The sequence below is a fragment of the Magnolia sinica genome, chromosome 12 (genome assembly GCF_029962835.1).
Source record: "Magnolia sinica isolate HGM2019 chromosome 12, MsV1, whole genome shotgun sequence".
Classification (NCBI taxonomy): Eukaryota; Viridiplantae; Streptophyta; class Magnoliopsida; order Magnoliales; family Magnoliaceae; genus Magnolia; species Magnolia sinica.
Window position 1 is genome coordinate 295016 of NC_080584.1, and position 144179 is coordinate 439194.

The 144179-nt window shown below is 40.8% G+C and overlaps 9 protein-coding genes across 9 annotated transcripts in view; 7 read left to right on the plus strand and 2 right to left on the minus strand.

Annotated features, from left to right (window-relative positions):
- The window catches only part of LOC131220710 (probable glutathione S-transferase parC), a 1657-nt gene extending 695 nt beyond the window's left edge, over window positions 1-962 (minus strand). The window contains exon 1 of the mRNA XM_058215508.1: window positions 525-962. Coding sequence (XP_058071491.1) covers window positions 525-839 — 315 coding nt within the window. The 5' untranslated portion in view covers window positions 840-962. The remainder of the gene's footprint in view (window positions 1-524) is intronic.
- A 20223-nt stretch (window positions 963-21185) lies between these two features.
- Window positions 21186-23249, minus strand: LOC131220711 (probable glutathione S-transferase). Its single transcript, XM_058215509.1, has 2 exons — window positions 22868-23249; window positions 21186-21733 (listed from the first exon to the last, which is right to left on the minus strand). The coding sequence occupies exons 1-2, from the start codon at window positions 23180-23182 to the stop codon at window positions 21389-21391; spliced, it is 660 nt and encodes a 219-aa protein (XP_058071492.1). The 5' UTR covers window positions 23183-23249; the 3' UTR covers window positions 21186-21388.
- A 4381-nt stretch (window positions 23250-27630) lies between these two features.
- Window positions 27631-30306, plus strand: LOC131219887 (probable glutathione S-transferase). The gene is made up of 2 exons (XM_058214889.1): window positions 27631-28156; window positions 29792-30306. The coding sequence occupies exons 1-2, from the start codon at window positions 27842-27844 to the stop codon at window positions 30134-30136; spliced, it is 660 nt and encodes a 219-aa protein (XP_058070872.1). The 5' UTR covers window positions 27631-27841; the 3' UTR covers window positions 30137-30306.
- A 9263-nt stretch (window positions 30307-39569) lies between these two features.
- LOC131220714 (probable glutathione S-transferase parC) lies at window positions 39570-41389 on the plus strand. Its single transcript, XM_058215513.1, has 2 exons — window positions 39570-39930; window positions 40903-41389. Exons 1-2 carry the CDS (start codon window positions 39616-39618, stop codon window positions 41245-41247), a joined length of 660 nt encoding a protein of 219 aa, XP_058071496.1. The 5' UTR covers window positions 39570-39615; the 3' UTR covers window positions 41248-41389.
- Window positions 41390-54422: 13033 nt separating this feature from the next.
- On the plus strand, window positions 54423-56003 carry LOC131220713 (probable glutathione S-transferase). Its single transcript, XM_058215512.1, has 2 exons — window positions 54423-54884; window positions 55523-56003. Exons 1-2 carry the CDS (start codon window positions 54570-54572, stop codon window positions 55868-55870), a joined length of 663 nt encoding a protein of 220 aa, XP_058071495.1. The 5' UTR covers window positions 54423-54569; the 3' UTR covers window positions 55871-56003.
- A 16784-nt stretch (window positions 56004-72787) lies between these two features.
- Window positions 72788-74284, plus strand: LOC131220712 (probable glutathione S-transferase). The gene is made up of 2 exons (XM_058215510.1): window positions 72788-73197; window positions 73796-74284. Exons 1-2 carry the CDS (start codon window positions 72883-72885, stop codon window positions 74138-74140), a joined length of 660 nt encoding a protein of 219 aa, XP_058071493.1. The 5' UTR covers window positions 72788-72882; the 3' UTR covers window positions 74141-74284.
- Window positions 74285-84532: 10248 nt separating this feature from the next.
- LOC131221693 (uncharacterized mitochondrial protein AtMg00810-like) lies at window positions 84533-84883 on the plus strand. The gene has a single exon (XM_058216993.1). The coding sequence runs from the start codon at window positions 84533-84535 to the stop codon at window positions 84881-84883; it is 351 nt and encodes a 116-aa protein (XP_058072976.1).
- A 15009-nt stretch (window positions 84884-99892) lies between these two features.
- On the plus strand, window positions 99893-102227 carry LOC131221700 (uncharacterized). The gene is made up of 4 exons (XM_058216997.1): window positions 99893-100130; window positions 100646-100794; window positions 101510-101821; window positions 102171-102227. Exons 1-4 carry the CDS (start codon window positions 99893-99895, stop codon window positions 102225-102227), a joined length of 756 nt encoding a protein of 251 aa, XP_058072980.1.
- A 21238-nt stretch (window positions 102228-123465) lies between these two features.
- LOC131220716 (glutathione S-transferase 3-like) lies at window positions 123466-126222 on the plus strand. Its single transcript, XM_058215515.1, has 2 exons — window positions 123466-123840; window positions 125614-126222. Exons 1-2 carry the CDS (start codon window positions 123526-123528, stop codon window positions 125953-125955), a joined length of 657 nt encoding a protein of 218 aa, XP_058071498.1. The 5' UTR covers window positions 123466-123525; the 3' UTR covers window positions 125956-126222.
- The last annotated feature ends 17957 nt before the right edge of the window (window positions 126223-144179 follow it).

Consider the following 144179-nt stretch of genomic DNA (forward strand, 5'->3'; position numbering starts at 1 on the left):
TGACATGGCATCAGCAGCAAATATGCCTCACTAATATATTATTCTCCCACGGGGGTTAGGAAAAATCAGGTATTTACCGAGTTAGTGTCCCTATTAGGCTTCTGGTCTGCTTTTGCCCAAGCCCATCTTGGCTTAGCCATTTACAGGCATTTTTGTAATTATGTAATTCACATGCTTTGCTTCTTTATAAATGTGTAGTCCAACTTATAAACAAACTGGCTTTGATTTTTGGTCCATGGGCCATGAAAGGAGGGGCCCACCTAATGATCAACCTGGATATTTGTTGCGCTCCGTCCAGCTCAAGCTCCAGGTGGGCATCATTAGCTCTTAGTCAGGCTCGGACCTAAGTTTTGCTTTGCAGATTGGGCTTGGATAGACATTGCCTGGCCCAGGCCCACCTGGTTGATGGACTTGATGTCGTGTATAAACAGTATATACACTGAAGTTCAGTGTATAAAAGGCCACACAGCTCCAAAAATGTGTATTATGTAACCTGAATTTTCAGTTAATATACGTAAGCTCACCTTCTTGTCTATGTAGTCAGCCCAGAACCTGGCATTGGCCCTTTGGTATGGATCTTTGGGCAGCAATGAGGATCCGTCCGTCCATACCTCATCGATGTATTGGACGATGATGAGCGATTCGCAGATGGGCCTTTCGTTGTGGATCAGGACAGGGACCTTCTTATGGATGGGGTTGGATTGAAGGAGGAGAGTGCTCTTGCTGGAAAGATCCTGTTCCTTGTATTCGAATTCCACGCCCTTCTCAGCCAATGCTATACGGACCCTGATCACAAAAGGGCTGACCCATAAGCCCAAGAGAACGACACTCTCAGCCATTTGATCTGAAAACAGAGAAAAAGTCCCGAGTGTTTGTAATGTGGTTTGTATTGTGGGGTGTTTGGGAGTTGGGATTGGAATTTATAGCGATTTGAAACGTGGGTGTTGTCTTGTTTGGTCCGAGGATTGCATTTGTTTAATTCATTTCTATTAACTTCTTCCTACTCAAGCAACCGATCGATATTGAATATTTCGAAATATATGTCATTACATGCGTCATGTCATAGGCTTTAACAGGTATACAAGAGTTTTCTATACTGACAAGTGGTGCCCAATATCAAAGCATATCCGAATATCAAATGGATGATACCACAAGAAACAGTGCGGATAATGATTTCCACTGTTGAAACCTTTTTAGGCCCACAGTGATGTTTATTTGTCATCCAACCTTTTCATAAGATCATAAAGACATGGATGAAGCGAAAATACAAATATAATCTTGATCCAAAACTTTTACAGCCCCCGAGAATTTTTCAACGGTATACGTTCAATTCAACTGTTTCCTATGGTATTGTCCATTTGAACATTGTATATGCTTCATTTTTGGGCTCAAGCGATAAAATTATCTGGTAAAATTAATGGACGCAGCAGATAAAATACATAAATTATGGTGGACCTCACAGAGTTTACTCAGTACGCTGAGCGTAGTGATTTACTCACTCCGCAATCTGCTTCCTCTGACAAGTGGTGCCCACTGATCAATAATCAATCAAGGCCATTGAACTGTTGTGTCCCACCGTAAATGGGCTGTGCTTAAAAGGTTTCCTGATTGGAATTATCTTGACTTTTCAATTAAACGGTTGAGATGAGGGATACACAACCTATCCACCGCAGACTGAAAACGGTCCTAACATTCGTTGGTGGGACGCATGCCATTCCATGGTGTCGTGGGGCCCACTCGTGGATGGAGGATGGTCCAAAATCCTAACCAGGCCATTAGTGTACTTGGCTATTAAATCATTATCATCAAAGCCTCTTCTGATTAAATTGGGTTTACAAATTAATACTGTTTCACCCATCACTTATATATATAAGGCCCCATCCTCCATAATAATAAGATCAACGGTTATAACGAAATGGCCACAGTTAAATAAGTACCGTGTCGTTAGAATCATTAGTCACTTTTGACTGTTGGGGTGTTCTGTGTCGGGATGAAAGTCGGGCGGGTTGGGTTGGGTTGGGTTTGTGCTCAACCCTAGCCACAAGCCCAACCCAAGGTTCCTATACCTCCACCCTAACCCAATTTAATCCAACCTCGGGCTGGGAATTCTCAACCCAAGCCCAACTCAAGAGGGCTCGGCTAGGTTAGTCGGGTGGATACATGCTAATATTTTGTTATTACATTCTATGAGAAGATGACCACTGTAGACAAAACCTTTTACCCAGCGGTTTTTATGAAGGACTACAAACTTTAGTTACCAACCTAGACTAGAATGTGCGGACAGCGACTTTGAGGACGAAACTACCCCTCCTTTCACGGAAACGGACTGGGTACTCCCCCTGCCACCAGCCAATGGCGGATGGTCGGTGGTCTGTGGGCCCCACCATGATGTATGCTATTCATCCATGCCATCCATATATTTTTCCATATCATTTTATGTTATGCGACCAAAAATGAGGTATATCCAAATCTCAAGTGTACCACATTACAGGAAACAGTGTTGAATGAGCGTCAACCATTAAAAACTTTTTGGGGGCCCACTGTGATGTTTGTGAGAAATCCTCCCTGTCTAAGTTCATTCATATGTCACAAAGACCTGGATGAAGAAGAAAAACAAAGTTCATAATGATCCAAAACTTCTATAACCCCTAAAAGGGTTTCAATGGTAGGAGTTCAATTCCCCATTGCCTTTTACAGTGTGGTCTACTTGATAGTTAGATGTATCTTATTTTTCATCTTAAGCCTGAATATGAGCTCGCCAAATAGATGGACAGTTTGGATATAACACAGACCTCATGATGGGACCCATAAAAGGCGGTAGGGATTACAACAGGAAAAGAAAAAAAAGAAAAAAAAACTGGTAACTTATAGCTACGGTTTTTCTATGACTACGGATTATAACCGTAGCTATAGCCAAAGCCCGGCGATCAATCGCAGCTCCCGCGATTCCACCGCAAGTTGCTGTTTGGAATTGGTGGTTCCAACTTCGATCTATGGCTACGAATTATAACCGTAGCTATAGCCGTATCCCTATCATATTTGTTTGTGTTTTTTTTTTTTTTTTTTTTACATGGAGAATTTTATTCTACCTACATTTTTCTCTAACACATATTTATATAAATATCTATATATAAGCATATAAAAAAAAATTTATCTCTTTTTTTCATTTCTTTCTTTATTCATATAACAAGAATATCTTCTAAACCAAAATTAGTTACTTGACGTACCATATATGATTTTAGGGCTAAAAGTTGGGCAGGCTCAACCCGACCAACCTATGACCAACCTGATATTGGGTTGGGCTTGGGTAGGGTGTATCAAGTTTGGTCTTGGGGTTGGGCCATACAAACACCAACCCGATAAAACTTGAGTTGGGCTCGGGTTGAGGTCTTGGGTTGCCTGACCCAACACGAACCCGATTAATATATAAGTTCCTTATAAATTAATTATAATTGAGTGTAGATCATTTGTGTTGATGGCAAAAGAAATTCCAATGCCTCCCCTTAAGCTAACAAGATATGCCAGATTTCCCTCTCCCAAATCAATTGCTTGATACAAAATGTGACTTGTAATGGAGTAGTTGTCCTATATTTTAGCTTATTTGTTTAGAAAAAAATGCATGGAAATGATCGTGAAGTGAAGGGAATTGACCGTGAAATGAAACGAAATCACCGGTATTGAACGTGAAATGCAGGGAAATGATCGTGAAGTGAAGGGAATTGACCATGAAATGCATGGAAATGACCGTGAATCAACACAGAATCGCTGGGATTGACAGTGAAATGCATGGAAAAATGACCGTGAAGTGGAGCGAATTAACCATGAAATGCTTTTATTGGTCCACATCATTTTCGGGGACTCATCTCACATGTAGACTCCTACATGTCAATATCACATATGGGGACAATATATACATTGACTTCCTATTCCAGAGTGAAATGAGAAATGGAATCGCTAGGATTGATCGTGAAATGCATAGAAATGACCTGGAAAATCTTTGAATTGGGGGGTTATTTTAAAAATCCAAACATGATGGGAACTTGAAAATCTTGAAATTTTGGATAAGAAACAAAAAATCAGAACATGATGGGACTCACGACAAGAACACATCATTATGGGCTATTGTGTTAAGCTCATAATGAGCGGGCCAAACTGGAAATTGAGCGGGCAAACATGGAAATAAGCGGGACAAACTAGAATTTCAGCAGGCCAAATTGGAAATTGAGCGGGCCAAACTAGAAATTGAGCGGGATAAACTGAAAATTGAGCAGGCCAAATTGGAAATTGAGCGAGCAAACATGGAAATGAGCGGGACAAAGGAAATTAAGCAGAACAAACTAGAAATTGAGAGGGCCAAACTGAAAATTGAGCGGGAAACGTGGAAATGAGCGGGACAAAGGAAATTGAGCGAAACAAACTGAAAATTGAGAGGGCCAAACTGAAAATTGAGTGGGCAAACATGAAAATGAGTGGGACAAACTAGAATTTCAGCGGGCCAAATTGGAAATTGAGCGGGACAAACTGGAAATTGAGTGGGCCAAACTAAAAATTGAGCGAGACAAACTGGAAATTGAGCGGGCCAAACTAGAAATTGAGCGGGATAAACTTGAAATTGAGCGGGCAAATATGGAAATGAGCGGGACAAACTAGAATTTCAGTGGGCCAAATTGGAAATTGAGCGGGACAAACTGAAAATTGAGCGGGACAAACTGGTAATTGAGCGGGATAAACTGAAAATTGAGCGGGCCAAACTGGAAATTGAGCGAGACAAACTAGAATTTCTGCGGGCCAAATTGGAAATTGAGTGGAACAAACTGGAAACTGGAGAGGGCCAAACTGAAAATTGAGCGGGCAACTATGGAAATGAGCGAGACAAACTAGAATTTCTACAGGTCAAATTGGAAATTGAGCGGGCCAAACTGAAAATTGAGCGGGCTAAACTGAAAATTGAGCGGGCCAAATTGGAAATTGAGCTGGACAAATTGGAAATTGAACGGGCTAAAATGGAAATTGAGCAGGCAAACATGGAAATGAGCAGGACAAACCAGAATTTCAGCGGGCAAAATTGAAAATTGAGCGGGACAAACTGAAAATTGAGTTTGGCCCGCTCAATTACCAGTTTGGCCCGCTCAATTTCCAGTTTGTCTCGCTCAATTTTTAGTTTGGCACGCTCAATTTTCAGTTTGGCCCGCTCAATTTCCAGTTCGTCTCACTTAATTTTCAGTTTGGCCCGCTCAATTTCCAGTTTAGCCCGCTCAATTTTCAGTTTGTCCCGCTCAATTTTCAGTAAATTTCCTTCACTTCATGGTCATTTCCATGCATTTCACGGTCAATTCACTTAACTTCACGGTCATTTCTAGCGATTCTGTTTAGATTCATGGTCATTTCGATGCACTTCACGGTCATTTCTAGGGGTGCACATGGGTCGGTTTGGTCCGGTTCTGGGCTGAAACCGGAACCAAACCGTTCCTAACGATTCCACAGTTTTTGGAACCGGAACCGGACCGTTAGCACCATAGAACCGAACCGAAACTGGACCGTGAAAAACGGTTCGCTTCCAGATCAGTTCCGTAGTTCTGGTTATCAAATGGTTGGTCAAAAGCTGGCATCCCTTTGGCTCTCACCTTGGCTGGTTTTCTCTTCTCCATTGTCATCAGAAGCAAAGCCTAATCACCTCAACAACATCAAATGAACGTTCTCGATGAAGAAGAAGTCGAAGAAGATCACTGCCTTCTACAAACTCAAGGTTCGAATTCTTTGAAAATCTCACAAACTCAATGTCAAGATGAAGCCAGGGAGGAGGAAATCAGACAAGTCGTTGGCAAAGACGGATCTGACTTGGAGGAAGAGATCGATGGCCTTAAGAACCAGGTCAGTGCTTTTCAAGATAGGGAAGGAGAGCTCGAGGCACGTTTCCTTCATTATTGTAGCTTGCAAGAGTATGGTTCCGCTCTTAAAGAGCTCCAAAACGCTTTGGAATTGGAGATGACCCACATCGAATTCTTGGGTATGAAGGTCGAGGCCATGGGAGTGGAAAACCAGAGGCTCCAGGCTATGGTGCTTGTTAAATTCAGCGACGCTATCTATCATGAAATATCCATTCAGCGACGCTTATATGAGATTTCTTAGCGAATTTTCATTTTTAACTCCTAGTGCAGGTTTTAAGTTTAGAGAGTGCTTAAATTTGATCTAATGTACAATGTAATGGGTAAGGAACTGCTTACAATGCCTAAAATCATTTCACCTACTGTCTACTGAGTGTCTTCACAATGTCATTTCAACTAAGGAAAATTATGGGAAAATTCAAACTAGAAATTGAGTGGGCCTAACTGGAAATTGAGCATGACAAACTTAGACCAGTCGAGCACGGGAAAAAAAATCCCATCACAATAATCATAGTTACTCATGGTTTTAGACCTCCCATTTTAAAAAATAAAAAGAATATTTTGAGTTGAGTATTCTGAGGATCCTCCTGGTTGTTGAGTAAAGTTATCTTAAAGGAAGATCAAGCAACTTGTTTAATGTTGCATTTTTTAATTTTGTTTTATTAAAAGCCTTACTGCAAATTAGTTAGTTTGTTTTATCTACACTCTGTAGTCAAATGTCTTCAACATCAAGACTTTCAGATTTTCTATTATGCCTAATGAGCATGTGTTGCATTGCATGCTAGAGACCTTAATTGTTTGCAAATTTCCCTTTTTCGGATAATTTGCCATAGTTAGACTCATGTAATAATGGTGTGGGGCTGATCATGTTTGCATGTGAGTTGAGTTGGTAATCAAATGTGGGCTTGATTGTGTTTGCATGTGAGTTGGCAATAATGTATCGGTGGGTTCTATGCTATTTTGAGCTACCAATTACTAAGCATGGCATATCTTGTGTGTGGGTATTTTGTGGTTGGCCATTTGTTTGGCAACTACTGTTCCATGATCCTACTTTGCTTGCTTGCCCTCACCCTTTCGACAATCTGCCATTTAAAGGCCAATCCTAAATCACTATGAGAAGGAATAAGATAATGATGATGCCGATGGCAGCGGCAATGATCAAGAATAGCAAAGCACGGATAAAGACTGGGTTAGAAAGTCCCAACGAACCAAAACTAGGAGATTTTCCATCCAACCTACCTTTTATTTTATTTTATTTTATCTATGCATACACTTGTGCCACTATATTCATGAAAGTCTAGGAAAACCTTAGAAGAGTCTAAAATCATGTTTTAATTCCCCATATTTTTCACTCCCCGCCTAGAAGTTGGGGCAAGATTTATGACCAAAAGAAATTCATGGGAAATGTAAAAACCAACCAAGAACTGATTTATTTTTTATTTTGCCCAGAAACTAAGGAATTACTAAGCTAAGAAATGTAAAACTCAGCAACTAAAAATTTTCCTCACAAAATGAATGTATTTTATTCAAGCCCACCATTCATCTTTTCAACTCATTTTCAAGCTTGAATCCGAAAATGAGGCAGATCCAAATCTAAGTTGGGCCACACCATAGTAAATTACGTAATCTAAGGTGGACCCCTGACTCTTCTCTTTTATGTAGTAATACTTGGTGGCCTTATCCTGTGTCGATTTTCTTTTGGACTGTTGGAAGCTGGCATTCCGAATCAGGTCAAGATGATCTCTTAGTTTTTTCATATACCTTCTAATATTTGGTCATCTGTGACATTGATGCAACAACTCATTGGAAGGATGATAATCATCTACAGGAAATTAAGGATAGAATTCGTTCCTTGTAAGTACTGAAAGTATTGAACGATGACAGACTATAGTAAGTTTTCGTAGATGCAACATGCTAGTGTCTTTATGTGTGCACATGCATGTATAAGTGCTTTTGTGGCGTGCATATGTAGCACTTATACGAAATTCATGTTTATCTTGGGGCCGTTTGGTTAGCCTTAAAGTTGTATTCAAATAGAACTTTTTGAATGCATTTGTCTAGCTACGCTTGTTCGAAGTTTCTTGTATGGATAAGAAAATCTTCAGTTTTTAAAGATGCTGGAGAACGAGATGGAGGAGAGCAGGAGTGGCGCCATTAAGACAAGTGATGTATACTATGACGTTCTTCCCTCCTTTGTACACTACTTGTACACTAACACCATTTTGTTGTTAGAGAGTCCATACATATTTATGTTGAAAGCACTAAAAAATGAGAGCACCAAGCTTCTTTAAGCTACCTCAATAGTATGTAGAAAACAGGGACATAAAACATGCATATGAAAAAGATTTTGGTCAGTTGGGGTTCTCCCCAAGTTGATGAAAGAAAGAAAATTGATGGATTCTTGCTTCTTCCAAGCTGCATTTGCAGTTCTACAGACAGTTCTTGGCCTTAGCACCATGATCTGATGAACATTTGCATTGCATGGAGTCTACAATACTTATCCATTTATGTCGTCAAAGCTGTACTTTTTTCTTTTAAGTTGTTTCTTTATTTCTTAGCATATACTTTGAAGGACAAAAATCCTTCATATCAGTGACCTTGCTTTGATTTTGTATTATGATTCAATAACAGTCACTTGAATGGGTTGCTTTCGAGTTTCAACACTTGATGTAAAAGTGCATTTAGATTTCATAGTTCCTATGGTTGTCATAATTCATTGCAGAACATACTGACATAGGATGGTCTTGGTGGTGTGGGCTGTTTTTCGCCTATTTTGCATCTTCTATTTCTCTTGATTTGGTTACGTTAGGTCACTCTTTTCTAATCTTGCTGGCTAGAAGATAGTCTCTTCTTTGTTTGGTTGAGCTATCAGTGCTAGCAACAAAGAGGTTCATTTTTTTTACTGGATTTCATGATTTTGTTCATCATCCACATTTTGTTGTGGTACGATGCAGTTAATAGAGAAGGTGAAACTCTCATGGCATAAAGCATCAACAAGTCTATTTTTACGCAAACAAGCATATGGTTTTAGTGGAGGTTAAACACATTGAACCTGATTTCCTAAACCTAAACCTTAACGTATTCTCAATTCCCTAAACCTATAACCTAAACATATAACCTAAAACCTAAACCTAAATCTAAAACCTAAATGTATTCTTAAATTCCTAAACGTAAACCTACACCTAATCCTAGTCTCAACTCCCTAACCTAAACCTAAACCTAAACTTGAAAACCCAAACCTAAACCCGACCCCGAACCCGAACTTGATTGATGTAATAATGTAGCCCAATCACATGGCAACAAACAAGAAAATCTTGCTTTGTTGGCAAGCATACTCGAACTCAAGCATTACAATGCATCAATTTCCATCTCCACTATCTCTTATAGCATAGATTATTTGAGATTTTGGATTTATTTCATTTTTAGAGTCATGTCCTAACACAATATGATAATATTAATAGACAAGGTGGATTTGTCACCAACATTATTCCAAGACCCATATAACTTTTCCTTATAAGAAGTTGGGTAGGGCACATGCAGCTTGAACCATTAAAGGAGATAAGGATCACCTCTCATATGTTCTCTCTCTTTTCATTTGTTTTTTCCATAGGATTGTGTATATATATATATATATATATAAAAACTAGATTAGGCTCAACCTAGACTCAACTTAATTGAACCCAACCAAATTTAACTAGATCCAAGGTGATGAACTCGTCTAGCCTCAATTTTGAGTTTGGCCCGCTCAATTTCTAGTTTGGCCCGTTCAATTTCGAGTTTCGGGTCAAATTGGAAATTGAGCAGGACAAACTGAAAATTGAGCAGGTCAAACTGAAATTTGAGCGGGATAAACTGGAAATTGAGCGGGCGTCGCTCAATTCTTCGATTTTCTCGCTGAATTTCTAGGTTCCCTCACTAAATTCCTTGGTTCCCTCACCAAGCACACTGGAAGGATTGCAAATTTAGGGGGTTTCTAATCCTGGGGGTTCCAAATCCAGGGGTTTACAAATCCACGCTCCCAAATAGGCCCAAGGATTGTTAAGTAGCTGTAATTTTTGAGGCGTAAACGATCCATGCTGATTAGTAAATATGGACGGACAGATTTGCACCTCACACTGCCAAGTGTACTGGGTATAGATGGCTTTACCATACTCCGGTTTTTTCCTCTCCTCTATGTCATCGCCCTTTGGATATGCCCACTATAAGTTCAACTGGAATACGTAGATGCGCCGAATGCGCTAAAGCATGCCCACCCATCGGCCAACCGACACACTCATGTTGAATGTATACCGTCAGTTATCATTGTTTCAACCATCCGTTTCTTTATACATGCCTGACCCACTCAACCAATGAAATTTTTAAGAAACAAAAAATTCACCATCAAAACCACCTCTATGAGCGCCCATGATCCCACAAGGACACGGTTTGGTCGGTGACCCCAGCACTAGCCGGATAGTTGGTGTCAAAGCTATGTGAGCCGCACCATTATGTATGTGTTTTATCAACAATCTGTCCAATTTATTTTAGCTCATTTTAGGCTATGAGCCAAAAAATGAGGCAGATCTGAAGCTCAAGTGAACTACCCCACAGAAAACTGCGGGGATCGAATGCTTACTGTTGGAAACTTCTTTAACGCACACAAAAGCTTTGGATCAAGTTGATATTTGTGTTTACCTATTGTACATCGTGTGACCTCATGAGCAGGTTAGATGGCAAATAACCATCACTTTAGGCCCTGGGAAGGTTTCAAATGTGGACATCATTCTCACTATTGTATCTTGTGGTTTGATCCACCTGAGCTTTGGATCGCTTCATTTTTGGACTCATGCCTTAAAATGAGCTAAAAGAATGGATGAACAGCATGGATTAAACACATACTTCATAGTGGGGCCCACAGATTTTGCACTAGATAGCTGGCTCATGTTGGGTCACCTAATAGTTTTTAATGGTGGATATTCAGTCAACATTGTGTTCTTGTAGTATGGTTCACCTTAGATTTGTACGTCTCATTTTTTGTCGTATGCCATAAAATGAGCCGGCTAAATGATTGAACCGAGTGGATAAAAGAGATACATCATCATAGAGCTCACATATCAGCTAATTGGCTGGTGCTGCGGTCAATAGCCTAATTACATCCTTGAACGTGCGCCAGTAATCAGCAGTCCTATTCTAGTTTCGATGGACTGCTTTTGACAGATGAGCCTGATTAGCCAGGGTTTAGAGCATATGAAAGCCTAATTAGCCAGGGTTTAGATTCATGGTCATTTCGATGCACTTCACGGTCAATTCCCTTCACTTCACGGTCATTTTCATGCATTTCACGTTCAATTCGTTTCACTTCACGGTCATTTTCATGCATTTCACGGTCAATTTCGGCGATTCCGTTTAGATTCACGGTCATTTCGATGCACTTCACGGTCAATTCCCTTCACTTCGAGGTCATTTCCATGCATTTGACAGTCAATCCCGGCAATTCCGTTTCCAAGTTTTATCGGGTTGGTGTTTGTATGATGGCATATCGAGGGTTTAGAACATATGGAAGCCTAATGGACAATAGGGTATTTTCTCGTATTCCTCTTGATTTTTCCTCTCTGTAGTTTCAGGATGCCTCTACACTGAGAGAGTTCCTCTTTTTATAAAGAGAATCTGAGAGGATTAGGAAGAGTTGGTTTACAATAGGGATAAGGTCTTTGTATCCAACCTCATCTCTATCCCATTTCAATTAGATCCCAATTTGAGAGAGAGGCATGCACATAGCTAAAAGGATATCTACTCGGAGATATTCCATGGGAAAACCATGTAGGACCCACTCAATTTCCAGTTTGGCCCGCTCAATTTCCAGTTTGTCTCGCTCAATTTTCAGTTTGGCCCGCTCAATTTCTAGTCTATCCCGCTTAATTTTCAGTTTGTCTCGCTCAATTTCCAGTTTATCCCGCTCAATTTTCAGTTTATCCTGCTCAATTTCCAGTTTGGCCCGCTCAATTTCCAGTTTGGCCCGCTCAATTTTCAGTTTGTCCCGCTCAATTTCTAGTAAATTCCCTTCACTTCATAGTCATTTCCATGCACTTCACGGTCAATTCCCTTCACTTCACAGTCATTTCCACGCATTTCACGTTCAATTTGCTTCACTTCACGGTCAATTCCGGCGATTCCATTTAGATTCACGATCATTTCCATGCACTTCATGATCAATTCCCTTCACTTCATGGTCATTTCCATACATTCTATGGTCAATTCGCTTCATTTCACGGTCATTTCCAACGATTCCGTTTAGATTCATGGTCATTTTGATACACTTCACGGTCAATTCCCTTCACTTCATGGTTATTTCCACGCATTTCACGGTCAATTTGCTTAACTTCACGGTCATTTCCATGCATTTCACAGTCAGTTTCGACGATTCTGTTTAGATTCAAGGTCATTTTGATACACTTCATGGTCAATTTCCTTCACTTCACGGTCATATCCATGCATTTGACGGTCAATCCTGGTGATTCCGTTTCCAAGTTTTATCAAGTTGGTATTTGTATGGCCCAACCCCAAGGCCAAACCCGATACATCCTGCCCAAGCCCAACCCAATGTCGGGTGGGTCATAGGTTGGTCGGGTTGAATCCGCCGAACTTTCAGCCCTAAAATCATATATGGTACGTCAAGTAACTAATTTTGGTTTAGAAGATATTCTTGTTATATGAATAAAGAAAGAAATGAAAAAAGAGAGAAATTTTTTTTATATGTTTATATATGCATATTTATTTAAATATGTGTTAGAGAAAAATGTACGTAGAATAAAATTCTAAATGTAAAAAAAAATTAAAAATTTTATAAAAAAAAATTAAAAAGAAAACTACACAGGATCCGGCTATAGCTACGGTTATAATCCGTAGCCATAGCATTTTGTTTGAATACGGGATCAAACGCGGATTCCACGATCCATCCCAAAATCGTACAGCAAGCTGCGGTGGAATCGTGGAATCCGCGATTCAACGCCAATTTTTTTTTTCTTTTTCTCTTTTTTGAAATCTTCGTTGCTTCTGTGGACCCCACCATGAGGTTTGTGTTATATCCAAACCGTCCATCTATTTGGCGAGCTCATATTAAGGCTTGAGACGAAAAATAAGACAGATCCAACTATCAAGTGGACCACACTGTAAAAGGCAATAGGAAATTGAACGTCTACCATTGAAACCTTTTTAGGGGTTACAGGAGTTTTAGATCATTATGAATTTGTTTTTACTCTTCATCCAGGCCTTTGTGAGCTTATGAAAAGATTGGATGGAAAATAAATGTTATGGTGGGCCCTACAAAAGTTTTAACGGTGAAAATCAATTTCTCCGCTGCTCTTTGTGGTGTGGTCCAGTTGATCTTTGGATATGATTTTTTTTGGGATAATGCTCCGAAATGATCTCGAAATATGGATGAACATTGTGGATATAATAAATATATAGCTGTGGGGCCATGTAACTTTGATCTCTTTTAAGCCGTTCGTACAACTCTCAGTTGGAGGAGCGTCAGCGCTCGTCTTCGCAGTGAAAAGGTGGGGTAGTTTCGTCCTCAAAGTCGCTATCCGCACGTGCTAGTCTAAGTTGGTAACTAAAGTTTGTATTCCTTCATAAAAACCGCTGGATAAAAGGTTTTGTCTACAGTGGTCATTTTCTCTTATTCTATTATATCTCAATGCATGTCTTATTTTTTTTAACCTATGATTTTATTAACTATGTGTGTGTGTGTATATATAAAACTTTATTTTTTCTAAACCGATAAGCTAAAATATTAGACAACTACTCTAAAAGTCACGTTGTGTAGCATGCTATCTATTTAGGAGAGAAATCTAGCATATCTTAGTAGCTTGAGTCATCGCAAATGGCGTGGACTGATGAGACCCGACGACATTGAAATTTATGTGCCTTCAACACAAACAATCCACACTCAATAATAATTTATAAGTAACTTATATATATCGATTGGGTTCGGGTTGGGTTGGGTTGGGTTGGGTAATCTGAGACCTCAACCCGAGCTCAACCTAAGTTTTATCAGGTTGGTGTTTATATAGCTCAAGCTCGAGATCAAACCTGATACATCTTGCCCGAGCCCAACCCAATGTCGGGTCAGTTAGGTTGAACCCGCCCAACTTTTAGCCCTAGTTCCATCCACTAGAGGGTTTTGGATGTGGATGTGGCATGTAGGTAGGGGTGTACATCGAGTCGAACCGAGTCGAGCTGGCCTCAGCTCGACTCGACTCGGCCACTAGCTGACCTCAGCTCAAACTCGGCTCGGCTCGGTCCTCGAGCCTGACTAGCCAGCTCGGCTCGGTTTGCTCAGCAGCTCGGGCCAGCTCAGGCCGAGTTCGAGCCAAGATTGAGCCGAGTTCACCATTGAGGCATTTTCACAAACACCTAGATTGCGCCTTCAAAATCTCAATGTATTTGAGATAGCAGCAATGGTTTTACAGGTATTTTATCGAACACCTTCTATGCAACATAAACATCAAGAAAAAAAGGGTGTTGGTTTCATATACATACCTTCCTTGCCACCAGCCACCCTTCTTTGAGTCATTTCATCAAATACTTGGCGAGCAACATCAATATCAAAGTAACCGAGTCACTGAACTGGTTCGATCTCAGTTTGATTCGAGCTGGGTTCGATCCGAGTCGAGTTGAGCTGGGGCCAACTCAAACTCATTTTCGAGCTAAAAAAATCAGCTCGACTTGGCTTGAACTCAACTTTGAACTGAGTTGAATCGAGCTTTTTCGAGTCGAGTTGAGCGAGCTAACCGAGCTAGCTCGGTTCATGTACACCCCTTCATGTAGGTCAAGTTAGCATAAAGAGCAGGTGTGTTGAGGGCTTGTAATATTTAGAGTGCATATTGACTGTGTTAACGCATGTGGCAGATAATGAACACTAGCAGGTTATTGGTGATGTATTGATGTAGGGAAGGATGTGAGGTCTAGCACCATCTTCCTCAAGGGGATATATGTTCCGAAACCATAAAACTTCTCTAGACTCCTCGCAGAGACTCCTCAAATCCACAAGGAAAAGAATAAGAAAAATAGAAAATAAATCCTATAAAATTCAAAATTGATTAATGAATGAAATAAACGAGTTCACAACCCTTTAAATAGGGATATTAAGCAATGAGAGAGAAATCAGAATCAAACTATAGCTAAAACTCTTAGAATTCGCAACTTACTATAAACTATTTATAGATGGTCGTGATGTCTACTAGTACGCAAGGTTATCGGCCAAAAATAGCAAGTGCCTTATTTGGCTTCACCAAGCTATTCTTCTAATTATTCTAAGCATTTTTCATGTTGGGCGCAACTCCTAAAGCTCAACAGATGAAGAGTTATAATTAAACTAAAACTTACTATTTATAGTAAAAATGGAATTAAAAATGGGAAACGACTATCGATCGAATGGTATTTAGCAAATTCAGCTTGTGCAACTTGGCATAGGTGGATAAAGTAGCTCATTCTACCCCCAAATCATATATTTTACGTCTGATAACTCATTTCGGATTGTGAGATTCGTTCGATTTAAGGTCCAACGGTCCAGATCATTTCTGTCATCGATCGGGCCTTTTTTTATCCATCTTGGCTATGAAACTATCCTCGGCCCACTCTACATCAGTCCCCTTCACTTCAAAAAAACTCGTCCTGCTTTGGTTCATGATACTCGATTAGGTTTGTGACGTCGAAAGTCCGTGAGATCTTCATGTCACCTGGAAGGTCAACAACGTAAGCGTTGTCATTGATTTTTTGGAGGATCGGCACAGGTCCAATCTTCTTGTTATTCAACTTGTTGTACGTCCCAGTCGGAAACCTCTCATTATGTAGATGAACCATAACTTGGTTGCCTACCTTGAACACCTTTTTGTCACCGACGCTTGTTGGCTTGCTCCTTGTACTTATCGTTCGAGGTGTGTTACTTGTCTTGTACCTCAGCATGAATGCCTATGATCCCGTCCGACATATGTTCTGCTGCAATGCTCATACCTGAGAAATTGGGCAAAGGGACTAAGTCAAGTGTGTGGCGATGCACTCGACCATAAATAACCTCGAATGGGGACTTTCTTATCGAGCGGTTTACCATGTTGTTGAATGCGAACTCTGCTTGAGATAAGACTAAATCTCACTGCTTCGGCTTTTCTCCTGAAATACATTGAAGGAGGTTCCCCACCATCTGTGGGTGGTAAGCACTATTGAACTGAAGTCGTGTACCAAATCGGTTCCACAAAGTACGTCAGAAGTGGCTAATGAACTTCTTATCGCAGTTAGAAGTGATAGTCTTGGGGACCCCGTGTGGCCACACGACCTCTCTGAAGAACAAAATTGCCACGTGTGTCGCGTTGATGGTCTTCTTACATGGTATGAAGTAAGCCATCTTCGAGAAACGAACTACCACCACGAATACCGAATCCATGCTACGCTGTGTCTTTGGAAAACCCAACACGAAGTTCATTGATAAGTCCTCCCAAAGGCTGTCAGGTACAAGTAATGGTGTGTAGAGGCTTGTATTCTGAGACCGCCCCTTGGAGATTTGACAGACATGACAACGTTGTACCGCTCTATCCACATCACGTACTAACTGTGGCCAGTAGTACCGTTTTTCAACAAGTACTTGCGTTTTATCTCATCCAATATGTCCGCTAAGGCTACCTTCATGTAGCTCTTGAATGATCTGTTCCCTTAATGAACTTTTGGGGATGCACAGTTGATTATCCTTAAGAAGGAACCCGTCTTGCATATGTAGGTCACCAGGGTGACCTTCTTGGCATCTTACCCATACGTCCTTGAAGTCGTTGGTATATATGTCCTTGAGGTGCTTGAACCCAACAACCTTATTGCTCACAGTGAATAATAAAGTTGCACGATAACTCAGTGCATCAACTACTTTATTCTGTTGCCCAGACTTATTTTTCAGTACGAATGTGAATTTCTGCAAAAACGAAATCCACTTAGCATGCACACGGTTAACGTTAGTTTGACTATTAATGAATTTGGGAGCTTGATGGTCTGTGTAAAATATAAATTCCCTTTGAATCAAATAATGTTGCTAGTGTCGTAGTGCCTGGACTACTGCGTACAATTCGATCTTATATGTAAACCACTTCTTGCATGCATCGCTAAGTTTCTCACTGTAGAAGGCTACCGGCCTACCTTTTTAAGACAAAACTCCTTTAATTCTGATATATGAGGCATTACATTCGACTTTAAACAATTTGTCGAAGTTGGGAAGTACAAGAACAGGGATTGTGGACAACCTGTGCTTAATTTCAATAAAGCTCATGTCGGCTTCATCAGTCCATTGAAACTGCCCCTTCTTCATGTAATATGTGATTGATGACACAATAGTACTAAAATTCTTCATGAACATACGATAGAATATTGTCAGTCTATGAAAGCTTCGTACTTCGTGAATGTTTATGGGAACCGGTCATTCCTTGATTGCTTTCACCTTTTTCTCATTCACCTGAATACCCATGGATGTCATGACAAAGCCCAAAAATAATAGGCTATTGGTCATGAAGCTGCACTTTTTAAAATTGAGATACGATTTATTTTCAGTGAGCACTTGAAGGACTTTCTTGAGGTGTTCCATATGGGTGGTTTCATCTTGGATGTATATCAAAATATCTTCCAAATAAACCACAACGAACTGCCCAATGAATGGTTTCATAACTTGGTTCATCAACCTCATGAATGTGATAAGCGTATTCGAAAGACTGAAGGGCATGACCATCCATTCGTATAATCATTCCTTAGTTTTAAAGGCTGTCTTCCACTTATCACCTGACCGTATTCAAATATGATGGTAGCTGTTCCTTAGATTCAATTTAGAGAATAATTTCACGCCCTCAAGCATGTCCAACATATCGTCCAGCCATGGTATGAGAAACCTGTATTGTATGGTGATTTTGTTGATGACTTAATTGTCGACACACATGCGCCAACTCTCATCTTTCTTAGGAGTTAATAGATCAAGTATGGCGCATGGGCTCATGCTTTCTTGAATAAGACCCTTACAGGTCAGTTCCTTGACTTGCCCTTGGAGAATTTTGCACTCCTTCAGACTCATTTGATAGTGAGGACGATTAGGTAAGCTGGACCTAGGGACGAGGTCGATATGGTGTTGGATATCTCGCATGGGAGGTAATTCATCGGGAAAGTCATCAGGCTAAATTTCTTTAAACTCATGAAGGGTTTTAGTTCATCAGGGATGCTGGTGGGATCAAGTTCTTTTCCTTTTACAATTAGTGCATGGGCCTATCCTATTTCTTTAGATTCCTCCACGAAGTCCCGTATGGTTAAGAGGAAACGACCCTTTACCTTAGAGGTTTCAAGTGGTCCCTCTGTATCCATAGGGGCCAATATGGTTTTCCAACCGTCATGAAAATATATACATTATCTCACCTTTTATGAGTGACATCATGGTCCGATTGCCAGGTTCTACTGAGTAGTATGTAATATGCTTCCGTGTCAACCACATCGCATACTACTTCATCTTTATAATGTTTGCCAATTAAAAAGAATATGGTGTACTATTTAGTTACCTTTGTTTCATTGACTTTCTTAATTCAACCGATTGTATATGAAGAGGGATGATGCTTCGTTTTCAATTACATTGTTTTACCATTACCCTGGAGATGATGTTCTCGTTGCTCCCATTATCGATGATCATATCACAGACTTTTCGATTCACCGTACACCTAGTTCGGAAGATGTTATGTCGTTGTGCATATACTTCTTTCCTTTATGCATACAATAGTCACCTCACGACGAGTGATTCGCTATGATCCTCCTAAATCCAACTTAACTCATCTGTCTCGTCTTCTATGGCGTGCTTTAGTTCCTCAATACCTGGATCCTTATTGGCGTTTTCAATACTATCATCATTAATGGCGAGGTTCGCCACTTGTTGTTGGGGACAAGTATTTGATAGGTGACCCTGCCGGCCACAACGAAAGCAATGGTTCTGCCTTGGTCGAGCATAGGGGTTCGGGATCTTGCTTGGGCCAGCAGCAGTCGATACGCCCCTTTGGGGCCTAGCTTGCCCGCTTCCTTGATCCCGATTCACGAGTGTAGGAGGTTGAGTGCATGCTCCTATGGGCTCATTCCCCTTCGGCTAAGGAGCTCCCTAGGGTGGACCTGCCGCGAAGACCCTTGCGGTATGATAGGTTCGTGTGTTAGGAAGTTCTAGGTGCACTTTCGCCCGGGTAGCCAACTTGATTGTATTATTCATCGTCCAAATGGATTGTATCTGGACCCGATTCTGGATCGCCATACGCAATCCACTGTTGAATCGGACGACTTGCTGCAATTTAGTCTTGAGCAAATCATTATGCGCCGCTAAGCAATAGAATTCTTTTGTGTATTCTCTTACCGACCGACTACCATGTCAATAATTCTGGTATTGTTGGAATAATACCTGATCGTAGTCACTAGGGAGGAATCGGGTGTGTAGTAGTTGCTTCATCCGCTGCCATGTGCGAATTGGTGCTTTCGTCTGTATGATCCGTGCAAGTTGCAATTGTTTCTGCTAAGCTGAAACTTTACACTTCAACTTGTAGGCAACAAGCTAATTTTCATCCATGTTCTACCAAATATTCAAAAAAAGACAAAGTTAAAGGCCCACTCAATCTCCACCGTATATTTGTCATATGGTTATTGATTGGAAACCCGCAATAAATGGGCCTCACCATGGATGGTTCATAAGTCAAAAGTTGCACCAATTGGATGATCTGAACCAGACCCAATTGGGACCTACAAGAAACTAGTTGAGGATGACTTTCTAAGAAGCAAGTACTCTCCCTCAAATTCTGAGCATCGCTCAACAGGCAAAATTTCAGCCTATAGCCTATCCAAGCTTGGGTCCATTAAGAACGTTCCCGTCACCATCAGTAGTGAATTTTTATTAAGTAAGAAATTTGCCTTTTTTGCGTATGTGAGACCTTTGGGTTTGTTGATATTATGCTCATTTCCTTTGCTTGTTGGTTACATGCCTATGAAACAGGGGAATTTCAAAATGGAGAATGAATACCTGAAGCTAATTGAGTGGGTGAAGAGGTGCAAGGAGAGGGAGAGTGTGTCTAAGGCTCCCTCCGGACCCATATAAGGTCTATGACTTCCTACTTCAAGGGGCTTGGGGTAGAGTAGGGATAAAGAGAGATTAAAAGAAAAGAGGGAGAAAGAGAGAGAGAATTTGAAATAGAGATGCGTTTTTTCTATATATATTTTGTTGCTGTGTTTATTTTGTTTTAATGTTATTGCATGTAATAAAGATATTGAGAGCTTTGATTATAGTAATAACACATTAACCTTATTAGTTAATTTTTATCTTTTCGTCTTCTTCTTCTTCCTCTCTCTCTCTCTCTCTCTCTCTCTCTCTCTCTCTCTCTTGCCAATTTTGGTCATGCTTAAAAGAATTAAGTGACTAAAACCAACTTGTCCCGACTGAGTTGAGGTTGAATTGGGCCAACTTGCCGGAGTTAGGAGTGACTCTTTCAAATGATTCTTCATCAAATCGGACGAATTGCATCCATTTCGTATCAGTCATAACCCGCGATTTTGGTAGGGGTGGCTATATTTGGAAATTATCATATTTGCATTGACTACAATGTATCCTGCTCGTATGAGTCCTAACCCACGATTTTCGTATGAGTCTTAACCCACGATTTTCGTATGAGTCTTAACCCACGATTTTCGTAGGGGGTGAATTTGGAAATTATCATATTTGCATTGACTAGAATGGCCTGTCCATTCAACTAGTATTGTCATTATACTTAATTTATCTCTCCACTGCATTTTGTTCACTAGCCATCTCAAACTAATTTATGCACTTTAACAGAGATTCTACACCTTTTAAGCAAAATATTTTTTATAAAAATTATAAAGTCAATGCCATTTAGGTGGGCATGTAGAGTCCAATTCAGTGTGTGAATTAAATGTGTAATATATTCATGGCATAAATTACAAATATCTCGCCATAAACAGTAGACATGTTAAGAACATATAGTGGATCTCATATGTGTTGACATGTGCTACAGTGCACATGAGTAGACAAGAGAACCACATATATAAAAATAAACCAACAATAAACAAGCAACAAAATTTTGGCAACAGATAACTGGATTCTTTTCTATTAAGGGCCTATTTGGGGTAGGGATGTGTGAAATTCACTAATTTTAAATTTCCCCTTTGCTGACTTTGTGGATTTTCCAAATAAATACCTTTATAAATCCATGAATTTAGGGCAAATTCAAATTCTCAGAAAAAAGAAAAGAAAAGAAAAATAAAATGATAGACTTACCAAATGCTCAAAGTTATTCATTTGCAATAGAAATGCTCTTAGATCCATTGTTTTCTAATTTAATTTCCAACTAGTGGACTTTGCAAATTAACATGAAAGCAAAACAAAGACAACAAAAAACACAGAAAAAAGCACATCCATTTTTCCAATCCCATCTAATATAATTATTCCCTTCTATTTTAATCTTTCTTGAGCCCTACTCTAACCCAAGCCTCTTCTTCAAGTGCCCTAGGTAGTCATAGATCTTGTGTTGGTCCGGAAGAGCCTTAGACACACTCTCCCTCTCCATGCACCTCTTCACCCACTCCATCAGCTTCGGGCATTCCTCCTCCATTTTGAAATTCCCCTCAATCTCAAGGCTGTAAAACCAACAACAATAGGCACTGAAGGCAACATCAACAAACCCAAAGGTATCGCCCCCAAAATATGGTTTGTCTCCAAGTTCTCCTTCTAACAATTTCAAGCACTCTATAAATTCCTTCTTCGCTGTCTCTTTAGCTTCTCCTTTGCTTTTCCATATCCTTGCCGAGGTGCCAATTACCTAAACAAAAGAAAAATTAATATTAGAAAGGCCCCTTTGCAAACATTCATTATGGGTAAGGAAAGATTATGAAGGGCCCACAATGACTGGGCTAGCCTATTGGGCTTTTGGTCTGGACTTTCTTGGGATAGTAGGCTGGAGATTCGGATCACACCTTAATTCAAGCCCCTTTATTAAATGGGCCCAATATAAGGGCTTGTCTAACAACCCACTGCTTTCGCCGGAGCCCATCTTGGCTTAGCCATTTACCAGCATTTTTGTAATTATGTAATTCACATGCTTTGCTTTGCTTCTTTATAAATGTGTAGTCCAACTTACAATCAAACTGGTTTTGATTTTTGGTCCATGGGTCATGAAAGGAGGGGCCAACCTAATGAACAACCTGGATATTTGTCGCGCTTGGGTCCAGCTCAAGCTCCAGGTGGGCATCATTAGCTCTTAGACAGGCTCGGACCTAAGTTTTACTTTGCAGATTGGGCTTGGATAGACATTGCCTGGCCCAGGCCCACCTGGTTGATGGCCTTGATGTAGGGGTGTACAATGAGTCGAACCGAGTCGAGCTGGTAGCTCGACTCGGCCACTGGTTGACCTCAGCTCGAACTCGGCTTGGTCCTCGAGCCTGACTGGCCAGCTTGGCTTGGTTCGGTCAGCAGCTTGGGCCATCTCAGGCCGAGTTCGCCATTGAGGCATTTCCACAAACACCTGGACTGCACCTTCAAAATCCCACTATATATGAAACGGAAGCAATGGTTTTACAGGTATTTTATCAAACACCTTCTAAGCAACATAAAAATCAAGAAAAACCAAGAAAAAAAGGGTATTTGTTACCAGCCGCACTTGGTTGAGTCATTTTAGCAACATCAATGGCAAAGTAACCGAGTCACCAAAATGGTTCGATTCGATCTGGGGCCTGCTCGAACTCATTTTCGAGCTAAAAAATCAGCTCGACTAGGCTCGAACTCAGCTTCGAATTGAGCTTTTTCGAGTCAACTCGAGCTAGCTCGGTTCGTGTACACCCCTACCTTGATGTCATGTATAAACAGTATATACACTGAAGTTCAGTGTATAAAAGCCACACAGCTCAAAAATGTGTATTATATAACCTGAATTTTCAGTAAATATACATAAGCTCACCTTCTTGTCTATGTAGTCAGCCCAGAACCTGGCATTGGCTCTTTGGTATGGATCTTTGGGCATCAATGATGATCCATCCGTCCAGACCTCATCGATGTATTGGACGATGATGAGAGATTCGCAGATGGGCCTTTCGTTGTGGATCAGGACAGGGACCTTCTTATGGATGGGATTGGATTGAAGGAGGAGAGTGCTCTTGCTGGAAAGATCCTGTTCCTTGTATTCAAATTCCACGCCCTTCTCAGCCAATGCTATAGGGACCCTGAGAGCATAAGGGCTGGCCCAGAAGCCCAAGAGAACGACACTCTCAGCCATTTGATCTGAAAACAGAGAAAAGTCTCGAGTGTTTGTAATGTGGTTTGTATTGTGGAGTGTTTGGGAGTTGGGATTGGAATTTGTAGTGATTTGGAACGTGGGTGTTGTCTTGTTTAATCCGAGGATTGCATTGTTTTAATTCATATCTAGAAACTTCTTCCTACTCAAGCCGTCAATATTGAATATTTCGAAATATATGTCATTGCATGCGTCATGTCATAGGCTTTAACAAGTATACACGGGTTTTCTATTCTGACAAGTGGTGCCCACTGATCAATAATCAATCTAGGCCGTTGAACTGTTGTGTCCCACCGTAAATGGACTGTGCTTAGAAGGTTTCCTGATTAGAACGATCTTGACTTTTCAATTAGACGGTTGAGATGAGGGATATACACAACCTATCCACCATAGACTGAAAACGGTCCTAACATTCGTTGGTGGGATCTTTCTAATGCGAGATACGACGCATGCCATTCCATGGTGTCGTGGGGCCCACTCGTGGATGGAGGATGGCTCAAAATCCCAACCAAGCCATTAGTGTACTTGGTTATTAAATCATTATCATCAAAGCCCATTCTGATTAGATTGGGTTTACAAATTAATACTGTTTCACCCATCACATATATAAGGCCCATCCTCCATAATAATAAGATCAAACTACGGCCATGTCGTTAGAATCATTAGTCACTTTTGCCTTTGGAGGGTTCCATCTAGGGCTGAAAGTCAGGCGGGGCGGGGCGGGTTGGGTTGGGTTGGTGCTCGACCTTAGCCCAATGCAAGGCTCCTGTACCTTGATCCTAACCAAATCTTACTTAACACTGAGCTGGGAATTCTCAACCCACGCTCAACCCAAGAGGCTCGGTTGAGTTAATCAGGTTGGTTAGGTGGATATATGCTAATATTTTTGTTATTACATTAGTTTATTATATTTCAATACATACTTATTTATTTTTTTGTTACCTATGATTTTATTAATTATACGTGTAGTTATTTTCTACAAAAAAAAAATATTATTTTTTCTAAACAAACAAGCTAACATATAAGACTACACCTTTAAAAGTCGAGAGAAATCTAGCATATCTTAATAGCTTGAGTCATTGCAAATGGTGTAGATCAATGAGACCCGACAACACTGAAATTTATACCCACCCTCAATATATATATATATATATATATATATATATATATATATATATATATATATATATATATATATATATATATATATATAGCCCGACCCAAGTTTTATCGGGTTGGTGTTTATATAGCCCAAGCTCGAGATCAAACCTGATACATCCTGCCCGAGCTCAACTCGATGTCGGGTCGGTAAGGTTGAACCCGCCCAACTTTCAACCCTAGCACCATCCACTAGAGGGTTTTGGATGTGGCATGTAGGTCAAGTCAGCATAAGGAGCAGGTGTGTTGAGGGCCTGTAACATTTAGAGTGCATATCGACTGTGTGTTAATGCATTTGGCAGATGATGAACAGTAGTAGGTTGTTGGTGACGTATTAATGTAGGGAAGGACATGAGGTTGAACACCGTCTTCCTCAAGAGGATAATTGTTCCAAATCTACGGAACTTCTTTGAATTCCTCATAGAGACTCCTTGAATCCACAGGAAAAAAAAAAGAAAAATATAAAATAAATTCTATAAAATTCAAAATTGATTAATGAATGAAATAAACGAGTTCACAACCCTTTAAATAGGGATACTAAGCAATGAGAGAGAAATCATAATCAAACTACAACTAAAACTCCTACAATTCGCAACTTCCTATAAATAGTAAACTTACTATTTGTAGATGGCGTAATTGACGCAGGGATGAACGTGATGAGGATAACTACTCCGAATCCACGGAGCTTCTCTGGACTCCTCACAGAGACTTCTCGAATCCACGAGGAAAGAAAGCAGAAAATAGAAATAAATTCTAATAAATTCGAAATTGATTAATTGATGATTAAAAACGAGTTTACAACCCTTTAAATAGGGCTACCAAGCAATGGGAAAGAAATTAGAATCAAACTACAACTCAAACTCTTAGAATCCGCGACTTACTATAAATAGTAAACTTACTATTTATAAATGGTCGTGATGTCTACTAGTGCGCAAGGTTTTCGGCCAAAAATAGTAAGTGTCCTATTTGGCTTCACCAAACCATTCTCCTAATTATTCTAAGCTCTTTTCACGTTGGGCGCAACTCCTAAAGCCCGACGGATGAAGAGTTATAATCAAACTAAAACTTACTATTTATAGTAAAAACGAAATTAAAATAGGGAAACGACCGTCAATCCAGGGGTTTTTCGCAATTCCGGGCTGCGCAACCCGGCAAAGCGGGGTTGGTTGGCTTCAGTAGCTCGTTCTACCCCAAAATCATATATTTTACGTCAGATAACTCATTTCGGATTGCAAGATACGCCCGATTTAAGGTTCGATGGTCTGGATCACTTCTGTCGTCGACCGGGCCTTTTCTGATCCATCTTGGCCATGTAATTGTCCGCAACCCGCTCTACATCAGTAATGTCTACTAGTGTGCAAGGATTTTGGTCAAAAATAGTAAGTGCCCTATTTGGCTTCACTAGTAGGTCATTGGTGACATATGTGTACATGTGGGACCTTAGAATTTGGACAGTCACACATGTGGCACATTTCCCATGTGCATGAAACGTGGTGTTCCTATGTGCATATAGAATTGGGGTAAATTGAACTTTTCACTTATCTACTCTCTCTCTCTCTCTCTCTCTCTCTCTCTCATCAAAGGTGACTCATAGGGTGGATGGTCCACGCCAAAGGTGACCCCACATTATGGATAATATGTATTAATGTGGGCTTATATAACGGATGATTTACATTAAAGTTGGGCCCCTAATAATAAATAACCCACATGATGAATGTCCACATCAAAGGTGAGCTCCACATGATGAGCAATGGACATTGAAGCTGGGCCTCACATGATGGACGACCCACATCAAGGTGACCCCACATGATGGATGGTCCACATCAAAGTTCGGCTCCATATGATGGGCAATTAACAGTGGTGAGCCCCACATGATAGGTGATCCACATTAAGGTGGGCCCCACATGATGGTTGATCCACATCAAAATTTGGCCGTAATGATAAGTGGCCCATATCCAAGGATGCCCCACATGATGGACGGTCCACATCGGAGTTGGGCTCCATATGATGGACAATCCACATCAAAAGTGACCACCACATGATGGGTGGTGGATATTGAAGGAGGGCCCCATATGATGGATGACGAACATGAAAGGTGGGCCCTACATAATGGACAATGCACATTAAAGGTTGTCCCCTAATGATAAACCGCTCACATGCAAAGTGGCCCCCGCATGATAGACGACCCCCATCAAATGTAGGGCCCACAGAAATGAGTGGTTCACATCAAAGGTTGTCTCCACACGATGGATGGTGGATGTGAAGGGGCTGAGCAGACTATAAGCATAAATACCTATGTGGTTGGAAACTAAATATGCTTTTTTGTACTTTTCAACGGATGAGTATGTTGTTTACTCTATACTTATCTACTGAATAAGTAGTAATTAAAATAAACTATATATTTGTGGCATAAGGAACTCATCTAAAGTAATTTATGATTAAAACATGCAATTCCTAAAAAATTGTCTTTCCAAAATTAACTCATTAATAAAGATTGCATATTTTTTAAAAAAGAAAAAAGAAAAAGAAAAAAAGAGATGTAAATTTGACAGTATTACTTATTCCGAAATATAGTTTAAGAACATGTGCCGCACGTGTGACTATCTAAATTGTAGAGGCTCACATGTGTACATATTTTACCATTAATCTTTAAGTGCTTATCACTTGTAATATATTAATATGCACGTATGTTATAAATGCTATCAACTCTGTATACTGTCATGAAAACTAGATTTTGAAAAACTCAGAGAGTCATACGAAATCATTAAATTAGCCTTGACATATAAAGTAATGGGTAACCATACAAAAGCATCCAAATTTATATGGTGGCTCATCTGATGACTCCATCACCAGCCCAAATTTATATTAAATGTAAATACAACAGATAAGCCTGAAATAAAATCAAGATGGGCCACACTACTGGGAACAGTGTAAAACTGGCTCTAAACTCTTAAATTCTGGCGGTGTGGCCCACCTGAGTTTTTGGATAGGCTGATTTTTATGTATTTCCTTTTCATCCTGGTAAGTCACACCTGATCAACGGTTTTGATGAAATATCACACCATGGTAACTGCTCCAGTAAAAATAATGTACACGTCCCATCCCTGTTGTTCCCTGTTTTGTGACCTACCTGAGTTGTGGATCTCAATGATTTTTTGTCTATAGATCCTAGCATCAAGGATTCCCCTGTTTGACGGAGTGGATTTCACAAATACAACATGCTTGGCCCCAAAGAGCTTGCGTGTTTTAGACGCTGCTTGTGTAGGATTGACTACCAGACATGACGCTGGCAATGAGACAATTCTCGTATCTGCTCCGTGGATGGAAGAAGTTCACATACACAGTAAAAAAACAAAAAAAAACAACGTAAGTGCAATCGTCACAATTCAAACAACCAACCTTCCTAACCTCTATAAATTCCAAACCCAACCTCCTAAAAGATCCACCATCCAAACCCAAATCCAAAGTCGCAACACCTGATAAATGGCTGACAGCCTACTTCTCTTGGACTTCTGGCCCAGCCCTTTTGGACTCAGAGTACGAATCGCATTGGCTGAGAAGGGCGTGGAATTCGAATACAAGGACGAGGATCTTTCCAACAAGAGCCCTCTCCTCCTTCAATTCAATCCAATCCACAAAAAGATCCCTGTCCTCGTCCACAACGGAAGGCCCCTCTGTGAATCCCACATCATCCTCCAATACATTGATGAGGTCTGGACGGACAGATCACCGTTAATGCCCAAAGATCCTTACAAAAGAGCCAATGCCAGGTTTTGGACTGACTACATGGACAACAAGGTTAGCTTATATCATATTTAGAGGTGGGCATTTTTGACTCGATCCGGTGGATCCGACCCGATCAGACCCGATTCGACCCGTTCCGAACAGAACCGATGGCCTGAATCGGGTAGGATCGGGTAAGATCATTTAGATTCGACTAGTTTTCGGATCAAGATCGAATAGTGGTTAATCCGGACCGTTCCGATCCGACCAGATCCGAAGTAAAAAATCAATATTTTTACTTTTTCTTATGGTGTGGTCCACTTGAGCTTTGAATATTCATCAATTTTGGGTTCAACAGCTAAAATAATTTGAAAAAACAAATGGACGGCGTGGATACACCACATGCATTCACGGTGGACCCCAACAAAGTTCACTCACACATGAGAGTTACTTTCACGGCACGTCAACAGGTAGGCAACAGCTGTTTACTTGCTTTGCAAGTCAATATGGTAGGTTGTGAGAGTATATATTAAAGTGGCTTAACCAAGTTACTTGAGCCCCACCATGATGTATGTTTTGTATCCAACCTTCCATCCATTTGGAGAGATCATTTCAAGACAATATCCAAAGAATGAATGAAATCCAAAGCTCCAGTGGACCCCAACATAGAAAGTTCCATGGACAGAGACGCCCACGATTAAAAACTTTTAAAGGCTACAAAAGTTTTAGATCAACCTGGTATTTGTGTTTTCCCTTATTTCTTTATTGTTCAACTTTTGAAGAGGTTGGATTTCAAATAAACATTACGGTGGGCCTTAGGATAGTTTCAACGGTGGGAATCATTCTCCCCACTTTTTTCCGTGATGTGGTCTATCACAGATTTTTATCTACATCATTATTTGGCTCATGCCCTAAAATGATATCTCAAAATTGATGGACGGTGTGGATATAACACATACAGTGTAGTGGGGCCCACAGAACTTGGTGACGTTACTTCAGTAGCCTGCCTGATGGGACGTAGCCTGCCCGATGCGACAACACATGCAGCAGGCGTTGATATAAATTTTTTATAGTCATGTGGGGCCCACCTTGATGTACATATGTTATCTACCACCTTGATGTACATATGTTATCTAAGCCGTTCATCCTTTTTGACATATCAATTTAGGCGTTGAACAAAAAATTATGATACATTAAAGATTGAAGTGGACCACACCATATGAAATGATCCGAATAGTGTCCAACCCGATCCGACTCGGTTTGCCTCACCGAGTCAGACTCGGATCGGGTCAAATAATTCAAGCATCGGATCTGTCCGAGTCAAGTGACCTGAACTCGGTCTCGGATCGGATCGATTTCGGGTCAACCCATTAGAATTTCGGATCTGATCGGGTTAGGCCGAATCCGGTCCGACCAGGACCGATGCCCAGCTCTATTCATACTACATGAAAATGCAGTTTACATCCAAATTTGAATAGAACATCACAGCCATTTATCAAGTGAGCTTTTGGGCTTGCCCCACTTGGGCCTGATTTGGGATGGAATATTAGACCCAGGCCTAAAATTTAAGCCCATTTATTAATTTGGCCATCAACCTGACCCAGCTCGAAATAGATGAAAAATGGCCTCCACATTTATATTACACAACTGTCCCACCTGTTAAAGTGGATTTATTTATTTATTTATTTATTTTTAATTTCTTTTATTTAGATGCATGACGCTGGGAGGAATATACGGAAGAAAAAAGGGGAAGCTAGAGAAGCAGCAAAGAAGGAATTCATAGAGTGCTTGAAATTGTTAGAAGGGGAGCTCAGTGACAAACCATATTTCGGGGGTGAGACCTTTGGGTTCGTTGATCTTACTCTCATTTCCTATGCTTGTTGGTTTCATACCTACGAAACAGAGGGGAATTTCAAAATGGAGAATGAATGCTCGAAGCTGATGGAGTGGGTGAAGAGGTGCATGGAGAGGGAGAGTGTGTCTAAGGCTCTTCCGGACCCACATAAGGTCTATGACTTCGTATTGTCAATGAAGAAGAGGCTTGGGATAGAGTAGAGATGACAAAGATGAAAAGAAAAGGGAATGTTTGTATAAGATGGTATCGAAACAAGGATGTGTTTTTCCTCTGTGTTTTCTACTGTGCCTGTTTTATTTTCATGCTATTTGTATGTAATAAAGATACCAGGAGCTTTTATTATCGTGATAATACATTGCCCTGTATGTTCTTTGTCCTTTGTTATCGTGTTTTTTTTTTTTTTTAAAATTTCATTTTGGTCATGCTTAAAAGAATCAGTAACTGGGGCCAACTATTTTCGAGTCCTGAGTCGAGTTTAGGGGAATTGGCTGAACTTGCCTGAGTTAGGAGTGACTCGTCCAAATGAGTCCAAGTCAAACTGGATGAGCTGTATCAGGCTCATATGAGTCTTAAACCATGATTTTGATTGGGTGGCTGTATCCGGAAGTTATTATATTTGCATCAGAAATGCCATTGTACTTTCAGCTTTCCACTACATTTGCTCATTTTCCATCTCAAATTGGTTTATTCACTTTCACCATTTAAAAAAGGAAAAAGAAATTACCCATTGAGATTTCACACATTTTAAGCAAAATATTGAAATTAGATGATTTTGTCTTATTTAGATGAATAATACCACTTGTTCTCTCTGTTTAGATTCATCATGTGATCTGGACTTGAGGGCTAGTTAAGCATAGGAATGAATCATTTACTAGTTTGATTTGATCAATATCTTATTATTTTTGATATTGGATTTTACCATGCTGACTAGATGAACAGTAGGCCATGAATATTTCTCTCGAGGAAATCACTTCCTTTGCCAATGATATTGTATCCTAGAATGAGTTTAATTTATTAAATGAGAAATTTCCTACTGTACGACCCATTTATGGCCCATTCACATAACTAAGCCCACTTATTTGTAGCTCCCAAGAATAAGCCCAGCTGTACGGACAGATTTTTCACAGGTTGAAACTGCCCCTGCTTTTTCAGAAATGTGATTTCTGAAAGCTCCGGCTCCCTATTGCTACGGATTATAACCGTAGTAATAACCGCAGCTATTAACCAGACTGCTGCGGCAGCAGTCTATGCACTTTTTTTTTTTTGCATGGAGAACTTTATTCTACCTACATTTTTTCTCTAATAAATATTTATATAAATATGTATACATAAGCATATAAAATTTTTTTCTCTCTTTTTTTCATTTCTTTCTTTATTCATTTAATGAGAATATCTTCTAAAACAAATTTAGTTACTTGACATACCCTATATGATTTTGGGGTAGGAGAAGCTACTTTAGTCAACCAACTTAGTTATTTTCCAAGATTCTATCAGGTCGATGGTTGAAAATCCATTTCATTCACTTTGCGGTCAATTTTAATCAATTCGCGGTTAATTTCATTCATTTCATTTACTTCGCGATCAATTCCATGCATTTCACGGTCAATCCCGGCGATTCCCCTTCACTAAATGGTCAATTCCATGCATTTCACGGTCAATTCCCTTCAGTTCATGGTCAAGTCCGTGCATTTCATGATCAATTCCCTTCACTTCATGGTCAATTTCATGCATTTCACTCCATTCACTCCCTTATACTCAAATACACGTCCGAACTCATCTCTGCCATCCCTATTCCCTCAAATACACGTTCGAACTCATCTCTTCCATCCCTATTCCTTCTTTTGACCGATTTTCTTCATTAAATCTCCATCCTACTATCACATTACATCTTCCATGTTCCATTCTACTCAAGGCTACTTGCATTCGTTTTCTAAGAGGACGTGAATGCATTGATAAACATGAAATGTTATAGGCTTTTATCTAAAGAACGTGTTTTACATCAACGCCGAGATTGACCTTGAAATGCATGGAATTGACTGTGAAGTAAAGGAAATTTATCGTGAAATGCATGGAATTGACCGTGAAGTGAAGGGAATTGATCGTGAAAAGCATGGAATTGACCATGAAGTGAAGTGAATTGACTGTGAAATGCATGGAAATGACGTGAAGTGAAGTGAATTGATAGTGGAATGCATTGAATTGACCGTTAAGTAAAGGGAATTGACTGTGAAATGCATGAAATTGACCTTGAAGTGAAGGGGAATCGCCAGGATTGACCGTGAAATGCATGGAATTGACCGTGAAGTGAAGGGAGTTGACCGTGAAATGAATGGAAATGACCATGAAGTGAAGGGAATTGACCGTGAAATGCATGGAATTGACCATGAAGTGAAGGGGAATTGTCGGGATTGACTGTGAAGTGAAGGGAATTGATCGTGAAGTGAAGGGAATTGACCATGAAATTGGCCATGAAGTGAAGAGGAATCACTAGGATTGACCGTGAAATGCATGTAATTGACCGTGAAATCGACTGGGTCCAGATGGGGTCGACCCCGTTCCCCTCAAAGCTCTTTGGGCCATACCTGAGTTATATATTTATCCTGTGATTTTAGTTTCCACCCAAATTTGTTGAGGAAACTATAGATTCTTAATATACGGCGATTCCAAGAATTTAACATTAGACCCTCCGAAGTTATCTCACATACATCCTTTGCATTGACCTTCACGCCAATTACTTTCAGTGGGTCCCGGTATAAAGAAGAAGTGGAGCCCAAACAGCTTTCAGCCGAACTGGGTCGACCCTTCCATGCATTTCATAGTCAATTCTGGCAATACCACTTCACTTCACGGTCATTTCCATGCATTTTACGGTCAATTCCCTTCACTTCATGGTCATTTCCTTGCATTTGACGGTCAATTCCGGTGATTCCGCTTCACTTCATGGTCATTTCCATGCATTTCACAGTCAATTCCCTTCACTTCATGGTCAATTCCATGCATTTCACGGTCAATTCTGTTGATTCCCCTTCACTTCATGGTCAATTCAATTCATTTCACGGTCAATTCCCTTCACTTCACGGTCAATTCCATGCATTTCATGGTCAATTCCATGCATTTCATGGTCAATTTCGACCATTCCCCTTCACTTTAAGTCAATTCCATGCATTTTACGGTTAATTCTCTTTACTTCATGGTCAATTCAATGCATTTCACGGTCAATTCCCTTCACTTCATGGTCAATTTCATGCATTTCATGGTCAATCTCGGCGATTCCCCTTCACTTCACGGTCATTTCTATGCATTTCATGGTCAATTTCCTTCACTTCACGGTCAATTCCATGCATTTAACGGTCAATTCCCTTCACTTTACGGTCAATCCAATTCATTTCATGGTCAATCCCCTTCATTTCACGGTCAATTCCATGCATTTCACGGTCAATTTCCTTCATTTCACGGTCAATTCCCTTCACTTCATGGTCAATTCCATGCATTTCACGGTCATCTTCGGTGATTCCCCTTCACTTCATGACCAATTCCATGCATTTCACGGTCAATTTCGGCGATTCCCCTTCACTTCACGGTCAATTTCATGCATTTCACGGTCAATTCCCTTCACTTCACGGTCAATTCCATGCATTTCACGGTCATTTTCGGCGATTCCCCTTCATTTCACGGTCAATTCCATGCATTTCACGGTCATTTACGGCGATTCCCCTTCACTTCACGGTCAATTCCATGCATTTCACGGTTAATGCCCTTCACTTCACGGTCAATTCCATGCATTTTATAGTCAATCTCCTTCATTTCACGGTCATTTCCATTCATTTCGCGGTCAATTCCCTTCACTTCACAGTCAATTCCATGCATTTCGTGATCAATCCCCTTCACTTTGCGGTCAACTCCATGCATTTCACGGTCAATTCTCCCTTTACTTCATGTTCAATTCTCTTCACTTCAATTTCATAGTAGAAATTTTGAATTATTTAATAGAGGATCTAAGCTACTTCAATTGCATTTGCCTTTCAAAAGCAACAGGAAGTCTCTTTTGGTAGAGAGAGGACTGTGAATTGGCCCAAGCACGGTTTCTTTCTTGCTTAATAACCCATCTCATGCCCATTCATATGACATGGTTGAATTGTTCTAAATGACTAAACTGTGTAATTCACTGCCTCTAACATATGGTAGAGACGTAGCACCGAATGAAAAATGGGGTAGATAGAAATGTATCTTCTTTTTTTTTTTTAAAGGTGAACGAAAATGCATCTATTATCATTCACCAATAATAAATAATACAAAGAATAACATACAATGAAAGAGATAAGATGAAAACTACAAAGAATCGACTTTGGCGTACAGAGCTCAGAAGTTGGCATGCACCATCTACTGTCCATGGACATCAAGTGGGAATGTTAAGTCTCAACATGCACTTCAACATAGGATTTTAGATCCCATCTTGAAACTGTGATGGGATTCCCACAATCCCAGCACTGTCCAAGTACTAAACCCCACACAGAATAAGAGATTAGTGTCAAGTTATTCTCATTGTACACAGTCTACACCATGGATTGACGACTTATCCAAGTTGGATGCAACTCATCCAAGCCAATTTGGACTCACTCAAATCGAAGCCGATTCGACACCATGATCAGCATTGAAAATACGCATGACTTGACCCAACTAAGACGGGTTGCTCCTGACTTGGCTGAGTCGTGACTCAAGTTAAGATCGAACGAGCCAGTCTAAGTCATTAAATTAAAATTTTCCCAATAAAAATATTATTGCAAAAGAATTTATAATAAAAATATCATAATATAAATGAATGTTCAAAATCAAAGCAAAAAATACTCCAACCCAAATTCAAGGGAAGCGACCCAATGTGTGTTTGTCACAAGATACAAAACCATGCCAACTCATACATAAAACATGGAGAAATTTACCACTATGGACCCCACCTTTTATCCACAAGATACAAAATCAACTTGAAAATTGCAATGTAGGCCGAGTCATTGCAAAACCCGGCTTAGTTATGTATGTCATTTACATCTTATTCTAAATTGTCATTGAAAAGGCGTGAGTGTGTGTAAAAAAAAATAAAAAATCAAAATAAAAAAATATATCTAAAAAGGGGGGGAGGGCCGCCAGATCGGCGTGGCCCCGCCAGACAGGCCAGCAAGTGGTGGGGGCGCTAGTTTGGCGAGCCCACCCCGATCTGGTATCTATGGCTACGGTTATAGTCCGTAACCATAGGTCTGACCGTAGCATAAGACATTACCATGCTTCTTTGAACGTCTACCATTGAAACCCTTTTAGGAGTCGCAGAAGTTTTGGATCATTATGAAATTTGTTTTTCCTCTTCATCCAGGTCTTTGTGACCTTATGAATAGATTGGATGGAAAATAAATGTTATGGTGGGCCCTACAAAATTTTTAACGGTGAAAATCAATTTTCCCGTTGCTTTTTGTAGTGTGGTCCAGTTGATCTTTGGATATGATTTTTTTTTTTTTTTTTTGATAATGCTCCGAAATGATCTCGAAATATGGATGAATGTTGTGGATATAATAAATACATAACTATGGGGCCCCTGTAACTTTGATCTCTTTTGAACCGTTAGTACAACTTAGCAAGAAAAATGATTTTGTTATCATTAGAGAAATTGGACATTCTAATATGGAGTAATATGGTTGATATGATATTCTTGTCCTCCCCCCCCCTTAAAAAAAAAAAAAAATAGAGATAAAATTTCTTATCTAACAAGACTTGTTTGATAAGCTTATGTTTTGTTATTTACAGTTGGATAGGGATAATTACATGGGTTTCTTATGCATTCCTAGGATCACATTTCCAAAATAACGTCGTCTATTTAACTTTCCTCATCCCTTAGAAATTTAACATAGATTAACCATAAGAGTCTACAATATTTATATCAACTTTTTTATATTAAAATAATAAAAATATTAATTGATCCAAGTTTTTTAGTGGATGATTCCTTAAACCAAACTTTCTAAGACTAGTTGTCATTTAACAAACTAGTTAGCAAAAGTTTAAGATCTCTTGTCATTTAGCAAATTGGCAAACCATTTCAAAATATGTACACCAACTATATATAGTTAGCAAAAGTCCATTTTAAACCTCATATACATTTAAAATAAAACTTTCGAAGGTGATTTAAAGACAAAGATATGTTATTTCTATCATTAATAAAATTAATATGAAAATAGAAATTTTAGTTCAAACGAATGATTCGAATGAAATGCATGCCCTATTAGTCCAATGAATTATACATATTTTCTTCATTAGTGATTTGTTTATTGATCATTGTTATTGTGTATGCAAGGAATGAGTATGCTTGGAACATTTATTTGAAAAACTTCATCAAAGTCTGTATATTCTCAAGGAATGAAGTAGGATAGTTTAATGTAAAATACATTCTGAGCCTTAAGTTACCAATTTCTTAAGACTTGGAATATTTTCATTGCTATTAGATAAGCTGAGATATCTTAATTCATGGGCCACTATGTTGGGGATTGTGCTGCGGAATTACACAAAGATAGATCTAGGATAGTAATCCAAGAGCACCAAGCAAACACAAAAGAACACAAAGATTTAATGTGGAAAACCTTTTCAGGAAAAAACCACGGCACAAAGTGACAGAAATTCACTATGAAAGCATAAATTACAAAGAGATAGGACTTAACCGATTCGAACAACCTCGAATCTCACCCTTGCTACACCCTTTGCAAACCTTAGAATCATTTTAAGAACCCTTAAAATACATTTAGAAAGCCTTAACATACTTTAGAATGGCTCTAGGGACTCATATTTATAGATGAAGAACTCCCACTTATGCACATCCCTAGAAACCGCCTCAAATTTACGCAATCCGTGTACAATCTGTGTAACCCTTGACCAATTGAGCCAGGGCTTCGACCAGTCGAAGAGACCTTCGACTAGTCGAGCCAGTCCCTCGACTGGTCGAGAATCTCGAACATCTAAAATTTAAGACATCTTTTTTAACAACAATCTCCACCATGTTTTCAATCTCCATGATTGTCGTGCACATGTCTGATCATGGACATAGAAAGTATATCCACTCACTTGTCTCTTCATCAGATGTAACAACATTGGCCTCCTTAGAAGAAGTCGCTGAATTTTTTTCTTCGCTTTAGGATTGATACAATCCTTCTTCATATGTCTAGTCATTCCACAATTCCAATACTTTAGTTTACCTTTGGCCTTGCCTTTTGATTTGGATCTAGGTCTTGGAGATTTTGTACCTCGATTAGTATTTCTGCCCCTTGTAATCAGTGCATCGGAAGATGTCCCCATGCCGCCGTTTAGCTTTCTCATGGCTTTCCCACGAAGGGCTGAGATAACGGTGTCGACACTCAGGGTTTTATTTACAGTGCACATTGTGTCCTTGAATAACTCATATGATGGAGGAAGAGAATTCAACAACATACATGCTTGTTCCTCATCTTTAATCATTTCCTCTATATAAAACAGTTTGCAGACCAATTTATTAAAGTTGCTGATGTGGGACTCCAGATCTCCACCCTTTGCCATCTTGAAGGTATACCACAGTGACTTCAAATGTATGCAATTTTTAGAGAAATTTTTTTCATAGATATCCTCTAACTTCACCTACAAACTAGCCGCAATTTTCTCCCTCAAAACATTATAGAGAACCTTATCTGTGAAACATAAACGGATGGAGGCTAAAACATTACTGTTAAGAGTCTTCCATTATTCATCTTTCATAGTAGTTTTCCACTCCTCAAGAGCCTTAACCTCGCCTTGCTTGGTTAATAAACTAATAATCTTAATCTCTCATAACTTATAATTATTTTTGCCTGAGTACTTCTCAATATCAAACTCATTGTCTCCCATTATTGCTAATCCTGTAGATTCAAATCTGTGCCCCAACAATAGCTCTGATACCACTTGTTGGGGATTGTGCTGCGGAATCACACAAAGATGGATCTAGGATAACAATCCAAGAGCACCAAGCAAACACAAGAGAACATAAAGATTTAATGTGGAAAACCCTTTTGAAAAAAAATCAGGTACAAAGCAACAGAAATCCACTATGAAAGTATAAATTACAAATAGAGAAGACTTACCCGATTTGAACAACCTCGAATCTCACCCTTACTACACCCTTTGCAAACCCTAGAACCCTTTTAGGAACCCTTAGAATACTTTTAGAAAGCCTTAGCATACCTTAAAATGGCTTTATGGACTCCTATTTATAGATGGGGAACTCCCACTTATGCACATCCCTAAAAACCGCTTCAAATTTACGCAGTCCGTGCATAATCTATACACAATCTGTGTAACCCTTGACTAGTCGAACAAGGGCTTCGACCAGTTGAAGGGACTTTCGACTCGTCTAGCCAGTTCCTCAACTGGTCGAGAATCTCGAACATCCAAGATTTAAGACATTTTTTTAAAACAACACACTTTACATGATGTGATTGTCTTTTGTGTATGGTGAGTCTCAGTAATATGATATTGAAATTAAAGGATTGTCTTTGTAAGGTGCCGGGGTCCTTTCTACTAGTGTTTTTGGAATTCTCGGTGCCTACCAAATATCGTGCAACTAAAATTTTCTGGTGATATGAACAATAGGCTGATATCTTATTTCATTGGGTTGTGGCCGATCCATCTAATTTGTTAATCATCATGTATTGCAAGGACCTTTATTTGATCCATCTAGATTTTTAAGGCTTTTCAGATTTGCCAGAGATAGCTTTATGAGTGTGGTGCATTTTTTTTTTTTTGTCTCCCATGGTCTGCTTAAAATCGGATTGATTGGACCCTGATATTCTTATATGGTCCATTAGTTATTTTCAAAAATATAGTCATCCATCAGGTATTGTGTTGCATCAAGATGCTTTTGTGGAAATTTTAGTTAACTTTTATTTTGGAGGAGGTGTCTACAAGGACATATAAAACAATGGTCCATGATATCCATTAAAAAACCTCCAAATTTACATGATAGGATAATTCCATCACTCAAGCTCTGTGAGCCCATCATGCATATGTATGACATCTGTTCCGTTCATCAGGTGGGAACCCTTATACTAACTATAAACACAAAAAGATGAGTCCGAAATAAGACTAATATGGGCCACACTACTGGGGACAATGTAAAATTGCCCCTAAACTCTTAAATTCAGGCAGAGTGTCTCACCTGAGTATTGGATTAGGCTGATTTTTATATATTTCTCTTCATCCTGGTAAGTCACACCTGATCAACGGGTTTGATGACATATCACACCACGGTAACTGCTCCGGTGAACCTATGGTGGAGCGTCCCATCCCTGTTGTTAACCTTGGTGTAGCCCACCTGAGTTGTGGATCTGGATGATTTTTTACGCTAGGCACTAACATCGAGGAGTTCACCTGATGGATGGAGTGGATTTCACCAGTACAATATGGTGGGCCCGAATACCTTTGGTGTTTTACGCACCGCCTATATGGTATTAATTACATGACATGACGCCAAAAATGGCACATTCTCGGATCTGCTTCGAGGATGGAAGAAGTTACCAGAAACAGTAAAAAAACTAAATTGCAATCGTCACAATTCGAACAACCGACCTTCCCAAGCTCTATAAATTCCAATCCCTCACCCTCCATCATACAAAATCCAGTCCAAATTCCTAACACCTGATAAATGGCTGAGAGTGTAGTTCTTTTGGATTTCTGGGCCAGCGCTTTTGGGCTCAGGGTCCGAATAGCATTGGCTGAGAAGCGCGTGGAATACGAATACAAGGAACAGGATCTTTGCAACAAGAGCCCTTTCCTCCTTCAATCCAATCCCGTCCACAAGAAGATCCCTGTCCTCATCCACAACGGAAGGCCCATCTGCGAATCCCACATCATCGTCGAATACATCGATGAGGTCTGGACGGACAGATCACCGTTGTTGCCCAAAGATCCTTACCAACGCGCCAACGCCAGGTTTTGGACTGATTACATAAACAAGAAGGTTAGCTTATATCATGTTGCATGAAAATGTGGGTTTTATCCAATTTTGAATAGGCCATCCTTTGGCACGTGTGGAAAATCACAACCATTCATCAAGTGGGCTCTTGGGCTAGTCCCATTCGTCCCCAACCACGTTATTCTTTTCAACTTTTCTAAGCCCATTTCAGGTTTTTTTTGGTTAGCTTGTTAGTACAACACTGTCAGTTCACACTTCACTGTTAGCCACCCCCACTAGGGAATCGATACCGAGACTTCACAGTGTTGAAACGAGGTATATTTCACTCAGCCCATTCCAGGTTGGTCATGACTTCTACCACTTAAAGGATCAAAAGTTATACTCGAACTAAAACTTATTATTTATAGTATAAACAAAATTAAATCAGACTTTTTACTGTCATTGATGGAATTTTGTAATTCCGGCGTGGGTAACCCCGATTTACAAAATTAAATGGGCAATCCGGCATATCAGGTTTGGCTTAAGTAAGTTCTCCTACTCTAAAATCATATACAATATCTACGACCTGCTCTACATCACAGCTCTTGCACAGAAGAGAGTGACCGGACTCGGGTCATGCATAATCATCACAGGCTGAGGTCAGGCCTCATCAATTAGGACTGGGTTTTACTTTTCAGGCTGAGCTTGGATAGACCTCGGTCCGACTGAAGCTAGACGTGTGGCCCAAAAATCAGGCTAGTCTCTACTCACATGTTGGGTTCTAGATATAAAAAGAAAACACGTGAGAAATGGTCCACATATTCAACTTACACTACTGACCCACCAGTTAAAGTGAAGTAGCCTGGCTCGTGGACATGGACATGTTCATGGTGTGGATACATGTAGAATGTTCACATGTGTGCCATGAACCTCCTCTTAGAACTGGTCTTATTATTTTTGTAGAAATAGATGTGTGATTTTTATGTAATTGGTCGATGATTTTTTATTTATTATTATTATTATTTTTTTTTAATGTAGGTATATGACACTGGGTCGAATATATGGAAGAAGAAAGGGGAAGCTAAAGAAGCAGCAAAGAAGGAATTCATAGAGTCCTTGAAATTGGTGGAAGGCCAGCTTGGAGATGAACCATATTTTGGGGGTGAGACCTTTGGGTACGTTGATATTATGCTCATTCCCTTTGCTAGTTGGTTTCATGCCTATGAAACAGAGGGGAATTTCAAAATGGAGAATGAATGCCCGAAGCTGATGGAGTGGGTGAAGAGGTGCAAGGAGAGGAAGAGTGTGTATAAGGCTCTTCCGGACCCACATAAGGTCTATGACTTCGTACTGTCCATGAAGAAGAGGCTTGGGATAGAGTAGAGATGACAAAAATGAAAGATAAAAGGGAATGTTAGTATAAGATGGTATTGTAATAGGGATGTGTTTTTTCTGTGTTTTCTGTTGTGTCTGTTTTGTTTTCTTGTTATCGTATGTAATAAAGATGTCAAGAGCTTGGATTATAGTAATGTTGTTTTTCCTAATTTTGGTTATGCTTAAAAGAATCAGTAACTCGGACAAGCTCTTGCATTGTCGAGTTGAATCGGCCTAACTTGCCAGATTTGGAGTGACTAGTCCAAATGAGTCCAAGTCAAATCGGACGAGTTGCATGTGGCTCATAAGAGTCTTAAACCATGATTTTGATTGGGGTTGGCGTTTGGAAGTTATCATGTTTGCATAGCATAGAATGTCTTGTCTATTCGACAGAACTGTCATCGTGCTCGATTCAGCTCTACACTGCATCTTCTTCATTTGCCATCTCAAATTGGTTTATGCACTTTCACCTATTATTATTATTATTATTATTATTATTGTTATTATTATGACTATTGGCAAAGATTTCGTACCTTTTAAGAAAAATATTATTTCAATTCTATCGCGATTTGACATATTTGTGGCACAAATTACAAATTATAAAACACATCCATCATGGTGGACCCCACAGCACCCAATACCACCGTGTTGGGGTCACCACCCAATACACTTTCTCACACTCCCCTGTTTTGTATAACTTAGCCACCAATATTTGCCGTGGGCAAGTTGCATATCCTTCTTCTGTTTCCATCGTAATAACACCCGCAGTTGAAACCTTCCTAGGGCTCACCAAGATGTTTATTTGCTATCTAACCTGGTCATAATGTCACATAGACCTAAATGAAGGGAATGAAAAGGAAAGACTTCAAGTCCTTGTATGTGTGGGACATGTTTAGAAGAAATCACATGAACTCTACTTCTCTTTCTTGTTGAAAACATGTCTTTAATATTTTATTTATTATTATTTTTTAACACGCACACACACCCCACACACACTCACGCCTTAGTGGGATTTCACCAGCTATGGATACTTGAACCCTTGACCGGGTGTTGAAACTCCTGAGAGCCTACCACTGGAGCAAGAGTAAGGATCCGAACCCTGGCTCGATCCTATCGAGAATTTTCTTGAAATCTTGATTTACTCACTGGACAATTTCTTAATGTTCTCCGATCCTATCGATAGATTGTTGATGGTTGTCGATCCTTTTGAAGGTCGTATCGATAGAATGCGTAAGTTCGCAATTTTGTACGATTTGTTTCCTAATTCATGTGTAACAGTACATAAGGACTTGTTAATATGTAATTAGGGTAATTCTAAGAGAACAAAAACATTTCTAGGGTTTGGAAGAAGGTGAGTTAGGGTTTTCTACTCTGGATTTTGAATTTGTAAATTGCTTTAATCTCTTGTAACTCCATTTTCATAGTGAATTCTGTCACTTTGTGCCTTTTTATTCGAAAGAGTTTTTACACGCAAATCATTGTATTCTCTGTGATTGCTTTGTCTTTTTCATTTCTTTGTTTGCTTGTTTGATTCACTTAAGGTTGCTTTTGCACCTAACGTGAAGGCGACTACGTGCAACGTTTCTCATACTCCTCTACTTCTTCTCATAGTATCCTACTTCTTATGCTCTTTCCTTCTTTTTCTACTTCTCTCTCTTAGACTATTTGTTCCTATTGTAAAGATCTATAAATAAATGCATTGAATGAGAGGGATCACTATTTAGTGAGAATGTTTCTCCCTTGTTTATCTCTATTTATCTTGCTATTTGTTTTTATTTTTCTTTTATGGCGCCGGAGCTTTTGTAACAAAATTCAACATCACAACTTAAGTTGCTCCAAATGAGTCAACTAAGTTTGGGAATGAATTGACTTGGTCTGGAGTTAGCAAGTTCAATATGTTCACTCAGACCTTCTCCACATCTCCAAAAAACTCCAAACACTCAGCAAACGCTATGAAAACTTAATAACCTTTTCTTAGTCATCCGAATGTCCTCCAAATCCAAATATCATTTTCAACTATTTCCTTCCAAAATCCTTGATTCTCTCAATCATCCAAAATATCTATTAAAAATGTGAGAAGAGAAAGAAGAGAGGAAACCCACCATCCACGACAAGCCCGCTCTCCCTCATGACCTGCTGCCACTACCAGATTAGGCGCTCCAACAACCTGTCTCCACACGAATTAGCCCCAAGGGAGTTAGCCTGTCTTTAGCCCCCGTCTTTTTAGCTCCAAATCTACGAATTTGACCTCCTATGATTCTATCATCTCCTCACAAATTAGACTCGATTCTGGCACCGTGCCAAGCTCAGTTCAAGAAGATCATCTCTCTCTCTCTCTCTCTCTCTCTCTCCATTCATGAGCCCTAGCCCTATTTATATAAACCCCTTAAAAAGGACTCATCTTTCGGTGGTTTGCGAGTGTAAAAGGAATGTCCCCTCTCTCTCTCTACCTTTTATTTCTTGACGCAGGGAAGGACTTAATGAGGTCGATCACCGTTTTCCTCCAGGATAACTACTCCAAATCCATGGAGCTTACCCGGACTCCTCACACCACAATGAATGAAAACAGAAAATAATTTCTAATAATTTGAAATAAATTGATTGATGATAATAAAAAAATGAAATTACATTCCTTTAAATAGTGAACTCAACCCTAGGACAGAGTTTTAGACTCAAACTCTCTTAGAAACGTGACTTATTATAAATAGTAAACTTACTATTTATAGACGTCATGATTCCTACCATATTTTATTGTTTTCGGCCAAAAATAGTAAGTGTCCAATTTAGCCAATCCACGTTATTCTCCTAAAATTTCTAAGTCCTTTTCATGTTGGGCATGATTCCTAAAACTCAAAAGGATCAAAAGTTACGATCGAATTAAAATTTACTATTTATAGTAAAAAACGAAAATAAAATGGACTTTTGACCGTCGATCTAATGGAATCTTGCAAATATGGCGTGGGCAATCTGGCGTATCAAGGTTGGTTGGCTAAAGTAGATTATCTTACCCCAAAATCATATAAGGTACATCAAAAAACTCATTCTGGTTTGCGAGATACGACTGTTTTAAGGTTTTGACAGTCATGATGACTTCTGCCTCCAATCGGGCTTTCTATGGTCTATCTTTGCCATGAAAGTGTCCGCGGCCTGCTTTACATCATTTCTCCTCCTTTATAATGACGGCTACAACATTGTCATTGTCTTCCCTTTCTTTGTCCAAACATTCTCTCAAACATTTAATTAATATTGTCTCGATTAAATTGAGTGTTTCAAACTATTTTACACGGAGAATATAATTTTTTTTTCATTGATTCAAAGTCTTAAAGTTAAAAATCTTCTTTTCAAAGACCCACTATCCTCAAACTCACACAGGATGATAAAGGCAAGACGAGTATTCTTACTAAAGACCTGCCGGCTGAACTCATGCAGAATGACAAAGGCAGAATGGTGTTGAATAACAATCTTCTTACCGAAGACCTGCCAACTGAGCTCATAGAAGATGACAAAAGTGAGACTCTGTCGAATCCATTAATCACGTCATGAAAAGAATGTGATCTTTTTCTTTGCAACATATTGTCGATTTTTTCAGTAACCATCTTGCAAAGATTTTTTTCAAGAATTACTTCCCAAGCTGGGTGTACTATCACCACCACTCTCTAGCTTGAGAGGGAGTGATAAGGAAAGACTTGAAGTCCCCACTTGTGTGGAGGTGATCACATGAACTCTACTTCTCCTTCTCATATTCCTCTACTTCTATTCTCCTACTCCTCTTACTTCTCCTTCTCCCCCTTGACTCTACTTCTTTCTATTGTAAAGATCTATAAATAATTACATTGAGCAAGATGGATCACCATTGAGTGCAATGTCTATTCCTTCTTTGTCTCTATATCTTGCTGCTTGTTTCTATTTTTCTTCAAGTAAAACACAAATGCCAGCTTGATCAAAACTTTTGTAGCTCTTAAGAAGTTTTTAATCGTAGGTTTAATTTCATCTACGTGATCCACTTGAGACTTGGATCTACTTCATTTTTCGGCTCATGCCCTAAAATGATCTTTCAAAATGGATGGATGGTGTGGATAAAACACATACATCATGGTGGGCTCCACAAAGCTCCTACCTACACTGAATTTGTCTAGGTGGGGGCAGGATGTGCTCCACGTCCGTGTGTAATGTAAAGAGGGCCACGGACCAGGTCTTGGCCCAAATGGACCGAAAAAGGCACGAACAAAAGCGGACGTAATCCATCAAATCTGGGTCCAATTTTACATAGGGCCATGATGTAATTGGGCTCATATGCATTTGGATTAGGAAAATTCATTCCGAATTGAGAAAAATTACCATTCAAAGTACAAACCATAAACCAACCATAACTTTTGATCCACAGTGAGTTATTAGACATGGGACCTATGAATTTGGACTGAAATTTCGTTTTGTGGCCATATATGATGGATGACAAACATCAAAGGTGCGCCTTACATAATAGACGATGCACATTAAAGGTCAGCCCCTAGCAAAGAATAGCTCGGATCCAACATATCACCTGCATGATGAATGACTCACATCAAAGGAGAGGCCCACATAACAAGCAGTCCACATCAAAGGTTGGCCCCCATGATGGACGGTGGATATGAGGGTGGATCAAACAAATTTGAAAGATAAATACTTACGTGATGTTGGAAACATGCTTACTAAAAATTAAAATAATTAAGCAACTCAAGCATAAGTAACGTAACTCACCATCCAAAAGCTTACTAGGAGGTGAAGACAATCAGAGAATGGCCAGTTCCTACAAATATTCATGAAGTGCGAAGTTTTCATGGACTGGCGACATTCTATCGTCGGTTCGTGAAAAATTTCAGTACTATTGTGTCACCAATCACAGATTGCATGAAGAAATGGCAGTTTCAGTGGACTGACGAAGCCGACAACCTCATTGCTCATAGTGACTAACAAAGTTGCACGGCGACTCAGTGCATCAGCTACTTTGTTCTGTTGCCCTGACTATGTTTTAGTACAAACGTGAATTCCTGCAAAAACGAGATCCATCTAGCATGCACACGGTTAATGTTAGCTTGACTATTAATGAATTTGAGAGCTTGATGGTCCGTGTAAAGTATGAATTCCCTTTGACTCAAATAATGTCGCCAGTGCCGCAGTGCCTGGACCACCGCATATAACTCGATCTTATATGTAGACCACTTCTTACGTGCATCGCTAAGTTTCTCACTGTAGAAGGCTACCGGCCTACCTTCTTGAGACAAAACTCCCCCAATTCCGACATATGAGGCATCACATTCGACTTCAAACAATTTGTCGAAGTTGGGAAGTACAAGAACCGGGGTCGTGGATAATCTGCGCTTGATTTCGGCAAAGCTCCTGTCGGCTTCGTCAGTCCACTGAAACTGCCCTTTCTTCATGCAATCTGTGATTGGTGACACAATGGTACTGAAATTTTTCACGAACCGACGATAGAATGTCGCCAGTCCATGAAAACTTCGCACTTCATGAATATTTGTAGGAACTGGCCATTCTCTGATTGCCTTCACCTTTTCCTCATCTACTCGAATGCCCGTGGATGTGACAACAAAAATCAAGAACAATAGGCTATCAGTCATGAAGCTGCACTTTTTTAAATTGAGGTACAGTTTATTTTTAGTGAGTACTTGAAGGACCTTCTTGAGGTGTTCCATATGGGTGGTTTCGTCTTAACTGTATATCAAAATATCATCGAAGTAAACCACAACGAATCGCCCAATGAAAGGTTTCAGAACTTGGTTCATCAATCTCATAAATGTGCTAGGCGCATTCGAAAGACCGAAGGGCATGACCATCCATTCGTATAATCCTTCCTTGGTCTTAAAGGCCGTTTTCCACTCATTACCCGACCGTATTCGAATCTGATGGTAGTCGCTCCTTAGGTCCAATTTAGAGAATATTTTTGCACCCTCTAGCATGTCCAGCATATCGTTAACCGTGGTATAGGAAACCTGTATTTTATGGTGATTTTTTTGATGGCTCGGCTGTCGACACACATACGCCAACTCCCATCTTTTTTTAGAGTTAATAGAGCTGGTACAACACATGGACTCATGCTCTCTCGAATAAGACCCTTACGGATCAACTCCTCTACTTGTCCCTGCAGAATCTCGCACTCATTCGGATTTATTCGATAATGGGGACGATTAGGTAAACTGGTCCCAGGGACAAAGTCGATATGGTGCTGGATATCCCGCATGGGGGGTAACCCATCGGGAAGGTCATCGGGTCAGATTTCTTTGAATTCATGTAGCAGAGGCCTTAGTCTTTCAGGGATGTTAGTAGGCTCGAGTTCTTCCCCTTTTATAATTAATGCATAAGTCTGTCCTGTTTCTTTGGATTCTACCACGAAGTCTCGTATGGTTAAGAGAAAATGACCCTCCACTTATAAGTTTCAGGTGGTCCTTCTGGATCCATAGGGGCCAATATGGTCTTCTAGCCGTCATTGACGAAGATATATATGTTATCTCGTCCTTTATGAGTGGCGTCACGGTCAGATTACCAAGGCTGACCGAGTAGTATGTGACATGCTTCCATGTCAACCACATCGCATACTACTTCATCCTTATAATGTTTGCCAATTGAGAAGGATATGATGCACCGTTCAGTTACCTTTGTTTCGCTAACCTTCTTGATCCAACCGATTGTATATGGAGAGGGATGGCGCTCCGTTTTCAATTGTAATTTTTCCACCATGACCTTGGAAACGATGTTCTCGCTGCTCCCACTGTCAATAATCACTTCACAAACCTTTCGATTCACCGTACACCTAGTGCAGAAGATGTTATGCCGCTGTGGATGCACTTCTTTTCTTAGCGCATATAATAGTCGTCTCACGACGAGCGACTCGTCGTGATCTTGCTGAATCCAACCTGAATTATCTGCCTCGTCCTCGGTGGTATGCTCTGGTTCTTCAATATCTGGACCTTTATAAGCGTTATCAGCACATCATCATTGATGGCGAGGTTTGCCACTTTTCGCTGGGGACAAGTATTTGATAGGTGGCCCGGTTGGCCACAACGATAGCAATTATCGGGCCTTGGCCGAGCATAGGGGTTCGGGGTTCTACTTACTAGCAGCAATCGATATGCCCTTTTGGGGTCTAGCTTGCCCGCTTTCCTGATCTCGGTTCTCAAATGTAGGGGGTTGAGTGCGTGCTCCTACGTGCTCCTTCCCCTTAGGCTGTGTAGTTCCCTGGGGCAGACTTGCCATAGGGATCCTTACAGTAGGATAGGTTCGTGTGTTAGGACGTTCAAGTTGCACTTCCGCTCGAGTAGTCAACTTGATCACATCATTCATCGTCCAGACGGACCGCATCTGGACCCGATCCTGGATAGCCATACGTAATCCACCATTGAATCGAGCGACTTGCTGTGATTTAGTCTCAATCAAATCATTACACGCCGCCAAGCGGTAAAATTCTTCTGCGTATTCTCTCACCGACTAACTACCTTGTCGACAATTTTGCTATTGTTGGAATAATACCTGATCCTAATCGCTAGGGAGGAATCGGGCACGTAGTAGCTGCTTCATCCGCTGCTAGGTGCGAATTGGTGCTTTCGTCTGCCTAATTCGCACGAGTTGCAGTTGTTCCCACCAAGCTGAAGCTCCTCCTTTCAACTTGTAGGCCACAAGCTTGACCTTTTTTGCTTCAGGAATGTCCATATAGTCAAAAAATCGTTCAACTTCAGAAAGCCAATTGAGGAAATCCTCAATGTGTAGTTGGCCATTGAAGCTAGGAATATCAACCCTCATCTTGAATTCTCGATCCGTTCGATCTACTCGATCGCCGCCATGTCTGGGGTGTTGGAAGATTATGTCGTCAATTTCCTCCTCACCGGAGCCCCCTTCCTCAGGAATGACCCTTGGATGTATTGCCGGTACTATCCTGCGATCAGGGCGATTAATTGGGGGTGGAGGATTGCCACCAGGAACACGGAGTTGCCTTAGGTTTTCCGCCAAGAGATCCGCTATGCGGTCGATGGAAGCCTGCAGCCCTTGTATGGCTTGCTGATTCTCTCGTTGCGCTACTTCAAAAGCTGCTACTGTTAAAGGTAAATACCCCGGAGCACCGCCCATGGGATTGTTGCCTGACCCGTCGTTAGAAGCCATTAATCCAAGGAGAAACCTCGCTTTGATATCAAACTTTTGAGGAAGACGGTGCTCGACCTCACGTCCTCCCTTGCGTCAGTTTGGTAGAATCCACGGAACTTCTCTGGACTCCTCACAGAGACTTCTCGAATCCACGAGGAAAGAAAGCAGAAAATAGAAATAAATTCTAATAAATTCGAAATTGATTGATGAATAATTAAAAACGAGTTCACAACCCTTTAAATAAGGGTACCAAGTAATGGGAAAGAAATCAGAATCAAACTACAACTCAAACTCTTAGAATCCGCGACTTACTATAAATAGTAAACTTATTATTTATAGACGGTCGTGATGTCTACTAGTGTGCAAGGTTTTCGGCCAAAAATAGTAAGTGTCCTATTTGGCTTCACCAAACCGTTCTCCTAATTATTCTAAGCTCTTTTCTTGTTGGGCGCAACTCCTAAAGCCCGACGGATGAAGAGTTATAATCAAACTAAAACTTACTGTTTATAGTAAAAACGAAATTAAAACAGGAAAACGACCATCGATCAAGGGGTTTTTCGCAATTCTGGGCTGCGTAACCAGGCGTAGCAGGGTTGGTTGGCTAAAGTAGCTCGTTCTACCCCAAAATCATATATTTTATGTCAGATAACTCATTCCGAATTGCAAGATACGCTCGATCTAAGGTTCGATGGTCCGGATCACTTCTGTCGTCGACCGGGTCTTTTCTGATCCATCTTTGCCATGAAACTGTCCGTGACCCGCTCTACATCAGTCCCCTCCACTTCAAAAGAACTCGTCCTCGAGTTCTCATCCTGCGCTGGTTCATGATACTCGGTCAGGTCTGCGACGTTGAAAGTCCGTGAGATTGCCATGTCATCTGGAAGATCAACAACATAAGCGTTGTCATTGATCTTTCGGATGATTGGTACCGGTCCAATCTTTTTATTCTTCAACTTGTTCTACGTTCCGGTCGGAAATCGTTCTTTGCGCAGATGGACCATTACTTGATCGCCCGCCTCGAACACTTTTTGTCGCCGATGCTTGTCCGCTTGCTCTTTGTATTTTTCGTTCGAGGCATGTAGCTTGGTTTGTACCTCCGCGTGAATATCCATGATCTTATCAGCCATATGTTCCGTTGCAATGCTTATGCCTGGGAGCTTGGGCAGAGGGACCAAGTCTAGTGTGTGGCGAGGTACTCGTCCATAAATAACGTGGAACGGGAATTTCCCTGTCGAGCGGTTTACCATGTTGTTAAATGCAAACTCCGCTTGAGAAAAGGCCAAATCCCACTGCTTCGGTTTTTCTCCTGAAATACATCGAAGGAGGTTTCCTAACGTGCGATTCACAACCTCAGTTTGACCGTCAGTCTGTGGGTGGTAGGCACTGCTGAATTGAAGTCGTGTATCGAATCGAGTCCACAAAGTCCGCCAAAAGTGGCTTATGAACTTCGTGTCACGGTCAGAAGTAATAGTCTTGGGAACCCCGTGTAGCCGCACAATTTCTCTAAAGAATAAATTCGCCACGTGTGTTGCATCGAGAATCTTCTTGCATGGAATACAGTGCGTCATCTTGGAGAAACGATCTACTACCATAAATATCGAATCCATGCCGCGTTGTGTTCGTAGGAGACCAAGCACGGAGTCCATAGATAAATCCTCTCAAGGGCCGTCAGGCACGGGTAACGGAGTGTAAAGGCCCGTATTATGAGATTGCTCCTTAGAGGTCTGACAAATATAATAACGTTGGACTGCCTTTCCCACATCACGTACCAATTGCGGCCAGTAATACCGTTCTTCCACAAGAGCTCGCGTCTTGTCTCCCCTAAGGTGTCCAGTGAGGCCACCCCCATGTAGCTCTTAGATTATCTGTTCCCTTAGTGAACTGTTTGGGATACACAGTCGATTTCCCTTGAAAAGGAACCCGTCTTGCATATGTAAGTTGCCGGGGTGACCTTCTTGGCATCTAACCCATGCGTCCTTGAAGTCGTCGTTATCGGCATATATGTCTTTGAGGCGCCCAACATGAAAAGAGCTTAGAATAGTTAGGAGAACGGTTTGGTGAAGCCAAATAGGACACTTACTATTTATAGTAAAAATGAAATTAAAACAGAGAAACGACCGTTGATCAAGGGGTTTTTCGCAATTCCGGGCTGCGCAAGCCGGTGTAGCTGGGTTGGTTGGCTAAAGTAGCTCATTCTACCCCAAAATCATATGTTTTACATCAGATAACTCATTCCAGATTGCAAAATATGCCCGATATAAGGTTCGATGGTCTGGATCACTTCTGTCGTCGACCGAACTTTTTCTGATCCATCTTTGCCATGAAACTATCCGCGACCTACTCTACATCACTAGGAGCCCAAAGAAGGAAGCAGGACAAGCACAATGTAAGGTATAACTTTTCTTTGGATTAGCTTTTTATAGACTTAAAATATTATTATGGTTAGCAGACAAGTTTTGAATAACTTTATGTACTGTGTTAACGTGCATATGCTCGAGCCCCACACGCATCGTGTCCGTGCGGAATCTACCTACATTGGCACATGCAAATCTAAACTGTCCACGTCTAGGCCTCTTTTAAACTGAGCAGCTCAACAGTCACGGTGACCAGTGATTCTGGAAGCGAATTGGATAGTGTACCTCACACCAGCTATATAGCCGCTGTATTCGGGTCAGCAAGTTCTGTGGGTCTGATCATCAGGTATGTGTTATATCCAAATCGTCCATCCATTTTACAAGCTTGTCTTAAGGCTTGAGATGAAAAATAAGACAGATTTAACCATCCAATGTACCACACTGCAAAAACCATCGGGGGATTGAATGTCTACCATTGAAACCCTTTTTGGAGTCACAAAAGTTTTGGATCAATATGAATTTTTTTCCCTCTTCATTTAGGGATTTTTAACCTTGTTAACAGATTGGATGTAAAATAAACATTATGGTGGGCTAATGGTGAAAATCATTATCTCCGCTGCTATTTATGGTGTGGTGCAGATGATGTTTCGATATGATTCATTTTTTGGATAATGCTCTAAAATAATCTCTAAAAATAGATGAACGGTGTAGATATAATAAATACATCACTGTGGAGCCCATGTAACTGTGATCTTCTTTGAGCCGTTCGTCCAACTCGGAGCTCGAAGAGCGTCAATGCTCCTCTTTGCACGACACGTACCTACAGCAGTGTGAGGTACGCCGGCCAATTCGCTTTCGGTGATTCTAACCACGTGGTTCTAATTTACTTTGTCCGTTTCCTTACAGCCGTTGATCTTGTTATTAAGGAGGATGGGACCTTGTGTAAGCAATGGGTGAAACAGGATTTGTAAACTAGCTAACCCAATCAGAGAAGGCTGTGATGATGATTTAATAGGCAAGGATACTAATCGTGTGGTGGGTATTTTGGGCCATCCTCCATCCATGAGGGGGCCCACCACACCATGGAATAGCATAATCTGGCAAACAAAAGATCCCACCAACCAATGTTTGGACCGTTTTCAGTCTACGGTGGATGGGTTGCAGTAAGGATGGGGCTTTGTATAAGTGGCAGAGCTCTGTCGACCCAACCTGATGTATGTGTTTTATCGACGCTGTCCAAGGCATCTAAAGCTCACTACACCATAGGAAGTAGTGCCCACATTGACTTGTACCATTTGAATCCTTCCTATGGCCTCCCATAATATTTATTTGCCATCCAACTGTTCATAAGGTCACATGGACCAGTATAGGCAAAAATAAATATCAGCTTGATCCAGAACTTTTGTAGCCCCAGTGAAAGTTTCAAAGATACTCATTCAATCCCCATTATTTTCCTGATGTGGTCCACTTGAGCTTCGGTATACTTATTTTTTGTCTCAATCCGTAATATGATATGGCAAAATTGATGTACCGCGTCCATGATACTTATGTATATCATACCCACAAAGCTTTGCCACTTATACACAGTAGGGAGGTCGGTGGCATGCTGTGGAGTGGTCGCTCCCCACCGGGTCCTAAAGATGGGCAGTCGGCTTTGTGAGGTCCAGTGTGAAGTATATGTTTTATCCATCCCATCCATCTATTTTGACAGATCATCTCATGGCATAAGTAAAAAATGAGTTAGATTGATAGTTTAAGTGGACCACACCACAAGAAGCAGTGGGGGTTGAATTCCTACTATTGAAAACTTGCCCGGGCCTATCGTAATGTTTATTTTCCATCCAACTTCATGAGGTTACATGGACATGTACGAAGGGAAAATATAAATATTAGCTTGATCCAAAACCACCGTAGCTATTAAGAAGTTTTCAACGATAGTATTTCAATCCCTAGTGGTGCCGTCTTATTTGAGCCTTCAATCCGTCTCCATCATGAGCTTAGGCCCTATCATTATCTTTAAAAATGGATGGACGGCGTGAATAAAACATATAGATCACGGTGGGCCCCACAGAACCCCGAGAGGACCGTCCGTCTCTGGCAAGGTCCTGGTGAGGTTAGAACCCAATCCAAGCGCCAATAAGAGGCCTCCGCGTGTTGACATGACGCATGCAATGACGTATATTTGGGGGGCGCAGATCGGCTGCTGACAAGGTCAGTAGCCAAATGGCTACTGAGGTGACGTAACCAAACACTGTATAGGAAACCATGTGTTGTATCCATACCGTCCAACCATCTGATAGAGATCGTTTTATTGCGTTACAAAGATAACGAGATAAATCTAAAGTTCAAGTGGACCCATCACAAAAGACTGTGGGAGCAGTCACACCTACCATTTAAACATTTACATGGCCCACCGTGATGTATTTTTGAGATCCAAACTATTCACAAGTTAACATAGTGATAGATGAAGTGAAAAAAAAAATATCAGCTTGATTGGAAACTACTCTGGCCCAGAAGTTTCGAACGGTGGATGTCACTATCCTCACTATTTTCTATGGTGGGGTCCGTTTGAACTTTAGATCTATCTCATTCTCTTTGTAATGACATAAAACGATCTCTAAAATTGGTTGGACGGTATGGATACAACACATGCATCATGGTAGGGTCCACAGAACTTGGTAACATCACTTCATTAGCGATTTGGGTATACAATCCGCGGCGCCCACATTTAGACAAACAAGCTCACACCAACCAAGAAAACCCTATAAATTGCCATCCCAACCTCCCAAATGCTCCACAGTACAAACCACATTTCAAACACTTGCATTTTCTCTCTTTTCATATCAAATGGCTGAGAGTGTCGTTCTCTTGGATTTTTGGGCCAGCTCTTTTGGGCTGAGGGTCCGAATCGCATTCGCTGAGAAGGGTGTGGAATACCAATACAAGGAACAGGATCTCTCCAACAAGAGCCCTCTCCTCCTTCAATCTAACCCCATCCACAAGAAGGTCCCTGTCCTTATCCATAACGGAAGGACTATCTGCGAATCACTCGTAATCGTCCAATACATCGATGAGGTCTGGACAGAGGGATCACCGTTGATGCCCAAAGATCCATACCAACGGGCCAATGCCAGGTTCTGGGCTGACTACGTAGATAAGAAGGTGAGCTTATGTATATTTACTGAAAATGCAGGTTATATGGTCTGCATTTTTTAAGCTGCGTGGCCTGCCTTATTATACACTGAGATTCGGTGTACATATTGATTTTATACATTAGAGGCTATGGATGGGGTGGGCCTGGGCCAGGCCAGGCCACGTTAGTCCAAGCCCAATCTGAAAGTTAAAACTTAAAACCCAAAAGCATGACCAAGAGCTAAGATGCCTACCTAGAGCTTGAGCTGGACCCGAGGTGAAATATCTGGGTCGTTCATTTAGGTGGGCCCCACCTTTCATGACCCATATACCAAAAATCAAGCCAGTTTGATTATAAGTTGGGTTACGTTTACAAGAAGCAAAGCATGTGAATTTATAATTACAAAAATGCCCATGAAAACGCTAATAGGCACTGCCAAGCTAGGCTTGGCCCAAAGTAATGGGGTTTTAGACAAACCAATATTTGCCCAATTAATAAAGGAGTTTGAATTTAAGCGTGACTCGAACTTCCTGCGCACTATCCTAATGAAGCCCAGCCCAACAGCCCAATGGGCTAACTTGGCCATTAAGGGCCCTTTTTAATCTTTCCTTACCCTTGATGAATGTTTCCAACTGCGCCTTTTTAATAATGATTTTCTTTTGTTTAGATATATGATATTGGATCAAGGATATGGAAAAGCAGAGGAGAGGCTAAAGAGACAGCAAAGAAAGAATTTATAGAGTGCTTGAAACTATTGGAAGGCGAGCTAGGGGACAAACCATATTTCGGAGGCAATACCTTTGAGTTCGTCGATATTGCCTTGATTCCCTTTTCTTGTTGGTTTTACAGTTACGAGACTGAGGGGAATTTCAGTATAGAGAAGGAATGTCCAAAGCTGAAGATGTGGGTGAAGAGGTGTATGGAGAGGGAGAGTGTGTCCAAAACACTTCCGGACCCACACAAGGTTTATGACTTTGTGGGGTTCTTGAAGAAGAACAAGTATGGAATTGAATAGAGTCAAAGAAAGATTAAAATAGAAATGGAAGATTTTTACAAGATAGCATTTGAGGTGGGATGTTCCTTTTTTTGCGTGTTTTGGTTGTGTCTGCTTTGTTTTCTAGCGTTCTATTAATAAAGATATTTGCAGTTATTGTGTTTTGGTTGTGTCTGCTTTGTTTTCTACCGTTCTATTAATAAAGATATTTGCAGTTATGGTTCTAGCGTGGACGTGTATCTTATTTCTTTGGCGGTTTATTTATTTATTTTGGCGTTTTTACAATTGGGATGAGAAGGTCATTTGTTAAATGCAAATATAATAACTTGCATTTATCAAATGACCAATCGACAAGAATGGCCCTTGTGCTTAGCTTGGTTCTCTACTGCATTTGGCACACTTGCCATTTCAAGCTGGTGTGGACTTTTTCTTCATTTTTTTTCAAACAAGCCATGATTTCAAGTCAGGTACTAGGGCAATTTCAACCACGAGCTAGATTGAGATTGTTTATTAAAAAAAAAAAAAACTATTAATCGATCCAAGTTTTTTGGTGCATGATGTAGAGATATGCTCACATACGTAGACTAGCCAAGACTCTTCAACTGAGTTTAGAATGCCAACACATAAGGACCCTTTGATGGCAATCTCCAAATACAAGAGCTCTTCATTTATTAAATCTGGTGATAAAGAGTCTTCAACAACATATAAGGACTCTTAATTCCTGTATGTCAGAAGGCGAGGATTCTTCAAATAATAGTCTCTCTATCTCACGTAATATAGCGTAATTGTAATCATTTTCTTTATATGGATTAAGAAAATCTCTCTCAAAAAAATACTTTTGAGAAAGAGAGTTATGAAACTAGTTTAGTTGGATCTTATTTTCTCTTTATGGTAACAGAACTATACGGTTAGTTGTGAAATCTATCATTCACCATTAGCAATGACATCTCTCCTCTTCTAGTGAGACGTATCCCTCTCCATCCTCTCTTAACGTAGGTAATTTTGTGTCAATCAAACTTACCCAATCAAACTTCTTTGGAAGACACAAATCATGGACAACACAAGAATTATTCGATGGCAATCTCTAAATATAAGAGCTCTTCATTTACTAGTACTGGTGGTAAAGAGTCTTCAACATATAAGGACCCTTCAAGTATGCTCAATCGCAATCTCTAAATATAAGACCTCTTCATTTAGTACAACTGATGGTAAAGAGTCTTCAACATATAAGGAATCATCACGTGTGTCAGATGGCGAGGATTCTTCAAATAATAGTCTCTCTATCTCACGTAATCTAGCATAATTGTAATCATTCTCTTTATATAGATTAAGAAAATTTCTCTATACTTTTGAGAAAGAGAGTTACAAAAGTAGTTTAGTTGGATCCTATTTAAATGAAACTTTCTAAGACTGCCCATCATTTAATAAATTAGGATAAATTGGCAAACCAAAGCAAAATATACACACTACCATAATTAGCAAAAGTCCCTTTTAAACTCCATATTCATTAAAGAAGAAGCCTTTTGAAGGTGATTTCAAAATAGGGATATGTTATCACTATTATTAATAAAATTAAATTGAAAGTAGAAAATTTAAATGCATGAGGATGAATTTATGTGGCCATTGAAAATGAATGATTTGTTGGACTACATGCCCTTTTAGTCACACACACACACACATATAAAGTAATGCTCACACACAACTAATTGGACGTTGCATTTTCGTCCAACTAGCCATGCATATATATATATATATAAAGTAATGCTCACACACAACTAGTTGGACATTGCATTTTCGTCCAACTAGCCATGCATTTAATGAAAGCAATCCCTCTTAATTAATGAAAGTAAATGCTTCCACCACATACTTATTTCATTTTGGAATGGAAAAGGGGCCACGGCTTGGCTGGGCCCCATCATTGTGTTAATGTAAAATCAACCCCGACCATCAGGTATGTCACCTCATATTAGATCAAGCTCTCAAATTCCATCCCCATCCTTACTTCAGGTCAACCACACGATTGAAAAAATTGTACATGAAAAGGTTCACCCACTAAACTATTTCCTTTGGTGTGGCTCACGTGAATCATGTAGGGACCTCATTTTTGGAATTCAGGCTTAGCTTTAATGTGACATCTAATGGATGGAATGGATTTTACAGTTTCGTCATGATGGGCCCTGTAAAAATCGAGGCTGGATGTCTCCCTCCTCCATTAGTGTGGCCCATCTGAATCACGAATTAGCCTAATTTCTTGGTTCTGTGTCTATAACTGGATTATACATATATTGGTCAGAGTGGATCTCACATACATGTCAGCATGGGGCCATAGAAAATCAGATGCGGGAGTCCGTGTGGTACCTGTTCCCAACAGTACACTACTGCTTGGCCTAATTGAATATGATAATTAATGCTTATAATGCTTGGCAGAGAAGAGAAGTTGCCTTATTTTGGTAATTAATCCTCATAATGCGGGTAGAGAAGTGATTTAAACTAACTTTGGAAAAGAGTGGCCCGTTCTGGTCAGCCCACCATGGTGTTAATTTTAAATCTACCCTGAACATCAGGTGGGTGACCTCACCTTACACCTAAGGTTCAAAAATCAGGTCCATCCTTGCTTCAAGGGGACCACGCAGCTGGAAATAGTTGATAAAGAAAAGCTCACCCACCAAACTATTTTCGTTTATGTGGCCTCTTGAAAGATAGATGGACTTGAAGTTTAGGTCCTAGGCCTACGTTTTAGTGTGGAATCTAATGATTGGAGTGGATTTGATATAATCTTTATGGTGGGCCCTGTAAAAAACAAGGGTGGATGTCTCTATTCCAACTACTTTCCACATGAATCACAAGTGAGCTTGCTCTTTAAGTTCTGTACTTGACATAAGATTACACATGTAATGGTTGAAGTGGATCACACATACACATCAAAGTGAGCCCCGTAAAAAATCAAAATAGAGCGTCCAGGGAAATTCTTTTTTCCAATAAAAGTCCAAGTTAGAGTACCGTTTAATGTCACGTATCCTCTAACCTTTTATGTAAATATGACATCCAACCCGTCTAATGGGTTGGTCCATTACAAACATTACTTGTTGTAAAACACCACAACAACCACACACACACACCCACACACATATATAAGCCAATAGGCTAAACACAATTTGGTTGATTTTAATGGTGGCAATTTCTGTCTTAACTATTTACCTTGGTGTACCCCAATTGAGTGTTGAATCTACCTTAGTTTTAAGAAGTTGTCCAAACATGAGGTGGCCCACATGATGGACGGGATGGATCTACTCCATATGAATTCTTTCCTTCTAGGTCTGCAAAAGCAACGCCCCCCTACCCTTTGGAAGGTCATGCAAACTTTATTAATACTTGGGAGGAGACGTGTGAAGGGAGAGTAAATGTAAGATGGGCTTTATGCTATTATATGTTTGGACCATCCAACTCAAAATCAGATCCGTGCATTAAATAGATTACACGTCAACATGCCAAGGACAAAAAAGAATTTGATGATCTTATGATCAATCATGTCAAATTCTTACGAAAAGTGTTGGTTGTTAATAAAACAGTCCAACCATCCAGATTTAACATGCATACGCGCTTTCACTTGTACTTTCCTTACAAGTGTAGTTTCTTAGTTTTTGGTATATAATTTCTCTTTAACGAGTCTTAACTGATAAATGGCCTAGATCTTAGACACGTGTGTCACTTTACATTACTATGACAGGCATTCTAAAATGCCTCAATGTAATCACATGTATTAGATAAGTGAGGAAATTTTCTTGTTAAATGCAAGGCTAGTAATGCAAACCAACCAGTTGTGTGCGAGCATTACTCATTACTCATTACTCATATATATATATATATATATATATATATATATATATATATAGTTGGACCATTCAATTTGATTCAACTAGCTGTATATTAAGTAGCATAATTCTTTTTTCAAATCAATGAAGTATACCATGTGAGAATGTGTGACACAGTGGCTTACATATGTGTGATGAAATTTACATGTTAAAGATCTAACCCGATCATCAAATACAGTCCATTAATTAATTAGAATGGATTTCTAACTATCTAATTTTTTCAGAAGAATATCATATTATTGATACCCATAAAAAATTATCTTCACCTGCTTACAAGGGATGTTACCTAATCAACAGATTGAATGTCTTACATATGCCGCGTATAGTCCAATCACATAACACATGCACATTTTTTTTTAGTCATCCCATTTTCTTTAGAAAGAAACACCTTCTTCTTTTCTATGACTTCGTTAAAGGCATTTCTCTTGTTTAAATTTATCTCCTCCAGTACAATAATGGTCTTCATTAAATGCATCTCTTGTTTAAATTTATCTCCCCCATATGATAATGGAAACGAACGTACTCCTCTGCTACTTAGAGAAGGCTCCATGAGCCCTGCCATGCATGATGTATGAGTTTTATCCTGCTGACCATCCATTTTGTTGATCATTTTAGAGTAGTAACTGTCTAATTTTTTCAGAAGAATATTATATTATCGATCACCATAAAAAATTATCTTCACCTGCTTACAAGGGATGTCACCCAATCAACGGATTGGGTGTCTTACATATGCCGCGCTTAGTCCAACCACATAACATATGCACATTTTTTTTAGTCATCCCATTTTCTTCGGAAGGAAACACCTTCCTCTTTCCTACGTCTTTGTTAAATGCATCTCTTTTGTTTAAATTTATCTCCCCCAGTACAATAATGGCCTTCATTAAATGCATCTCTTGTTTAAATTTATCTCCCCCATATGATAATGGAAACGAACGTACTCGTCTGCTACTTAGAGAAGGCTCCATGAGCCATGCCATGCATGATGTATGAGTTTTATCCCACTGACCATCCATTTTGCTGATCATTTTAGAGTAGTAACTGTCTAATTTTTTCAGAAGAATATTATATTATCGATCACCATAAAAAATTATCTTCACCTGCTTACAAGGGATGTTACCTAATCAACGGATTGGATGTCTTACATATGCCGCGCTTAGTCCAACCACATAACATATGCACATTTTTTTTAGTCATCCCATTTTCTTCAAAAAGAAATACCTTCCTCTTTTCTATGTCTTTGTTAAATGCATCTCTCTTGTTTAAATTTATCTCCCCCGGTCCAATATTGGTCGTCATTAAGTGCATCTCTCTTGTTTAACTTTATCTCCCCCAGTCCAATATTGGTCATCATTAAATGCATCTCTCTTGTTTAAATTTACGTACAGTAATGGAAACGAGCGTACTCCTCTACCACTTAGAGAAGGCTCCATGAGCCCTGCCATGATGTATGAATTTTATGCTGCTGACCATCCATTTTGCTGATCATTTTAGAGCAGTAACCTAAAAAATGAGACAGATCCAACTCTTAAGTTAATCATACGACGGGGATTGAACGCCCACCATGGGGATTGAGCACCCACCATTAAAGACTTCTTAAGAGCTAGAAGTTTTGGATCAAGCTGATATTACAGTTTCATCGTTTTCCCTTCATCCATGTCCATGTCTGTGTGACCTCATGAATAGGTAAGATGTCAAATAAACATCATAGTCAACCTTAAGAAGATTTGAACGGTGGGGTTATTGACGCAACTGCTTTTTGTGGTGTGGTCCAATTGAACTGATTTTTGGGCTCATGCGCTAAAATAATTTAAGAAAATGGATGAACAGTGTAGATATAACACATTCATCATGGTTGGCCCACAGAATTTGCAACGTCAACACAGCACCAGTGGACGCGGATTAGATACTGACAGGTTGAGTAGCCAGACTTGCTACTGAAGTGACGTCACCAAGTTCTGTGGGGCCACCATGATGTATGTGTTGTATCTACACCATTCATCCATTTAGATAGATCATTTTAAGGCCTGAGACAAAGAAGAGTCAGATCCAAATCTGGACTGGACCCCACCACAGAAAACAGTGGGGAGAGGGACACCACCATTGAAACCTTCCTAAGGTCCACTATGATGTTTATCTTAGATCCATCCTGTTTATAAGTTAAGACAGACATGAAAGAAGGGAAAAAAAAATTTCAGCTTAATCAAAAACTTTTGTGGCCTTTAGAAATTTTTAATGGTGGGTGTCACTTTCTCCACTGTTTTCTGTGGGGGGGCCCACCCGAGATTTGGATCTGACTCATTCTTTGTCTTATACCCTAAAATGATATCTCCAAATCGATGGACAGTGTGGATACAACACTTACATCATGGCGGGCCCTACAGAACTTGATGACGTCATTTCAGTAGCGAGTCTGGCTACTCAACCTGTCAGTATCTAATCCGCGTCCAGCACCAGCTTGGGTGGTTGTGTCGCTGCCCAATCCGAGTCAGTTGTAACTCCGGTGTTAATTTGTAACCAGGTCACATCGTATTGGGTGTTTCACTGACCGTGTGAGGCTACGTTCATATATTCTTTGTATATCCAGGACGTACATTAGTTTTTACAGATCAATTTAGAGCATGATCTCAAAAATGAAGTAGATCCAAATCTCAAGTGGGCCACACCACAGCGAACAGTGGTGATTAACCATTAAAACTTCGTCGGGGCTACAAAAGTTTTGTATCAAGATTATATGTGTGTTTTCCCTTTAGCCAGGTCTTTCTTACCTTCTCAACAAGTTAGATTTCAAAAAATCATTACGATAAGCCATGGGAAGTTTTTAATGGCAGGCTCTCAATTCCTATTGTTTCTTTTGGTGTGGTTCATTTGAGATTTATATCTGCTTCGTTTTTAAGAACATATTCTAAGATTATGCGTAGAAACTGATGAATGGCATGGATATACAACTCATACATGAAGGTGGTCCCCACGGTCTGAAAAGCACCTCACTACTTCTCATTCAGGTAACAAGGATCCAGTCCCACTTCTGGGTAACGTCCAACGTTTCTAAGAACTAACTGTCAATAGCAATGCACACCCTATATTTTGTATTGGGTCCACCGTGATGTGTACTATGAGATCCACTCCGATCATTGGATGTGTAATTCCATGTAGTGCTCAGAGCATAAAAAAATTCAAGCTGATATGTGATCCAAGTGGGCCATACTAATGGAAACAATTGGGAGAGACGTCGACCTTTGATTGTTACCTGGCTCAACGTGATGAGAATGTAAAATCCACTCCAACCATTAGACACCACACCAAATGATAGGCCTGATGCCTAAAATGCGGGCCCATTCATGATTCAATTGGGCAATACCAAGGAAAACAATTTCAAGGGTTAGCTTTCCCTGCAAATTATTTCCGATCCTGTGGTCTACCTTAACCACATCTGGAGCTGATTTTCAAGCTCTGGATATAACATGGGGTGACTTATCTAATAGATGGAGTGGATTTTACATAAACACCATCTTGGGGCCATCCTAAGCCAGCAACTCCTCTCCCTCTTTAATTAACTTTTCCATACGCATCATTTATTAACATTAATTAGCATTTAATTCAGACAGCTAGTTGGTCGGTCCAACTAGTTGTGTGTGAGCATTTATATATATATATGTTTGTTATTTAATCATTGTTAATGTATGTATGAAATAAATATAATTGAGACAGATTTGTTAGAGGACGTTTAGATAACCCTGAATAAGGTACTCTTCAAATTATGTTAAGTCATTGAGTTACATTTTCGCCGAAGTTAATTTGGTAAGTACCATTGTAAAATTACATTGTTGAAAGCAACCTATCTCAATAAGGTTTTTTTTATTTTTTATTTTTTATTTTTTTTAGCTTTTTAATTTTTTATGTATTTACTTCTACCTCCCTCTCTCCCTGTCCATATTAGTGGACCTATCTCACTGTGCATATCATAGGAGGCCACATGTGATGGACTCTCCACATCAAAGGTGACATGATAGATGATCACATATTAATTTGGGCCACATAATGGATTCTCCACATCAAAGGTCGGCCCGTATTTATTGATGATAAATAGCCCATATCTAAAGTGGACTGATATAATGGACAACTCACATCAAAGGTGAAGCATATGTGATGGATGGTTCACATCAAAGGCAGGCTCCACATGATGGGCAGTAAACATTAAAGCTAGGCCCCATATGATGGATGATCTACATCAACGATCATTTGGTAATGATGAATGGCCCACATCCAAGGTGGGCCCCATATGATGGATGACCTACATCATATGTGGGGCCCATATGATGGATGGTCCATATCAAAGGTGGCAAGCGGATGTTGAAGGCGATCTCTACATGATGGACAACAACATTGATGGTAGGCTCCACATGTTCGATAACCAACATCAAAGGTAGGCCCTACATAATTGATGGTGCACATTAAAGGTCGACTCTTAATGAAGAATAGCCCACATCTAAGTTACTACCTGCATGATGGATGACCCACATAATGACCAAACTCTTACTGTTTATTCGCTCCTGCGTGAGTGAAGAAGGTTGTAACGTTCTACTTTATAGTGGATTGTTTATCTGGACGAGGTCCTGTGGTTTTTACTTATTTAAAGATTTTCCATATAAAAATCTCGTGTGGTGTGGTTTATGCTTTGATTTATTTCATTGCTTAATTATCCCATAATTCTAATTTGTTTTGGGAGGCTAGATCCTAAGGTTTTGTGCAAAGGCCTCCAACAAAGTGGTATTAGAGCTAAGTTCATTGAACGTGTAGGATTGATTTTGAATTATGGAAGGTGGCTCATTAAGGATGATCAGCCTTAATGGTTCTAACTGGACCATATGGAAGGCTAAGATGGAAACTTGCTTTATTGCAAGGACTTATATTCTCCAATTTTAGATATATCAGCAAAATCCAAGGATATGTCTGATGATGATTAAAAGAAGATGGACTGAAAGGCGGTTCGGTTTATTAGACAATAGTTGGACGATTCCGTATTCCACCATGTGTCTATAGAGACCTCAGCCGCAAGCCCATGACTGAAATTACAAGGGCTGTATGAAAGGAAGACAACAGGTAATAAGATTTTTCTAATAAGGCGACTTGTGAATCTCAAGTTCAAAGATAATAGTTTTGTGATTGAGCACATGAATGAGGTCAGCAATATAGTGAACCAGCTCTCCACTATGAAGATGGTCTTGGATGATGAATTGTAGGCTTTGCTATTGCTTAGCTTATTGCCTAATAGTTGGAAGACATTGGTGGTGTCTCTAAGTAACTCCGCACCAAACAGAAAGGTATCCATGAAACAGGTAACTAGCTGTCTCTTCAATGAGGAGACAAGGAGCAAGTCTCAGGGGTCTACTCAGTAAGAAACCCTTGTGACACATGAACAAGGGAGAGGAAATAACAGAAAGGGTGGAAAGGCCCGAGATAAATCAAGAGGCAAATCGAGCACCAGGAATGATGTTGAATGCTGGAATTGTGGCAAGAAGGGCCACTATAAGCATGAATGTTATAAGAATAAGAACGACAAGAAAGGAAAAGGAAAGGAGAAGGAAGATGAATCAGATTCCATTGTAGTCGCTTCAGATGGCGATGTTGTAGTTATTCTTTCAGCAAATCATGATGTTTGTCTCACGGTTACGAGTTAGGACACCGACTAAGTGATTGACTCGGTAGCCTCTTTTCATGCGACTCCACGTAGGGATTTTTTCACAAGCTATAAGTTAGGTGACTATGAGACCGTGAAGATGAAAAATTTTGGCGTTTCGAATATCGTAGGGGTCGGTGATATTTATGTGAAGACCGATGTGGGCTACACATTAGTTCTCAGGGATGTGAAGTATATTTCAGACCTTTGCGTCAACTTGATGTCGACGGGAAGGTTGGATGATGATGGCTATAAAAGCAGATTTATTGGTGGGCGCTGGAAGCTCATCAAGGGTTCATTGATCACAGCCAGAGGAAAGAAGTGTTGCACCCTTTACAAAGCAAGTGTTAATGTGTGCAAGGGTAGGTAGAATGCAGTGGAAGATTCAGTTATTGACATGTGACACAAGCGTCTAGGCCACATGAGTGAAAAATGGCTTCAAGTACTAGCGAGGAAGCGACTCCTTCTAAACGTGATAGGTATACCTCTCAAAACCTATTTTAATTGTTTATCAGAGAAACAACATAGAGTTTCATTTATTAAATCTGATTCTCATGTTAATAAAGTACATGCATTAGATTTGGTTTATTCTGATGTTTGTGGTCCTATGAGGACAAAAACTTTGGGTGGGACATTGTATTTTGTTACTTTTATAGATGATGCATCTAGGAGGGTTTGAGTTTATGCTTTGAAATCTAAGGACGATGTCTTTGGTGTGTTTAAATTGTTTCATGTTATGGTCAAGAGACAGACAAGTAGATCATTGAAGTGCATCCTTACTGACAATGGTGGTGAATACATTGGTGACTTCCACAAGTATTGTAAGTCCCTGGGTATACAGCATGAACAGACGGTTCCCAAGACCCCTCATCATAATGGTGTGGCTGAGAGAATGAATCGCACCATTGTAAAGAGAATCAGATGCATGTTATCCCATGCGAAGTTGCCTAAGACGTTCTGAGGATAAGCAATACACACGGCAGTGTATCTGATAAACAGATCTCCATCAGTCCCGTTAAATGGAGAAGTACTCGAGAAGGTGTGGACTGGATAAGATCCATCGTATAGTCATCTCAGGATGTTTGGATGCAGGGCATCCGTTCATATACCAAAGGACGAGAGGTCCAAGCTCGATATGAAGATCAGACAATGTGTGTTCTTGGGGTACGGTGATGAAAAGTTTTGTTACAGATTGTGGGATCTGATCGAGAAGAAGCTCGTCAGGAGCAGAGATGTGGTTTTCTTTAAAGATCAGTGCATAGAAGACATTGGTAAGTCAAAGAAGAACCAGCCTAGTTTAGGTAAGCTAGAAGACATGGATCCGATTATTCCTCTCGTAGGGCCTGATGGTGGAGGAGTACAGCAAGGTGCAAAGGATGAGGGAGTTTCTTCAGAAGATGGACTAGGAGAGCAGCCCCCACTTGATCCACCTGTTGAGCCACAGGTGAGGAGGTCATCTAGGGACAGACAGTCATCCAAGAGGTACTCGCTGCATGAGTACATTATGCTGACCGATGGGGGAGAGCTAGAAGATTATTCTAAGACCCTAGCCGACGAGCATAATGGGGAGTAGTTGAAAGCTATGCAAGAGGAGATAGAATCCTTGTATAAGAACCACACCTATGATATGGTGAAACTGTCTAAGGGCAAGAAAGGTCTGGGCAACAAGTGGGTGTTCAGAAAAAAGATTGAGCAGAAGAATTCACAGATGAGGTTCAAGGCCAGACTTGTAGTGAAAGGGTTCGGTCAGAGGAAAGGCATAAACTTCGAGGAGATATTCTCACCAGTGGTGAAGATGACATCCATACAGGTGTTGCTTGGGTTGGCGGCTAGCATGGATCTGAAGATAGAGCAGTAAGATGTTAAAACCGATTTCCTCCATGGTGACATGGAAGAAGAGATCTACATGCACCAACCAGATGGGTTCGAAGTCAAGGGCAAAGAACATATGGTATGTAGGTTGAGGAAGAGCTCGTATGGCTTGAAACAAACTCCACGGTAATGGTACAAAAAGTTCGACTCGTTTATGTTGAAGCATGGGTATGACAGAACAGAGTCGCACCACTGTGTGTTCACGCGCAAGTTCTCAAATGGTGATTTCTTAGTTCTACTGTTATATGTTGATGACATACTCATCATGGGAAAAGACATCAAGAAGATCGACAGGCTGAAACAAGAGTTGGGCAAGTCGTTTGCGATGAAAGACTTGGGCCTGACTAAACAGATCCTAGGAATGGAGATAACCCGTGACAGAAGCAGCAGAAAGCTTTGACTGTCACATGAGCGGTATATTGAGAAAGTCTTAGAGCGGTTTAATATGAATGCAGCGAAGCCAGTCAATACTCCACTGGATAGTCACTTCAGATTAAGCGACAAGTAGTGTCCCAAGACGAAGGCAGAGGTGGAAGAGATACAGAAGATATCCTACGCGTCAGCTGTAGGAAGTTTGATGTATATTATGGTGTGTACATGCCCAGACATAGCATATGCAGTTGGTGTTGTCGGCCGATATTTTGCCAATCTTAGCAAAGAGCATTGGGTAGCAGTGAAATGGATACTGCAGTATTTAAGAGACTCATCCAGGTTGAGCCTATGCTATGGTGATGGAAAACCTGTATTAGAGGGCTACACATATGCAGATATGGTAGGTGACATAGACTCCAGGAAGTCTACATTGGGGTTCATATTCACATTTGTAGGGGGAGCAGTTTCTTGGCAGAGCAAGCTACAGAATGTCGTAGCATTGTTGACGACAGAGGCCGAGTACATTACAGTCACAGAGGAATATAAAGAGATGTTTTGGATGAAGAGGTTCCTATGAAAACTCAGCCTGAAGCAGGAGCAGCACGTGGTCTATTATGATAGTCAGAGTGCTATACACTTGAGCAAGAATCTAAGTTAGTATTCCAAGTCAAAGCACATAGAGATACGATATTACTGGATCAGGGATACTTTGGAATAGAAGATGTTATAGCTTGAGAAAGTCCACACGGAAGACAATGGGTCAGACATGATGACCAAGGTTTTGCACAAGAGCAAGTTTGAGGTTTGTAGAAATCAGGTTGGCTTGAAGAAGGTGAATCCTTCCTGGGTCAAAAGGGGAGAGATTTGATGAGATTTTTTCCCTAGGCTTGATCGGTCGTGAGCTTCGCTCGACCGGTTGAGGGCTGGTACACTACCAATTGGGGACTAGCTTGACTTATTTTCCAGCGAGTTGAAGTTTTGGATTTCCAAGGCACTCGACTAGTCGTGGGATGTGTTCGACCGGTCGAAGGTGCCACTTGACCGGTCGAGGACTCTGCACTACTAGTCAAGCTTACGCAGATTTGTGTCCAGATCTTGTGCGGACTGCGGAAATTGGAAGCGATTTTGCAAGAGGTGCGAAAGGGGGTTTCCAAATCTATAAATACGGGTGCCTAGGGCCTTTCTAGGCAATGCAAGAGGGTTTCCTAAAGCTTTATAAGGGTTTGTTAAAGAGTTTAGGGTTATCAAAGGTGAGAGAGAGATAGAGAAAAGAGAGAGAGGAAGCTTGTGGAAGGGAGTTGACATCTCAATGCTTTTACGTCCTTGTGATCGGTGAGATCACTCCATTTTTCTTTTATTCTCTTACTGTTTATCCACTCCTGCGTGAGTGAAGAAGGTTGTAACGTTCTAATTCATAGTGAATTGTTGATCTGGACGAGGTCCTGTGGTTTTTACCTCTTTGAGAGTTTTCTACGTAAAAATCTTTTGTGTGATGTGGTTTATACTTTGATTTTCATTGCTTTATTATCCCATAATTTTAGTTTGTTTTGGGAGGTTAGATCTTAAGGTTTTGTGCAAGGCCCCCAACACAAACTACATCAAAGGTTGGCCCCCACATGATGGACGATGGATATAAAGGTGGACTAAGGAAACTTAAACCTTTGTGATGTTAGAAATGAAACATGCTTTTCAACTTTTTAGATGACAAGTCATGTGTTATTTAACAAGCATGCATACCCGCTTAATAAGTGGAAACCAAAATAAGCTAATCAGGTTTAAGTAACTTTAGGGGCCAAATGTCTCATAGGAGACTCCATTGGGGTCTTTCTATTCCTAGGGAATGAAGAATGACAAGCTCACTATAGAATACATTATACGGTCTTAACTATTCAATCTCTGGTTTGGCTCTCTATGGACATAAATTTTGTAGTTATAGTTAGTGGACAAGTTAAAAATAACTTAATCTACTGTATGTCTCTACCATGCGAGTTGACTATCCAAATTTTAGCCCCACATATGCACATGTTGCCATCTGCCACTTGCATATGTGATGCAGGGATGAACGTAATGAGGTCGATCACCGTCTTCCTCAAGGATAATTACTCTGAATTCACACAGCTTCTGAACTCCTTACAAAGACTTCTCAAATCCATGAGAAAAGAAGAAACAAAATAGAAATAAATTCTATAAAATTCGTAATTTGATTGATGAATGGAATAAACGAGTTCACAACCCTTTAAATAGGGATACTAAGTAAAGAGAGGAATTTTACAACCCTTCAAACTACAACTAAAACTCTTAAAATTCACAACATACTATAAATATATAGTAAATTTACTATTTATAGACAATCATGATGTCTATTAGTGTACAAGGTTTTCAGCCAAAAATAGTAAGTCTCCGATTTGACTTCACCACGCCGTTCTCTTAATTATTCTAAGCACTTTTCACATTGGGCACAACTCCTAAAACCCAATAGATGAAGATTTATAATCAAACTAAAATTAACATTTATAATAAAAGTGGAGTTAAAATAGGGAAACGGTTGTCGATCAGATGGTATTTCACAAATCCAACTTGCGCAACCTGGCATAGCAGGTTGGGTGGCTAAAGTAGCTTGTCCTACCTCAAAATCGTATATTTTACATCTGATAACTCATTCTGAATTGCGAGATATGCCGATTTAAGGCCTAATGGTTCGAATTACTGCTGACATTGACCGGGCCTTTTCTGATCATCTTGGCCATGAAACTGTCTGCGACCTACTCTACATCAATATGCTTAAGCCCCCACATGCATCATCAATGTGACGAATCTACCTACATTGGCGTATGCACATCCAAACTGTCCACATCCAGGCCTCTTGTCAACTGAGCACCTCAACAGTCACAGTGACCAGTGATTCTAACCACATGCTTCTAATTCACTATCTCCATTTCCTTATAGCCGTTGATCTTATAATAGGATGGGGCCTTGTGTAAGTGATGCGTGAAGCAGGATTTGTAAAGCCAACCCAATCAGATAAGGCTTCCATACACCCCGATCCATAGCTCAAGTGGTAGACTGAGTGAAAGATACCTCGTTTCAACACCAAGGTCTTCGTATCGATTTCCCAGTGGGGGTGGCTAACAATGAAGTGTTAACTTATAGTGGGGTGTACTAACAAGATAAATTAAAAAAAAAAAAAAACAGATAAGGCTTCCATGATGATGATTTAATAGCCAAGGACAAAAAATTGCACCAACTAATTTTCAATCTACGGTGGATGGGTTGCTGGTAGGTAGGGGCTTTGTATAAGTGGCAGAGTTCTGTGAGCCCTACCTTGATGTATGTGTTTTATCCATGCCGTCCAATCAATTTTCAGATTAGTTTAGAGCATAAGCCTAAAAATGAGGTAGATCTAAAGCACCAGTAGACTACACAGGTTTGAAACTTTTCCAAGGCCATCATAATGTTTATTTGCCATTCGACTGTTGATAAGGTCACTCAGATGAGAAGAAGGGAAAACACAAATATCAGCTTCACTTAAAAGTTCTATGGCCCCCAAGAAATTTTCAATGGCAGACATTTAATTCCCATTATTTTCAGTTGTGTGGTCCATTTGAGCTTTGGAAATGCCTTTCTTTCTTTCTTTCTTTTTTTCTTTTCTTTTTTTTTTTTTTTCCTTTTTTTTGTTCCCCCTCATTTTCTAATATGATCCGGCAAAATGGCTGTAAAGTGTGGATAAAACACATATATCATAATGAACCCACATAGCTTTGCCACGTAAATACATATATGATAAGGAGGTCTGTGTGGTGTTGTAGGCAATGCAATTAGAGTTGTACACAAGTCGAATCGAGTCGAGCTTGGCACAACTCGACTTGGCTCGGCCACTAACTGACCCCAGCTCGAACACGGCTTGGGTTGGTCCTCGAGCCTGATTGGCCAGGCTTGGTTCGATCAGTAGCTCGTGCCAATTCGAGCCGAGTTCAAGCCAAAATCGAGCATGTGCAGCATTTTCTCATACACATGGAGTGCACCTAAAATTTCTTACGGTGTGTAAAACAGCAACAGTAGTTCCTAGGTATTTCATCAAACACTCAATGGGCAACATCAAAATTAAGATATGAGGGTATTTGTTTCATATCCATACCTTCCTAGCCACTAGCCGACACTTCATTATTTTATCAAACACTCTGTGAGCAACATCAATATTAAAATAACCAAGTCACCGAACTGGTTCGATCCAAGTTCAATTCAAGTTGGGGTTCAATCTGGGTCGATTTGAGCTTAGGCAAGCTCAAACTCGGTTCGAAATGTTTTCGAGCAAAAAAAATCAGCTCGACTCGGCTCGAACTAAATTTTAAATCAAGCTTTTCGAGCCGAGTCAAACGAGCTAACCGAGCTAACTCTGGTCGTGTACAACCCTAAACACAATAGGAATGCCCCGAGCAGGTGATACTTCCACTACCTAACTAAAGATGACAATCATGTTAGGGCCTCTGTGAGTTCATCTTGGTATATATGTTTTATCCATGCAATCTTTTTTTTTTTGGACATATCATTTTAGGGCAACAACAAAAATAGATACAAATTAAAGGCTCAAGTGGACCACACCATAAGTGGTAGCGATTGAACTTCTACCAATTAAAGGCTCAAGTGGACTATCATGGTTTTTATTTGCCATCTAACTTATTAATAAGGTCACATAGGCCTGAATGAAGGGAAAATATAAATATTAGCTCGAACTGAAACTTCTCCAACTCATAAGAAGTTTTCATCGGCGGTGTTTCAATCCCTATTGATTCTTGTGTTGCGGTCTACTCGAGCCTTCAATTTGCTTCTCTTTTGGCTCATGCCTAAGCATGATCTTTCAAAATGGCTGGACGGCAGGTATAAAACATATAAATCACGGTGGGCGCCACATAACACTGAGAGGACCGTCCGTTTCTAGCTAGGTACTGATGGGTAGTACCCAATCCAAGCGCCAATAAGAATCCTCCGCGTATTGACATGACGCATGCATATTTCGGACTTGTCAACGCTCTGTTTTTATATATCTTTTTTGTTACAGTATTTTAAGTTTCTTTATATGGTAGAAATTGACAGAAATGAATTAAATAATGCAATCCTCCGCTAAACAAGCCCACGCCAACCAAGAAATCCCTATAAATTCCAATCCCAACCTCCCAAATGCTCCACAATACAAACCACAATCCAAACACTTGCATTTTCTCTCTTTTAAATTTTCATATCAAATGGCTGAGAGTGTCGTTCTTTTGGACTTTTGGGCCAGTGTTTTTGGGCTCAGGGTCCGAATCGCATTGGCTGAGAAGGGCGTGGAATACGAATACAAGGAACAGGATCTCTTCAACAAGGGCCCTCTCCTCCTTCAATCTAATCCCATCCACAAGAAGATCCCTGTCCTTATCCATAACGGAAGGACCATCTGCGAATCACTCGTAATCGTCCAATACATCGATGAGGTCTGGACGGACGGATCGCTGTTGCTGCCCAAAGATCCTTACCAACGGGCCATTGCCAGGTTCTGGGCTGACTACGTAGACAAGAAGGTCAGCTTATGTATATTTCATGAAAATGCAGCTTACATGGTATGCATTTTTAAAGCTGTGTAGCTTTATTATACACTGAGATTCGGTGTATATATTGTTTTTATACAGTAGAGGCTATTGATGGGGGTGGACCTGGGCCAGGCCAGGTCATGTTAGTCCAAGCCCAATTTGCAAATTAAAACTTAGACCCAAAAGCCTGACCAAGAGCTAAGGTATCTGTGTTGTTCATTAGGTGGGCCCCACCTTTCATGACCCATATACCAAAAATCAAGCCAGTTTGATTATAAGGTGGGTTACACGTTTACAAGAAGCAAAGCATGTGAATTTATAATTACAAAAATGCCCATCAAAACGCTAAAGGCCACAGCCAAGCTAGGCTTGGGCAAAGTAATTGGGTTTTAGACAAACCTATATTGGCCCAATTAATAAAAGAGCTTGAATTAAGCGTGGCTCAAACTTCCGGCGAAATATCCTAATGGAGCCCAGCCGAAAAGCCCGATGGGCTAGTCTGGCCATTGAGGACCCTTTTTTAATCTTTCCTTGCTCATTATAAATGTTAGCAAATGTGCCTTTTTAATAATTATTTTCTTTTGTTTAGATATATGAAATTGGATCAAAGATATGGAAAAGCAAAGGAGAGGCTAAAGAGGCAGCAAAGAAGGAATTTATAGAGTGCTTGAAATTGTTGGAAGGCGAGCTGGGAGACAAAACATATTTCGGAGGTGATACCTTTGGGTTCATCGATATTGCCTTGATTCCCTTTTCTTGTTGGTTTTACAGTTATGAGACCGAGGGGAATTTCAGTATAGAGAAGGAATGCCCAAAGCTGAAGATGTGGTTGAAGAGGTGTATGGAGAGGGAGAGTGTGTCCAAAGCACTTCCAGACCCGCACAAGGTTTATGACCTTGTGGGGTTCTTGAAGAAGAAGTTTGGGATTGAATAGAGTCAAAGAAAGACTAAAATAGAAATGGAAGATTTTTAAAAGATAGCATTCGAGGTGGGATGTCCTTTTCTTTTGTGTTTTTGGTTGTACCTGCTTTGTTTTTTTAGTTTTCTATTAATAAAGATATTTGCAGTTTGGATTCTAGTGTACGTATCATCTTGTATCTTATTCGTTAGGCGGTTTATTTTTTTATTTTGGCTTTTTTGCAATTCGGATGGGAAGACCACGTCTGCAAGTTATTATATTTGCATGTAACAGATGACCAATTGACAAGAATGGCCCTTGTGCTTAGCTTAGCTCTCTACTGCATTTGACACACTTGCCATTTCAAGCTGGTGTGATGGACTCTTTCTTCATTATTATTATTATTATTATTATTATTTTTTTTTTTTAAACAAGCCATGATTTCGAGTCAGGCACTAGGACAATTTCACACTAGTTCACCACAAGAGCTAGATTGAAGTTGCTCGAGATATAAAATGAAATTGTTGAAAGGTAACTCATTGATGGTCAATTTATCCATGGCATGGTGTAGGTCAATCCATGACATCCAAGGTATGAGTCCAATATTGGATGCTAAATTGCTATAAAATCACATTGATAAGATGATCCTGTAAAATAGTTCCCAATTGATTTGGTCCACTCATCATTTTATTCATTAATATCCATTTGATGTCTTAAATCAAGTCAGATACGGAGCCTATTGATGCCATTGATAGACTATTCGATGCGATCAACGGACTGTTCGATGCCACTTTTGATGGCATCAAACTATGCTAAATTCAATCGAAATTTTCTGAATTTTCTCCAGTTGGTCATTAGACTATTAGGGTGCTTATTCGATGCCATCGAATAATTAGTTTCGATGACATCAACGACTGTTCGATGTTATCGACAAATTCCATATAAAATTTTGAAGAGTAACGATTTTGCGGGATTTGTTTCCTTTTTCGATTATGATTCTTCCAAAGGCTATATATTAGGGTGTAATTGGGATTACGAGGTATTCAGAGCTTTCTAATTCGCTCTAAGGTTTTAAGGGTATAACTTGGGTTGATTTGAGGTTGTTCGGATCAAGTAATCTCTTTACTCTTGTAATTTTATGCTTTCATAGTGATAACTGTCATTTTGTGCCGTCGTTTTTTTTCATAAGATTTTTTCTATGTTAAATTCAGAGTGTTTTGTTCACAGCCCCAAGTGTAGGGTTGTGATATGGTAATAATCTCGGTAACACCGAAGTCGAATTCTTAGGGACTGAACCTTGTACGTAAGCTGAAAGTAACTGGAACTAGAACTAGAAGAAGATGTAACCTAATCAGAAAAATTTAAGAGAATAATGATGAAATATTAAACTAAAACTTGTAAAATTCAAAGGTGGGAAACTAGGTATTCCAAGGATCCACTTGTAGAGATTAGGGAGATCTATGCTTAATTCATGAATACAACTGGATTTAGAGTCTCATCTTCATCCAGTTGAAAGATATATCATTAAAAACCAAATCTAAACTTCATTTAATCTAGTTTTCAAGAGATGAGAGGTATGAGAATTAGAATTGATTCCATCACAAAACCATGCCCATGAGACAAAGCAAACAACAAAATTTAACTAATCCACAACCAATCTGAAAGAGTTATGACCGTTAGGAAGGATTTCATCATCCAACCATGTTCGTGAGACAATGGTGAACAACGGGATTCCTAGGTTCACTATCCCTATAATGCAAAGAGCATACTCAAAACTATCGCAGATCTATTGTAATTTAAGTCACAACAAACCATTAAAAGTTAAAAGTATCTCTTATAATCAAACTAAAATCAAAGATAATTCAACTTAAACATGAATCAAAATTGTAGAAAACATTCTATCACGCTACAAGTTTCACCTCTTAGCCCTAGCTAAGAGATTTAGCTAATTATAGACATGATCAAACTAAAGATCATAAAAACATCAAAGAAAATAATGAAGAAAAAGGGAGAAAGAAAAAACTCTAAGGCTGGTCGTCTCACGTCTGATCTCTCTCTCCTCTTGCTTTCTACATCAGACGCACGTCCCTGGATGTCCTCTCTCTTTCTTTCTCTCTCCTTTTTATAACCAAAAGGAGGGTCGGTTGGGAGAAAGGCGGTAGTGCGTAAGGCAACATGCGTGAGCTTTGTTTACAGAGCAAGTTACGCAGCCCTTTGCAAAACAACACAAACCAAGCTGCGTTCAGCCTGAGTTTCGGGATGGTGGATGTTCCAACCTCAGTTTGGCCTTCATGATTAGGGTTGTGGCCCCCTTGCTGAACGTCTGTACGGTTTAGATCATTGATCCGATCATGGACGTGCTCGTACAACGCCTCAACGTGCGTAACTGTGAAATCTCTTGTGCTGAGATACTCGGTGGGCCCCACAGTGGTGTTTTTGGAGAATCCAACCCGTCCATTGGATTCTGTCGAAATTTCGGTTGGAAAGGGGTGGTTTTGGTCGAGTTTTAGTGCAACGCACTGTATCAAATCACCTCGCTGATCATCCTACATTTGACAACAATCTACGTGTGTACACGCGCATGGGAGCAGAAAGACTTCATGGGTACAGTCGTGGCCACCCCCTAGATCGAATGAACAGTTCAGATCATCCATTGAGACGATGGGGATGGCCCACTAATCATCACAATGTCCATTCCTTGTGGACGATGTGCGAGCGGGTGTCGGGCGCGAGTCAAAGGTGCACAGCGGGTGCACTAGTACACTATGCACACACCCCTCAAGGTGGGGTCCACTGTGATGTTTATGATGAATCCGTTCTGTCCATCCCTTTTCTCATTTAATTTAAGGGGTTGAGACCGAAATTGAGGCATATCCAAAGATCAGGTGGGCCCCAAATCGATGATTTACAGCTGATCTGTCCGTTAGACCACTTTCACAGGGATCCAAGGGCTGAATTTTTACGTGTACGGTTAATTTAGGGTCCTCAGGCCAGATATAAAGTTTTGATCCAAAAGGATGGTGGGAATCCTGTGATCTTGCATTTAGGATGATTTTTAGGCCCCTTTTACTTCAATCACTGAGTTTTCTCGAATTTTTGGCATGTGAATTCTTCGATCTCAGTCCCCTAAGATCCGTCCCTTGCCTGGTGATTCTTGAGCATCAAATTCATGCTTTTAGCACCATTTTCAGTTCAAGCTCTTAAATTCACTTGCAACAAAAACATGATTAAAATAGAACGTTAAACATTGTCATGCACGTAAAATCAGGTAATAACTGGGGTCTAATATGCAATATTTGACCCTCAACATGTTTGCGTTGTGTTTACTTAGTGCTATTGGATTACTTCACTTGATTCATCTCAATGTGGTTCTGCAGTCCCCTAACATTTGATACCTAAAATATCGCACTCAACAAATTATTAAGGTAGGCCACACTTGTACATTTATCAACCATGCCATTGGGCTTACCCAAAGGTGGGTCATTAGACTGCATGCTCTTCCAACTAGTCTAAGAATTATAATGGGGTTTTCGCATAGATGATGCCAAGATATGTTGTTTACTTAGTGATAAGCTCCGAAAGCTCATGTTCTTATGCCAAATGTGTTGGCAATCATAATTATCCATTTGATGGTCCTTATAATGGATTGCCCATGGGTGTGGATGGGTTAAGGATCTTTTAAACTGTTGTTTTCTGGCTATGGCAGAAGCTGATGGGCTAACTGAATAATCAGATCACTGTGAACCATTTAGTAACACCAAAATCCCTTTTTAGTAGTTTAAAACCATTCGTGAACCATTTAGTAACGGTTTTCAACTGTGCCTAAAAGCCTCATACGTCAACCATTATAATATTAGATCAGTACACTGTAAGCCCACTTTCCAGGATGTAAAAACCCATGTATTATAAAAAGAAATACACGTCTTCCAATATAAGAGAGGTAGAGGAGTTTTGGACATAGGCGCGCGGATGGGGCCGCAAACCTCCATTGCTCGCTTGTGTCATGCTTAGGTTAGGGTTTCTCGTGTGAGGGAGTTGCACACATGTTAGGAATCTGAGCCATTCATAGGTAGGTACATTGAAAATTCATAAAGTAGGCATAGGAGAAATTGGCTGTTAGAAAAAAAGAATATCAAATGGTCCAAAATTCAGTGAGTATATGTGGCTGAATCGGTGAGTGTGATAAAAAAAGGAATTATTTGCATCTTTTTTCCATGCAATGACCGGCGATTGAAAATTACCAAGAGATGCTTTTCGAGGGAGGAATTACCAAAATACTCTCTTCTATTTTTTCTTTAAAAAACAGCATAGTCAAGAATCGAGAGGACAACAGGGTATATATATGTATAATATCCAATCCATCCAACATATGCAACCCATCATGATGGTCACATGAACCAAAAATATTGCCTGGAAAATCATCAGATGGGCCACGATAGATTAGATGCTTCTGAGTAGTGTACACTAATTATTTTTATGGCTTAGCATATCTTATGATGGAATCCACCATATTTTCCACTCATTATCTTGGTGGGATGCATCCGTTGGATGGTTTGGTTGTTACATGCATACCACACAAGCCCACATATCACAATTTTCAATTCTCCACTTTTTAGAGAAAAATAAATCAGGGTATTTATGTATTTTTCTGACGTTAAAAAGCACCATTCTGGAATTTTGATTCTTTGAACGTTGTTTGATGAAATCCAGTCTGCTAATAAATTTTGGTAAAATCCCCCCCAAAATGAAGAGTTAATTTCAATAAATTCATGTGGAAATTGTTGCTCTCTTAAATATAGATAAAACAAATTTTAATATTATTTTAAAACAAAATACAACAAGTTTATCATAAGATTTTTTGTTTTTTATTTTTAAAGTCAAGAAATGAAAAGCACTTCCATAATAGTCATTTGAAAAGATGCCAATGAGGTGGGATGCATAACTGAAACTTTGCCAATTCTGCGAGAAAAAGACTTCACATTGGGTGTGCATCCGCACGAAAAAAATAATAATTGAACCTGGCCTAACGCATTCCCTATCCAAATAAAACTATACAAATTTGATACATCAAACTAATAAAAAACAAATGCCTTAGGAAAAAATAAAATAAAATCAAGAATATCAGATGCCCTTGAAGCTCACCTAGTGATAAAGGAGAATTGAATGATTCTCCATGATATTTGCCCTATTGTAACACCCCGTATTTTTTTGTACTCAGGTGATACCATGAGAACCTGACTTAGTATAAATACAATCCCGATTTATGTGAACATTCACACTCTGGCCTAAATCCAACCGTCGAGATGGTGGAACAACTACGAGATTTGAGATCTACCGTCCACTGATATGTAGGGGAATCTAATTGTAGAAGTGATCGTCAAATTTAGAATTATAGATGTACCTCAAAGTCAGATGGGTGGCCTATCTTAAGTTGATATCCTAATAAATTATTTTAAATGCGATGTAATTGTGTGTGTGTGTGTGTATGTGTGTGTGTGTGTGTGTGTATTAATACAAAGTAATTTTATAATTATTCGTAATAATAGATAAGTTACATGAATTATTCAAATTATGTATATTATTTGAACTATATATAAAATAATTGTATGCCAATACATTATCATATAATTGATGTACATTGACTAATATTTACATCTTTAACTATATACTATTGTATTATATATATATATATATATATATATATATATATATATATATATATATATATATATATATATATATATATATAAAATACAATAGTATATAGTTAAAGATGTAAATATTAGTCAATGTACATCAATTATATATAATATTTCTTCATATTAATTTTGTTATACTAATATAAGCATATATAATCACGGAAGTACATTATAAATATTAATTATTCTAAATAAATACTTATCTATGATTATTAATGTATTATACAAACAAATATAAAAATATATTTTTATTATATAATCCAAGACATTATTTACTAATATTATTATAACGAATATATAAAAATATTACATAAATTAACTATAGTATACTTGAAATATTCTTAATGATAATTATGAATATATACATACATACACACACACACACACACACACACACACACACACACACACACACATATATATAATATTACCAATTAAACATTATTAATTAATAAACGATTATTAATATAAAATATAATATGTTAGTAATTATATTTAAATATAAAATAATGCAATATATATGTATATATACATATTCATATGTAAGATGATACTTACATAATTGGGTGGTGGACCTGATTGGCCCACTAGTTAGGTGAATGGTCCTGATCCCTGGAGTGGACCTCAGATCACCATAAATCGATGATGTTGGGCACTTATGGGTCACGATTTAGATGATATGGCCCACCTAAGCCATGGATCCACCTCATTCATCTTAAAGAGGCCCTATTTATGAATGAAGAAACAGATGAACGGTGTGGATCAGATCATAGACATCATTGTGGACTCCAAAATTGTTGCGTATTCACAGAAGGTACGTGCAGCCGCTGTGCACTGAACTAAGGAAACCGGTCAGAGTAGCTCTGACCGAAATTTTCCAAAAAAGGAAATTCCTTCTTTCCTCTCCCGCGCGCAGCTGTTTTGAACGGACGGATACCCGTCCATTTGTAACCATTGTGGCCCACCATCAGCAGACACTTAGAAGATCCGAACCGTCCATGTTTTATAGGATCCGAAGCAGAACATAAATATGTCGACCCACCCGTTGGATTACACACATACGCACACAAATTCAGCCGCAAATCAGGCTAACAAACACACCCGTTTCCAAAACGGGAAATCTCTGTTTTTTTTGGCTTTCCACGCTGGAAATCCGCGTGAAATCTTCTTCTAGGATCTCATCCGTCCACTTTATCCCATCTCATCCATCCATTTCTGATCCACATAGGCTAGGTTTTGGTAGAAAACTGGTGTGAGAAACCAGCCCTCCTAACTCCCCTCAAACCCACCATTGAAACCGGCCTGGAGCTTCGAAATATCCCTCCTACTAGCCTCCTTGTACATTTCTTTGACATCCACATGCCTCAGATCGAAAGAAGGTTTGTCGGATAGAGTTTTGCCATTGAAGCCGGAGCTTCTTCCCCGAGAGCACAAGCTCTGCCCGAGCTGCAGATCACTGATCAGCCGAGTCGCGAGGGTGGGACGCTGCAGAGAAAGAAGAAAAGGTGAGGGAGAGTGAGAAGAAAGAAAGAAAACCAGAGAGGAAGCGAGAGAGAGAGAGAGCCGTTCGTGACATTGCTGCTGCTGCACCAAGTCACAGACTCGGCCAAGCTGCTGTCTGAGTTGGGTCCGAGTTCAAGCTAGGCTCCGTCCTGTTCCGTTGCTGAGAAGAGAAAAGGGAAGAAGCATGGAGAGAAGTGAGCGAGGAGTATTGTTACACCCCTGTTTCAACGTGAATCAAAGGGGGCTGCACCCAGCCGCTGGGACAAGTCCAGCTCGTCGATTGATCCCAGTGCGACTCAGGCGTTGGTCTGCTCTAGCTTTGGCTAGAGATTCCAGCAGGGAGAAGAAGAAGAAAAGAAAGAGAAATCAAGGAAGAAAGAGAAAAAGAGAAGCAGGGGAAGAAAGCGTAGAGAGAGAGTGTGCCCGACTCGCTGCCAAGTTCGAGCCGAGTCTGGGTCCGAGTTGGGGCTTGGACCCGGTCCAGATTTGGGTCATCCAAACCCATTGCTGGAATTCCAGCGGGAAAGAAAAAAAGGGGGAGAGAGAGAGAGAGAGAGAGAGAGAGAGAGAGAGAGAGAGAGAGAGAGAGAGAGAGTATGCACTGTTGGGAAGAAACTGAGTTGACTCAGTTGAGTCATTGAGTCCTGAGGTTGCGGCTGATCTTGGCCCATCTTCGTAGCTGCTGACCTTTGCGGTTCTCGCCAATTCACCATTTTGCTTAAATCAGGGTCACGTCAAGCCAAACTAGGCTTTGTCAAGTTAACTCGGATTGAAGGTGAACTAGCCTTTACTTTTATTAATTTGAGCTCAATGGATAACTAATCCATGATTTTTAAATTTCATATTTGATTGGGTAATGTAGGGTATGATCCTTCCCCGAAAGGCAACATTCCAGTCTAGCCAGTTATGTTCATTGAATCTAGATAGGGGACGCTAGTAAGCTGCTCGGAGTAGTAGAATTCGGGTGCTTTAATTCTGTAGTAATCCCAGATTAAGCGGGAGGAAAACCCAGACGTAAGGTGAGGACTTACCCTTTGAGCTTCCCACTTAATTTCATCAATCTGGATATAGATGATGGCATGATTCCTCTAATTGAATTACTTACATTACTATTGAATATGCTAAATTGTTGTGTTAGATGGTAGACATCTCTATTTAATTATAACATGCATACATGATTTGATGATAACATGTTATCTTTAGTCGTACATTGTTAATTAACTATATGTATGTCGTTTATGATTGAGTGATGTAATAAATGAGACCTGTCATGAACTCACTATCTTGCGGTCTATATTTGACTTACGTGACTTGGATCGCGTATATGCCTTACATGTCTTGGACTGCATATTTACCCTACGTGGCTTGGATCGTTTATTTGCCCTTCGTGGCTTTGATGGGTCATTGGTGTCCTTCCGTGACTTGATGATTATATTCGCATATCTTGTTGTTTCCTAGCTATCTTGCGATGTTCAGTCATATTGTGATTTTCGGGTGGAGTAGGTGTTCACTTGGTGATTTCCTGCGGTATTCACATACGATACGATTTTCGGGTGGTCTAGAGTTTTTATGTTGGTTTTCTAGCCAACTTACGGTGTTTAGTCATATCATGATTTTCGAGTGGAGCTGAAGTTCGTTTATCGATTTTCTAGTTATCTTGCGGTGTTCACGTACAATATGATTTCTAGGTGGTATAGAGTTTGTATGTTGCTTGTCTCTTCATCTTGTGGTGTTTAGTCGTACCATGATTTTCGGGTGGAGCGGGTGTTCGCTTAACGATTTCCTGGCCATCTTGTGGTGTTCACGTATAATATGATTTTCGGTTGAAGTAGACGTCGGTATGTTGTTCTCTCTTCACCTTACGGTGTTCAGTCGTATCATGATTTTTGGGCAGAGCAGGTGTTCGCTTAGCGATTTTCTAGCCATCTTACGGTGTTCACGTACGATTTGATTCGCGGGTGAAGTAGAAGTTTAAAGCTTGATTTTCTAACAATTTTATGGAGCTTGTAAGGTTGATTATTTGATTATTTGGACATATTCTCTCGTATTGCGATTACTATTATATTTCGCTTATGATAAAATTCTGTTAATTGGCATGATTTCCTTAATATGAGTATGAATATGAAATGCCCTAATTAGTGTATCTAAAGTTCATGACTTGCAATATATATTGGATTATGAATGATGAGTTTGCAATCTTAGAGAGTCCTCCTCACTGTGATAGCCATTGACGCTATCAAACCATAATAGTTGATGAAGGTGTAGAGCGAGCCGATGTTGTTCACTGAGTTGTTAGAGCAGATCGGGTAGCTGAGGAGCTAGGTGGGGTCCCTACGGCCCATATTGATCTCCACCACTAGTTGATAGATTTCTACGTTGTTTAATGAACCTTGTTCTTTAAGATTGTATAAGTCCTGTATGGGCGCTACATTTGGAATTTTGTAATGATCAGAATGTTTTTATTCATTGCATGGTTTACTCTAGCTTCGTTGCTGTTAACTCTGATTAATGATAAGCGGTTCAAATTTACACTGAATTTTTGAAGTTAACACTTGGGTTCTTGGGAAACGGGTCATATACTCGGGTCCTGAAAACACAGGGCATTACACCTATTCCATTTCGGTTGCCACAATATCCACTTGTATAGCTGTAAAGATATTTACAAATATTTTGAATATTTGTATTTGATTCTTTCCTATTAAATAGGATCACACAACTGTAATTATTCTGTATATAATCAAAAGTTATCTTCTCCATATGTCAAGGAGGATTTCGGCCATTGCTCATTGTTTTGTTAAACATCTTTATGATATCAAAGCAAGTTTTTTTTTTTTTTTTTGGATTTTCTCAGATTCATGGCCTTGATTTCGGTGACACCTTTAGCCTTGTGGTGCACCCTACTACGGTCCAAATCATTTTGTCCTTGGTTGTTACTTTTGGATGGCGTTTACATCAGTTAGATGTTAAAAACGCTTTTCTTCATGGTTTTCTCAATGAAGAGATGTACATGGAACAATCGCCTAGCTACATTAATCCACAATTCCCTTGGCATGTTTGTCCCTTGAAGCATGCTCTTTATGGCTTGAAACAAGCTCCTCGAGCTTGGTTTCATTGCTTTAGCTCTTTTCTACTTCAACTTGGGTTTCTCTCCATTCAAGCTAATTCTTCGTTGTTTGTCTATCAATCCTCGCTTGGGACTATTTATTTACTTCTTTATATTGAGGACATGGTCATCACTAAAAGTAATACTTCTATGGTTCAAACCTTTATTACTCGGCTTTTTAAGGAATTCTCCATGAAGGATTTGGGTGATCTTCATTATTTTCTCGGCGTTGAAGTCCAAGCTAATGAGAAAGGTTTGTTTCTCAGTCAAACGAAGTATGCTCTTAATCTTTTGCAACGTGCTTCCATGATTGATGCAAAGTCTATTTCTACACCCTTTGTTGTCGGTCAGTACCTCTCAGTCGAAGGAAAGCTGTTCTCCGACCCTATTATGTTTCGTTCTCATGCCGGTGCTCTTCAATACTTGACTATCATCAGGCCTAATCTCTCCTTCAGTGTGGAGAGATTCAACTGAAGCCCATATATGGAGTATATCTTACCAAGTTCTCATAACATCCCACTAAAGGTGGCCTTTCACACTTAGATTCCATTATACAACATTGATAATAGATAGATACATCATGTCATATGTCGTTACTTGGTAGAATATAACTCTAAGTTGGACCACTACTACTAATTGGAGAATACAGTACCAAGTCCAAATCGCATGTTTGTTACACATTGAATTCAAGTAATTAGACATTTGCATGTTAACCCATTCTCAACATAACCAATTAAGAGTGGAAGGAATGGCATGCTAGTTCAAGACTTGATCATGCACATTAGCTTCAAATAAAAAATGGTTCTAACATATGAAATGGATTAGGGAGTGAATTAACCATTTAGATAGGAACAAGATTTAATACTTCTTAACATAGTTAATGAAATGTATATATAACTAAGCAAGTCTAGATATGGGGCCAAGAGTATGATATGAATTTCTACAAGATCAATAAGATATGAATATTTCCATATAATTAGTGAAATTATTTCAAATGGAGCAAGGCTAACACATGCACAATTAATATTTCTAAAATTTTAAGCTTTAACACTATCTTAGAATTCAATGTAATGGAAAAGCTATGGGGGATGTCCCTCACCTTGGATGGGTAATTTCTTTGATTCTGACCATTCTTATGAGGTGAGCGTAGGGATCCTAAAATCCAAGTAAGCATTAGTTCTAGACCTCCAATCTCAACTCACTTATAGACTAATGTTTACATGAATCCCAACTTCTACTCACTTGTTGAGGTTTGTTAAAGGAAGAAATGTTTCCCAAGATAGACAATTGCTGGTAGTACCTAGATAAGATGTAACAAGACATCTGTAAGTTACAATCGAGTCGACTCAATTGGGAAACTAGACGAGTTAACTCGCAACCGAGTTTAATAAGGTTTTAAAGCTAAATAGTAGGCATTGGTCTTTATACCTGAATGATGATTGTTCATAGCCATTGAAGAGTGGACGAGGTATGATTAACTTTCAGTGCAGTCAGCTAAATGCCTCCCTATATGCACCATTTCAACACTTAATCACTGAGTCAACACAGTCTAGTTACTAATTGTAAAATGAGATGATGATCGAGCCTATTTACAAACCATCCCAGGGTTATTTAGCTCAGGAAATTAGTGTTATCTCCAGGGCCTGTTTGGCTAATTTCCAATACGGATACCTGGAAGTAGCACGTGCTCGACTCGGTTGGGTAGTTGTAGAATTATAATCAAACTCAAACTTACTATAAATAGTAAAAATGGAAATAAAATGGATTTTCGATCCCTTTTCTTGTTGGTTTTACAGCTATGAGATAGAGGGGACTTTCAATATAGAGGAAGAATGCCCCAAGCTGAAGAGCTGGGTGAAGAGGTGTATGGAGATGGAGAGTGTGTCGAAGGCCCTTCCGGACTCACACAAGGTTTATGACTTTATGAGATTCTTGAAGAAGAAGTTTGGGCTAGAGCAAAGATGAAGAAAGATTAAAATAGAAATGTAAGATTCTTATAAGATGGCATTCGAGGTGAGATATGTTTTTCCTTTCTGTTTTTTTTTTTCTTTTTTGTTTTGTTGTGTTTGCTTTGTTTTCAAGTGTTCAATATGATACAGATATTTATATCACAAAACGATCTGTTAGAATCTGAATCACAAAAAGCAGCATGGTTTATAGGTAGGTTACGATTGACAATTCAGGATCAAGTTTAGATGCACCTAGTTAGGACCGAGGATGAAGCGGTTCAGTTGGCAGGTATGGTAGAAATGTAACTTGCGAGAATCTCTAATCGGTCTTATCCTTCAACTCGACCTCCCATGACGGGTCCTACACAGGATCTAGTACTGGCACGAGGAAAAGAACCAGTAAGAGAACATTCTTAACCTCCTGCAACCGTAAACCGTGATACAAGAAGTGGCTCATCTAGGCATCAACATATAGTACCCACAACATCAGGCCTAAGTAGGATTCCAAATCCTTACGTTCGACCAAGGTTGAACAATTATTACCATTGTAGTCAATCGGACCACTTATCAAACACTTGTCTTCAATGTCCCGCAGCACACTTGACCATAAAAGAAGGGGCACTGAATGTGAGGTCGCAAAAGAAGACTCTGGTTTTGATGAACATAAACAAGCTACTGAGGAAAGATCAGATGGCGATGAATGGACGGGCGAGGATCGTAGTGAATCTTTAGTTATGAGGCGATTACTGTACACCTCGCGGAAGGAATTACATCCACAACAATACAATATATTCCATACGTAGTACACCGTCAATGACAAAGTCTATGATGTACTCATACATAGTGGCGGTAGTGAGAACATCATCTCAAAAGTTATGGTGGATAAGTTATAGCTACCAACAACAAAACATCCTTCCCCGTACTCAATTGCTTGGATAAAAAAAGTGAACGAGACTAAGGTAACTGAACAATGCACTATCTCGTTTTCAATTGAAAAAAATTATAAGGATTAAATACTTTGTAACGTGGTTGACATGGAAGCATGTTATATGTTACTCGGTCGACCATGACAATTAGACCATGATGCGACCCACAGGGGACAAGACAATGTTTACGTCTTCGTCAAGGATAATTGAAAATTAATCATTACCCCTTGACACCAAAGAACCACCCTGAAGCCTCCAAAGTAGAGGAGACTTCCCTTTTAACCATTCGGGATTTCATGGAGGAATTCAAGGAAACAAGCGAGGTATACGCCGTAGTGGTAAATGGTGAGGAATCGAATCCCTTAGACATTTTGTTCACACCCCAAGTATAGGGTTGCGATGTAGTAATAATCTCGGTGAGATCGAGGTCGAATCCATAAGGACTGAACCTTGTACGTAATCTGAAAGTAACCAGAACTAGAAGAAGATGAAATCTAAATCGAGTGAATATGAGGGAAGAATGGTGAAATAGTAAACTAAAATTTGTAGAATTCAAAGGTGAAAAACTAGGGATTCAGAGGATCCACTTATAAAGATCAGGGAGATCTACGCTTGATTCATGAACTCAACTAGACTTCAAGTCCCATCTTCATCCAATTGGAAGATATATCACTAAAGCTCAATCTGAACTTTCTTTGATTTAGTTTTTAAAGAGATGAAGGTATGAGAATTAGAGTTGATTTCATCACAAAACCATGCCCATGAGACAAAGCAAACAACAAAATTAAACCAATCCACAACTAGTCAGGAAGATGTATGAATATTAGGAGGGATTCCATCATCCAACCATGTCCAAGGGGCAATGGTGAACAACAGAGCTTCCTAACTTCACAATCAAAATAATAAAAAGGAAATACTTAAAGCCATCACAGATCTATTGTAATTTCAGTCGCAACAAACCATTAAAAACTGAAAGCATTCCTATTAAACAAACTATAATCAAGGTAGTTCATAACATGAATCAAAATTATAAAATCCTTCCCATCACACCACAAGCTTCACCTTTTAGCCCTAGCTAAGAGGTTTACCCCAACATGATAGGACTAGATCTCTCAAATATCATATAAAAAAATAGTAAAAAAAAAGCTCTAAAATTACTCTCTTTCTCTCTCTCTTACTAACATCCCATGTAAGACTCGTATCCTACCCCGTACCGTTCTATAGGCTCCTGCGGTCCTCCGATCGAATTTCGGTGACCCGCAATCTGTTATCGGCATTTGTGTGCAATCTCAGGTCATATCCTGTAGATCTGAGTTGGCTTAATCCGAGACTTGTATCATTGCGACCGCGCTGTCGCCGCGGTTCTGATGCCGCGTCTCATGCACCAAGGCGATACCCGAGGCAGAAGATGTAGGCCCGCATTTAGTGCGAAAAAAAACATCGCGCATTGAATTCATAGAGAATCCATCACATCAATCACTTCCCTTGTCAAAGTACACCCATCAAGTCAAGTACCCTATCCCATCCCCCAAGTACACTACACCATCCCCAAAGTCAACCTTTCCATCTTATCTCATACACACCCCATCACTCCTCTCCCATCATCTCTCTCTCTTTCATTCTCTCTCATTTTTCCTCCCAAGCAATCCACGTCCAAGCTCCCTATGAGAGAGCTAGTGTGGCCCACCTTCCCATCTCCCATCTCCACCATCCTAAGTCGATCTCAACCATTGAAGTCCATCCATTAGATCTTTAGCATGCATTGGTGGAAGAAGAAGTCCAAGATCTAAGGTGGGTGCTTCTCTTCCTCTCTCTCTCCCTCTCTTTCATTTTTTTTGGTGATGATGAGTGGCCCACCTATAATATATGTATTACATCGATGTCATCCACCTAGTGGGCCCACCTAGCAGTCCGTTTAGGCGGGCCTAATTGGAGGAAATACACCATACCCATTTTTTTATCCAAGGCTGGTGGGTCCCATACGTGTGGACCCACCCCAATGTGAAGTACATAGTGTCAATATGGGACCCACCTAGAATGAGCTAAATTCACACCGTCTAGCGTCCTGGATGATGGACGTGTAGTGAAGTGTGAACTGTCAGTGAATGCACGTTTGGACGTGCCATGCGAAGACAAAAAAAAAAATCAGTTTGATTTAAAGCTTTTGGGTGGGCTGCTTATGTAGGCCATACCTTAATGTATGTAGATAATCCACGCCGTCCATTCCATTGCTCAGCTCATTTTAGGCGTTGATCCGAAAAATGAGTCCAATCCGATAATTGAGCGGGCCATACCATAGGAAATAGCGGTAATACCGTTAAAACCCACCTTGAATCTTCTATTCGCTGAGAATATGTTGCATATTGGTCTCATTTGGACGATCATGGACCGTAGAACCCAGTGGTCGGGTTGGATTTTTCGTACGCGGGCCCCGCCTAGGAAAATCTGTAGAAAAACAGATTTTTTTTTAAAAAAAAGGCAGCCGCTGGTGCTGCTGCTAAGGACGCAGCAGCGTCCTGTGCAGGCGGGCAAGTGGATGGATGGACGGGCTGGGCCTCACGGCCCCAGTTGTGGGCCCCACCATGATGCGTTTCGAACATTAACACCATGCATTTGATGGGTCCCTTCGGACCAGGAGGCCACCCCAAAAATCAGCCGTATACGGAACTCAAGTGGGCCACACCACCTAAAATCATATGAAGACATGCCTAAAACATATAAAATCACTTGGTAGGGCCTACCTGAAATTTGAATGTAGCTGAAACCTGGTCTGAACCCTCAGCTAAGTGGGATGCACATAATGGGTGGGCTGGATTTGTGAACCACATCAGGGTGGACTCCCTGTCCACGTGACCCTATCAACAGGTTGTATGGCAAATGAACATTCCAGTGGGCCCCAGGTCCACGTGACCCTATCAACAGGTTGGCTGGAAAATAAACATCACCGTGGGCCCCCTGGTCCACATGACTTTATGAATAGTTTGGATGGCATGAACATCACAGTGGGCCCTAGGTCTGAGTGACCTTGTGAACAGTTTGGATGTCATATAAACAGTACAGTGGGCCCTAGGTCTGAGTGACCTTGTGAACAGTTTGGATGTCATATAAACATTACCATGGGCCCCCAGGTCTGGGTGATCTTATCAATAGGCTGGATGGAAAATAAACATTATGGTGGGGCCCACATGGGACCCACTAAGGCATGTATTGTAATCCACACTTTCCATTAGTGTGGGCCCCACTGTAAGGTATGTACTTCATCTATGCCGACCAACCTTCCCATCCCTATGGGACCCACCATAATGCATGTGTTGCATCCAAGTTGTCCATCCATTTTGAAAGCTCATTTCATGGCGTGAGCTAAAGAATGAGTCAGATCCATAGCTCATGTGGACCCCGCCCTTGATGCATGTGTTGCATCTAAACCGTCCAACCATTTGGCATGCTTGTCTTAACAGGCTTGAGACTAAAAATAAGTCAGATCTAAAGTTCAAGTGGACCCCACCATTTGAGGTAGTGGACAATGATGTCCACTGTTCAAAATTTCTAAGGGCCATGGGAGTTTCCTATTAAGCTGATATTTGTTCTACTTCATCTATCATTACGTTAATTTATAAACATGTTGGATGGGAAACATATGTTATGGTGGGCCTTAGGAACTTAAATGGTGGAAATCATTATCACCACTTTTATTTGGGTGTGGCCCATTTGATATACATGGGGCCCATTGGTGTGGCCCATTTGATGTACGTATGACCATGTGAGGACGCCCATCTTGATGTATTATGGCCCGTCCAGTGGGGCCTACCTTAATGTATAGGAGGCCCATGTTATGAGGCCCACTTTGATGTATTTTGTGGCCCATTTGTCGGGCCCACTTTGATGTATTTTGTGGTCCATTCGAGGTGCCCATCTTGATGCATGCACTCCTTATTCACATCGTCCAGCAGCTATTGGACAGTAGGGCCCTCCTTACTATATGTTATTATATGTGTTAAATAAGCATACCGTCTATATGCAGTGTGGGCCAGCATGATGTATTTATTTATCCTCATCGCCCAATCTCTGGCCGTGGGATGTGGAACCCGTGTGACATATGTATTTCGTTCCATGCAGTCCATCGGTGTGAGGCCCACCTTGATGCATCTGTTGTACACATGGATCCCACATGATATATATGTTTTTCTATCCATATTGTCCAACTATTTGGATGGGATGCACCATGATGTATTTTTATCCACGCCATCAAGGGCAGGTACCCCCTTTAGGATATATATCAGGGCCCATGGGTTGAGGCCCATTGAGATGTATTCAAAGCCCATTTGGTAAGGCCCATTGTAATGTATTTGGAACCCGTAAGCAGAACCCACCTCATATGTTCCACCCTAACCGTCCAGGTCATATAGGGCTAGCCTCGATGTATGTTTTACTCACACTGTCCATGGCATGTGTGACCTACTAGGTGTATGCATTCTATATCTACACTAACCATCTGGTGGGGCCCATCTGCTGCATGTGCAGGGCCTACCTATTGTGCATTTATGCGGCCCATTGATGTAACCCACTTGATGTGCATGAGCTCCATTAGTGCGGCTCATTGATGTAAGGCCCGTTATGATATGTTAGAGGCCCATGGTTGAGGCCCATTAGGATGTGTTTATGGCCCATTTGGTAACGCCCACAGAGATGTATTTTCAGCCCATGGGTTGAGGCCCATTGCGACGTATTTTCGGCCCGTATGTCGTGTCCCATTATGACATGTTTCCAGCCCAGTATCGAGGCCCGACTAGATGTGTATAAGGCCCATTAGTGCGGGTCATTGATGCGGCCCACTTGTTCGATTGACGCCCGTTGATGCGGCCCAATGATGCAACCCACCGTGATGTGCATATTAGGTTAATTGTGCGGCCCAATGTATCGACCCACCGTGATGTGTAGGCCCACGTGCTGCATGTGTAAGGCCCACCTGTGATGACTATTTGAGGCCACCTGTTGGATATTTGGGCCTACCTTATGTTTGACTCTACATGGGCCACTACTTGGGAGCAATGTTGGTTGAATATTCACATTGATGGGCAATGACGGTTAGATGTTCTCATTGTAACCTTCCCTTAGGCATTGTTAGGCCCATTCTCTTCATAGGTTAACCTAAATAAGTGGGCCCCATTCGCCATAGACAGATGGCTCCGTGCTATCGGATTGATATAACCATGGCCGAGGGCCGATCTTTACATTATTGTTGATTAGTTGTTCATCTATGGACCCCGCCTTGTTTATACATGTTGATTATCGGTACCGATTATCGAGGCCGATTCTGAGTGTCGATTCCGAGTATTGAGGCCGATTGTTGAGGCCCAATGCGATGTATATGCGGCCCGTATCTGAGGACCGTCGTGATGTGCATTCAGGCCATGTTTAAGGCCTAATATGATGTATATGAGGCATATGAGATGAGGCCCATTGGGATGCATTTGAGGACTAGGTTATGGAGCCCATTATGATGTATGTTAGGCCCATGAGAAAGGCCCATTGTGATGGATTCATGGCCCATGATGCATGGCCCATTCGATGTATTTGAGGCCCATGAGTAGGGCCCGCCTGTTGTGTATATGTGTCCCTTGAGTAAGGCCCCCTGTGTTGTATATCAGGCCTTTGTGTGAGGCCGTGAGCCCATTATATGTTTGGCTCTATGTGGGCCATTCCTTGGGGGCAATGTTGGTTAAATGTCCACATTGTCGAGATCGATTGTCGATGCTGGTTGTTGATACCGGTTATGAGTATGTGACAGCATAGCATCATGATACATGCCCATACGCATCATCTGCATATTTGCTATGAGATGTGGTTGATCATTGCATATGTCATTGAGCATGTTGTTATGAGACTCCCTGATAGGCGGATGTTATCTTACATGAGCACGCGGTATACGCAAGATTGATGCATGACTGGATTGTATGACTCATGCATCTCGCATTATGATTACTGTACACCCTAGCGACATCAGGGTCGTAGCCTCCACAGGCATATCGTGGATGGCCAAATGGGACACCGAAAATATTTGGTTCTAGCATACGGGTGCCATAGATGTCCCTGGGTGAAAATTTTTAAACCTCCGTGGCTAGGAGACGCCCCAACGTCGAGATCAAGTGGATACATGAGCGCCCGAGTGCTGAATATCAAGAGGCCGCGTCTCCCACTGTGTCATGGTCGATTGGGAGGGGGTGTGGCCTTACTTGCCCGAGGGTAAGGGGCAATACTAGGCTGAGTTTGACCAGCTAGTGAATGGGTCCGCTATCGATGTGCCAGATAGGTATTGGCAGACTATTGTCCAGGCGGATAGTGAGGTTTCTTACGCTCACTTGGACTGTGCGGCTAGGAGAGCGGCAGTGCCATTTGGAGTATACCAAACCCCGGTGATGATCCCAGAGATGAACTGTACTGATATGTGGATTTAGTGAGTAGGAGTTGCATACTCATTCATGCATTCATTCATTCACTATCCACTTGGGTTGGTGGTGCGCACCTATTTATTATGTGTGCCTTCGCAATGGCCAGGATTTCGGTTGGGGCGCGCGACTAACCTGAGATCAGGAGTTTACCACATTGAGTCTGACTATCCAAATTTAGGTATGGGACTGGTTTGTATAGAAGTCCCTTGTGATGGACCCCATAGCCTATGATACTACGTGCTATCATCCCGACTTCACACTCCAATATGGTCATTCCATTCGTACCATATATTGCATTACATCCTCGGCATCTAATTTTTTTAGCTTTTTGTGACTCTTTATTTACATAGTTGTTTTATATTGCTTATTCTATTATCTTATGATTTATGATCTTGTTAGTATTTCTGCTTACTTTGATAATTCATGATCTTGTTAGTATTTCTGTTTATTCCGACATTGTATGATTTATGGATTACCAGTATTTTCGGTATTGTATAACCATGGCATTGTATTGAATACTTGACACTTACCTTGTGCACACACTTATACCACCCTCTAAGCTTTCTATAAGCTTACACGATAGATGCGTGCAGATGATGATAGGTTGTAGCAGTGTTGTGCTTGGAGCGTGCAGCGGCCTTCTGGAGCTTGATTTTCGATTTATGTATTTTCCTTTCACGCATTGTACTTAAAAGTTTTTTATCATAATGGATTTTGAGATGGTGTTCTTGTGATTATTGTTCGTGGGTTATGCTTATGGTTATGCTCGTTATGAATTAAATTGATATTAGAAATCCTCCTTATAGGATCCCAGGATTGGAACCTGGTAAATGGGTGCCGGGAGCCGAGAATGAGATTCTACGGAGGCTGTCGGCACCAGATTCGGCGATCGGGAATTTTGTGAGCCCGGTTTTCGAGTTCGGGACGTGACACCCCAAGCAATTGATTGTCATTAGCTCTCTCTCTCTTCTCTTCTTTTATAAGCTGATGGAGTTGGTGTATGGAGAGGCGGTGGAGAATGTGCATCAACCTTTACGCTGTTGAGAACTCCCCTGCGTAAGTCCTGTTATGCAGTCAAGAAGACAATCCGAAAATGCCCATTTTCCTTGCTTTCTTCCCAAAGGAATAATGTCCCCTGGGACATTTTATGGTGGCCTACATCATGGACGGTCCAGATCGGCCATCCGATCATCGATAGTGGGCCATAAGATCCCACGGTGGCCGGATCTTTTAGTCGCGTGCAACAGAGCCTAAGCACTTCTTGCGCTATGATGTTAGTGGAGCCCATGATCATTGTTGGTTGAAAAATCCACTGTCTACTGAATGCACATCGAAAAACCAATTGTAAATGGCTAGTTTTTTATTAAATTCGGTGTGGTCCACTGGATTTCTCATTACACCGTTCGTCCTATGTTTGGACGGTTGAGATCCGATCTCTACTATCTTTTGAAATACTGCCACCTAGGCGTGAGTGAGAGGGGCCGTGTGAGTCTCATGGACGGTTTGGATTAGACCTTTGATGCACGGTGGTGGATCACAAAGATCTGTCCACAAGCTCTGTTTGAGCGTTCGTAGGCGAGAGAGAAAAAAAAGAAAGTTTTTTGGGAAATTGACCATACTCGCCTCGAAGTTTGGGTCAATTACCTCGAACGCTACGAAACTCCATATATTCCCTAAAGGGCCTTCTGACAGCTTTTGGACCTTGTTTCGGACGAAAATGCCCCCGACCTTGGTTTAGGAATTTTACGGTCCTAAAGTGAAGCAGAAGTCACCCGCTGTCTTAACCCCCGAGAAACGGACGGATCAGCTACTCCCCGGGACACCGTCCAATGGCTGGTGCTCGGTGCTCTGTGGGCTCCACCACCAAGTACATGTTTCATCCATGCCGTCTATATATTTCTACAGATCATTTTATGGCACGAGACCAAAAACAAGCATGATTCAATCATGGCGGGCCCTAGGGGGATTTTAATGGTGGATATCCAATAACTATAATTTCCCCGCAGTGTAGTCCACCGGAGAGTTCTATCACTCTCTTTTTTCGGTTTAAGCCATAAAATGATATTTTAAATTGGACGGACGGCCTGGACGAAGTACATACATCATGTTGGGGCCCACAGACCACCGATCACCTACACCACGAGCTTCGGAAGGGGCAAACGTCACACTTATGTACATTTGAAAGACCCTCTCCTTCTTCTTCTTTTGTTTTCCTACAGAAGCCAAGATCCAAGGACCAAACAGCTAGAGAGCGACGTTGTTTCTCCTCATCGTTTCGCTCGTCAGAAAGCCTCTTCCACTACGAGGTTTGTATTTTATTTTATTTCAACTGTAGGTAGGCATCTGCCAAGGTAAAGGAAGAACAGAGTCGACAAGTCGAGGGTTCCAGTTGTCACGTGAAAGGGAGTGTAACGTTGGGCACACCTTGATCAAACCTCCACCATTGGATGGTAGACAACCACGGCATCATGTTTGAGACGGTATTTGGATCGTGGTTGCCACTTGTCACGACCGTGGTTGTGATGTTATATGGATCGTGCTCGTCAGGGATATGGCACTGGATACAACTACGACCCAGTGTTCTTCATTACCACGATCCAACGTGTATGAGAACCACGATCCAGTGTGCTTCATTACCATAAGATTACGACCCAGTGTGCTTCATTACCATAAGATTACGAAGACTGCATCGATTGAATTCGATTTGATAATTAAAGTTGTGTATGGTGATGCAACTCGGAAGTGCATCACCGCATGGGGAATGACCGATGTGGTGAATCTAAGAGTAATGAGGTGTATGGGCGGTTAGTTTACACGGTGCTTTGCAAGACACAACGGGACATTTCAGACGAAGTGAAGGTTTTATGTAAGAATATGAAGCCTCCAGAAAGTAGAAGATCTGATGGAAGACCGAAAAAGGTTCGAATTACATGCCAGCAAGAAAATAGGCCAACACTGAGATGCTCGAGATGGAAATGAATAGGTCACAATCGGCGTCGATGCACCTTCGTCTCTGTTGGCCGAGGATGAGGCCGAGGCTGGTGATGACTTATTATTATTATTTTTTATTGCTTATGATAATGTAATGTGAATTGTAATATATATATAAATATATATATACTTATTATTTATTGATTCATCAACTTTGGTGCATGTTAACCACTTTCCAATGTGTATGCTAACCATGATCCATTGTGCATTTGAACCATGACCCATATAGGAAAACGTGAACTTAACAATGGGTCGTGGTTGTCATGACAATACGATCGCGATTGAAATGTCATATGGGTTGTCTTTCTCATTAAGTTGCGGTTGTCAGCGCCGGATCAACAAGGACGACAACCACGATCCATTACAGCTTTGACCACGACCTATATCAGCTACGACCAATGATTCACGTATACCATGACCCATATAACACGACAACAATGACCCACATATCATTCCAGTCAGGGTCCATGTATCATGACAACCACGACCTATAGAACCTCACAACCCTTACTCATATACAATGACAATGAGGACCCATGTATCATGACAAACATGACCCAATGTGAACGATAATCAAGAGCTTTTATGCATATGAACCACAAACTCAAAGATCAGAATAGTGTACATAACATAGGTCGTGGTTTTCGTGATATATGGATCGTGGTTGTCATGATAATCTGTCGTGCTTTCCTCAGTGCAATGGTTGTCAACAACGTTCCAGTACGGATGAAACCACAATCTATAACAAATATGACAACTACGACGCATGCACACCATCAACCATGATCCATGCAAGACGACAACCACGACCCTTATAACATGACAACCACGAATCCATATCAAATGACAACTACGATCACGAACCATATGACATGACAACCAGGATCTATATTTTATTTTAATCACGACTTATACAACATTACAACCATGATCCATATTCCATTCCGATGTGAAATGTCCTATTCTGATTTTCAGGAAAACGAACTCGATATTTTGAAACATGACAATGGCGATCCACATAACATGACAACAACGATCCATAAAACATGAAATTCGCGATCCATATAATATGACAACAACGATTCGTAAAATACGACAACAACGATCCATAAAACATGAAGACCACGACCCATAGCAACCGACACCACGATCCATGTAACTCTAATAACCTACGATCCATATATATCATAACAACCACAATCCATTTTACATGAAAAGCACGATTAAAAAAAAATTACACAAAAAAAGACAGAGTCAACAACGATCCTTTGCCTCGATCATGTATTGACAACGTGAAGGATCGTGGTTTGTCATCTACGAAGTGTTGTGGTTGTCATTGTGCAAGGTAGGGATGACTTTGATTAAGTTGTGATAACGAAAGCCCTCGCCATATCCAGTTTGAAACCCAAGTCTCTGGCCCATAACTCTGTATCGTGGTTATAATGTTATATGGGTCATAGTGTTAATGTTCGATGGGTCGTCGTTGACATGACGATATATATCGTGGTTGCCATTTTGTATATATATCGCGTAGTTGATTACACTAAAATTAATGGTTAGAGGGTGTCAAGAACTACGTGGGCCATACATCCACCTGACAAATCTTATTATTATTATTTTTATGATATGTCTTTATATACGTATATTCATACGATGGTTAGTTTAGACGACATATATATATAATATCACTGTGGACCCCATATATCTTTGTTTGTATGGAAGTAATATGTCGCATGTACATACACTAAAGATGACGTGCTAAAGGCAGGAATCTTTTGGTTGAACTATCGTGGTCCATTGGATTCTAATATTTTGACCATTATTTGGGTTTCTTGATGTTAGAAATAAAATGGACGGTGCGGATTAGAGAAAAGGCACTTCGTTGTGACTTACGGAACACCGACTATAACATCCCAAACGCAGAACATCAACGGACGCTTTTACGAATGTTTACAATTCCAAACGCATAACTTCAATCGTTTGTCCCCACACGGAACGCCGACTATATACTGCTGCTTCTTCTTTGGAACCCCTTCACTTTTTATCTATCCCTAACCTAACCCTTTTTTTTACTGGTTTTGAATCTTCTTCATTGGGCCCCTCCATCGCCACTCAGCGAGTACATATACAAGTTCAGTGCAGCTCAGTCAATATAAATGGCAAAACAAGGTAATGGTTGACAGGGACGGTATATGGTGGTTAGTATGTTATGTGGGTCTGGGCTGTGAACCACGACCCAATGTATATGACTATAACTAGATGTATAGCATGACAATCACGGTCGTTGTTGTGATCAGTGGTGATATGCCGAATAGATCGTGGTTGACAGGGTCAGTATATCGTGGCCCACGTGTTATGTGGGTCGTCGCTGTGAACCACGACTCAACACAGATGACATCAATGATACGTATGGCATGACAACCATGATCATTGTTGTGATCGTGGTTTGTTGCATAATGGGTCGTAGTTGACAATTGAACTGGATCGTGGATCACATCTTCTACGGGTCGTGCCTGTGAACCATGATTTAATGTAGACGACAAAAACAATCTGTATGCCATAACAACCACGATTGTTGTTGCGATCGTGATTGGTTTGCCTAATGGATCGTTGGTGACAAGCAAATAGATGACTTCAACGAACCCTGTAGCATGACTGTCAACCACGACCTAGCACAAATGATAACTACGATCCAGTGTAGATGACAACAACAAACCGTTTACCATGATAACCACATTCCTTTAAAAGTTGTTATAAACACGACCCTTCGTGGATTTCAATCCCGATCCACTGTGTAGTACAATTACGACCCATGTTAGATTTTACAAGACCATCCTATCATTATTAATTAATAATCCACGACCATATTGGAATGCAGGTCGAAAGAAGCCAACCATGACTACATGCTTAGACTTTGAAAAGGCGTAGGTCTCTCCCAAGTGCTCTGTCAAGTTTCTGAAAGTCTTGGTTAAAGATATGGAGAAGAAGCCCGATTGAAAGAAACTATTTAGAGACACCTGTTTTAGATTTCTGCTGGACATTCCACTGGCCGAGTGGACGGCACAGTCTCAGATCATGCATTGCCTGATGCAAAGGCATGTTAGTAATCTAAAATTCAATGTTGAAGGCACCAAGATAAGATTTACAGAGCTTGATTTTGTACTAATAATGGGTCTTAAGTTTGGACCACTTAGTATAGATGTTGGCGGTCGTGCCGAGGCAGGAAGAGCAAAGGCAGGAAAAGGCATTAGGGAGACCTACCTGAGAGCTGGGGGTGTGAGTAAACAAAAACTGAAAGAGGCCTATTTCTCACTCACCGATAAAGATGAACATATACGCGCAGTGAAGCTGGCTCTAATAATTTGCGTTGAGAGTCTATTGGTTGGATCTCCGCAAAAGAATAACTGTATTGATACGTTTATAGACATGGTTGATGACTTAGAATATTTTAATAATTACCCCTGGAGCAATGTGGGTATGATTATTTGAAGAATGGGGTTAATGCTGCGTCTGACATTATTCTGTGGGAAAGGACGACTAGCTAGTACCCCAAATCATATAACATATGCGGATGCGCGTATGCCATACAAGTACGTCATTCTTATCCTGATTCATACTTTGAGTTCGAATTGTTCCCCTTTTCTTCCATACATGTCAAGCAATATGTAATGCATGATAATTATTCTTATACAGATTTGGGCCTACGAATGGTTCCCTCAACTCACTGGTGACCGTAGGTGGGCCGTTGAAGATTGCCTACAAGGATTCCTTGAATCTTAAATTAGGTTCAAAAGAAAACAGGCAGATATGAAACCATATCCGTCATCTTCACAGTTGTGCCGGTAAGATTTTTTCAATTGGTATTGTAATTTGAATCATGCAGTATGTTTATAATTAATAAATCAAATTTTCTCCTGCAAGTGGTGCTAGCTCCAGAGCTTCGACCAACAGTCGAAGAAGTAGAGATCGAGGTTGTCAGGAGTATAAATGTCAACGACATTCATATAAAGGACAAGGCTCTATGGTCAGCACCCACAGCAAAGACAATGGAGAATGACGAAAGAAATAAAGTTGAGGCTAATCTTACAACCTCCCTCTTAGAAATGAAAAAAAAACAACTGAGCTTGATGGGAAATTTGCCCATTTGCGGAATGTATTGAAAGATAATAAAAAAGCAAGATCCGCAATAAGGAAATCTAATAAGCGGATTGATTTCCTCGCCACTGAGGTGCAAAGAATAAAGGGTGAATTGAAACGGATTAATGAGTTTGGAGTAGAAATAAAGCACCTCAAGGAGGATTATGCTTCTTTACAAGAAGTGACGTCAATGAGAGATAGAATGAATACAAAACACATACGTGAAATCTCCTTTCTTCATCTAACTTATTTGTTAATAGCTCACTGTAAAGGAAATTGAAAAATGGATCGTGGTTGTCATCCACATAGGATCGTTATTATCATACAGCAAGGGTCGTGGTTTTCATGTACCTAGGGTCCACGGCCTAACATTGATGGCCTAAGGTCGCGGTTTTCGTGTAACGTGGTTAGTGGTTTAAATGAAATATGGATCACTCTTATCACATACAATGGATCATAGTTTTCATCCACGATGGATTGTATGGTTGAACTACGACCTAACATGGATGGCAACCACGACCCGTTGGTTGTAATAATCACGACCCTATTTTTTATCGTATCTGTCACCCACATATCTTTCAACCACGACCCAATACGGACATTGTCTTTTCGATCAGCCCTCTCAGTGCAGAAAATGCTTCAATGCAGGAGAAGGTGAAGCAGTATAGAGAGGAGATCAATGCTTCACTGCATGAGCAGGTAAAACAACATAGAGAGGAGATCAATTCTTCACTGCAGGAGAAGGTGAAGCAGCATAGAGAGGAGATCAATGCTTCACTGCAGGATCTGGTGAAGCAACTCAGGGAGGAGATCAATGCTTCACTGCAAGAGCAGGTGAATCAACTCAGGGAGGAGATCAATGCTTCACTGCAGGAGCAGGTGAAGAAGATCAGAGAGGATATTAATTCTTCACTGCAGGAGCTGGTGAAGCAACTCAAAGAGGAGATCCAGGGAATGAAGGTATACGAAGTTGAATCTATCATTAATCATTGTTATCATACACCAGGGGTCATGGTTGACATGCACACTGAATAGTGGATGAGTTGTGATCGACATAATATGATAGTCTTCTATCTAGACAATGGACGTGGTTTCTAAGAGACATGGATCGTGATTATCGTTCAGTGTGGATTGTTATTATCATCCGTCGCGATCATTATTCCCATCCAATGTGGATTGTGATTATCATACATAGTGAATTGTTCGTGACATCCACGAACCTTCATAGATGTGAACCACGACCAACTATAGACGACAACAAGGCTCCAGTGGCTGTAATAACCATTTCTGATATATGATTTCATTACAGGACAATGTTCCTTCGACCAGCCCTCTGATCGTAGAGAATGCTTCACTGCTGGAGTAGATGAGGCAGTATGGGGAGGAAATACAACGAATAAAGGTATATAAAATTAAAATTTTTCCTTGTCATATTTTGTCATTGTTGTGTTCCTTTTTAAGTAGTGGTCATGATCCAATGAGGGTCGCTGTTACATACCCCTGCCCATTCAACGGGTCCTCTCAGGCATGAGAATGCTTACTTGAATGAAGCTTAGAGAGGAGGTAGAAGTAATAACTGTATATGAAATGAAAAATTAGTCGTTGTTGTGTTCCACCTTGGATCGTGGTTAATGTCAACAGCTCCAATTTCGAGGCTGGGATCAGTTAGGTCTCTAATTTTGAAGCTGGGATGACCCATCTTAAAGATGAGAATGTTGCGCCATGGGTGCAATTGTACGTGGAATTACATTTGGATTGTGGTTTAAATTGGACATTATATTATGAACTCCATAGATAATATGTCATTTTATTACAACTCAACATCGTTATCCCACAACTGAGTGAGGAAGGGAGACCACGTTGCGATACAGCGGATCCAGACAGAGCTCTAACTGTAATAGAGCCTCGTCAGGGGCTCAGTGAACTCCACCGAGCTTTAACCGATGCCGAAGAGGACATGTTAAGAGTTGTTAGAGAGTCAAGTTTACTCGTCTAGTTGAAAAGTGTCTATGATCCAAATTCATGGGTCGACTCTGAGGTAAGTTTATACCTTTTCTCCTTCATTGTTTCATATCAATGTATGAATATTATAGTTACATAAGACATTTTCCACGTTATATATGCCATAGACCTATACTTAAGATACCTATCAGCATGTCAGGACCATCGACCACGAGGTAGACAGGACCGCATTCGTCTCGTCGCTATTTATGGTAATGTGAATTTGATGACCATAGTTGTCTTTAAAACGTCATTAATTATTTCTGTTTCTAACAATATTCAACATATCAAGAGCAATACATGGAACAACAACTTGACTTGCTGAAAACTTATGACGCTGGGAACTATAAGGATCGTGGGACCATGAAGTCTGTAAGGTTGTGTGAAGTGCTTATAGAAATAGTCAACTGTAAACCGAAACCTCTATGGAAGTATGATGTGGTAAGATCTTAGTTTCTTACACATGGACTTAAATGATTAGAACCATATTTGGAAGGACAATGCTTTAACTGTTGTCATATTTCTTGTACCTCAAAGGTGTACATCCCTCTTAATGCGAGGGGGCAGCACTGGCTGATGGCTGCTGTTTATCCGATGAAGAAAGATGTCACTTTATACGATAGCTTGAGTACCGAATTGGAAGAGAAAAATGAACTGGTCGTCGCACAGGTAACGGATAGGCTGAGGTGGTTATTCCATGTTCTTGATGATGGATTAGTTAAGTGGGAGAAGCCGTGGATTATGAAGCCGTCCACTGACAGGCCTACACAACCGAACTCGGACGATTGTGGCATATACATGCTGAAATATATAGACTTCTTGTGCAGTATGAGTGTAATTGACTTTACGTATGTAAGTATATATTTTCTATTAAATATGAGTCTACATTTAAGTTTGACTGCTTTGTACTTTGTTTTAAGATTAGCTCATTCTGATTCTATAGGAGGAAATTCTAAAATTTAGAAAGGCGATTGCATATGACTGTCTGCAACAGACAAAAGCAGATGGTGTTGCCTTTCCAGAAAAATAAGGAGATGAGGCGGCAGGTAGACCAACAAAGAGAGCCAAACACTAATTTGATATTGAATGATGAATGGATCAGTGTATTTGATGTTTATTCTTCTTATTATGATCTATAATGGGTTGGTGAATGAGATGGGTAGTAATTGTCCGTAAACAATTCGAAGTTGTATTGCACTTTCACTGTCAGCCACGTTGGTTGGCATACACAATGGATCGTTGTTCTATATGTGTGGTTGAAGGTGCATGCCAAACACGATCCATATATGGCGACAACCACGACCCCTGTAACATTAGAACCACAACACATATCATGTTACAACCACGATCCTTCTAACATCATAACCACGACTAGTCTAAAACAATGACCACGGTCCATAAGAACAATGACACAGTCTCTATGACAACCACGAAATTGTCATGTGATCTTTATCGTGGTTCACATGCATGTTAGATCATGATTACTATTCACGTTAGATCGTGGTTGTCACGCATGTTTGTTTGTGGTTCACATCCACGACCCTAATCCGGACCCCTGAAAAGCCTGCATGATATATCTACATTATGGGAAGTAATGGAACTAAATGCAATACCACGACCCCTAAGCATGAACACCACGCCTCATATTACACGAGAAAGATGATCCGTAACAGCCTTCAAGCCACGATCCATATACCGTCACAACAGCGGCCCATGTAACCAGACAACCACAGATTATGTACATGACATGACTTATGAATGGCTCGGTGCTTATGTGTTTTATCCATGGCGTACATAATCCATTCCATACTGTACACGTTGAAACAACAACATGATAAACACGATTTTTATAACATGACAAATACAGTGACATATAACACATCAATAGGTGGAGAGTTTTCTACTTACCATCATATTTATTTATAAAGAGGTGTGGTTGAGAAATTATCTTATGAGTTATAAGTGCATAGAAATCTGGCCATCTACATCTATTGATCTGTTCTCGTTGTAGTGTATGGAAATCTACCCATCAACGTTAGGACATTGCATACGTAGATATCGAAAATCCCATGTATATATATGTGTCATGGTTATGAATATGTGGAGAACATGTTTGTCGGTGAATTTATTGTTGTCGTGAGAGTAGTTTTTAAGAGATTTGCAAATAGAACAACTGGATCATTGGTCGTGTTAATATTGGTCGTTGTTGTGTGTTAATATTTTCGTAGTTCATATATGTAATAGATCGTGGTTGTCATCCATGTTCGATCGTTGTTGACAAACTTTTTTAAGAGAACAACGATCCATATGTCATGGAAGCCACGATCTATACGTTATGGCAACTACAAATCCCAAGTCATGGCAACCACAACCCGTTAAAGTGGTTATAAGGGCTGCATCTTCTTATTATATTATAAACGTCAGTGGAAGAAACTTGCAGAGTCTTTTGCATCACTGAGCTTCTCTTCTGGTAGTTACTGTGTTATATGAATCATGGTTGTAATGTTATAAGGGTCGATGTTTTCATATTACATTGTCATGATTGTAATGTTATATGGGTTGTAATTGCTATGTTATATAGATCGTGGTTGTCATGTTGCCTGGATCATTATTGTGGTGTGCACGGCTGTGCAAGTTGAATGGGTCATGGTTGTCATCAACAATGGATCATGAACTTAACCATGGGTCATGGTTCTCATTATATGTGGATCTTGATTTCCAGGTTGTATGGGTCATGTTCCCCATATGGTCATGGTTGTCGAATACGTTTCAATATGGACGAGAACCACGACCCATATCAAATATGAACCATTCATCCCGTATACTACGACCCATATAACACGACAACAACGATACATATATCATACCATTCATGGTCCATGTATCATGACAACCACGACCTATATATCCTTACAACTACAAACCATATACAATAACAGTCACTACCCATGTACCATGTTAATCGCAACCTACATATTGATGATAATCGCGAGCCTTTATACATTTAAACCATGACCTAAGTATGAAAATAGTGTATATAACAATATGTTGTGGTTTTCGGGATTCATGTGTTGTGATTGTCATATTAATGTTTCTTGCTTTCATTCAGTGGCTTTGTTGAACCACGACCCAAACAATGACAACGACAATACATTCTAAATATTAGAATACGACCCATGTAATACGACAACCATGATCCGTATAACATGACAACCATATTGAATGATAACTGTGATCAATGCTTCACCCCAAGCACGAACTATATAACACGACAACCACGACCCATATATAATTATATTCATGATCCATATTTCAGGACAACCACAACCTATTCAAAATTACAACCACGAACCATTATCAATGACAGTCACGACCCATATATCGTGTTTCGAGCGCAATCATAGGGCTTGTCTCTGTCTCACCACGACCTTATACTCTGAATCCTTCCATCTTAGCTCTGCTGAGTTCTAGGTTGATGTAAAAACCCTACAAAAGAAATTGATATTTTGTGGACGAGCACCTACTCGGATTGGCGGACCTGGTGTGTAATGACTTCTTCGAGATTCCAGCCTGACAACAAAGATTCGTATAATATGACAGAATGAGAAATTTTCACCATATTAACAAGCAAAATAAACTGTATGGAAATAATCCAAGCACTTTCAAGAGACAGAATGAGAACCTTTTGAAAATTTCTATCGAGGTCTTGCAAGGATTCTGTCTATATGAAAAAAGATACTAAATACTCCAACAAATGCATGAAATAGTCCATGTAATACCTGCAAACATAAAACATGCAATGAGCTGAAAAAATTAATGTAATAGTGATTATTATAAAAGGATGCAGTGAACATGCAGAAAGTCCCTAAACACATTCAATTGTTCTTACGAAAGTAAAAGTCAGATGGTTACTCAGCATGACAACAACGATCTGTATAATATGACAACAATGATCCATAAAACATGAAAACCACAACCCACAACAACCGACACCATGACCCATGTAACTTTGTCAACCAAGATCCATATATCATAACAACCATAGATAAATTTACATGAATCCTTTCGCCTTAGGTTTGTTGAGTTCCAGGCTGATGTAAAAGCCCTTCAAAAGACATTGATATTTTGTGGATGAGCAACTGCTCGGAGTTGGCGGACCTGGTGTGTAATGGCTTCTTTGTGATTCTAGGCTGATGTAACCTGGCTTCTTCCGAGTTTCAAGCTGACGTCAAAGCTCTACAAATGAACTCATTATTTTGTAGCATGACAACAATGATCCATAAAATACGACAACAACGATCCATAAAATATGAAAACCACAACCCATAGTAACCGACACCATGACCCATGAAACTTTGACAACCACAATCCATATATCATAACAACCACGGTTAAATTTACATGAAAAACACGATAAAGGAAAACTATCAAGAATGATCCTTTTCCTGGGTCGTTTATTAACAACGTGAAGGATCGTGGTTGTCATATACGAAGGGTCGTGTTTATCGCTATGGAAGATTGAGATGACTTTGATCAAGGTGTGCCCTACAGTAAGCTCCCTTCACTTGACCGCGAAAGCCCTCACTATACCATGTTTGGTCTTCGCGATCCGTAGCAAGTGTCTACAAGAAGGTCCGATAAATAAATACAACCTCGTATGGGGAAACAGTCCTTTTTCACTGGTAAGTCCAATACATTAATTCTCTATATGGGGAACGGTAGTTTTCCTTTTCCATTAACATTCCAGGTATGGGGAAATGGTCGTTGTATAACGGAGGTTGGGTCGTGGTTGTCATGTGAATGGGTTCATGGTTGTCATGTAAATGGGTCGCGGATGTAGTGCGCAAGATTCTGCAAGTTGTATGGTCTTGGTTCTCATGACACCTGGAGTGGTTTCCATGTTGTACGGCTCGGGTTCCTCATAAGGTCGTGGTTGTCGAATACGATCCAACATGGACGAGAACCATGATCCACGACAACTGTGCGTCACGACCAATTTAACAAGTATATTATTATTCATGGTGTTATAACATGTATATGGATCGTAGTTCTGGTGTTATATGGGTCGTGGTGTGCATGTTGCATGGGTCATGGTGTTAGCATTATATGTGTCGTGGTTCTCATGTTTTTATTCACGATCCAACGTGGAAAAAATTCACGATGTACTGTGCATGTTATTCACGATTACACGAAAGGGTCTTGGTTGTCATGCACATTAGGTCGTGTTATATGTGTCCTTATATCTATGATCCTTCCATTCGGAATCAGAGTGACCTTTCGGAATAAGCGCCACACTATTTTTCAGGAAATCGCATTTTGCTACTTCCACACTATGGAGGGGATTATAGGGAAGTAGCGTAATGCGATTTCCTGAAAAAGAGTGTGGTGCTGATTTTGAAGAGTCGCTCTGATTCCAACGGGAAGGGTCATGGATAGGACCTATATAAACCGACCCAGTATGTATGGCAACCACGACACTGTTGTGTGATCGTAGTTAACATGCACATTAAGTCATGGTTTTTATCCACGTTGGATCGTGAATAACAACATTAGAACAATGACCCGTAGAACACTAAAACCACGACCCTTACAACATGAGAACCACGACCCATATAGCACCAGAACCACGATCCATATACCTATTATAACACCATATTTCTGGGTCGTGTTTCTCGTAAGATCGTCGTGTTTACTACAACCACGAACCATTACAACTGTGAAACATGACTATTTTAACACGACAAACACGACCGAGATCAACTACGACCAATGCTTCATGTATATTTTAAAACGACAACAACGACCTACATATTAATCCATTGCCAGTTTCATGTATCATGACAACAAATACCTATACAACGTCAGTCATGACCCATGTTTCATGACAACCACGACCCAAGGTGGATGATAATAACGAGCCTTTATGTATCTGAGCCACGAACACATGGCAATCGTGTACATACAATAGGTCGTGGTTGTCATGTAAATGGGTAGTGCAAAAAAATAATGACGTGGTTGTCAGCAACGACACATGAAACAAGGCAACAACGACCATGCAAAACGATTAACACGAACCCATTTCAAAATAACAACTACGAACCATGATACACGAAAATCACGGTCCATATAACAGGCCAACCACCACCCTTTAATAATTACATGAAGGATCCAAATTTCATCACAGCTAAGACCTATACAACATTACAACCACGATCCATATTAAAGGATAGAACGACCCATGAAACGTTGATCAATAGTGGATCGTGATTATGCATTACGTAGTGTCGTGGTTATTATGAATAGCGGATCATCGAAGTTAAATTACAACCACGACCCATATGCCGTGACAAACACGACCCGTTGTTCATGTGAACCACAACCCATGTCATCTTCACGACGAATCTACCATGCAATCCACGACCAAACCTCGCTGGGGCCCGTTCGAGAATATTGTTGTTATTAATATGATATGACAAATACATCTCATATTACATTACAAACCATGACCCCCCTTGGGATTGGAGTATCACTGTCACCCGGCTATCATAGGTCTCTCCTAGTCGACTGGGCGGCAAATCAATCGCCAATATTATTACTCGCCTTCCCGAGCCATTCATCAACAACTACGCCTCGGTCTGTTGTACTGTGAGCTCTCAATCTTACTCGATTTGTTGGCTTTGATTGTCGATTTATACTTTCTAGATCTTTTCTTTCTCAGGCGCAGCCGATGTTACTATTGATTTGGGAGAGGTTAAAGGCGATGACTAAAATTGAAAGGAGAAGGACAGGCTGGAAGAGCTCCTGAAGACTTCTGCCGAGGAACAGGAGAAGCTGAAGGGCCTGGCCGGAGAAGGCCAACTAAGGGACATGGTGCTCTAGGAGAAGGCCAATTCAGTCTCGTTTGGACTCGGATGAGTCCGAACTGATAACCACAAAGGCTCATCTTCAACGGGTGGAGGAGGACAATACGCGGGCGGCTAAACTGGGGCAAGATACGCATGACCCATATAACTTCAATATCACGATCCATTGTAAATTTAAACAACTGATCCATGACAACTACAATCCATACAACATGACAACCACGACCCATATAATACAGTGACTTTCAGAAGAGAAGCTCAGCATGCAAGCCAAGACTCTGCAAGTTTCTTCCACCTTAGTTTGTAAATGGGGATATTATCATCCTCCTCACTCTCATCTTCGGTGCTCATAAACTACGACCCTTTCCTTCGGATTCAGAGCAACTGTCCGGAATAAGCGTCACATGCATCATGCAAACCACAACCCATTTAACATGATAAACACCATAAATGCATCTTTGCCTCCTTTCCAGCAAGACAGCCACAACCGATTTAACATGACAACTACGACCATAATGACATTTACAGTAGGAAGAAGATCTCCCTTCAACCGGCAACCAGTGATGGTTGAAGAGACTGCTCTTCCTATTGTGTTGTAATTGTAGTCTTGGATATCATGTTACAGCAGTCGCGGTTGTCATGTTGTATGGGAAGTATTTCGGCTCAATAGCGATGATTCCGAAGAAACGTAAGAACTGCGAAGGACAGGGTAGAAGGAAATGAAAGTAGTTAACCCTTTTTTGATGGCTAGGTGCTCGTTGAAATTTTTCAAGTTGACGGAGTTTGAAAGTTGTCTTCAGAACTTCCAGTGGAGGCCGTTGAGCTTTAGGCAGATCGTGAACGTCCCTGAGGAAGGAGAAAGGAAGAACCCGATAGGGGCTCTATGGTTTATTCAATTATCTGCTCCATTATTTTGAATGAAAGAGCAGATAAATGCATGAATGCAGTTTGGCTCCCTTTCGCGTGACCACCAAAGTACCTTGTCTTGTCGACTCTGTTCTTCCTTTACCTTGGCAGATGCCTACCTACAGTTAAAACAAAATAAAATACAAACCTCGTAGTGGAAGAGGCTTTCAGATGAGCGAAATGACGATGAGAAACAACATCGCTCTCTGGCCGTTTAGTCCTTGGATCTTATCTTCTATAGGAAAATAAAAGAAGAGGAAGGAGAGGGTCTTTCAAATGTACATAAGTGCGACGTTTGCCCCTTTCGAAGCTCGTAGTGCAGGTGATCAGTGGTCTGTGGGCCCCATCATGATGTATGTGCCTCATCCAGGCCGTCCGTCTAGTTTAAAATATCATTTTATGGCTTGAATCGGAAAAAGAGAGTGATAGAACTCTCTGGTGGACCACACTGCGGGGAAATTATAGTTATTAAATATCCACTATTAAAATCCCCTTAGGGCCTGACGTGATTGGATCATGCTCGTTTTTGGTCTCATGCCATAAAATGATATGTAGAAATATATGGACGGCATGGATGAAACACGTACTTGGTGGTGGAGCCCACAAAGCGCCGAGCACCAGCCATTGGTCGGTGTCCCAGGGAGTAGCCGATCCGTCCATTTCTCGGGGGTTAAGACAGCTGGTGACTTCTGCTTCACTCCAGGACCGTACAATTCCTTAACCAAGGTTAGGGGCATTTTCGTCCGAAACAAGGTCCAAAAGCTGTCAGAAAGCCCTTTAGGGAATATATGGAGTGTCGTAGCGATCGAGGTAATTTGCCCAAACTTCGAGGCGAGTACAGTCAATTTCCCAATTTTTTTTTAAAAAACTCGGTCAGTGATTAGTTGGCCACTCTGGCTCTTCTGGTACTTAACGAGTGTGCCTGCGTTGCGTGCCCACGCCACTCAAGTTGGGGTCCACTTTGATGTATATGAGAAATCCACACCATCCATCTTGTTTCCATTCTAATCTAAGGGGTTGAGACCAAATTTGAAGCATATCCAAAGATCAGGTGGGCCCCAGATTGACAATTTGTGGGCTTATTTATCCGTTGGGCCATTTCCACAAAGATCCGGGAGTTGAAATTCGACGTGTATGGTTAATTTGTAGTTCTCAAGCCATATATGAAGTTTTCAGTCGAATGGATGGTGAGAACCCTGTGATCTTGCATTCTAGATGAATTTTAGGCCTTTTTATCTCGACACACCGGATTTTCTCGAATCCCCGGCATGTAATGTCTTCGATCTCGGTCCCCTAGAGTTCGTCCCTTACCTTGGTGATTTCGGAGTGTTAATTTCATGTTTTTGGTACCCTTTTCCAATCCAAGCTCCTAAATACACCCTGCATTACAAACACGATTAAAATAAGGCGTTTAAACGGTATCATGCTCTTAAAATCAGGTAATAATTGGGGTCTAATATGCAATATTTGACTCTCAACACATTCCTCCAAGTTTAAGGCCTTTCCTGAACAAATTTAAAGAAGTCTGACCCGAAGATTTACTCGATGGATTGCCCCCTAGGAGGGACATCCAACATCACATAGGCCCTATCCCTGGGAGTAGCTTACCCAACTGCCCTCACTGTTAGGTGAGTTAGAAAGAATGTCAAATCTTGAAGGCAGGAGTGAATGAACTAATCGATACTAGTCAAGTTAAGGAAAGCAAGAGTACATTATTGTATCACCTTAAGAGCCTAATGCCAAGTACAAGAAAAAGCCTAATAAACATCGGTATCAGAAGTTATTTCAAAATCATGAGCCAAGTTCCTTAAGTAACTCGAGGACAAGTTTTTTTCAAGTTGAGGAGTCTGATGTAGAACGTGTCACAAATACATTCCTAACATGGTTGGACCAAAAGAAGGTGGACCGTAAACTGATCATAACTTTTAATCCGAGTATCGTTACGGCGCACCGAACCGAGTATAAAAAATCAAAGCAGTACGAGAACTCGAGAACAAGTTCTTTAGAAGTAGAGGAGACCGATGTAGAGCGGGTCACAGGCACTTTCATGTCCAAGATGGATCAGAGAAGGCCCGATCGGAGGCAGAAGTTATCAAAATCGTCTGAACCTTAAAATAGGCATATCTCGCAAATCGGAATGAGTTACTCGACGTACAATATATGATTTTTGGGTAGGACGAGCTACTTTAGCCAACCAACCCATATTTGTCGGGTTACCCACACTGAATTTGTGAGATTCCATCATATCGACGGTCAAATTTCATGTTTATTTCCACTTTAAATATTTTTAATAAGTTTTAGTTTGATTATAACTCTTCATTCGTTCAGCTTTAGGAGTTGTGTCCAACATTAAAATTGTTTAGAAAAAATAGGATAATAACTTCGTTAAGCCACATAGAACACTTACTATAAATAGTAAATTATAGTAAGTTGTGAATTTCAGAGAGTTTTAGTTATAGTTTAATCTCTAAACTTATTCCAAGTCTCGGTATCCCTATTTAAAGGATTGTAGACCTATTTACTTCATCTATCAATATACAATAAATTTATTTCAATTTTCTAGAATTATTTTTATTTTCTATTTTTTCTCGTGGATTTGAGAAGTTTACGTAAGAAGTCCATTAAAGGCCCATGGATTTGAAGTAGTTACCCTTCGAAAAAGACGGTGATCAGCTTCGTCATGTTCATCCATGCGTCGGGGCCTTACCATGAGGCTCACCTAGATTTATTTATTCTATATCCACCTTGTCCGTCGGTTTCCACCTGCTAATTGACCTGATTTATTTATGGGATAATACCCTAAAATGATGCGGAATAACGGATGAACAAAGTGGATACAGATTCCATGCATCAAGGTGGGTCCCACGGTAAGGGCGGCGTCTTGGGTGAGTCCGGGGTCTCACCTAATCTGCTCCCCACCACTCACATCACATGACGGAAGTAATGACATACTCTCGGACTTTTCAGCACTACAGAAGCTCGTGGAAGGATGAAAAGAACTGAAACACATCGATGAATCTAACCTCTGCACACAACGCTCCCTTAAAGATTAAATGTATGTGAACTTCTGCATACTGAGTGGAACATCGAAACCAGTCTTACATGGGCTCCACCCTAAAGATAAATTGGGACGAAACCTATAGTACTCTAGCCATAGGTTTCGATGTTCTACAGGCCCACCTATATGTATTTATTCTATATCCACCCTGCCAATTGGTTTCCACCTGATAATTGGATCTGATTTATTTTTGGGATGATACCCTAAAATGCTCCGGAAAAACGGATGGACAGAGTGGATACAGACTACATACATCAAGGTGGGCCCCACGGTAAAGGCTGCGTCATCGGTGAGTCCGGGTCTCACCTTATCTGCTCCCTCGCTACTTGCATCACATGACGGACCTTATCTGCTCCCCGCTACTTGCATCACACGACGGAAGCAATGACATACTCTCGGACTTTTTAGTACAATAGGAAGGAAGAAAAGAACTGAAACACAGCAATGAATCTGAACTTCTACCCACAACGCTCTCTTAAAGATTAAATGTATGTGAAGTTCTGCATATAGGGTAGAACATCTAAACCATTCATACATGGGCTCTACCCTAAAGATAAATTGGGACGAAACCTTTAGTAATCTAGCTTATCAGATAGGGCACACCGTTGAAATAAATGAACAACTGTGGAAATACTCAATGTATGAGTCTATCCTACATAATCAGTGGATTGTTATTAATTTCCACCAATGTAACTTATAAGATGTGGCCCATCCTTTCAATGGATCAGATTTCCTACGAAAATAGTAGATTGGTAGGAAGAAAGTTCGCTGTATTTGAAAGTTCTCACACAATATTGTAGGTGAACGTTTGCCAATAGTCAAAAGTTCGAAAGTAGATGTTGAAAAAAGCCGACAAATTTCCTACTCTACGACCCATTTATGGCCCACCAGCCATTTGAAGCCCACCTCTTTTTAAGCTTCCAAGCGGCCGACTTTTCAAGGGACCAAAATACCCCGTCATTCATTCATTTCGGAAGCCGATTGGCTGGTGTGCGAAGACGAGCGCTGACGCTCCTCGACATGGGCCGCACAATGATCTATTTATTATATCCCCACCGTTCATCCATATTTCGAGATCATTTCAAAGCATTATCGGAAAAAAGGAATCATATTCAAAGATCAACTGAACCACACCACAAATAGAAGCGGGAAACTTGATTTTCACTGTTAAAAATTTCATAGGTCCCACCATAACATATATTTTCCATCCAATCTATTCTTAAGGTCACAAAGACCTGGATGAAGAGTAAAAACAAATTTCATATTGTTCTAAAACTTCTGTGACCCTGAAAGGATTTCAATGGTGTTCAATCCTCCACTGCCTTTTACGGTGTGGTCCACTTGATAGCTAGATCTGTCTTATTTTTCGTCTCAAGCCTTAATATGAGCTCTCCAAATAGATGGACGGTTTGGATATAATACAAGCTTCATGATGGGACCCAAAAAAAGGAAAGAAAATTCAACAGCCAAAAAAAAAGAGAAGCGCAGGCTGCCGCGGCAGCGGCAGTGCCGCCGCAGACCCGCAGAATTTATTTTTTTGTTTTTATTTTCAATTTTTACAAGGAGTACTTTTTTCAGTTCCATTTTTCTCTAATACATAATTATGTAAATATGTATATATAAGTATATAAAAATATTTTTCTATCTTTTATTTCATCTCTTTGTCTATTTATATAACAAGCATATCTCCTGAAGTAGAACGAGTTGCCTAACCTACCACGTATGATTTTGGGGTAGGAAAAGCTAATTTTTCATTTCATTCACTTTGCGGTCAATTTTATTCCTTTTATTCACTTTGTGATCAATTCGCTTCACTTCACGGCCATTTCCATGAATTTCACGGTCATTCCCGGCGATTCCGTGTTGATTAACGGTCATTTCCATGCATTTCACGGACAATTCCCTTCACTTCACGGTCATTTCCACGCATTTTACGGTCAATTCGCTTAACTTCACGATCATTTCCATGCATTTCACGGTCATTCCTAGCGATCCCATGTTGATTCACGGTCATTTCCACGCATTTCACGGTTATTCCCGGAAATTTCGTGTTGATTCACGGTCATTTCCACACATTTCATGGTCAATTCCCTTCACTTCACAATCAATTCGCTTCACTTCACATTCATTTTCATGCATTTCACGGTCATTCCCGGCAATTCTGTGTTAATTCACGGTCATTTCCACACATTTCATGGTCAATTCCCTTCACTTCACGGTCATTTCCACGCATTTCACGGTCAATTCGCTTCACTTCACGGTCATTTCCATGCATTTCACGGTCATTCCCGGCAATTTCGTGTTGATTCACGGTCATTTGCACGCATTTCAAAGTCAATTCCCTTCACTTCACGGTCATTTCCACGCATTTCACGGTCAATTCGCTTCACTTCACGGTCATTTCCATGCATTTCACGGTCATTCCCGGCAATTCCGTGTTGATTCACAATCATTTCCACGCATTTCACGGTCAATTCGCTTCACTTCACGGTCATTTCCATGCATTTCATGGTCATTCCCAGCAATTCCGTGTTGATTCACGGTCATTTCCATGCATTTCACGATCAATTCCCTTCACTTCACAGTCATTTCCACGCATTTCACGGTCAATTCGCTTCACTTCACAGTCATTTCCATGCATTTCACATCATTCCCAGCAATTCCATATTGATTCACGGTCATTTCCACGCATTTCACGGTCAATTCCCTTCACTTCACGGTCATTTCCACCCATTTCATGGTCAATTCGCTTCACTTCACGGTCATTCCTAGTAATTTCGTGTTTATTCACGGTCATTTCCACGGATTTCACGGTCAATTCCCTTCATGTAACACCCCGGTTTTCAGAACCCGAGTACACGACTCAGATTCCAAGAACCCAGGAGTTAGCTGATGATCAATCAATAAATCAAAGTACGATATAGCGGAAATGAGAATCATGTCATAGATATGGCTTCAAAATAGGAACAATATTCAGGCCCACCCAGCTGGGGGCCACTTACAAAACCTCAAGTTTCCTTAAAATCCGAATGTACTGAAATAGAATAGATGACTAAACTACTGATTCAGCCCGTAGTAGGCTGCCGCCTCCTACTGCAACTCATCATATGGCTCCTCCTCAACGGCCACCGCCTCCAGACCTGTCTCGTCCTCGACGTTTTTCGTACCTGCGTCCTCTGTACGGTTGAATATTGATGAATGAGTGGCCAGCTCAGTGTGATATCCCCTCAAGATTACACACCGCCGCCCTAAACGAGGAATAGCATAAAAGCACACAGATAATCCAAAACACAGTATATGAAGTCTTATTAAATGCATGAATGCATGAATGCAATCATCGACTCGGGTAAATCATTCGGACGGTCGGTGTCCCAGGAAAAATATCCAGACAGGCAATGGGGTCGTCACCCATGGATGTGACTGGTCGTCAACACAACACTCAGCGTAATCGCATGGGCATGAGGATCCAGGTCATTATCATAAATCGATCGGCTGGTCATTAACGCAACATACAGCGTAATCGTATGGGCATAATGATCCAAGTCGTCGTAGTATGCTGTGCATGCATGATTTACCAGCCCATTATTAGTCCAATTTCAATCAGCCGTTTGAATAAGCTCACGGTCACTACGGGGAGCGCAAGGCCCAGCGTAGGCCGACGGCTCGGGCATAGTGTCCCATTACCACCATCCCCCGCCCATGAGACTACCGTCTTAGGGGTGTGTAGTGCCCACTAACATGTGGTCAATCAATTCAACATAAGGGGCCACCACCAATGCCGACTGGGTATGAAACGTTGAAATCATCAAATGTGGCGTTTAAAACATGACGGCATGAATGATATAAAGACGAGTAAACAACGGTATTTAGAAATGTTGTAAAGTTCATCCCTAGTCAATTAGGTGAAATCCTACATGGATGGTATACCCTATGGTCAACACCACAACCAAAACCTCCATGTCAGGGACCTACATAGATCACAACAAGTCTAATTACACCCCAAACACGGACTCTCCTTTGATAGGAATTCCCATGGAGAGATTTTAGCAATATGTGTGTCATAGCAACATGTATCACAGTTTTGAAGGAAAATAAGGAACAACAACTGAAATCGCATGACATAAATGACTGGATTATTCACTTGGGCAGTATAAAGAAATAAATATTCTAAATAATGGTAAGCATGAGGATTATCATGTTAAACAAATAAATCAAGTTCCATACACAATTCATCATTAGTCTAGTTAACCATTTACACTACTAAAACTATTATTTCTAGTCTAGTTAGGGATGGAAAGCTTAAGGGGAGGAAATCATTACCAGGCAAAAGTAGAGTGCTCCTGGGTGTAAGTCTCCTTGAGAAGGTAGCGAATTATCACTCACGTAACTCCCTGTATAAGTTTATTTACGTTAGTCAATGAGCCATGAATGAGGGTTGGAAGGTCTTAAGCCAAGTTATTTGGGTCTCAACCGAAGGCGATCAAACCCACCAACTTGTGATCTCCATGCAAAGGGCTGTGTTTATCTGTAATAGAGTATTACCCTAAGAGGCTTAAACCTTGCTTGAAAGGGTCATTGGTCCACACCATTAGTAAATTTTGGTGATCGTGACTTCCCATGGTTGGAACCTCACGGGGCCCACCCTAGTGCTTAGAAGAGTTCCAGCAGGGGACGCCTACCCGAACTGTCCATATGGATGGCTGGAGTTAGAAGCATAAATCATAGTGGGCGCCCACGTGGGGCCCACCATGCAGCTCCGTACATATCTATGTACGCCTTCCATGATATATTTATCTGTATGTTTATCTGCTACCTAAATCAAATAAATAAATAAATAATAATAATAATAATAACATTAAAATGAAGGAGAGGATGTCCAGTTCTAGACGTCATTGAGGAATGTCAGCCCAGCCCTGGCTGCAGCGTCACAGACGGACGGCTTGGATGCAAGTCCTGTGATGGACTGCCAAAATTTTCATAGCCAGGTGCAGCCCAACAACAGTTAGCACGTGGCCCACCGACACGTACGTCGCGACCCTCGACTTGTACGTCGTGCAGCTAGCAGCCTAGTGGTGCCGTCCATCTGATAGACAGCATAGATGAGCGCACATAGTGCATGGGACCCACTGACGTGCAGGTAAAACACGTATATCATGGTGGGGCCCACCAGACATGGTACGTTGAATACGTGCGAATATATGTATATATTCATATTTAACAGTATTATAGTGTTACGTTTTGGCCACCACTAGCTGCTAACGTGCAAGCACTAACGGCCTGGATGCACACCATGCTGCTGAGGTGCGGTCCATATGACTGCTGTATTTGGGCCGCGCACGGATGGAGGGTACCGATGCAACCCGTCAAGGTGGGGTCCAACGCTGTATAGTTCGCCAGCATATTGGTGAGGCCCACCTGCATTTGTGCAGGCCCAACACAGGTGCAGCCCACCCCGAACTTGTTCCCAGACTCGCTGAGAGCTGCTCTCATGCTGCGCCCGATTCTTTGCTCAACTGCAACTGACCTCCGCCATCTTCTCCAGGCCTAATTTAGCTGAATAGGCCTGCAGCAACCCCATGAACTACGGCTAGCTTCAATCCAAATCCCAGCCATTGTTTTGGCTCGTCTTCTTGGTTTGGAAGACAGCCATGGCTTTACTCGACCATGGCCCGACATGCGGCCGTCATTTGGGGCTGTTGCCTGACTGAAAACCCAACCATTGCTCGGTCAGTTTCAGTTCCAGAACAGGGCTGTTGTATGGCCTGTTGTAACACACATCTTTAGCTCCAAATAGGAGTCGATGAAGACTCGTCTTTCAACTTATCTCTTGGTCCAGTTTCAGCCATTATTGGGCTGATCTTAGACCCGAGTTACAACCACCGTTTGGTTCCAGGTGACATCACCTACCACTAACTAATGTTACAAAGTAAGAAAATATGAGAAGCATATAAAGGAGAGGCTATCAGGAAATAGGAAACAATCAAGAGGAAATGTCCTCCCTTGAAACAGTTGCAGCATCTCACCTGGGTCAGTTTCCCCTGATTCCTTCTTCTTCTCTCACTCACTCTCTCTTGCTCGTGGTGCTACTACGGGTCCACACTGACCCGACTCAGCCTAGTTTTCCCCACGGCTAAGGCAGTGCAGGGTGCACTGAGTTCACCTGGTTGGTCCTCTCTTATATCTCTCCTTCTCTCTTCTCTCTCTCCCCCCACTCTTTTTCCTATCTGCTTCATGAAGCTATGATCCCAACTGACCCGACTCGGTCCAACCTTACAGGGACTGAGTTGGAGCAGTGGAAACCGAGTCCACACCGTCGGCTGGCCACACACTCTATCTCTCTATCTCTCTCCTCTCTCGTTGGTGCGAAACCCAAGGCTACAGGACTCTTTATATAGAGGGAGAGGGAGGGCACCAACGGCTAGAAGTGCACTGACTGTGCACGGCTGAGATCTAAAATCAGATGTGCATGGGGTCTATCCATCCATTTGGATGAAGAGCTGACCTTGAGGCCCACCAGAAAAGCACTCTTTCAGATCTGGTGGGGCCCATCTTGTCGTTTCGTGTGGGTTTTCAGCGGGGAAGATGATCTGATCTTTAATGGCAGATCGTCGATTAACGTGCATGGGCACGATCTGATCCATCTGGTCGGTCCAAATGGGACCTAGGATTAGCGTGGGGCCTACTTCTCGTGTCCCAAATGCCCATCTCCACATATCTCACGAGAATCTCCAATTCTAGTGAGATGGAGCTCGAGTTTTCGTCTCCATTGGGTCTCGCCTCGCACCATCGATAGGGATGGAGCCACGTGTCCCCAGGAACGGCTAGGAGAGATTCCGTATCTTTTTCCCAGAGTGGAATGCCGCTCCTTGCTTTTTCTTACACGGCCCTTGCCCGGCCATTTCTGGAACAGAGGGAGCACGCCTCTCTGTGGAAGTTGGATGGCTGAGATGGCGCCATCGAGCTGATCATGAACCGTCCAAGTAATCCCAGATGGGTTCCATTCAGCGGATTTTCGCCACATGTAATGCAATGGACGGTGGTTTCCCATCTTTCTCGTCTGTTTACAGCGGCCCACAAAGCTATACGGTTTTGTTAAGCCAGGCCCCTTGGAGAAAATAAACGGTCCAGATGGCTCGGAAAGTGGCTAGGGTGGGCCACTTAGAGGTCCAAAGATCCATCGTTCAAAAAAAAGAAATGGCGGGAAAAATGCCATTTATCGATTTTTCGAGAGAGTTTGACCGACCCCATGGTTCCAGCGCACGTCGTGTACATGCACTCTCAATGTACACGCACTGCGTGGGGTCCCAATGGGACGTTAGTGCTCCCATCCACACCGGTCCCCACTGATTTTGGGCTGATGGTGAGGCCCGGGTGGGCCGCTACACTCCTCCTTAGGCTATTATTGGCCCAAATAACGCGACCCAACGATCCAGTGGGTCTGATATTTATTTTCAACGGTTAATATCACATACTGGTCGTGATGAAGGCTTGATTGCCACTAACAAATCCTCAGACATTGGAGATAAGGGTGTCGTAGCAGTCTTCCATTAACATAAGTGTTCTAATTTAAAGTGTTTAGGTAATCTCACCCTCTGCGTGTTATAGGGCACGTTCCGGCACCTGGAGAACTTGGATGGATGACTTTAATTTCAGTTGGAACCTCCATCCTACATGGACCAAGTTCAAGTCAGTTGATTAGTCTAACTTAACTTAAGTTAATGAAGGTTTACGAGGGTAACACCCGAGTACCAGAGGTACGGGGTGTTACACTTCACTTCACGGTCACTTCCATGCATTTCAAGGTCATTTCCAGCGATTTCATTTAGATTCACGGTCATTTCGATGCACTTCACGGTCAAATCCCTTCACTTCACGGTCATTTACATGCATTTCACAGTCAATTCGCTTAACTTCACAATCAATTCCATGCATTTCACGGTCAATTCCGGCGATCCGTTTAGATTCACAGTCATTTCCAAGCACTTCACGGTCAATTCCCTTCACTTCACAGTCATTTCCACGCATTTCACATTCAATTCGCTTCACTTTACGGTCATTTCCATGCATTTCACGGTCAATTTTGGCGATTCCGTTTAGATTTACGATCATTTCGATGCACTTCACGGTCAATTCCCTTCACTTCACGGTCATTTCCATGCATTTCACGGTCAATTCGCTTCACTTCACGGTCATTTTCATGCATTTCATGGTCAATTCCAGTGATTCCGTTTAGATTCACGGTCATTTTCTTGCATTTCACGTTCAATTTGCTTCACTTCACGATCATTTCTGGCGATTCCGTTTAGATTCACGGTCATTTCCATGCACTTCACAGTTGACCGTGAAGTGCATGGAACTGACCGTGAATTGAAGGGAATTGACTATGAAGTGCATGAAAATGATCGTGAATCTAAACGGAATCGCCAGAAATGACCGTGAAATACATGGAAATGACTGTGAAGTGAATCGAATTGTCTGTGAAATGCATGGAAATGACCGTGAAGTGAAGCGGAATCATTGGTATTGACCGTGAAATGCATGGAATTGACCGTAAAATGAAGGGAATTGACCGTGAAATGCACGGAATTGATCGTGAAGTGAAGGGAATTGACCGTGAAATGCACAAAATTGCCCGTGAAGTGAAGGAAATTGACCGTGAAATGCATGGAATTGCCCGTGAAGTGATGGGGAATCGCCAGGATTGACTGTGAAATGCATGGAATTGACTGTGAAGTGAAGGGAATTCGCCGAAATTCACCACAAAATGCATGGAAATGATCGCAAAGTTAATGAAATTTACCGCGAACTAATTGAAATTGACTATGAAGTGAATAAAATTGACCGCGAAGTGAATAAAATGAATTTTTGACCATCGACCCGATGAAATCTTGGAAAATAACTACGTTCGTTGGCTAAATTAGCTTCTCTTACCCCAAAATCATATGTGGTACGTTAAATAACTCATTCTAGTTGACCCGGTCCACCGGGTCCCAACCTAGTCGACCCCAACTCGCTGGATTTTTATTTTATTTCTTTGTTCTTTTTTGTTGTGATCCCCACCGCTTTTTGTAGGTCCCATTATGAGGTGTGTGTTATATCCAAACCGTCCATCTATTTGGCGAACTCATATTAAAGCTTGGGATGAAAAATAAGATAGATCTATCTATCAAGTGGACCACACTGTAAAAGGCAGTGGAGGATTGGACATCTACCATTGAAACCCTTTTAGGGGTCAAGAAGTTTTGGATCATTATGAAATTTGTTTTTCCTCTTCATCCATGTCTATGTGACCTTATGCATGGATTGGATGGAAAATAAATGTTATGGTGGGCCGTACAAAATTCTTAACGGTGAAAATCAATTTTCCTGCTGCTCTTTGTGGTGTGGTCCAGTTGATCTTTGGATATGATTTTTTCTTTTTGATAATGCTCCGAAATGATCTCAAAATATGGATGAACGTTGTGGATATAATAAATACATAACTGTGGGGCCCATGTAACTTTGATATCTTTTGAACCGTTCGTAGAACTCGGAGTTCGAGGAGCGTCAGCGCTCGCCTTCGAGCACCAGGCGATCTGCTTCCAGAAAGAAAGCAGGGGCATTTTCGACCTGAGAAATGGGGCCGTACAGCCGGGGCTTTTTCATTGGAGGTAAAAAGCAAGTCGGCTTCGAAAGGTTGATGGGCCATATATGGGTCTAACAGTTGGAAATTTCTCAAAAAATCTCACACCACCGACCCCGAACCCGAACTCTATAAATTCCAATCCCAACCTCTCAAACACTCCACACAGTACAAACAACGTTCCAAACACTGAATTTTTCTGTTTTCAGATCCAATGGCTGAGAGTGTACATATCTTGAGCACCTGGAACAGCCTTTTTGGGCACAGGGTCCAAATTGCACTGGCTGAGAAGGGCGTGGAATTCGAATACACGCAAGAGGATCTTTCCAACAAGAGCCCACTCCTCCTCCAATCCAATCCCGTCCACAAGAAGATCCCTGTCCTCATCCACAACGGAAGGCCCATCTGCGAATCCCTTATCATCGTCGAATACATCGATGAGGTATGGACGGACAGATCACCGTTGTTGCCCAAAGATCCTTACCAACGCGCCAACGCCAGGTTTTGGGTTGACTACGTAGACAAGAAGGTGAGTAGTTTGTATGTTTGTTTTTTTATTTTTTATGAATGCATGCTATACATTGAAAGTTAGTTTTATGACCATTGGCATCATAATTAGGATGATTGGATTGGATTGGGGACATTTTCAATGGTGGCCTATTATACACTGAGTTATAGTGTATGTTGTCCAATTGGCTGTCGGCAGGGAGTGCTTCCCAGTTTCGTCTTGAAAATGGTCCCAAAAAACCTTGTTATTGCCGATTTAAATTTGTGGCCCCATCGTGATGTATTTGAATCATCCACACCATCCATCCTTGTTAACAGCATATTTCAGGGTATGCGCCCAAAAATGAGGTAGGATCAAAGCTCAGGTGGACCACACCTTAGGAAATAGTGGTCGTGAAAATGTCAACCATTGAAAACTGTTTTCTCCCTGGGAGGCGAGCTACAATGATTTTTATTTGTTTTCCAACTTGATCATAAGGTCACATAATGATAGATAAAGGGAAAATAAAAATGTCGGTTTTTTTTTTTTTTTTCGTAACACGCACATACAACCGCCACCCACTCACACTAGTGGAATTTCACCACGTATGGATGCTCGAACCCTTGACTGGGTGTCCAGAGTGGGATTTCACCACGTATGGATGCTCAAACCCTTGACTGGGTGTCCAAACCCCTGGGAGTCTGCCACCCGAGCAAGAGTAAGGATCCGTAAAAATGTCAATTTGATTCAAAACTTATATGCTCTAGCCCCAAAAGAAGCTCTCAACACTACGAGTTCAATTCTCATTGTTTCTTGTGGTGTAATCCACTTAAGCTTTGAATTTGCCTATCGTTCCGTTCATGCACTAAAATAAGTTGGCCAAAGGATGAACGGCGTGGATAAGACACATACATCATGTGAGCCCAACAATTTAATGTTTTTATTCCTAGGTGGACGGAGTGCTATAAAAGTGGATGTTTGTCAACATTACCTTAAAAGCCAATAGGAAATAAATAATTAAATAATTATTATATATTTACCTTGAATTATGGGTGCAATTAAAATACCAAACAGCCCTTAAAGGAAAAGAGATTCTTATAACCCAGTTCATTTTTCAAGAAAAAAAGCATCATTTGCGCCGGTCCATGAAAAATAAGAAGGGCTTTCCACTTCATCCTAATAAATCTTTCCACTTCATCCTAATAAATCTTTGATTTTCACTTGTGGGCTTCCATCTAATAAGCGCACATGGGGTTCTTTCATCTCCAATATCAAGATTTTACGAGAAGATTTCTTCGTACATGAATTGCCTACAACTAGGGCCATCCATTATATTTGTGTTATATCCACTCCATTCATCCGTATCGCCAGCTCATTTTAGAACATGAGCTCGTTTTTAAAAGCCTGGCTTGACATAAATCTAAACCCATGACTCGAGCCTAATACACCAGCCCAAGCCCAAACCCAAACCAAGTGCTCAGGCCCAAAATCCAGACGATTCGCATAAGTCTATTGTAGCCATTCTTGGGGGAATGTGTGCAAGATTAGAGCCATTTACAAATGATGATCACCACAAACAGACAGTGATGCAAAGGTAAGGCCCGTGTTTTAAGAGAAATGGACTGCTGAAAGGCATGAAAAACAGTTCATACGCTTACGGGGAACTTGGGTTAGCCTAACTTGTGGGCAAAGGCATAATCATCACAGGCCAAACTTGGTGAATAATCTTTTATCTTATACTTCCCATATTTAAACGTTTGTTTTCTCATTTTATGTGAAATTATCAAATAATTGATTCGTCCTTTTTTCATTTAGTTATATCCAGGTTGGGTTGGAATATTGTGGAGCACAGGTGAAGCTAGGGAAGCAGCAAAGAAAGAATTCATAGAGTGCTTAAAAGTGTTGGAAGGAGAGCTAAAAGACAAGCCATTCTTCGGGGGTGATACCTTTGGATTTGTGGATATTGCCCTCATTACCTTTTCGGGTTGGTTTTCCGTTTACAAGATAGATGGATATTTCAATGTGGAGGAGGAATGCCCAACGCTGATGAGGTGGGTGAAGAGGTGCGGGGAAAGAGAGAGTGTGTCGAAGATGCTTCCAGACGCAAGCAAGTTGTATGATTTTATGGTGTCCACGAGGAAGAAACTTGAGACTTAATAGGAATGGAAGATTAAAAAGAGAGCAGATGGTTTTATAAAATAGTATTTGAAATAGATACTTGTTTTTCGTTCTGTTTTTGGTTGTACCTGTTTTGTTTTCGTGTCATTCCACGTACTATTAAATAATTGCAGTTTAGATTTTAGCAATGAAAAGTTGTATTTTGCTATGTTTTGAATCTATTATACTTGCATTTAGCAAAATGTCGTCCACAAAAATGGTCATTGTTCTCAATTCAACTATCAGCTCCATTTGGCTTGCTTTCCATGTCAAGTTAGTCTGATGGACTTTTTCCATTTTGTTCCTAAGTTTTGTTAAGAGACAATTCTGCGAACCGCATTATTGTGGCTGGGTGGGTTTTCTCTTCAGATTATATCTTAGTTGATGATCTGAACCGTTGGTTATTTTAGTCCTATAGAAGCTAAGACCTTATAATCATGATTCATTGATGACCCTAGCCATTAACTCTTGGATTTTAATATGAACCATTTAAAGTTTATTTCTCAATGTTTGAAATTCATCCTCGTACATCACCACAAGCATCACTAAGATGTTTCAAATATTTTCATGGGACTGCAGACATTATGGCAACACTATTACAAAAATATTGGTTGTCTTCCTACTTATTGATAAGCTCTGAAAGTGCATGTTCTTATGCCATATGTGTTTGTGATCAAAATTATTCATTTGGTGGTCCCTATATTAATGGATCGGCCATGGGTGTACATGGGTTAAGGATCTTTCAACCGGTAATTGTTTACCGGCCATGGCAGAACAGGAGCCGACTGAATCATCAAATCGGTATGATTTTCACCCACAGCTGTATGGTTAGTGGAGATCTCGAGGGCTATAATTATATGCCAGCCATCAATCTTGTACCCTTCATCACCGTGAGGTTTGCTATAATACATCTCAATGTATTGCAATCTTTCAACTGAGGTGGTAGAATTTGGGTCTGGGTCATTTTTTTAGTGATCCAAACTATTTATATGATGTGACTTGGTGTGGATTGGGATGCCAAAGAAGAAGAAGAAAAAAAAAACACACTCCTACTTTAACCATTATGGTATTAGATTAGTACACTGTAAACTACTTGTCAGCATTTAAAAACCTTTTTATAATATAAAAGGAAATTATGCCGGCCTCTTTTAATATGAGAAAGGTTGAGGACTTTTGGACATAAGTGGACGGCCACGTCTTGCCTTGTCAAGACCGAGTCGGTCTAGGTAAGGTCTATGTGGGGCCTATCATGATGTATATGTTTTATCTACACTATCCATTTATTTAAAAAGAAACTAAGAAGGATTGAAAACATTCAGCATAGTTTGATCGGTAGACAATTGTGGCCGACAAGTTGAATTTCAACCGAAATTTTTTAAAATTCAAGAATTGTCACTTGACATTTTTTTGCCTATTTCAACAAATTGATTCGACAAGTTGACAAATCGGGTCGATGGGTCGATAGATTAGGTCGACATGTCGAAATTCAGAAATTTTCTAAATTTAGTCTCTGAATACTTTTAGTTGTTTCAATTTGTCGAATCGACCAATCAACAACAAGTGACGGACTCAAAAAGTTTCCACGATTTCCTGAATTTGTTTTATAATTTGAGTAGAACTCTTTGATTGCATTTTAAAAGTTTGTTAGGCTTATTTAAGGTTAATAAAATTTATTTTCATGATTATTCAATTAACAAACTTCTTAAATTTTTCTTATTTTCTTAACTGCATCACGGTGGCCCACCTGTCCAACAAATATGAGAGAGAATTAGCTGTTACCCGGATGTGTTAGCCTTACCACGTGGGGCCACTTCTTGCATATGCACGATGTCCATTTAATTTCATGACTTTTTTTTTTACACATGCACACACACCCCCATACATAGGGGTGTACATGAACCAAGCTAGTTCAGTTAGCTCGCTCGACTCGACTCGAAAAAGCTCGATTCGACTCGGTTTGAAGTTGAGTTTGAGCCGAGTCAAGCTGATTTTTTGAGCTCGAAAATGATTTCAAGCCGAGTTCAAGCAGCCCCAACTTGACTTGACTTGGATCGAATCCAGCTCGAATCGAACTCGGATCAAACTAGTTCAGTGACTCGGTTACTTTGCCATTGATGTTGCTCACCAATTGTTTGATAAAATGACTCAACGAAATATGGCTGGTGACAAGGAAGGTATGTACATGAAACAAATACCCTTTTTCTCTTTGTTTTTCTTGGTTTTTATATTGCTTAGAAGGTGTTTGAGAAAATGCCTATAAAACCATTGCCTCTATTTGTAAAATAGTGGGATTTTGAAGTTGCAGTTCAGGTGTTTGTGGAAATGCCTCAATGGCGAACTCGGCTCTATCTTGGATCGAACTCGGCCCGAGCTATCCCAAGCTGCTGACCGAACCGAGCCGAGCTGGCCAGTTAGGCTGAAGGACCGAGCCGAGCCGAGTTCAAGATGAGGTCAGCCAACTTGATGTACACCCCTATGCATACACTCCCGCCATAGTGGGATTTCACCACCTATGGATACTCGAACCCTTGACCGGCGTTGAAAATCTTGAGAGTCTACCACCGGAGCAAGAGTAAGGATCCATTTAATTTCATGACATTGTTCCCAAAATTAAGTACATCTAAATGTCAGGTAAACTACGCCACTGTAAAAATTGTCAAATGATCATTAAAAGCTTTTTATAACTTCAGAAGTTTTGCTTGAAGCTGATATTTGTTTTTTCCCTTCATCTGAGTCAGTTAATTACGGGTTAATTTGTATATAAAAATTATACAACGAGCTTTGGGAATTTTTTTAATGGCGAGAGTTCAATCACCACTGTTTCCTGTGGTGTGGTCCACCTGAGATCTAAATTTGCTTAAATTTTGGGATCACGTCCTAAAATAGGTTGGAAAAAAAGATGGACAGCATTGATATATAATAGATTATCAAGGTGTGCCCCATGGTAATGGTAACACCTACTATCCTTTATAACACCCAATCCGCTCCCACCAACTTATCCGTAAAAACTTCCCGTATATACTTGTGTGGACCGCAGCGCATGCACCTTCCCGACTCGTATCATTTGACGTAGTCAATGACATGTGGTCGAAAGTTCCAGAAAGAAGAGAAGGAAATGTCATTGACAGAGATGTCTTTAATCTGACATGAGGGTTCGATAACATCAAACCAGCTTCGATGACATCAAAGCTAGTTCGATGGCATTGAAGTTGGTCGATGCCATCGAGTTTTTTTGAGATTTTCAACCCCGGTCGCTGGACTATTTTTGTCATTTTTGGATGACATCGAACTAGATTCGATGTCATCGAAGGTTTACACATATTCGTTTGTGGAAACGCAGATTCTATGAATTTTGTTTTCTGTTTCGTTTTCACTTGTTTCTAAGTATATAAGTAGGGGTGGATACAGGACTAAGAGATATTCTAAGAGGTCTAAGTATTTCTAAAAGGGTTCTAAGGTTTGTAAAGGGGCTTTAAGGTTTCAAGGGGTGGAGAAAATGTGAGGTTAGATGATTGCTCAAGCCGCGTAAGTCCTTTATTCTTGTAATATGTGCTTCCATAGTGGAATTTTTTGTTGTTTTGTGCCGTAGTTTTTTCTTACAAGGGTTTTTCATGTTAAATCTCTGTGTTTCTTGTGATTACTTGGTGCTCTTGAATTGTTATCCTAGATCCATATTTGTGTGATTCTGTAAGCCAAAACTCCAATAAGTGGTATCAGAGATATCGTTGGGACACAGATCTAAATCTGCAAGATTAGTAATAATGGAAAACGTTAAGTTTGATATTGAGAAGTACTCAGGCAAAAATAATTTTAGGTTATGTAAGATTAAGATGATTAATTTATTAACCAAGCAAGGCGAAGTTAAGGCTCTTGAGGAGCGGAAACCGACTATAAAAGATGAAGAATGGGAGACTCTTGATAGTAATGTTTTAGCCTCCATCCGTTTATGTCTCACGGATGAGGTTCTTTACAATGTCATGAGGGAGAAAACTGCGACTAAGTTGTGGGCGAAATTAGAGGATGTCTATGCGAAAAAATCTTCTGAAAATTGCCTACACTTGAAGTCATAGTGGTATACTTTCAAGATGGTAGAGGGTGGAGATCTGGAGGCCCACATCAGCAACTTTAATAAATTGGTTCGCAAATTGCTAGATATGGAGGAAGTGATCAAGGATGAAGAACAAGCATGTATGTTGTTGAATTCTCTTCCGGCATCGTATGAGTCATTCAAGGACACGATGTGCACCATAAATAAAACCCTGAGTGTCGACACTGTTATCTCAGCTCTTCAAGGGAAGGCCATAAGAAAGTGTAACAGCGACATGGGGACATCTTCCAATGCATTGATTACGAGAAATATGAATTCTGAGTAAGGTACAAGATCTTCAAGGTCAAGATCTAGGTCCATGGGCAAAGGCAAAGGTAAGTTAAAGTACTGGAATTATGGAATGGGGGGATATATGAAGAAGGATTGTACAAATCCTAAATCTAAGAGAGAAGGCTCTGAGGCTTCATACGGGGAGGCCAACGTTACCACGTCGAATGGATCGAGTGGATGCGATAGTGATTTTTTGTCTATGTCTACGATCAGACACTTTTACAATGATCGTAAGGACGGGTAGATTCTACACATAGGGGCATCTTTTCACATGACTCCTCATCGGAGTTGGTTCACCAACTATAAGGAGTGCGATGGTAGACAGGTATTTATGGGCAATGACAATGCCTGTAATGTTGTGGCTGTTGGTACGATGTATGTCAAGATGTTTGATGGGACAGAGCGTACCCTGACTGGGGTGAGGCACGTTCCTGACATGAAGAAGAGCCTAATTTCTCTCGGTGCACTCGAGGCTATAGGGTGCTGGTTCATAAGTATTAATGGTGTCCTTAAAGTATCTAAGGAGGCACGGGTGATCATGAAAGCCTAACAACTCGATAATGTTTATAGGTTGATCAGGAGCACTTCAAAAGGTAAAGTTGCAGTGACTGTAACGGATTTCACCTTTGCACTTGTGTGACATGCTGGGCATGGCCACATGAGCGGGCAGGGCATGAAGGCTGAGACACACGAACAGAGATACAGAGTAGGTGGAGCAGCCACCTATGAGAAGAATCACACCGCATAATCGCAGGTGATCGGCAAGGTACATGGATGACTCTAATATCACAGGGGATCCATCTTCTATTCAGATGGCTCTAGGTGAGCTTGGTGCTGAGAAGTGGAAGGTAACTATGGGTGATATGATGGACTCGTTGTACTAGATCGACACGTGAGAGCTGGTGGAGCTTCCAGTGGGTCAGAAAGCGGTTGAATGCAGGTGGATCTTTAAGGGGATACAGCATAAATACAGAGTGAGGTTGGTAGAGAATGGTCATGCTCAGAGAGAAAGGATCAACTTCTCATAGATATTCGCGACAGCGATATAGCAGGTGTCTATTAGATTCGTATTGGCGCTGGTTGCTAATGCGATCTTGAGATGGAAAGGATAGATGTGGAGTCTGAACTTCTGCAAGAGAAATTGGAAGAGCAAATCTACATGAAGCAACCAAAATGGTTCGAAGTTTAAAGGGGCTGAGAAAAAAAGTTTGCAGGAGGTCGTTACATGACCTATCGCCTAGGTAGTGGTTTATAATTTGATTCCTTCAAGGTGAGTCGGGAATTATATATTGACGACATGTAGATCGCCAATCAAGACTTGTCTGAAATCAATGTATTGGAGACGGTTAAGTGGGACATTCGAAATGAATGATCGGGGGCTACAAAGAAGGTTCCTGACGGTGATATTCATAGAGACCAGAAGAGGAACAGGTTTTAGTAATCACAGGTAGAATACCTTATGTAGGTATTGATCAAGGATGTGATGGACCAAGCAAAGCTGGTGAGCGTCCCCTACGCGGCTCACTTCAAGTTTTCCTGAGGTCATGTCCCAAAACAGATGAGAAAAAGCAGGATATGTCTCATGGGCCTTATTCGAATGCAATTGGCAACGCATGCCATGGTCTGTATTAGACCGGTTATTTCATAGGCTATCAGTGTTGTGAGCAAATACCCCGGATAATAACATTAGATGGCAGTGAGATGGTTACTTCGATACATACGAGGTACAGAAGACTAGTCTTATTTTTTGAGAAGACAGGAGCAAAGGTGGTTGGGCATGTGGATTCAGATCTGGCAGACATACTCATCAAGGTCATTCCTGCAGAGAAGTTCAAGTTCTGTGCAACTTCTCTTGGTTTGGAGATAACGTAAAAGAAGGACGGAGTGTGCATGAGAAAAATTAATTGCAAGCTATAATGAGATGCAGAGATAAGAGAAGAGGTCAAGAAACTTCATGTTTGAAGATTGAAGACATGGTGGAGATTGTTGTTGTCAGAGATGTCTTTAATCTGACATGAGGGTTCGATGACATTGAATCAGCTTCGATGACAACAAAGGCAGTTCGATAACATCGAAGTCGATCGATGCCATCGAGTTTTTTCAGGATTTTCAGCCTTGGTCGTTGGACTGTTTTTATCATTTTTCGATGACATCGAACTAAGGTTTACATAGATTTGTTTACAGAAACGTAGATTCTGTGAATTTTGTTTCCTGTTTCGTTTTCACTTATTTCTAAGTCTATAAATAGGGGTGGATACGGGACTAGGAGGTATTCTAAGAGGTCTAAGTATTTCTAAAAGGGTTCTAGGGTTTCTAAAAGGGCTCTAGAGTTTCAAGGGGTGAAAAAAAGGTGAGGTTTGAGGATTGCTCAAGCCGGGTAAGTCCTCCATCTTTGTAATATGTGCTTTCATGGTGGAGTCTTTGTCGCTTTGTGCCGTGGTTTTTTCCCGCAAGCGTTTTCCACATTAAATCTCTATGTTTCTTGTGATTTCTTAGTGCTCTTAGATTGTTATCCTAGATCCATATCTGTGTGATTCCGCAGGCCAAAATCCCAACAGGAAAGAAATGAAAGGTAGCGATGGATGTGAACTTCCACACACTCTCTTTACTATTCATGTATCACCTTTATAGAAATCTGAACCATGAAAACGTGGGATCCACTTTATAGTTCAAACAGGATGAAAATAAACTAATCTTGTCATCATATGGAGTACGCCATTGAAATAAATGAACAGATGATGGAATGACTCAATCTACGAGTCTATTTCCCATGGTCAACAGATTATTAATATTTTCAACAAATTTGATATATAAGATGTGGCCTATCTTTTCAATGGATCAGATTTCCTAAAAAACTAACATATTAGCAGGAAAATAACATTGCATTAAATGTTTACACATAACATTGTACGTGAACATATCTCAATAGTCAAAAGTTATAAAGCGATGACCATACCGACGTCCCCCAGCTCTATAAATGCCACTCCCAAACTCTTCATCTTATAAATTACCACATTCCCAACTCTTAGATTCTTTCTCCACCATCTGTCATATTGAGATCAATGGCTGAGAGTGTCATTCTCTTGGACTTCTGGATTAGCGCTTTTGGGCTCAGGGTCCGAATCGTATTGGCTGAGAAGTGCGTGGAATCTAAATACAAGGAACAGGATCTTTCCGACAAGGACCATCTCCTCCTTCAATCTAATCCCATCCATAAGAAGATCCCTATCCTCATCCACAACGGAAGGTCCATTTGTGTGTAACACCCTGAATTTTGGGGACCGAGTAGGTACTCAGCTCCCGAATTCCCGGGTGCCACTTATACCCTACTGGGTTTCAGATTTTGCATTATTTGTTTATTTCATAAGTAATGGAGAAATTAAGTGGACCATGCACCATAAATCAAGACCAAAATAATAAACTCACGTACAACTAGCATGGAGTAAACATATTTAACAAAAGATAATGTAAGTAAATGTGAGAGACCATGTCCCACAATATATATATATATAGGGAAATGGTACTATTAGGTCGAGCGCATGCAACCATAACATAAGGTCGAGTCGTGTCTTAGTGTGAGCTGTTGGATGATAAACATTCGAAATGCGCGATGTGACGAGATGATGCGACAATCTCTAGGGGAAGCTTAATGTGATAGGAAGCTAGTTAGGGCCCACCATCATGTTGTGAGAAATCCACACCATCCATCTATTTTTTCATGTCACGTTAGGATATGAGACAAAAAGTGAGGCAGATCCGAAAATAACGTGGGTTCACGACAAGAAATAGTGAGGAATGGATGTCTGCTGGTGAACATTGGTGGGGTAACAGAAGTTTTGGATTGGGCTAATATTTTTGTATTTTCAGTTCATCCTAGTAAGAATGACCCTATGAACAGTATGGATGGCATATAAGAATAATGGTAGAGATTTCAACAGTAGGCATTTAACTACTCACATTTTCTTATTGTGTGGCCCAATTGAATTATAGATATACCTCATTATTTTTCCAACATCCTAACATGACCAGAAAAAATGAATGAACGTGGCGGATTTCTCATAAACATTATAATGGGCCTCACATTTTCTTGTTGTGTGGTCCAATTGAATTATAGATATACCTCATTATTTTTCCCACATCCTAACATGACCAGAAAAAATGAATGAATGTGGTGGATTTCTCATAAACATCATAATGGGCCCACCTAGCTATGTAAATAAAAATTCCTTCCCATACAATCCAGACGACAGGTTGTCTGCGTGGGGAGTGTATAAGGTGCAGCTCAGGCCTGACCCAAGACAGTGCAGCCCTTATTGTAGGCCCACATTAACGTATGAATTTTATATCCACTCCACCCATCTGTCTTTATAGATCATTCTAAGATATGATTAAGAACCTGAAGCAGTTCCAATTCTCTAGTGAACCAAACCATAGTAAAAGGTTGTGATTGACAATTAATGGGCCACTTATATTTTGGATGAAGCTGATATTTTTCGTTTTATTTTACTTCATCCAGGTTTATGTAACGTATCAATAGGTTAGATGGAAAATAAGCATGACATAAACGTTGCAATGGGCCATGGGAAGTTTTTAATGGTAGAGTATTCAATCACTACTTTTTCTGATAGTATGGTTCACCTTAGAATTGGATCTTCTTTAATTTTGGAATCAGGACCTAAAATTGTCTTCCAAAACAGATGGACCGTGTGGATACACAATATATAGATCAAGTTGGGCCCCATGATGAGGGACGCACTGTCATAGGTTAGGCAGAGGCCGCACCTAATCTGCTCCCTACTGACAGGTTGAGTAGTGAGACTAGCTACTGAAGTGACATCAGTAAGTTCCGTGAGCCCCACCATGATGTATGTTTTATATCCACACCATCGATCCATTTGGAGAAATCATTTTAGGGCAATATCCAAAGAACGAGTTAAATCCAAAGCTCCAGTGGACCCCAGCATAAACAGTGGGACAGTGACGCCCACAATTAAAAACTTCTAAAGGCCACGAAAGTTTTAGATCAAGCTGATATTTGTGTTTTCCCTTATTTCATGTCTTTTTTAACTTTTGAACAGGTTGGATTTCAAATAAACATTATGATGGGCCTTAGGATAGTTTCAACGGTGGGAATCACTCTCCCCACTATTTTCTTTGGTGGGGTCCACTATAGATTTTTATTTACCTCAATCTTTGGTTCAAAATGATATCTAAAAATGTATGTACGATGTGGATATAACACATACATCATAGTGGGGCCCACAGAACTTGGTGACGTCACTTCAGTAGCCGACTCGCTACTCAACCTGTCAATATCTAATTCACGTCCCCTTCCGCGTGGGAAGTGGAAAGGCTGGTGTGCCACACACCACCGACCTTGGTAGTGTGTTGCGATCGCTAAGTTCTATGGGCCCCACCATGATATAAGTATTATATCCACATCGTCCATCCATTTGGAAAAATCATTTTAGGGCATTAGCACAAAAATTAAGCAAATCCAAAGCTCAAGTGGACCATAACATAGAAAGTAGTAGGGATTGAACGCCTACCATTGAAAACTTCTTGGGGCCACAAAAGTTTTGGATCAAGATGATATTTGTTTAGTCCCTTCATCCAGTTCTATGTGACGTTACAAACAGGTTGGATGTAAAATAAAGATCATGATGGGCTATAAAAAGGTTTCAACAGTGGGCATCATTGTCCTCACTGCTTTATGTGTCGTGGTCCACCTAAGGTTTGGATCTGCCTCAGTTTTACGGTCAAGCCCTAAAATGATATCTCAAATAGATAGACGGTATGGATATAACACACATATCATGGAGGACCACATAATTGGTGACGGCAATGCACCCCAAGATGGTATAACGCCGATTTATCCAGTTTTGTCTTTTTTTGGGGTTGGCATCTCCACTGTATATTTTGAAAATTTATCATCCAATGGTTTGGACTAAGACACGACTCAACCTTATATTATGGTTCTATGCACTCGACCTTATAGTACCATTTCCCATATATATATATATATATATATCCAAAAATGAACTAATCCCTGCCCTGGGTCCCATCACTAGTCCTAAAGTGGTCTACGAGGATCCGCCCAAGATCTAGAAGTATAACAACTCCTCCTCTTCGTCCACGCTCGCTCCATCAAGCGCATCAAGCTCCATAATTCCTACATCTAAGACAGGTTCTGGTTGGTGTGTTTTAAAACACCGTCCCAGAGTAGGAGTGAGTAATCAACTCAATTGGTTCCATTAGCAATAAGTTACATATATTATCAATTCCATAGACATAATTAGTGAAAAGCAACCAAGCTCAAAGTTCCTAATTACTCTTAATAATGCATATGCATAATATTATGATATGATCCATGTCATCACCAACCAATACTCCCTCGAGCGACACCATCTTACATTCGCAATGCCCAGCACTCCCTCAATGCAACCCCGACTACCAAGTCGTCATCCTAACTAATGCGATGTAATGATGAGCATGTTAGCCGTGTGAATAGTTATATTCATTCATCTAGCAGTTTAGGAAAACTGAGACACCCTAACAAATCAATCCCCTATCTTGATCATGCGGCTCAAGCGACCGTGGCGATCTTGCGCTCACGATCCTTGACCCGATTGGGTTCATTACTCCCAATTTAAAACATACGAAGGATAGTTATAAGATAAAGATCTTACTCACGGTCACTACGAGGAGGCTCGTTGCCCCAGCGTAGGCCGATAGCTCGAGCATAGTGTCTCATTCCATCATACCCAGCTCCTGAAACTTATGAGCCGCAATAAGCTGGTTGTCAATGGGAGCAAGCGTCTCGCTTAGTTCAAGTAGGCATATGCATACATGGTTAACAAACATGGTTGGCTAGCTAATGAGCCAATTTCTCCACTCTAAATGAATTGCAAAACGCACGATATTGGGAGCAAGCGTCTCGCTTAGTCCAACTACTGTCGACTATCCGTATTTCGACTAACTAGGTCAGATTGGTCCTTGGACTGCCCTACCAAAGGGGCTGCCCATGCGGTTCTTAAGGTTGCTGGCCAATCCGGAAAAGGAGGTAATGTATTAATGAAACATATTAAAAGTATATGTCGATCTACTTCTAGTTGTGAGGGATTTAGACATACATAGTAATAATATACGGTCATTTGTCATCATAGAAGATCATGATTTCTTTAATTGCAAGGAAATTCTAGATAAGCATGTAAATAAGTCCTAAATCACTTAAAATCAAGGAAAATTTTGTGTACTATTCCTAATCATAGAAATATCGAGCATGCATGGAATGAATTTAGCTAATAACCTTCTCAATTCATGTGCATAGGAGACATGCAGTAGGTTTTTCCCCATTTACTTCAAAATTAGGGCTGGGTCATACTTAAATTCTCATGGTGGACAAGAAAATCAGACAATGCGAGCATTAAGGTGGTCGAGGGTTAAACATTCCTTCCCTAATCAGAATTTATCAAGATAATACTACGTATCTACTATTATACCCCTTGTAAATGACATGCAAACCAAAAATCTATAACCATAATCAGTAAATTCAACCTAGATTTAATAAACTGCCACTTAAAGATAATGGTCTGCACCTAGGGATGGCTAATTGCTTGCGGAGCCACTCTTAGGGTGCCGGTCCTGTGAATTAATGCGTCGGAGCCCTGTGCCAATTGGATTTGCATGTTAGGACACATGTAAGTGGCCTAGGGCATTAGAATATGAAAATAAATTGAGAGAATACATTTTGATCATCGACAAACCGCTTCTATAGCGGTGGAGTCGTGAGTTCCAGTGCGGGGTTGTGGTAGGAGAGGAAAATTCCTCAATTCCCAGCTCCTTGGAGCTCTTTCCCTCTCTACTCTCTCCTCTTTCTCCCCTCTTGCTATAAAATTTGTATGAGAGTGTGCAAGAGAGTTTTTAGAGCTTATATAATCTGGAAGTTAACCCAATTAGCCCTAGGGAGGCTAGTCCTAATGCATATACCCTTAGTGGGTACATTTCTGGTCCCTGGGGCTGTCACAATGTGTAAGACCCATATTTTACTCCACACCGTTCCGTATGCCTTCGTGGTCCTCCCGGTCGAATTTCGGCTACCCGCGATCTATTATCGACGTTTGCACGTGATCCTGAGTCGTGTCCCGTATATTAGAATCGGCTTGACCCGAGACTTGTACCAGTGCGACCGCGCCGTCACCGTGGTTCCAATGCCGCGTCTTGCACACTAATGCGATACCCTAGCCAGGAGATGTGGACCCATGTTCAGTTTGAAGAAAACGCCATGCGTTGCAAATCTCAAGGGAATCCATCACATCAACCACCTCACTTGTCAAAAGTACACCCATCACTCAACCCCTTACTCTCCACATTCCCAAGTACAAAAGTAACTCCCAAAAGTCAACTTTCCTATCACCTCACCATCCCTCTCTCTCCCATCACTTCTTTTACATCACTCTCTCATATCTCTCTCATTCTCCAAAAACAATCCCAAGAGCTCCAACGTCCATAGCTTCCATGGAGAAGCTTGGTGTGGCCCACTCCCTACCACCCGATCCCATCCTCCAAAATTAATCTCGACCGTTAAAATCCACTCCTTGGAGCTCTAGATTGAGTTTGCGGAAGAAGGAAGAGAAGATCCTATGGTGGGTATCTTTTATGGTTAGATCCATCTTTCTCTCTCTCCCCCCTCTCTTTATTTTCTTTTTATGATATAATGATGTGTGTATGGCCCACCTGATCGACAATCTGGATTGTCCAGATTTTCTGGACGTCCAGTGAATGGAGCCCGTCTTTCTGCCCATTTTGGGCCAGCTAGGATGGAGGGAAATAACAAATATCGGCTTGGTCCGTGTGGACCGCACCATGATTAATGTATTTCATCCATGCCGTGCGGGGTGGCCACATCTACGTGGGACCCACCTTGATTAATATGTGTACGCAATGTCTTCACTAAAGAGTGAACAGACAGTGTGGTGCACCATCTGCAAAAAAAAAAGGGAAGGGGTTTTAAGGCTTTTGGGAAGGGCCGCTTATGCAGGCCCCACCTTGATGTATTGGCCTAATCCACACCGTCTATTCCAATCCCCAGCTCATTTTAGGCGTTGAACCGAATAATGGAGCCAATTCGAGGTTCTGGCTGGCCATAGCATAGAAAACAGTTCTTTACCGTTGAAAACCACCTTGCTGTTTCTGTACCCCAAAACATGCCCAATATTGGGCTCGTTGCATTTGTTATGGGCTACAGGAACCAATGGATGGAGCGGATTTTGTTGATGTGGTCCCCACCTGTGAAAAACCACAAAAAAAAAAAATTTAAATGCTGCAGCTGACGCTGCTGTTGCCAGAGGATGGACGGGCTGGGACCCACGGTCCTAGCCGTGGGCCCCACCATGATGTATGTGAACATCAACGTCGTGCATTTGATGACCCTTCATGGAAGCGGGCCCCCCTCCAAAAAAATCAGTCATATACACAACTCAGGTGGCCCACATCGCCGGAAACAGTGAGGACTGGACGTCTGCCATTGAAACCCGTTGGGTTCCACAGAAGTTTTGGATCAATTTGAAATTTGTTTTTCCTCTTCGTCAGGGTCTGTGTGACCTTATGAACAGTTTGGATGGCAGGTACACGTTATGGTGGGCCCCACATGGGACCCATTGATGTATGTATGTATACCCCCACCGTCATCCATTTGGTGGGAACCACCAATGATGTATGTGTTTTACCTCACCATCCACACCTAAGGACGATGGGACCCCTCCTTCCACACATATGATATCCAGGTTGTCCATTCCTTGGACGCGCTCCTGGACTCCACCATGATGAGTATGTTGTATCCCTACCGCCCACCTGTGTGTGGATGTGGGGTCCATCTTGGTGACGTGCGGGGTGTAGCACGGTCCCACCATGATGTACGTATTATATCTAAGCCATCCTAGCTGCTTGATTGATGGTAGTAAATTCTGTGGGCCCCGTTGAGATATGTGTTATATCTAAAATGTCCAACCATGTGGTAACCCATCTTAAGGCTTAAGACAAAAATGAAACAGATCTAATATCATGTGGGCCACACTACAGAATGCACGCCTATCATTGAAATCCCATTTTGGATTACAGAAGTTTTGAATTAATATGATATTTGTTTGTTCCCCCTGTCTAGGTCTTTGTGACCCTGGGAATAGACTGGATGGGAAAATAAACACTATGGTGGGCCCTCTAAATTTTAACAGTGTGAATCATTGTCACCACTGCCATTTGTGGTATAGTCCAATTGATCCTTTAGATATGATTCATATTTAGTTCTTTAAAGATTTCTAACAATGGACGAATGATTTTGAATCGTATTTGGGGCCCACTTGATGAGGTAGATTTGATGTATTTGGGGCCCACTTGATGAAGCCCGATTCGATGTATTTGGGGGCCCATTTGACTTGGCTCATTTGATTCGGCCCATTTGTATCAGTCTATTTGATCGGCCCGCTTGTATTGGCCCATTTGATTGATTTAGCCCATATGATTGATCGGGCCCACTTTGATGTACTTTGTGGCCCATCTGTCAAGCCCACTTTGATGTATTTTGTGGCCCATTTGTCGGGTCGATCTTGATGTATTTTGTGGCCCATTTTTTGGGCCCACTTTGATGTACTTTGTGGCCCATCCGTCAAGCCCACTTTGATGTACTTTGTGGTCCATTCGAGGTTCCCACCCTGATATACTTGTGACCCATTTGTGTGGCCTACCTTGATATATTTATGGGGCTCATTAGTACGGCCCAATGATGCAGTCCACTTGTTGTACATGAGGCCTATTGGTGTGGCCCATTAACACGACCCAACTTGATATGATGAGGCCCAGGTGCAAGGCCCAACTATTGTGTATTCGAGGCCCATGGGTTGTGGCCCATTGTGATGTATTCGAGGCCCATGGGTGAAGCCCGATGTAATGTATGTGTGGCCATTACGTTGTGTATAAATCTCTTATGTGGGTCATTCTTTGGGAACAATGTTGGTTAGATGTCCACATTGATGGGCAATGATGGTTAGATGTCCACATTGCGACCTTCCCTTAAGCCTTGACCGATCGATCATTGAGGCCGATCCCGATTGTCGTGACTGATTACCGATTCTAATTGACGTGATCGATTTACCGATTCTGATTATCGATCGATTCTAATTGTCGTGACCGATTGCCGATTCCGATTGACGTGATCGATTTGCCGATTCTGATTATCGATTGATTCTGATTGCTGTGACCGATTGCCAATTCTGATTTGCCCATTCTGATTATCAATCCATTCCGATTATCGTGATCGATTGCCGATTCTGATTCCGATTATCAAAACCGATTCTGATTGTCGATTCTTATTCCGATTATCGAGACTAATTCTCATTTCGATTGTCGAGGCCAATTCCGAGTGTCGATTTTGATTTCGATTATCGATTCGAATTCCGATTCCGATTGTCGATACTGATTCCGATTATCGAGGCCCAATGTGATGTATATGCGGCCCATATTTAAGGCCCATTGTGATGTGTATTCAGCCCATATTTAAGGCCCAATGTAATGTATATAAGGCTTATGTGATGAGGCCCATTTTGATGCATTTGAGGGCCAGGCGATGTAGCCCATTGTGATGTATGTTAGGCCCATGTGAAAGGCTCATCGTGATGTGTTAAGCTCTTGAGTGAGGCCCATGGTGTTGTATATATTTGGCCCTTCTGTGAGGTCATAGATCCACTATATGTTAGCTCTATGTGGGCCACTCTTTAGGGGCAATGTTGGTTAAATGTCCACATTGTTGAGGCCGATTGTCGATGATGATTGTTGGTGCCAGACATTAGTACCGATTATGAGTATGTGACAGCATAGCATCATGATACATGCCCATACGCATCATGTGCATGTTTGTTATGAGAAGTGGTTGACCATTGCATATGTCATTCGGCATATTGTTATGAGACTCCCTGATGGGTGGAGGTTATCTCACATGAGCGCACGATATACGCAGGAGTGATGCATTACTAGATTATATGACTCATGCATCTTGCATTATGATTATTATACGCCCTAGTGACATCAGGGTTGTAGCCTCCATAGGCATCTCGTGGATGGCCAGACGGGACACCAAAAATTTGATCTAGCATCAGGCTGTCATAGATGGCCCTGAATGAAAATTTCTAAACCCTCTTAGTACCAGAGGACGCCCCAATGTCGAGACCGAGTGGATATGTATGAGCGCATGAGGGCCGTATACCAGTAGGCTGCGTCTCCCACTGTGTCGTGGTCGGTTGGGAGGGGGTGTGGCCTTACCCGCCTGAGGGAGTAGGCATAGCTAGGCTGAGTTTGACCAGTTCGTGAATGGGTTCGCTATCGACGTGCCGAGTAGATATTGGCTGACTACTAGCTAGGAGGATAATGAGGTCTATTCCATTTACACAGTTATGCACTTGATGGGGCGGCAAGCTGGTGGAGAGTGTACTAGACCCCGGTGACGATCCCAAAGATGAACTGTACTGATATGTGGACTTATTGAGTAGGAGTTGCATACTCATTCATTCATTCATTCACTATCCACTCGAGCTGGTGGTGCACAACGATTTGTTACGTGTACCTTCGCAATGGCCAGGATTTCGGTTAGGGCGCATGACTAACCTGAGATCAGGAGTTTACCACATTGAGTCCAACTATCCAAATTAGGTATGGGACTAGTTTGGATAAAAGTCCATTGTGATGGACCCCATAGCCTGCGATATTACGTACTACCATCCCGACTTCACACCCTACCATGGTCATTCCATTCGCACTGCATGTTGCATTACATCCGTGACATATGGTAATTTGGGTTATTGTGTTTCTGCATTTACATGGTCTAGGTATGGCTGACGCTATTTATGTTACTCATCAGAAATGTATATCGCGTTGCATCCTCTACATCTGATATTTGGCTCTCTATGATTTCTCATTTGCGTTGTTGATTTGTATTGCGTATGTAATATTGTATGACTCATGAACTTGTCAGTATTTCTGCTTACTCTGTTATCGTATAATTTATGATCTTGTCAGTACTTCTATTTACTCTGATAATTCATGATCTTATTAATATTTCTGCTTATTCCGAAATTATACGATTTATGGATTACTAGTATTTTCGATATTGTATGATTATGACATTGTATTGAATACTTGGCACTTACCTTGTACACACACTTACACCACCCTCTAAGCTTTCTATAAGCTTATGCACGATAGATGCGTGTGGGTGATGTTAGGTTGCAGCAGTATTGAGCTTAGAGCGTACAGCAGTCTTCTGGAGCTTAATTTTCGATTTGTGTATTTTCCTTTCAGTATTGTACTCAAATGATTATATTAGTGAATATGTGATGATGATGTTGCCTTTATGAATTGGGTAATCTTATAGTTATGCTTATTATGAGTTAATTGTAAAAAAAAAAAAAAAAATTCTCCTTGTAGAATCCCAAGATCGAAATCTAGCATATGAACGCTAGGAGCCGAGAATGGGGTACTATAGAGGCTGTCGATACCGGATTAGACGATCGAGATCCCTATAAATCCGATTTCTAGGTTTGGGGCATGACACAATGACCCCTAGCCCATCTGTGCTATGGAATAGGTGTCCCATAGTCAGATGAAGGGCTGTCCCAAGTTTGGTGGCAAACGGATGAGTCAATTGATCGTAGTGGCCCAATTTACTATCAACAATCGTTATTATTTGATCAGGGGTCTAACTTGGTGGACAAGAGTAGAGAAATATCCCTGATCTGTTGTTTGAGTTTGAATGAAATCTAACGGTTGGAAAGTCGTAATTCGCTGTCTTAGTGGCAGG

Excerpts from the sequence above, each read along its gene's own strand:
- LOC131220711 (XM_058215509.1), bottom strand. The coding sequence starts at position 23,182 with ATGGCTGAGAGTGTCGTTCTCTTGGGCTTCTGGGCCAGCCCTTATGCT. Across the intron at positions 21,734-22,867 it reads CTGACTACATAGACAAGAAG|GTAATTGGCACCTCGGCAAG; the intron begins GTGAGCTTATGT and ends TCTTTTGTTTAG.
- LOC131219887 (XM_058214889.1), top strand. The coding sequence starts at position 27,842 with ATGGCTGACAGCCTACTTCTCTTGGACTTCTGGCCCAGCCCTTTTGGA. Across the intron at positions 28,157-29,791 it reads CTGACTACATGGACAACAAG|ATGCATGACGCTGGGAGGAA; the intron begins GTTAGCTTATAT and ends TCTTTTATTTAG.
- LOC131220714 (XM_058215513.1), top strand. The coding sequence starts at position 39,616 with ATGGCTGAGAGTGTAGTTCTTTTGGATTTCTGGGCCAGCGCTTTTGGG. Across the intron at positions 39,931-40,902 it reads CTGATTACATAAACAAGAAG|GTATATGACACTGGGTCGAA; the intron begins GTTAGCTTATAT and ends TTTTTAATGTAG.
- LOC131220713 (XM_058215512.1), top strand. The coding sequence starts at position 54,570 with ATGGCTGAGAGTGTCGTTCTCTTGGATTTTTGGGCCAGCTCTTTTGGG. Across the intron at positions 54,885-55,522 it reads CTGACTACGTAGATAAGAAG|ATATATGATATTGGATCAAG; the intron begins GTGAGCTTATGT and ends TCTTTTGTTTAG.
- LOC131220712 (XM_058215510.1), top strand. The coding sequence starts at position 72,883 with ATGGCTGAGAGTGTCGTTCTTTTGGACTTTTGGGCCAGTGTTTTTGGG. Across the intron at positions 73,198-73,795 it reads CTGACTACGTAGACAAGAAG|ATATATGAAATTGGATCAAA; the intron begins GTCAGCTTATGT and ends TCTTTTGTTTAG.
- LOC131221693 (XM_058216993.1), top strand. The coding sequence starts at position 84,533 with ATGGTCATCACTAAAAGTAATACTTCTATGGTTCAAACCTTTATTACT.
- LOC131221700 (XM_058216997.1), top strand. The coding sequence starts at position 99,893 with ATGGGTCTTAAGTTTGGACCACTTAGTATAGATGTTGGCGGTCGTGCC. Across the intron at positions 100,795-101,509 it reads AGAATGACGAAAGAAATAAA|GAGAAGGTGAAGCAGTATAG; the intron begins GTTGAGGCTAAT and ends GCTTCAATGCAG. Across the intron at positions 101,822-102,170 it reads AGGAGATCCAGGGAATGAAG|GACAATGTTCCTTCGACCAG; the intron begins GTATACGAAGTT and ends ATTTCATTACAG.
- LOC131220716 (XM_058215515.1), top strand. The coding sequence starts at position 123,526 with ATGGCTGAGAGTGTACATATCTTGAGCACCTGGAACAGCCTTTTTGGG. Across the intron at positions 123,841-125,613 it reads TTGACTACGTAGACAAGAAG|TTATATCCAGGTTGGGTTGG; the intron begins GTGAGTAGTTTG and ends TTTTTCATTTAG.